The sequence below is a fragment of the Aythya fuligula genome, chromosome 2, assembly GCF_009819795.1.
Source record: "Aythya fuligula isolate bAytFul2 chromosome 2, bAytFul2.pri, whole genome shotgun sequence".
Lineage (NCBI taxonomy): Eukaryota > Metazoa > Chordata > Aves > Anseriformes > Anatidae > Aythya > Aythya fuligula.
Window position 1 is genome coordinate 5,112,923 of NC_045560.1, and position 121,896 is coordinate 5,234,818.

The 121,896-nt window shown below is 44.2% G+C and overlaps 1 protein-coding gene across 2 annotated transcripts; it reads left to right on the top strand.

The window, feature by feature from the left end:
- The first annotated feature begins 48,427 nt into the window (after positions 1–48,427).
- Positions 48,428–121,611, top strand: CTDSPL (CTD small phosphatase like). 2 transcript variants are annotated; one of them, XM_032180887.1, is made up of 8 exons: positions 48,428–48,618; positions 91,565–91,719; positions 98,735–98,767; positions 105,346–105,447; positions 110,379–110,435; positions 117,439–117,531; positions 119,185–119,370; positions 121,259–121,611. In XM_032180887.1, the coding sequence occupies exons 1-8, from the start codon at positions 48,543–48,545 to the stop codon at positions 121,382–121,384; spliced, it is 828 nt and encodes a 275-aa protein (XP_032036778.1). In that variant the 5' UTR covers positions 48,428–48,542; the 3' UTR covers positions 121,385–121,611. The 2 variants fall into 2 exon arrangements, with proteins under 2 accessions (XP_032036778.1, XP_032036779.1); XM_032180888.1 differs by lacking the exon at positions 98,735–98,767.
- Positions 121,612–121,896: the final 285 nt, after the last annotated feature.

Here is a 121,896-nt window from a genome sequence, read left to right on the forward strand (position 1 = left end):
ATTCCTCCAAGGCTACTCAGTTTTCCAGAGTTTGAAGGGCCTGACTGACCCAAAGGCAATGTGCTCAGCTCTTCATCCCAGGGGCACAGTGAGGCTGATGGAGAGATGTGGGCAGTTTTAGGGCATGAGCCACCTGCCTTGCCTGAGCTGAATCGTGCCCTCCTGGGCTCTGGGGGCAGGCATGCAGGAAGGCTCTCCCAGTGCCCTGACCTGGATGCTGGGCTGGAGAAGGAGGCAGAGTGGGGTTGTCCAAGTGGCCAGAGGTCAAGCATTCTCCAAGACTAAGAGCAGAGGGCATGCTGCCTTCCTCCTCCTCGGCATCCTGCATCCCCACAGGGGTCCCGTACACCTCCAGCCTGGAGCAGGGCATTGCCCTGATCTCTCCATCACGTGTGTTTGCTCCCTGGACCCTCTGTGCCACCACCACCACCTCCCCAAGAGGTGGGGAGCACACAGAGCCAGCGAATCTGCCTTGTAGGAGGGGGACAGGCAAATATCCATTAAGGCAAAGACTCGTTAAAAATAATCAGCGTCCCTTTCAAGCTCCAGAAAGCAGCACTGTCAAACAGAGCTGGGCTGAATGGGTGCAGATGAGGGGAGCAGCTGTGCACAGTCAGTGAGGGCTGAGCATCCCTGGGGCTGCACCCCGCTGAGGACCCGGGTCTCTGCTCCCCTCCGGCTGCACCCCAGCCTCCAGAGGAGGTTGCAAGCCATGAGCTTGCAGTTTCTGCATGCCCTGAGCACCCCTTTCCTGCCCCAGGTGTGCTTCCTCCATGTCCCAAGGTGTAGTGCCAGCCCCAAGCCCTTATCTCAACTCTTCCTTCATGGCACTGGAGTGAGGGTGGGGAGAAATAATTCAGCTGAGGCGGGTCATGAATCCCATGTGGGATATCTTCCCCCTTTTCCCCATGCTTCCTGCCCCCCAGCCCCTTGCCCAAGGTGCCTTGGCCAAGGGACGGCCACGCTCTGCCCCTCACTTCCAGCTAACTGCATTAACACAACCTGGACCTAATCAGCTTATTCCAGCTCTTGTTTGGGCTTTTACGGCTGCCAAAATAAAACCTCATTCACAAGATGCATGAGTGGAGTTCAGCAGCATGAACCCAGCATGGAAGAGAAAGCAAAAACCAGATTAAAGGCAAGGGGAAATGCTGAGGACACAGCCTCAGAAGACAGAGGGATATCTCCAAAGGACGCTCAACACTGGCAGCTCAATTAATGCAGCTTAATTTATTGGGCAAATTGTTCAACCTTCTGTTTTTTTTTACAGCATCCTTCTCTTTTTTACAGCAACACTAAGTGCATGTCCCTCACCCATACACGTAAAGGGGCATTGCTGTGGAATTAGGATGTGGGTGGTGGATTTAGGACATGGGCAGAGCCAGGGCTGCCAGGGCTGTGCCAGGAGCTTGGTGGGCAGCTCTCAATCTGGAGGATCCCTCTGCTTATTTTGGGGTCGATCACTTGAGGCATTCAGGAGGCTAACGAGGTGTTAAGGAACTCCTCTGGGCTTGGCTTCTGGGTTGTTTTTCTAGCTTATTTTCGCCTTGGCTCGGTGTTCCCAAAACATCCACCTACCCTTGTAGCCCAGGCAAGTCCGTGGCGGAGTGGTGCCCTTGGCTCATTTCGGGAAGGTGTTACTTTCCCACCTGGAGGTGATCCTGCATCCTAAGCCCATATAAAACCCAGCACAAAAAGTCCTTTTCAGTGTTCTCCTGTGTATTATCACTGGCCTCCATCACTTCAGGGCCTCCAGGCTTTACCATTTCTTGTGTTAGCCAGAGCACTGGGCTGGGGCATCATCCACGCCAAAATTCAGCAGAGCTGGAGCCCAGTCCCTGCCCCACACTTCCCAGTGCCAAGGGGCACAAAGCAGAGACCCGTGGACCTTCTCAAGGCTAGAGGTGGACTTGGATTTGCTCAGTCTGACTTCCAAGTAGCCACCCTGCAGGAACTTCCATCTGGTGCTCAGGGCCTGCAACCTTCTCTAGGATAACCCACATGAACCAAAAGACCAGGAAAGCTGTCTAGTTTTTATGTTATTTCCCCATAAATGTACAGGGAGGCTAGCTGGAAGGTGCTAACGAGGCACTTAGGGGAAGATAAGCTCTGTGTACTGGTAGATAAACACTATTTTACTTTTCAAGGGTGGGAATCTGGGTCTTTTCATGAACTGTCATTAATCAGTGTGGTAAATTCTTCCTTTGGAAAGCTGAAGCATCTGCTTTGTTTTTTTTTTTTTTTGAACCACTTGCCCCATAGCACTGACCTCAGAAAAGCATTTCCAAGGGCGTCGGTAATGAGCAAACGACCTTTGGTTTGTGGAAAGCAGCATTAGTGGGATCCCACATCACTGTCCAGAGCAATGCATCAGGAGAAACGAGGCTTGCAGCTGAGGAATTCAGCTGACAGTGCAGCCCCTGTGCCATTTCCCCCCATGCAGCAGAAAACAGCACCAACATCCATCGTGAGGCCAGGGGATGAGAAACACCAGAGATCAGAGATGAGAGAGAGGCAGCAGGGAGCTGCTCCTATTTACTGCAAGAAGAGGGAACGAGGAAAAAATGAAGCTCCCCTTCCCAAGGAGTGTTTTGGTTTGTTTTTAAGATGCAGGATGGATGGCTGCAGAATTCCCCACCCCACATACTTCTTCCCATTTACCCCAGCACAGACGAGAGTGATTGCTCAGGGGGCAATGGCACGACCCGGGAGGCTCAGCCCATCTGCAAGCACACATGAGGAGTTTCCCCTGCACACCCTGGATGAACCAAGTCACACTGGGCTGAGCTGTACCCAGCTCCGATCAAATATTAAGCGAGTGAAGATCATTCTCTGCTCTCCCATTTGGGTCTTCCTTGATTTCTGGCCAAGGAAGTCTCTTCTTCCTCTGCCATCAAGATGGGGAAAGGATGCTTAAACCCAGTGCAAACTGGGCTCCTTCTGGGTAAGATGCTCCCAGCAACCCAGAGACAGAGGGCACTTTCTGTGTTTCCCAAACCCATGTCCCAAGAGGCTCAAAAAGCCAGGAGCCATGGGCAGAGGGAGTCCAAATAACTCCTCTGATAACAACAGCAAATGAAAATAACTCTGATACCAACAGCAAATGCAGGATTTTTGGTTGCTGCATTGTGGACCCTTTCCCATCACTCTTTTGCCAGTATAGTGTTGATTTTTTTTAATAATAAAAGCTAGAAAAATAATTTTCTGGCTTTTTTTTTTTTTAATAATAATTTTACAAAATTAAAAGGCACGTTTTCCACCACCCGCACAAAGAGAACCATCAAAGGCAGCCCTGCACAGAAGCCGCATTATGCTTGGAGCAGCTTCCCCTGGCCAGGCGGGACGCGGCGCTCCTTTCCAAGTCTCGGAGTGCTTTAGCGAGCATCCATCCTCCCCGCGGATGCTCAGGATGGCCAGGGCCAGCAACCCAGCAGCTCTGCTCCTGGCCAAGCACGATTCTGTGCAAACCACCAGCCCCCGTTTGCTTTTGCAGGCTCGGGATCCTGGGGGGGTGAAGCTATTTTTGTGCCTCGCTTTGCACAAGGGTGAGCTCTCTGCAAAACGCTGGGGCAGGTGAGCCAGCCCGGGATGAAAAGGGCACCAATGTCACCTGGAACAGCGGTGTTTTGAGGTCTGGGGTCAGGACCCCGTGGAGGGAGATGCCTGGAGAGAGCCAGCTTTGAAGCTGAGCCCCCTGAGCCAGCTGGCAGCTGGGCTGCCATGCAGCCTCTGCTTGCACCTCTCGAGATAAATCCCTCCGACCCAGGCTTCCAGAGCCTTTGGAAATGAAAACAGGTGGGGGTTTTCTGATGCCAGTAAGCACTAAATAACAGCAGGCATGTTTGGTTTCAGCCCCTCGCTGGAGGTGTTGATGAAGCAGGGTAATTTAATGGCCATTTAGTGCCTCGGGCTCACAGTGCCTAAAGCCCATAGCTCAGGGCTGTGACAAGCTAACCACAGACACCTACCCTTGACCTGTTGCACTGGGCTCTCAGTGGACCAAAGGAGGGTCTTGTGGAGGTGTGATCCATTGGACACAGCCTGGACACTCACCTCTCTGCACTCAGTGGACCTGCAAAGGGAGATGGCACAATGAAATCCAGCGCTGGTGCCCACCCTGGGCATCCCTGGGGGAAGCAAACGGAGGTGGTAGCACGGGGTGAGGGGACACAGCCACCATCCAGGGAGCTTGTTCCCATCTCCATATAGCAGACCAGACCTGCCCAGAGCCCAGTGCAAGGGGAAAGGAGACCCAGGCAGGAAAATATCCCAGCAGAGCTCCAGATCTCCAAGCAGACAAAGCATTAGGATGTTCCCTAGTGCTGGGGTGCATAAATATTGCATAAGCTGCAGCGAGGAGGAGAGCAGTGCCTGGATCCCAGCAGAGCTGCATGCTGGGCACACAGTGACCTGCAGCTGCACTGAGCATCCCCCGGGGGCTTCTGCTTCCACACGGCAGCTCTTCCACAGAGACTGGCCCTGAGGTTTCACGCTTGTTGTCCAGACCGAGATGCTCAGTGAATCCCATGCAGCTAATTACACCCCAGCTCAATGCCACGCAGTCCCTGGTGCTGTTTCTCAGGCTAACGAGCAGCACCCAGCAGGGCAGTGCACATCCTTGCTGTGCCTTCCTCTTCCTCACCATGGGTGAGAGATGAAGGCCGCTGGTGGGAGCTCTTCTCTGCATCAGGACACCGTGGCACACACTCCACTACACAGCCTGGTTTGCTGCAGTTGGTTTGGTTTTGTGGTATTAGAAGCTTTTAGGGGCAAGGCACAAAATGTGACTTCGCACACTGTAGGAGCACACACAAGATGGGTTAGGGTGTGAGTAATCTGTTACAGAAAGAAGAGAGATCCCTTCTCTTGAGGCTTTATCTTTTGGCTACATTCCCCAGGACTTTGCCATTTTTCAGCCCCTACCTGGGCTGAGCAGCTCCTTTTGGGATCTGTCCATGCATTAACGAGGTCTAGATCAATCTTCTGGTCCTGGAAGGGCTCGTTCAGCTGGCAGCAGCTGAAACCCCTTGATGGCACACGAAATCCAAGCAGTGCTGATGCAGGCACAGGTGGGGGACAAGCAGGGTTTGCTGCCAACCACTGCAGCTTGCCTTGGGAGGACGAGAGTGGAGGAGGACAATCTCCACCAGCACGATGCCAGCAGCTCCTTGGCACTGAGCATGCAGCCAGTGCCATGGGGCATGGGGAGGGCTGATGTCTGTCCTCAGCCCTAAAACAGGGGAGGTGTCTTAAACCCTGATGGGATGAGGCCCTGGCAGGGTGTGCAGGGGTCCCAGGTGCTCCAGGCTCACCCACAGGGATGACCAAAGGGAGTTGGATGCACAAAGTGCCTTGTGGGGCACCTGCAGCCAAAAAAAAACCTCCTCCCACAGCCAGGGGATGGGCTGAGGAAGGATCAGTCCAGACTTTGCCTCTCCTGGTCAGCAGGAGGAGAGCATCCCCACCTCAGGACTACCACTTCTCCAGATCCACATTGCCTTGGGGAGCCCCGCAGCCAAGGGGAGACAGGAGGCTCCAAACCTCCCCTCCCATCAGAGTCTGCAAGGAGCTGGCCATTTACACCAGCTCAAAACCAGCCAAGCACCCCCCAGGATCCTTCAGGGTGAAATTCCCCCAGCTTCAGCCTGCAGCTTCCAAAATCCCACCAGTAATCCCCCGGCACCCGGAGCATGGGGACACACAGGGACACCCACTCATACCATGAAGGTGCTCCTTGCTACCCAGCTCACGGAGCCGTGCTTTTCACCTCTCTCCACCCCACCCCAACACATTTTTCTTTTCTCCTCAGCTGGAGCAAACCCCGCAGCGATCCCAGCGTGACTAATCCCGTAATGACGGCGATCTCCCCGGCCTCCCATGCAGCCCAGGGAGGTGCCAAGCACCATTAGCAGGCTGATATGCTTTGCTGTTGCATAACCAGCTGGATCTTCCCGGGGGAAAACGAGCTGAATTAGACCGTCTCCCGCACTGGAATAGCAGGGACCAAGGGGGATTTCCGCAAGAGAGATTGTTGTAAAAGGAAACTCCGAATGACGCCACCAGGAACAGCCTTGAAAAAGTGCTGTCATCGGGAAAACGCTCTGGTGTGCTGAAGAGGAGCCTGGCTATCTCAGTAGCACACATTTATGTGGTTGTGAAAGTGAAGGGGCTCTGTCCTTCCATGCTTCTTACACCAGGATCCACACGCTGCAAGGGTTTGTTCACCTCTTCACTCCAGGACCAAATGTGTGTGCCAAAAAGTGCAGGAGAGGTTATCCAGCACCATAGCTGTCATAGATTAGTACGTCCTCTTACTCCAGAGGGATTTTCAACTAGATTGAAAATTAACTAACTAAATAAATCAGTTTTAGAGGTAGAGGTGGAGTTTGTAGGGCCGCTCAATTCTGCTGGCATGACCAAGGCAAGGTCCTGCTCACCATGGGGGACATGAGACCCCAGGAAAAAGAGGAGACTGCTCTGGCAAGGTCCTTAGGCAGACTCCTGGCTGGAGCAAGGTCTGCAGCCAAGGAAGATGACATTCACAAAGATTCATTGCCACCGAGACTTGTGTCTGGAGGGAGGGAAGCTCACCTGCAAGACCTCTGACGTAATTCCTTTCCTTGCGCCTGAAATCACACACCAATGGCTGGAAACTCAGCAGAGAAAGGCTCCAACTTCCAGACATTAAGTGTTGAAAAGCGACATACCTGGTGACTGATAGCACCATGCAGGACATCTCTTCCACTTCACTGCAGCTGCCAGCAATAACAGCCTCTGTGGGCTCTGATTTCTGAGCTCTCCTGGCCCAGGGGCACGTGGTTGCCCACCCATCCCCTCCTGATATTCACGGGGTACAGCCACACGCCAATATCCCCGTGTACACCTGCAGTGTCTCCTTGCTTTTCAGTTAACTTTCCCTAATTTGGGAGCACCAACCTGCACATAGGACATATAAATGTCCCAGACAGCTCTGTCTGTTATGAATAAGTTTCTATATATGTGTGAAAATCCCTGCAGCCCCTGAAAAAATGGACCCCCAGATGCAGATTTCATGATGCTTTTCCCTCTCCACAGGTGGAAACAATTTTGAGCAGCACATAGAGGCTGACAAGAGAAGAAGGAGCAGGTCAGCCTCTGGCATCGCCCTTTGCCAGTGACCAGAGGTTTCCTAAGTGAAAGGAATTTCACTTAGGATTAGAAAGTGATTTCCTAATTTGAAGTGTTACACGAGTGGTTTCTTGCCCACCACAACTATCATGCTGTAGGCTGAAGAATGACGTCTGCTCCCATCACGTTGGTTTGGGAGATGGATGTTGGTCAGGACATCACTCAAGTAAACCCAAAACTCGTTCTCATTAAGAGCATTCAGCGCTTGTTGAATGCTTAATGAAGAACTTTGCAACGTTTTGTACAATTATCCCCATTTCTCAGAGGGGAGATGGGGAAAGGCAGAACCAGCCCAGGGCTGGGATTAGCACTGAAGTCAGGTCTGTCAGCACAGCCTTTCCCCGTGATTCACGTGGGAAACAGGAAGGCAAGAAGGTGTTTGGGGGGATCTTTTTCTGGGGAAACAACAGCCTTCCTGAAGTACCACCGAGAATTTATCCTTTTTTTTTTTTTTTCCTTTTCAGCTCAGCCAGGCTGGAAGAAGTGTCCTCCAGTGCATGCAGCAGAGCTGCCTTTGATGCTCTGCTTTCAGATAGCTTTGATCTCCAGCACAGCAATTGCCCAGGGCCTTCTGCTGGAGCAGCTGAGCGGAGAGCTGTTCGTTTCTCCTCCTGTAAAGAGGTTCCCCCGGGTTTTGGTGCACACACATCCAGAAAGCCATCACCAGATGGATGTGAGCACACTGATGCTCCTATGTACACTTGCACAGCTCCCGTGCTGGACACGTGAAGTCCCTGCTGGGTGTTGAAGGGCCCTGGGCATGCTTTGTACTTGTACCTGCTAAAAAAAAGAGGGGATATTTTCTAATGCACAGGTTGCCTGGACAATCTGCCCAGTGGTTTACGCACACACACACCCCTCTTTCTCACCAAGGGCCTGTTAAAGGATATCGGATCGACCTCCACTTTATTTATCATCGCCATCACTTGCTCTGCCTTGCCAGAGATTGATGGCTGCTCCCAGTACTTGCCATCCCAGACCTCAGTCAAAAAATACCCTAGGGCCTCGCTGACTTTTTGGGGAGATGCAATCACAGAGCTGCAGGCAATCAGCCAGACTAATTCCTGCTTACGGAGGGGAATATATGGCCAGTTATTTCTCAAATCCCACCATCAGCTGGTTTAGGCAGCTGTAAAATATAATCCTACTCATATGAAGACTGAGCTCTGTTTAAAACACCAGGAAGATTTAGTCCTCTCTCCTAGGCTGTATATTTCTTTGGGTTGAAATCCCCTTCCCTGAACCCCAGGGACCTACGTGCGACTTTCGGGATGAAATCGTCCAAGGTCTCCATAACCACAATAGAAACATTGCCCTGACTCTGAAATCCGGGGTAGCTCCAGGTTTTCCTGGATCATTTTTCTGCTGCCTGTTGCTGACTTTGTCACAGACACGCTTAGGTGAGGAATTAATTGGCCGGTGAAGAATTCCCTGGGAAGAGTCAAGCAGCAAGAAATCCCTTTTGTATAATGTTTAGTTGAAGAACATTGAGCTGGAGTCAGTGTTCAAAATCATGGGAGAAGAGCTGTCATTGCATCTATGGTTGGTAAACCAAAGGAAAAATTAAAAGAGAGGCAAGGGTGCATTGGGTGTATGGGAGTGAGGGAGCAGCTTGGTGCAAGATCCCCAGTAAAGCCCCAAATAGCAGCACTGAGGTTACCCCTGCAACCTGGACCCTCAGGGTCCTGAAGGACTTAAAAGAAGCCTTAAAACCTCCTTGGTGTCTCCTAGGGGCTGTCTCTAGCAGGTACACCCATCTCCTGCATCTCTACCTCCTGCCTCCAACAGAGCTCCCAATGGGGAGCCCCCCAGTCCCCAGCTCCAGGACTCTGCAAACATCCCCCCAAAAAATGTGTGTGGTTTTGTGGAAGCAGCAGAGCACCACATGCCTTTTTATTTTGGATATCTCCCTGGCTGGAGTCCTTTCCCATCCCTTTCTTCCCCTCCGTGGCAGAGGGAAGCTGCTCTGCACGCTCGGGTTATTTTTGGACAGCCGCACAGCCAGAGACGCCCTCTCGGTGGCCAAAGTAAGAGGACACCAAATGGTCCTGACCTTTCTCTCCACGGCCCCATGTTGGTGGAAGGAGGGAAGGAAGGGATTCGTGTGGAGTCGTTTGGCCACCTGCCCTCGCCTGGGGCTCGGGTTTATATAAAGAAGGTGAGGACACCGCACGGGGATGAAGCTTTCTTGGCTGTCCCAGGGCTCGGAAGCTCAGCTGACAAGGTCACAGCCTTGAAGACGATTTCAGAAACCTCCCCAACAGGGCTTTTGGAAATGGTTTGCCCAGGTGCCAACCTGAGCATGCCCCTCAATGCTACCTAGACTGTGATTTTTTTTCAGTGTCCTTATAACACTCCAGAGCCCCTTCCCTTCCCTTCCCTTCCCTTCCCTTCCCTTCCCTTCCCTTCCCTTCCCTTCCCTTCCCTTCCCTTCCCTTCCCTTCCCTTCCCTTCCCTTCCCTTCCCTTCCCTTCCCTTCCCTTCCCTTCCCTTCCCTTCCCTTCCCTTCCCTTCCCTTCTCCTCCATTCCCCATGGGTGACCCACTGAGGGCAGCAGACCCAGCCTCAAGCTACCTGGTCGAGCCCAGACCTTTCCAAACAAATTGCTGCCTTGATTTCACTGCACCAAAATGTCATTGCTTCACCTAAAATAATGCATGCTTCCCAGGCATGCAGCAGGGCCCAAATCTAGGAAGGAAAGAAAGTCCTGGCTCCAACAAACCTGCAGGACAATTTTAGGGCAGAAGGCAATCCACTGCTGTGGACCAGGGTAATAAACACAAAACAGAGGCACTTTAGGAGAGCGATCCCCGTGCCTGGAGCTGCTCCAGACGAGGAGGAGGCCGGATCCCCGCCACAGCAGCGGGAGGAGAGGAGGAGGAGGCGCCGCCACCCGCCAGCCCTCCCGAGCATAAGGATGCCTTTGTTTGCTTTGCCTTCAGCCGCCCCATTACCCAGAGGGGGAGAGCCAGGAGACGGCAGAAACCTGGGATTTTCAACCCGTTTTCTGAGTCAGACGCAGCGAGGAGGAAAGATCTCCCCGCGCCCAGCGAGGCTGAAATAAACAGCCTCGAGCTGAGGGCACAAATCGCACCCGAGAAACCCTCGTGCCCAGGGATTTGGGGTCCACCTGGGTGTCTCCCCCCCCAAAAAAAAACAGCCTGTGTAGAGCATCGTATGGTATCGGTGGGGTTTTGGCTATCACGGGGGGCTGCAGCCTTTCCAGCAGGGATCTGTAAACTGACCGCCTGCCCATCAGCCACCCCTCTCTGGGGGTTACAAACCCCAGGGCCCCCCCTCTTTGATTTTTGGGTTTTTATTTATTCATTTATTTATTTATTTATTTATTTATTTATTTCCTATTAATTTGGACAGACGTATTAAATAACACCTCCTCCTTCCCTCCTTTTCCCCCTGCGGGACTGGAATTACCTGAAGGTTGAGATTTCACCCGAATGTCGGGAGGAAGGAGGCAGAAAGGCCGTTAATTATCTCCAGGTTTTAATTGCTTCTGCTAGTCAGGTGGAAAGGGGCAACTGGAAGCTACACAGACGTGTGGGCAAATATGTTCGAAGGGGCTGCTATCATTTAGTAGATGGAGAGATAAGGAGTTTTAATACGAGGCTGAATTTAGGGTGATGCTGGTGTAACCAGAGAAGCTTCAGCCCTTTTTTCCAGACCAGAAACAAAAGCTGAAGACAGCAGCCCTTAATTTGGCCACATTGAGCCCAGAAATTGGCTGCAATTTATTGCAGCCAGCTCGAAGGCAGCAAAAGCTGCTCCAAACCTGAAGGAAGGGATCGTGTGCATCTTGCCTGCTTTTTTTTTCTGACTGTATCATCCAGTCTAATAAAAGGCAATAACTCCTCCTCCAAACCTTGCCTTGCTCACAGCCTGAAAACACCAGAGTTTCAACAATGCTACTATAACAAAGGGAATGAGTCATTCATCAGAGCGAGCATTTGTGCTTGAGACCTTCAGGGAAAAGAAAAAATAAAATAAAATAAAAAATCTGCATATTCATTTATTCTTGTATTTAGCTAAAAAAGATCTGTTTTACCTGTAGCAAGTGGTAGGAAAAAAAAATGTGACTTCTTGAAATCCAAAATCTGGGTGCAAGTGGCTGAAAGATGAATCTGGGCTTGAATAACAATTTTTCAGCCTTAAGCAGAATGGGGGGAGCAAAGGGCTCGCTGCAGGATTACAGCCGGAGCAAGCCCCAGGGAAATCATTTCAACAGCGAGGTGGACGGGAGGGCACCCGAGTGTCAGGAAGCGGCACCCCGAAAGTGGCAGCCTCCAGATTTCCTGAGCACGCCGGGCAATGAGGAAGCTGCTGTCATCTCACACCACAAATACTGATTGTCTGTGTATAAAAAGGGAAAGGCACGGGGCTTGTGGTGTTCTCCCGAGAGGCAGAGGCGTGGTGAGCACAAGGTGGGCACGTTTTCAGTGGCAGGAGATTAACAGCACCCCAAAAACCCCTTTCTTTAAAAAATAATGGGTGAATACACATGGGCTCTACTCCAAAACACAAGCAGGTGCTGTGGTTTCAAAGGCATTTCTGTGGATTTTCGTAAAGCTTTTTAGGGTGGGATCCGTGATGGTTTGCATCTCTTCTCTCCAGGGCATGCTCCCAGCACCAGACTAAGAGGAATCGCACCAGCTCTTCTCTGAGCAAGGTGTCTTTGCCCCAGCACCTGAACAAGTAGCACTTTGAGGTAGCTTCTGCAAATCTTAATTGCATCCATCCCAAAGCAGTGACCTCAGCTCTGCCAACCATAAAACACTGCTCGCTCCGGGGGCTTAATGGTGTGTGGCCTGCCAAGGAATCCTTTTTTTTCTCCCTCTCGGAGACAATCTGCGGGAATTTATTGGCTTTTTAAAGCTGTCTGATCTTTCGGTGAGGGAAACTAATGGAATATCAATGACACCAGGTATTTGTCACGAGTATCATTTGTGCAGGAAATATGGGTCTGGCTGGGGAGAGCTCCTCCTGCGCACGGTTCACCGGCTCCACACACGGGTCTGGGCAGCAGCCGGAGTCAGACCCCTGCTCCTCCACAGTTCTGGCCTTATCAGTCCCTGCCAAACACGTAAAAGCAAAAAGCATTCCTAATTCAGTTAACTAATTCAATTTAAAGCCCCGGTGAGGACAAGGCAGCTTGAGTTTTCATGTGAGGTTGAATTTAGGACGACACCTTCGCAGCTAGGAGGAAGGATCTTTGGCTGATTTTGGGCGCCTTTTCAAACCAACAGGTCAAAAAAAAATCATTTAAAAAGCAATAAAACATTCACATTCTGATTTTTTTTATTGCAGTCTCAGGTTTTTAACTCTATATTTTCACTGAATCACTCTCATTTTCCTGAAACATCTGCTATTTCTTTACCTCTTTTTCTAAGAATTTAAGAATTGTCCAAAATAAAGTGTCACCTAAGAAGTGCCATTAGAGATGTGAGTCTTCAGATTTAACAGAACAACTCTTCACAACCCCACTACGAGCATAGGGGTTCACCTATCCCATATGGGGTCATCTATGCCATACTCAGGACCTGAGCCCACTTTGCTGAGGTCTCCCTCCACAGGGCATCACCAGAGGGATTGCCCTAATGCCGAGATGTGCAAACATCCAACACCAAACCTCTGCATTTTGGGGCACAGACCTGCTTTTAGGTTTTCCCACCAGTGTTAAATCCAGCTTGGGTTTTTAAGGGCTTCCTAAGGGCCATTCCCAGCAGTGAGCCTTCCTGAAAATGGTGGAAAAAGTGCTCCTAAAAACGTGGAATGTGCCAGAAAGAAACAAACAACGTTGCTCATTCCTCACATTTTTTGGAGCGGTGGTTGGGTAACAGAGAGGATGGAGGCAAAGGAAAATAAGGCCACTTTTGTGCTGAAAGACTGCAGAAATGTTTAAGTACCTGCAGCTTCATGTTAAATTAGCGCAAACCGTGCTGATCTGCTGCAGGGTTTGGATTTCAGCTCCTGCAAAACTCAGGAGAGAGGTGAGACGGAAAGTGCCGGTCCTCGTTTGGACCTGAGTCTGGAAGCGGAGGACAAGGATCAGCCCAGGATGCTTGGACTCCAGGAGAAGCCTCTGTGGGATGGCAGTGGGAATTTCTGCAGAGCCCCACAGCACGATGAGCAGTGGGGCAGGGAGGGAAAGCAGGAGAGAAGGCAGCGGGGGAGCATTTCTGTCACCACTGCCATTAATCCTGGTGTTCCATCCCAGAGCCCAAATTATGGGGAAAGAGGGTTCAAAAAATGATGTTGGTCTTGGCTCAAGTGACCTGGTTGTGTGTTTTGTGGGGTTTATGGCCCGACCCTTAAATCAGGGCATGGCGGTGCTCCAGGTTCACCTCTGAGCTGTCCCTAGGTGTATCTGCAGTGAAAACTGTCAGATCCTACAACAGAGAGAAGGAGATGGAGGCAGAGGGAAGGAGAGAGACTTGCTACAGGCACTTGTACACCAGAACATCACATGAACATGTTTAGTATTTTTCCAATATTATCAGGGGAAAATATCATCCAGGAGGCATAATTATATCTTAGGTTCCCTTTTTTTTTTTTTTTTAAGGGGCTTTTTAAGCCGCTGTTTTGTTTCATTCTTCTCCTTTTTCTATTTTTGAATTACAGCGTTTGCAGAAACAGGAGGAGGATGACAGTTAACACAAGAGAAAAGTCGTGGGTGCTTGAAAGAGAGAGCAAAGCGATGCTGCTGTTCCTCACCGTTTGGGCAGAAACCAGCACGCTTCCAGCCACGGTGCCCCAAATGCTTTTCACCTCTCTCCAGACCCTCTAGATCGAGCCACAGCTCCAAAATCTGTGCTATGATGCCCACCACCCTGACACAGCTGGGGCAATCCTTCTGGATGCTCCCCTTTCCCCAGGAAGGCCCACAGTGAGATGGTTGCAACAACTTGGATGAACCCAATATTTCCCAAACATCCTCCAGCTGTTGGCAGGGGAACGGCACAGAGATTTAAGAGCCCTGAGGCTGCACACCAGGATTAGTCTCTCTTTGGGGCTGCCATCGAAGTAACAGGGGGCCTCCCAAAAATAATCAGCGATACGAAGATGAGTGGCTGGCTTCTCATCTTGTAATTAGCAGCTTCTCAGTGTTTTGGCTGAAGACTGGTAGGCACCAGCAGGCATTAATAGAGGATGCTTCAGAGGGAAGTTTTACATAACGCAGCTCGTCATCGGTCACCTATGGTCATCTGCGGACCGCAGTGGACAGATCCCTTCCCCACACCAGGATGCTTTCTGGCCCGAAGCACGAGATCTGATTAGAGCACAGACCCATGAAAGCTATTACAGCCCATAAAGTCACTGAGGTATAAAAACCTTTATTTACTGTTCGCAATCCCAGCTCCTGTCGTCGCCTCCTGCGGCACACAGACACCCTCCGAGGAGGAATTTCCCTCTGTTCATTCTCAAGGCACGGAGTGGGGGATGTGTTCAGCAATGTTTTTATTCCTCGTTCCTCTGACGGGCTCCGACAGTGTTAACCTCTTCAGTGAGGACGTGTGCTCATCTACCAAGCTTCGACAGATGCCATTGACCGAAATTAACTTTGTGCTTTCGTATACGTCAAAGTGCAATTTTCCTAAATGCTTTACTGTGTGCAAAGTGACGGTCCTGATGAAGCTTGTGGCATGACCCACCAGCCTCAGAGCACTGCAGGCAGACCCCTTGGTCCCTTCAGCTCCTCAGGATTGGCATCGACCGAGATACATGTCACGATGATGTGCAGTTTGCTTTATTTATTTATTTGTTTTTAACAGGGTGCTTCTTTTTCATGATTTCTGGTTTCTGAGAATTTCAGAGCTCTGCCTGATCGTGTTTTCAATATTTCTTCCACATTTAAAAGGTCTGCAAAAGTTTTTTGTTGTTGCTTTTTGTTTGTTTGTTTGTTTGTTTTGTTTTGGCTATGACTGTACTTTGTGAAGCTTCAGAAGCAGCATGAAGATTGGTGTTTGTATTGTGAGATTCAGGTCTCACAAAAAGTTCAGGTGGGACAGCAGGGAGCAGGAGAAAGGACTTCTCGTGCCACTTTGAACCGGGGAAAGAGCCCAATGGGTGCAGATATTTGAAGCTCAGACCAAAATGGATTGAGAGATGAAAAAGTAGGAGGCTAGCTGGTCCAGAAAAGATGAAGTAACATCAGGTCTCCTGGTCCTTCCCGTACAGACGAGCAGGTGCCCTCACACAAAATGATGCTCAGAGCTCAGAGGAACTGACAGAAAAAAAAATCCCATTCATCACTGATTCCCAGGTGCATCGCCCTATCCATATAACCATGTGTCAACACTAGGCACTGTGAGTTGGTGGAAAATACCAGCCCAGAAGCCGAGGAAAGAAATGTGGTTTTCTTGCATGATGTCAGCTGTTCCTGAAGTGGTTCTGGAGATGGCACTGCTGAATGCATACCTGGCTGATGAGCATTTGCGATGAACTGAACTCCCACTGCTCTCGTGTTTTCTCTACAAATACCCCACTAGAATCCAAGCAACAGTCAGAGTCAAGAATGCAAAGACAATTAAACACTGGAATTTAAACAAACCATTAATTACCAAGATACTCTGGCAGATGATGGCTCCAACAATGCCTATTACAAGAACCTTCATCAAGTTATCTGCTTTTTTCATGTAAGCAGGGGTAACGATCTTAGCTGAGATGAGAAAAATAATTAGAAACCATACAACAAGATGTTTTATTAACGATGTGCACGTCTCCGTCGCTCTAAGAAAATTGGGCAATCTGTTCCTATGCCACAACTCTCCGGCAAGGGTTTATATCTAGCATCACTTTAATAATGACTTGTTACAGCGCTAGCTAATTCTTTTGGTTTGACTTGAAGAAGGAGGGGAAAAAGGAATTATTAATTTATTAAAGGCACCAACTGAGGAGCAGTCCTGTGGCACAAAGTGGGGTAAGAGAACAGAAAGTAAACATGGGAAAGAGGATCCTTGCTTAGCACAAAGGTCTGGTTTTAAAGAAGGCCCTCAGCAATGCAATAAAAAAACACAAATCACTTGAAAAAAATATCTGTAGGGAAAAGACATTTTTCCCCCAAAAAAAAAAGTTAAATCAGATTCTCTTTACAAACCCAGTTCTGTTCTCAGTGGGGCTCATGTCAAAAGTCTTCAGTGGGAGCAGGAGCAGAGCTGCTGGAGAATTTGGGGGAATCTGGTGAACCTGAGTTCAAGGATGGGACCACAGGGCTGAGCTTAGCACTGGGATGGGGAACTTATTTCATTGCCCTTCATACAAAGCATGAGACTGAGATGTCTGAAAATTGAGGTCCTTTCTTGATGGCTGACCAAGCCCGCGACAAGACAAGCTTTTCTGGTCTGCTCCATCAGCTGCCCTCGGTCCTGCCCCCAGGAGCATCCACTCTTCCGTCCGCTGGCACTGATGGTGGAGCCACCGAGATGACTCACCGAGGCACTGAGCATCTTCGCCATTCCCACTGAGCACTAATTTACTTAATCACCACAGATTAAAGCGTGTCTAATTAAGGACAGGGGTTAGATCTGATGGGGACATGGTTCTTGTTCTGTTCACACGCTGTCTAGCTGGGCAAGTAACTCCAGTGTCCCTTACCTAGTTACAGGCTTTCCAACATTTTCTTCTGCTTCCGACAGGATTTCAACACATACATTTCATTTAAAAGATGGGGGTATATAAGAACCCAGTTTCCAGACCCTAAAAATACTTTATTAGACTCTTCCTCTATGACCTGTGTATTTACATGAATGTGCTGAGTCTCAGCAGGGATTCAATAGCTGCGTGTGTGAGTGGGCTGAAGAAGCAACAAAATATTGCCATGGGTAGTGCAGAAGGAAGCCCACTTGCCACAGACTCACTGCCCAGTATGACCTGCATGGTGACTAGGAGGAATCGGGACCCATCTCTGAAAGAACAGCTTTGCTCTGCTAACCTGATCTGCCCTGAAGGCACAGCCTCAAGCAGCGTGACACCGAGCTCAGTCCCACCTCTTACAAATATTGTTGCATTGCCTTTAAGGAGTCACTTACCCCCCCCTAGGATGCACATGGTACAGCAAGGGACGTACGGATACCCCCTTTCTGCCACTGTGTGGTTGATGGGATTTTAAGGTGCCTGATGGCACCCTACTAGATGTGGATACACTTCTGACATTGGAATAAATAATGGAAGGAATATTTGGTTTCTATAAGGCACTTTTCACAAGCAGATCTTGATGTGCTTTCCAGAAGGTGTACAAATTCTGTATTCTTTTCTGGTCTCAAAACTAAGGTCCAGTCTCTATGGCTGATGTGTTGGATCACCTAGAGATAAACTAGGCAAGAATTCAGTAATGAAGGATCAATAAGGCATTCAAGGCATTTCCTGTGTAAAAAAAATTGTCAGTTTCAGTTGATACAACATGGATTTATGAATACAAAGCTAAGAGGCAAAGAACAAAACCCAAGAGTTTACCCATCATCTTTCCAGCAGCACAGAAGTTTCAGGCCAGGCCTTCGGAAGGTGGTGGTAGAAGCTCTCACGTAACACACCCACACTTTGTGATTCAAAGGCAAACAGTATAAGTTTAAGAGTGAGAGGAGGTAAGTAAGTAAGAGAGTAAGTAAGAGGGTGAAATTCCACCAAAACCAAAGCGTTCAAGCAAAACTGGTGTTGGTTTGCCACTTTTTAGAGTCTGGACTAAATTAACCCTTGGTGCAACTTTCTTTTTAGTACAGAGGAAGGTGAAGTGCATGCATATTCTCCTGCTATTCTCCCCCCTGACCCCAGTGGGAGAATCTAGAAACTACCACAGTAAGAGAGTCCAGTGCCTCTCATCCACCGTTGTCCTTGAAATAGAGTAAAAAAAAAAATTAAAAAAAATTGCCTCACAGGATCAGCCAGGGCTGATGGCCACCAGTGGTTCACGAATTTCATTCATCAGAGCCCTTTCACTGCCATGTCCCCCTGACTGCCAGCAGAGCCAGAGGCCTGCTTAGTTTACAAACAAGCTTTGGAGGGCGTTTGCTGGGCTGGCACACTGGAGAAGCTCAAGTTTCGCTTCCCAAAGCAATGAAGCACTTGTTCAGCACTCATTTGGCTGGATGGCGCTGCGAAGTTATTTAATCCTGGTAGAGTTTCATTATGAGAAATGACAGAACAGTTGAGGTGTAGCATGACTGTTTCGGGGGGGGGGGGGATTTAAGTGTAAATAATTCCCCTGAGGGAAGCACATGCCTGGTGTGGAGATCGAGTGGGGTGTGTGCAGGCCTGAAGCACAGCACTGTGTGGCCAACGCAGCCTTGACAGCCCCTGAAGGGTCTCCAGGAGCAGGTCACAGCACAGATGTGGTAAGGGCTTCACAGGGGCCTTGCGGCTCCCTTCCAGCATGGGTTGGGTTTGTAGAACAACCACCAGCATCAGCTTCCTAGTGAGAGAAAATGAGACCGCCACAAGGTCAGGCTGGGAAAGCCGGGTGCTGCGAGCACCATCTGTCTCACAAATGCTGAGGGAGAGCAAAGCGGTCTATCGGCTGTGAAGAATGCAAGCCCAAGGCCAAAAGCAGGGATATCTGCCCAGGAAGAAACAAGAAAACTCTCCCCCAGCAGGCCCCGCAGCCTCCCAGCCTCTGTCAACCCATGATCCGGGGCCATATGCAGGCAGCCCCACACGGAGGTGGCCACCGAGGCAGTGGGGACATCTGTATGTCCCCAGGCCCCAAAACGTGCCCGTGCCACAGTGAGGCCCTGGCTCTGCAGGCACCTCATTGGGATGCCAGGCACCGCCGAAACTGCGTCCTTTCAAAGCTGAGAAGAAAACAGCAGGGAGCACACGTCTGCATGTGACCTGGGTGACACGAGCCTGCAGGCACAAATTACATACTTTACAAGTGACATTTGCTGTCATGGGGGGAGGTTTGAGCGAGGCTGTTTAAAATTCAGCTAAACTCTGCCTGGAAAGAGGGCGGCATGTGGTCTTCTTTTCTTTTCCACTCCCTGGGGTAACGCTGTGATGTTTCTAGCGAGGAAATCCCTCTCCTGCTCCCAGGTTTGGCAGGGAATTTTGCCCCAGGGATGGGGATTCGCATGTTACATCTTGGTGTAATTACAATTCTCTGGCTGCTTTGCAAACTCCAGGCTGACCTCCCTGTCAGTTAGCAGCATGGGAACTGATTTACACCAGCAGAGGGGCTGAGATCGACCAGAAGTGCTACACAGCTCAGAAAATACTCAGTAGATTTATCCTGCTAGCTCCCCTTTGCCGACAGAGAAACTGAGGTGCACGCAGCCACAGCAAGAGATGGCAACACAGCCCTGCTCACCTTGTTCACACCAGCTGGAGCAGCATCCATCTCCTCTTCTATACCATCTCTAATAAAAGTGACAAAAATGATAGCCATGCACAGAGGCTCCAGCTGGGATAAGAAGCACATGTAGTGAGTTGTGGCACCTTAGCTCTCTTTCCTGTGTTGCCATCCTAGTTTTCCCTTGCTTGATTTGCAATACCCATTTTCAAGGGGCTTCTCTCTCACTCAGCCCTGTACCCTACTGATTGTGGGTATCCTCCAGGCTTATCTTCTTAGTACCTCTCATATGGGATGTGAGGCCACAATCACAACCAGTGAAGTCAGTCAGGGTGTGGGGACCCATTCTGAAGGAGACAAGCCCATCCACTAGCTGCACGGTTACATTCAGCCTCCCTTCCTCTGAACTTTCCTCTTTCCCTCTTTGAAGTTGTGGCGCAGCTTCTAAGGGAAGACAGCAAAGACCCCATGTCCTGTTCCAAAATCTGGGACAAAGGAAATTATTCTGAAGAAAGTGACTCTGCAAGGCAGGTGTCTGCTCTGGGTTATGCTGAAGCAGCTGTCAAAATTCAGGGCTGCTTCCAGAAGGAGAAATTACTATAGGATCAGGATACCCATAGGGCTGTCTAGTTTATTGAAAAAAATCTTTTTTTTTTTTTTTTTTCCCCTCAAAAAATGGTGGAAATCCATTTTCCAGGTAACTCAAGACACAAAAGTCAAATGTGTTCTTGCTGTTCTCTCCATTTTCTGAGCAAATGCTGACAGTGTTCCTGTGACTACATCCACTGGATATTCTCTTCCCAGTCTTCTGGTCTTTCTGAGTCTTTTGTGGACATGCACACTTCAATATGCAGCTAAACTCTCCCACCCGTGTGTGGCCTGTACATAGCTTTGCTTTGACTTGTCATAGGTTGCTGTATCGTGACGATGTTGCTGTCATTATCTCGTAACAGAAAATTACTTAATAATTTGTTCCATTTGTTCTCACTGACAGAAACAATGTGTTCAACCATGTGTTATCTCAGTTTCTAAGAATTTTCAGCAATCTTGCAAGGCCTTGAGCAGCCCCAGCTGTTTATTTTGTCAATGGGATGATCAGCATACATGACTCACTGCAGTGCTAAAGGGACCTGCTGAGGAGAAAAAGGACACGAAGCCAATGCAGAAGTTCAAACCAGAGAATTCAGGTGAGAAAATTACCAGTCACAGGTAAAATCTACCCAGGGAATTGGTGAAGTCCTGAAGATGCAATTTCATCCTGAAGATGCAATTTTTCTCATCAAATGAATCTATTTGCTGATGATGATGACACCAAGCTGTGTGGTGTGTTAAACATGCTGGAGGGAAGGGATGCCACCCAGAGGGACCTGGGCAGGCCTGAGAGGTGGGCCTGGGCAAACTTTGGGAGGTTCAACAAGGCTGAGTGCAAGGTCCTGCATCTGGGCTGGGGTAATCCCAATCCCAAATACAGGCTGGGCAGGGAATGGACTGAGAGTAGCCCTGAGGAGAAGGACCTGGGGGTGCTGGTGGATAAGAAGCTCAACATGAGCCAGCAATGCGTGCCTGCAGCCCAGAAAGCCAACCATGTCCTGGGCTGCACCAACAGCAGTGTGGGCAGCAGGGCAGGGAGGGAATTGTCCCCCTCTGCTCTGTTCTTGTGAGACCCCACCTGGAGCCTGCACTCAGCTCTGGGGCCCCCAACAGAAAGACAGGGAGCTGTTGGGGTGAGTCCAGAGGAGGCCACGAGGATGCTCAGAGGCTGGAGCAGCTCTGCTGTGGAGCCAGGCTGAGGGAGTTGGGGTTGTTCAGCCTGGAGAGGAGAAGGCTCTGGGGAGACCCCCCAGTGGCCTGCCAGGGCCTAAAGGGGGCTGCAGGAGAGCTGGGGAGGGACTCTTGGTCAGGGGTGTAGGGATAGGACAAGGGGAAATGGCTTTAAACTTAAAAAGGGAGATTTAGTTTAGATATAAGGAGGAAATTCTTCACTGTGAGGGCAGTGAGGCCCTGTCCCAGGCTGCCCAGAGGAGCTGTGGCTGCCCCATCCCTGGCAGTGCCCAAGGCCAGACCGGGTGGGTCTGGGGGCAACCTGGGTTGGTGGGAGGGGGCCCTGCACATGGTGGGATTGAGGTCTCTGCCAACCCAAACCATTCTGTGATTCTATGATTCTTGTCTTCCTAAAGGAGAAATCTAACTTAGAATAGAGAAATGCCCTGGAGTGCTCATTTTCTAGCACTTACAGTCAAGGGAGCTGAGAGTGGCCACATTAGTGGTCACATAATATATCTGTGATATGAATGGAATGGAATGGAATAGGAATAGGAATAGGAATAGGAATAGGAATAGGAATAGGAATAGGAATAGAGTAGAGTAGAGTAGAGTAGAGTAGAGTAGAGTAGAGTAGAGTAGAATAGAATAGAATAGAATAGAATAGAATAGAATAGAATAGAATAGAATAGAATAGAATAGAATAGAATAGAATAGAATAGAATAGAAAATACTCTTGTAAAACCACTCTGCAGACACTTGTACTTAGTTGCCTAAGTCTGTGAGCTGAGCCTCACCCTTCGTATCAATGCATGCATCAGTTGACCACACAGACATCTCACACTTCTTGAGGGTCATAGGGGTGTCCTGCTCCACTTCCAGAAGCTGCTCCATAAGGTAAGGAACCTGTAGGCCTGCATCACTTCCTCCTAGACCTGCCTGGATGTGTCACATTCCCAAAGAATCTCAAAAAAATCCCATACACCTCCATTTAGGCAAATGAACAGTGCCCTGTATGTTTTCCAGGAACAGACGCATTACTCAAGAATGCATTACTGGACACAATGCAGAAATACGTGGGTGAATTTTTGTGGCTTGTGTACACAAGTGCTCAGACTGAAAGATCAGATGTTTTTGCTGTCCATAAAGTTTCAAAATGCACCTCACCTATCTTACAGGATGTTTGTTTTGCTCAGTTCATTAGTGTAGGCAAGACACTTTCACCGTGCTTTATCACCGGATCTCGAAGTGTAATTGATTTATATAAATAATGATGTTTATTCTATCAATGGGAACATCCAGTGGAGTTAAAATACAGCCTAACTAGATGCACCAGAACAGAACCACATGCTGCATTTCATGCATGTCCATAAACAAGCTAAGCTTATCACAAAAACAGGTCAGAAAATAAGAAAAAACAAATGTGTCAGGTGGCCAAAGCAGGCTCTCGATCACGCAGCTCAGTCCATAGCCAATGTGATTGCGAGACTGTTTTCAGATGAGCAAGTTGTAATCCATGTCAGTGTGTGAGAAACACGGAATTGATGGTAATTACTGAAGAAAGGAAAACAGAAGAGAAAAACTTGGAAAAAAAAAGTGGCTTTACGACTGTTTCCAGTGTTGGCTCATTGGAAACCAATGGCAAAACTCAGAGACTGCAGGGTAAGCAGAAGAGGACTTCAGCATTTTCCCCACCTCCCTGTTCCAAGCTCTTACCGATGCAGACTGGGAGCAAACCCTGGTCTCTTTCTCCAGCATTGTTTTCCCTACAAAAATAGGAGTTTCCCATAGAATGAGTTTCCCTAATTGTTCCCAGCAGCTCTTGCACAGGCAGCCTCTCCATGGGCAAACCAGTGACCAGTCCCTCCACTAAAACCACAGCAAACGAGGTCTTGGGAACCAAACTCAAGATGACGGGAACAGCTTTAAATAAAAAGGAAGGAATTGAAAAAAAAAAAATACAGTAGGCACAGAATTAAATGAACCAAAACTCTTGCCCATGCTACCACCATACAGGTGACAAATCTGCCCAGCCATGGTGCGAGAGGCAGAGGAAGGCAAGCCATTGTGGGGCTGAAATTCAGCACTTATGATGAGTTTCTGGGGCTAGGAGTTGAATTTGGGGTGGCCTGGAGCAAAGAGAATAACCTGCTGAAGCCTGCTTTTGCTGGGGAAAAGCCTGTAGCCCGCCTGGTCCAGCACTAGAGGGTAACAGAGAGTCAGGCTCCTGGAGCCCCATGGCTGGGCCAGGTCTTGCTGGAGGAGATGGAGCATCTGCGGGTGGTGAACCCAGAGAGGTAAGAGGAAATGAAGGGGCAGGTCGTGATGTAGGGCACGGAGCTCTGCCTGGGGCTGGAGCCCAGGGCAGGGGGTGAGGAACCCGGCAGGAGGTGCTTTGTGCCCTGCATTGGATGGTTTGGGGCAAGGAACCAACTCACTGCTCTGCTTGTGCACACAGAGCAGCAGATGCATGCTCTACACTCCAAGTGTCACCCCGAAAGCCCAGGTCACTTGCGTTTAACGGCTAAATTAACACTCTTTCCAGCACTAACGCAGGCGTAAACCCTCAGCTTGCTGCTTCTTCCACTCAGAGCCTCGTCTTCTGGTGACCCACGGATGCAGAAAGCCCTGCCAGACACCTGGGCTGCCCGCAGCAGCAGGAGCCAAGCCTGCTGCCCGTGTCACTTGGCATCAAACCTGGGACCCCTCGTGTATGTGGAGCAGACAGCCGGTCAGCTCGTCTTCAGCAGAGCTTGTATTCCCGGGGGGCTGTGCCCGGTCATGCATCGCCTGGTAAAGTTGGAGAGAATTATTTTTTTCCCTTCAAAGCGCCTGTATTTTTTGAATCTTTAATCAAAACTGCAAAGCCTATGAACGGGTTCTCCAGCAATTGATGCTAGGTATCTGGTGGTTAGAAAAGACCAGCAGTCGGGACTCCTGGGTCCCATTTTCACGTCTTTCCCCCGACTCTTTGAGTGACCTTGAAGAAGTCAATTAATTTCTGTGTCATTTTCCAGACAGGTAAAAATGAGGAGATAATTCTTCCCCAGCTCGCTAGGGGATAGCGAGACTTAATTGTTCGCAGGGCGCTTTGCTGGGCTGGGATGAGAGGGAAAGGGCTGCGACCATACAATAGCCGTCGGGAGGCTGAAGCTCGGCATGGAAAGCCAGGAATATTTTGGGATGGAGCCTGCAGTGCTTAGAGGGCACATCCATCTTTGTTGCTGGCTGCATGGAGGCAGAACCACTCGGTTCCTCACCCTGTGCCCTGAAAACCACAGGTAGGAGAAGCATCCGCGCTCCGCACCTCGGGGTCTGGCTGTGCCCTGAGCTGCCCCAGGTTTTCACCAGGTCTGGAGGCTGCTGTCATCCTGCAGCCATGTTCCTGAGCTGTCAGAGAGACAGAGGCAAGGAGAAGGACCCAGCTGCCTCCACCAGGGCCCCACTCGCATCCCCCCAGGCCCCCAGCTCTGGCACGTTCGCCAATCCTCACCGGTAACGTGCAGATACCTTACCCACGGGGCTGCCTCGCCAGCTGGCAGCCTTTCAGCATCCAGCCGCAGCTATGAAGTCCCATCTGGGCCATCAGCTGCTTTGCGGAACCTACCACAAAATTCTTGAGGGTCTTATTTTTGCTGGGAAATCACATGTTTTCACAGAGGGAACGCGGTGATCCCTTTGCCAGGGCACTCTGTCGAGGTCAGTGGAGCACTTTCAGGCCACATCAGCCCACCCTGGGGTGCAAACCACTGCTGTAGGAACGGATCTTTGAGTTTATATATGTGTATATTTCTGCCTGGAAGGGGAGCTTGTCACTGCCCGCTCTGCAGAGCTGATCCCTGCACAGGTTTCCCCGGGCAGAAGAGAAGAAGAGGAGCAGCCACCAGGGAACCCCTTCCAAATTAACCTACTTACCAGGCGCTTCTCCTACCCGCACGAGGAGAGTGGTTGTTTGTTTGCTTTAGGGCATTTCCATGCGAGGAGTAACTGGAGCTGAGCAAAATTCAGAATTTCAGCTCCCACGGGAAATTTCAGCATTTCAGAGGTCGGTTTGCATCCCAAATCAGGCCAGTTCAACAAAATGAAATTCTGCTTGAACTCACTTGAAACACTTGGATTCTCCCCAGTGAAAAACTGGAATCTGGGGAAAGAAGGAGGGGGAGCAGGGGGGAACATTTGGCTTTTACTCACAGGAAACTTCCCTTTTAGAGAAATTGTATTTTTCACTCGTTCCAGTCCCAAACTGCTCCAGAACTAATGCCAGGAATTCCATCATCTATTTATACTCAGTTTTGCTGTCTGGGTCTTATTGTACCTGCTATTTGCTGTGATGTACGACCGGCTTGCAAATAATAACGGGAACATTTACCTTGTGGAAGTGTCGCAGAGGGAAGGCTTCCAAGAGCCCTTTGCTAACCTTCTGTCACCAACCTGCAGGGGCTGCTCCCGGTCCCTCCCATCCTGCCAGCAAGGGCCCGGAGCCTTGCGGCTCTGTGAACGCTGCAGCTGAAACAGCGTGGGCGTATTTTTGGGGCTAAATGCTCTTTCTGGTGAAAAAAAAAAAAAAAAAAAAAAAAAAAAAAAAGCAGAAACACAGCGAATTTCTGTCAGTTTTGCCAAATGAATTCACTTAGAATTGAAAAAAAAAAAAAGTTGCTTGAGAAGGATTTCACTATGAAATCTCTTTCTGTTCAGATATTTCCTTTCACTCAGTTTTTTTTTCTTTTGAACGTGAAAAATGCTTAAAAAAAGGACCTGACATGTTTTCTCCGGTGTTGAGTGAAACTTTTTACAATACAGAAAAATAGGAACAATATAGATGTGTGCAACTATCTTTCAGAATCACCAGCAAACCAAAACATCTCTTACTCACCTCATTGTAACTGAAAGCGTCTTGGGACACCCCGTTAAAATAGGAGCAGTTTGCAATTGGCTCGGATCCAAACAAATAAGTCTCAACTGAAACCCTTGTTTTTACAAGACGAGCCATGAAAACGTTACCGTAATGACTATCTGTTAGAGCTTACACTGGGGGACAAAACTGCCAAATGGTGGTTCTGAGTCTAATCTCACCAACACTGCTGTAATTACAAGCACAATCAGATCTGTAGATTGCTTTTTTTTTTTTTTTTCTTGGTATGAAGCTGATGTCAATGTGAGACAGACCAGACCCGAGCTGAGATTCAGCCGACTGGATGCAAATGCCTGTATTTGAGTTAGCAGCTCTGTGCTCCCTTTGTAGTCACAGAAATCTCGTTGTGACAGTCGGTGGTGTCTAGGGAACTGCTCACCTTCTCCTAAAAGAGGAGTCTAAAACAGTCTGGCTCAACCACTCCTTGAAAATACTCACGTCTCTACACCAAGTACAAAAACAGCCCCGGGTGACCAGCTCAGATGGAGACACTGAGGTGGCAGAGGTGTAGGAAGGAATGCAGATGCCCAAATATACACCTAATGGCCCTCGAGATGCCCTGGTCTATCTCACCTGGCCTCTAGCTGCCACTCAAGAAGGTTTTGGGCAGATCCCATGTCCTACACACCGGCCTCAAGACGATGTTTCTGATACCACGGGGCACCTGAAGCAGCACTTGATGTCTGATGCATTCTCCCGAAGCCACATGAGATGGACGTCATTCCCAGAGCCCTCAGGACTGCACGATCTGGAAAAGCACAACTTACAAGCTGATGGGACCACATTTCCAAAAATGCATGGTGTAACTGCAGGATGCTCATCCTGCCCAGCTTTTCGGGAGGTCCCCAGCACAGTGAGTCAGCCTCCTGTCCCCTTACATAAGAGACGTGCTGAGAGGAGGAATCTCCGTGCAGATTGCCTGGTGCTTTCTTGGGAGGTCCCCGCGTTAGCTTTCAACCTTTTGTCACCCTCCGCAGAATCGCTTCCGTGAGTTTTTTGCTGACAAGTCGCACCTCTTGCCTTGGGGGGGGCCGCGCTGTGCCAAGCTGCCCTCCTTCTTTGTGACAGCAGCACGCGAGGAAGGGGGAGATTTACACCAGCCCGATGACATAACCGCCCCCGATAAGAGGAATGCAACTTGTCAGCAGTGTCCACGTCCATATCTCTGCAGGGAAGGCACACGGGAGCATGCAGACCTTTGTAGGGTTGATAGAAAAAATAATCCTTACCCCCGGTTTGCCTAGACATGAGTGGTGTAGAGTGGATATCTGGATTTGACAACAGCATCAGTGTGGTTTATCTGATATTAGACCACAGCTGGCACTGCTTTAAATCACACGTTTCCGTTTTGCTGTCATTTATAATCAATAGAGATATTTTATGTTTATGTAGCTTCTTTCATCCCGAGGATCCCAGGGCGCACAGTAAGGCAGGATCCAGGCACAGCCCCCCAGTTCTGCACGTAGGCTGGTTCGTGATGGGCTTTGTCCACCGGGAGCCAGTCTGGGCCTTCTGCCCTTGTGGCTTTCTTCTCACAGCTCTTCTGGTCACTGGTGGCTTCCCAAATAGTAATGGAAAGAAACACAGGCATCCCATTCAGTTTCCCTTGTCACACAACACTTCACAGAGGATGGTTCAAAAGGGAGGTATGCCCCAAGGCAAGAAACTCATGAAAGCATGATTTCTGTGAAGGGCCATATGTGCAGATGCTTTAGCAAACAAATTCAAATCATATCTGGGGAGGAGGGCAATTCCATCTCCAGAGATGTCTGGCTGATGTAAAAATAGACTGAGCAGAGGTTTGATTTCATAACCCTGAGATCCAGAGAAAACTCGACTGGAAAGCTGAGGCTCGCTAACTAAATCTGAATATCTCAGGTGTAGATGTCTGTCTCTGGGGTTATTTGCTGAACTCCACTGCTGTCCATGAAGACAAATGGGGTCTTTTAGGGCAGAAACCAACAGGGCACATGTTGCCTATGTCTACTTTAGGGAGAGGTAAATTTTTGAAACGTAAAAATGGGCCAGGACGACTACTTTGAAGTAAATGTTCACATTGCAGATGTATAAAGTTACCAGGGATGAATCTTACCCGTCTGTACCATCTGTAGTAGCACCTGCGATCCCAGCACACGGCAAGGCATCTAAACAGAAAACAACAGGGCTCTGCTTTCATCTTCACCAACACCTTTGTGTTCTCTGTAACACACCTCTCAGAGCCACGGAGGGGATCTGGCAAACAGCACCGGCCTCTTTGTTGCTTTGGGTCTAGATGACAAGCCAGTGAAACCAGCCTAGCCAGACGATCCCTCTAAAAGCAGTCAAAAGGTAGCTTAGTTTAATTACCTAGGCCAGGAGTCGGTATAGAAATCAGCAAGTGCAGAATATACCCAGAAATAACGACCTTGATATTTTGACCACTGAAAGAAAGAGAGTGGGCTGGAGCTGGGATGGGAAATTGTAATCTTTAAAACACAGCCTGTTGTAATCCTGCTCTGCAGATTATAATGAGAATTGTGAAATTACAGGCTGGATGCAAGTTTCCCATTTAGCAAATTAAAGAGAGGTTTCCAGGCTTCCCAGAATGACCCAGCTAGCTTCAAACCAGAGCAGAACAAAACCAAAAATCACCCAGGCTAATCACAGCCCCGGTCAGAAGAACAGGTCGGAGAATACGTTGTGAGGATTTGATTCTCAGGGTTTTGGACACACACAGAGCTTTTCCCTCTTCGACGCGGCCGATCTCAGAGCCGTGCCTAGAGCAGCTAATAAAGGGACTCGCTCGGCCCTGTTTGCCTGTCTGCATTCCTGAGCTAATGCACATTCCAGCCCGCGCAGAGGACTTCGCCTCACCTCCCATGCACAAGGTCACCTCACCTTTGATCCTCTGCGCCGCTGCAAGGCTATCCGAGGAGGGCTGCGTGGTGACTCAGCACCTCGCTGCCTGCTGGGTTTCTCTCTTTAACTTGATTTTGTGCTCGGCCGGAGCTGTTCTCCGAAGGGCTGAGGCTCACGTGCCCGATCTTGAAGCTAGCGAGAGCGCAATTGCTCGGCAGGTGTAACGCCAGCTCATGCCAGCACTGTGCAACTCAGGCATGCGTCAGGCAGGATGATGTGTCAAACAATTGCTGTCGTTGCCAGGGGAATAGCAACACGGGAGAGCAGCATCACATAACATCCTGGCCAACCACCACGTGTTAGCACGGCACCCACCTTCCCCCTCGAGCATGGTTTCGAGACCCTGTGCACGGGATGCATCTGGGAGAGGTTTTCGGATGAGCTCAATGAGTTTGTGCTGCTAAATCCCAGTATGGACTGGTCTTCCTGAGCTCGTGGGACATGTAACAAAATGTTGAGATGGACAAGAGCTGTATGACAAGTGACAGATGGAAAGACAAACTGAAGGGAGGGTTTATGTAGCACATGGATCAGATATACCAACTGCTTCTTAACTTCATACTGCCCTTTGCAGAAAGGGGTCTGACCACCCATTTTAGTCCCAGGATGGTGTCAGCCTGAGCATCCCTGCCACCTCTACACTTTCCTCAAATGATGCCAGCAAAGCCCAACAGCTCTCCACACAGCCTAGAGCAGCAGAAGAGATGTACACGAGCCACCCACAACTCAGCAGCCCCACACAGGCCACACTACAGGCTTTAGTAACAAAATTTTCAAGCGTCTTACCTGTTTTTTCCTTCGCTCCATATCAGTGGCACAATCATTACCACCAGTAAAGTCCCACTGATCCCTGGCCAGCATGCCACCACCTCACCCAGCTTTCCTTGAACACCTTTAGAAAGACACAAGTCTGAAGACACCACCTTCGTTACTTCTCCCTTAACTTCAACTATCATTAACCTCCACTAATTAGAACTGTTGTGAACTCTTGAGAAAGGCAAACACTGAGAAACTTCTTTATGCCCCCCTAAAACCTAAAAACACCTTGGCTTTACCAAGTTTATACTGTATTGTAGTATTCAGCTTACAGCACAGGACATAAAAATAGCTCCCAACAATATTATCACTTTGTTATAATGGGCTAAATTCAGCCCTGAGGGGCTGTAGCAATTAATGGAGTTTGGCCCAACATGTGGTTAATGAGGATGGTCTATTTCAAGCCCATAAGACACCACACTTCTGCCACTGCAGATTGGCTGGGAATAATTCACCTCTTCAGAGACTCTGTATTCACTTCCAGCCCTGGCTATGTCTGCTCGAAATAGAGGCAGCAAAAATAGACATCAAAAACAAAAATATTTCTTTCAAACTCCAAATGCCTCTGGCTCTGATTTTCATCTCACATACAGCAGAAGCTCAAGTGCGTGGAGAGGTTTATTTCTCATTTGTGCCAGTACAAATGAGCTGGGCCCTTTGCTTTAGAATGCAGACCATATAAACCAGTATCTACACACTTAGAAAATGTTAACTCCAATTAAACAAGGTTAACCTTTACCTCTTCAGATCTTTACCTACAGATAATCTCTTTGCTTTCATCTGATTTCTGTAACTACCCAGTTTCTAACTTCTTCCCTGCCCATATACCCATAAATCCACGTCCCCAGAAGTTCTTTCTCAGGAACTTCAGAATCAAACTCCTCTGCCATCAGATTTCTAGTTCTGCATGACCCTACTCTAGAAAACACATATTCCCATGTTCCCCTATTTGGACCAACACGTGGGTGTTTACTTCCAAGAAGTGGTGTATAAGGATGCTTTCCTGGAGCTTTCACTGTAGCTCACCCCTTTTACATCTTACTCTTAGCCCCCAGTTCAAAGTGCAGGACTTCTTTTTGAACTATGGACTTCATGTCTTTGCTGCTGCTTGTTTTGAAATGGCCCAGCCACGGAGGCTCAAAATATACCTTCAGATCTAGTATCCAAATTCTCCATGATGCCTTCCAGTTTCTGTACTGAAAACCTCCAGAAAAGGAGAACGCACCAGAAATTACTAAACAGCAGTTCAAGTAGTGTTGGTTCTTCCAAACAGTCTTGCCATTTTTAATGTAATTTACCTATAACAGATTTCATCTATTCCTTCTTCCTCTTACAATTTATCTCAGCTGTTCTCAGCTGAACAGGTCATAGAGGAAGGATCTCCCCCTGAATACCTGCATATAGCCTAACCAGTTTCAGCTACACATCTTCTAGTGGATTTCATTGTGCCACTGAGTATTTTATGGTGCAGAGGAAAACTGGGACAACCTGGCTGTGTCCATACAACCCAAGTCTTTCAGCCTCCAGAAGAAGGTGACCTCATCCAAACCGCCTCTGGGGAAAGGTCCCTTGTTCGTGTGAACTTCCAAGCTGTGAGTGGAGCCTGTTTGGGACAGTGCTAGATGACCTGGGCCAAAAATTGTATCAGGGATTATTCTAATAACTGAACAAAACAGAAGGCAAATCCCAGGGGCCAAACACTGTTTGTTTAACTAGTGTAGATGTATCCTTTAAAACCTTCCCATCGTCACTAAGAACAGATGTGGATCATTGTTTTTTTTCTGGATTACTTGATTTTAGCTTACGGGTAATTCTCTTTTTCCCAGACAGAAAGAAAAATGTTCATTGCTTATAAAAACTCCGCTGAATTGGAGCACATCCATGTCTTTCCTTTGGGTTAAGCTTATAATTTCATTCCTATGACTCATAACCTTAGCTACCCAAATTTGTTGACTTTCAGCTAGATAGCCAAAGGTGGAACTTGGGACTGTAAACACGGATTCCTGTAGACTACAGCTATGCAGCTTAGGACCTTTCAGGGAAGCTCTCTTCAAACCCAACAGCCTTACCTGGTCCAAACTGATGCAGTCAGTACCTCCCAAGAGTATCGCTCCGTGTTCCAGCAGAGAAGAAGGGAACATCTAAGGTACTACATTTGGTCTTTTACCACTGCCTCCAAGCATACTTCATTAATTACTTGGACTGCAATGAAATAAAGAGTGGATATGAGATTCTCATCTACTTAGTCATTCGTTAACTTCTGATAAAACTGAGCTTTGTCTTCTTATCTCTCTTTGCCAAACAAAGAGGCCAAGGCCAGCAAATGAACCTCATCCTTCACACTCCTCACCTGATTCAATCAGTCACATATTGTAGTTGATCATTACGTATTCTGGGTAACTGCTTGTCCTCTATTCTGTGATGTAAAATGTTTGGTACGCTAACCATTATGTAATTGGAAGGAGGAGAAGAGGCAAAGCTTCACAAATGCCATACCTTTCTTATTGGTTTCATGGGTGTAAAGGTAGCAATAACTTAGCAATGTGTTGGGCTCACAATCAGCAGGAATAAATATTCTCTCTAGAATGAAAACAAATCTTTATCCTCAATATACAGCCATTATAACTCATTCTGCATGGACCGTTGTAATACGTAAGTTTTCCAGTGAACAAGCATCTCCATCCTATTTTTTATCATTATGATTTCTGAATCCTCAAAATATGAACATGGTCATCCTTCAGAAAGGTTTGACCCCAACCTGCTCAATTACACAATTCAGGTACAAGGCCTAACCCTTACTCATGGATGCTCTACATTTCCCGGGACCTGCCTCTCAAACAGATCCACTATCAGCTTTGCTCTTCTGGCTTACCCATCTGCTCACATCCACCAGGCCTCTCATTTGGAAGATGATGGCACTTTCTTTGAAACAAGCTTATACCTCTAGCCTACAGTCCTTAAAGCCACTGGAAGAATTACTAATTACTCACCAAATCTAAGGGGAAATGCAAGCTTTGCAAACTCTGAAAATCAAGTTTAGAAACTTCGCCATCAGTTTGAAAAATCTCAGTTTTAAGAATTGCCTTCATTGTGCAAATAGATCTGTATTCCTTTGGTAGTAGTGATAAAATTTGGATCTCATTTGTAACAGCATAATTCTGGAAGTGCCTTTAGTTAGTCCTTGCAACTATTTTCTCTGGTAGAGGGCATAACTTTAGATTTACACATATCTAACAGATTATGACCCACCTACTCCAATGCTTTGGAGCATTTTTGCTTGTTTCCCACCTACTCCAATGCTTTGGCACCACATGTATTTATAACATTATGCATACAGTAAGCAATCACGCTGTAAAATAGCAACACAACTCCAAAGAGTAAGTCATTGCCAATAGCAAAGAACTGTTTAGCTAAAAGAGTGGTTAATGTTCTGAAATACTGAGTGGTTAACAATACTTCAAGTGGCTGTTGAGAGAATGCTTGTATTTACTCAGAGGTCAATTATTCACTCATAAATTTCTCAGTTTAATTTCCTTGTAGTCTATTTCCTCTGCTACATATTCATAATCGTCTTCTCATAAGTTCTCCTCCTACAGCTACTAATTATTCTCTGTGTTCACCACATACACTTTTGTGCCATATACACGGTGAATATTAATTTCTGTAGAGCAGAGATTTTTTTTTTAATTAAAGTAATGTTCTTTAGAAATAAGTGCAATAACCATCAACTGAATTTAACAAATAAGGAAAAGTCATTAAAAAAGAATGCCAATAAAGATGCTGAGCTGAAATTCAAATGACAGCAACCAGGCCTCTGTTGTTCCAAGAGGTTGATTTAACCAATATAAAGTCCACTGGTTTTCAGTAAGGGAACCATTCACACACATTACCTGTTATTTCTCTGGAAGATGCAGTTACCAGCTCCGTACTGGGAGCAATCAAACAGCATCTCTGCATCATCTAGAAAAAGGTGTGCAAAAGGTGGGTTTCATACAACGTATTTCTGAGAAATCAGCAGAGAAGACATCTCAGATGCTGTGTGGTGTCTTCACTCCTCCATGTGAATAAGATCAGGTACAGTGAACTGAAGCATTTGAAATACATTACTGAAAATAGAGGCTAATATTCTCTGTGGACTCAAAACTATTTGCGTCTACAGGAGACAATCAGGAGTTGCTTATTTTCTATTAGGATCTTCCAAAAAAAAAAAAAAAATGAAAAAGATACACAAGCCTTTTAAGTTCTGCATGGGAGGTTTTTTTTGCATCAGCACATCCCTACTCTGTTTAGTAAAAGTAGGTGAGAGGGAAGGACACGGTCACCAGGATATTAGGATTAGATTAAGAAAAGTAGCCTGGTGGGTCTGACAAAGTCAGTACTTTGGGGCTTGGCTTCAAAGGACAGGGTTAAGAAACTTGCAGCTCTGGAACTGGGTATCCATGTGTTGACTTCAGAGAGTTACAAGGTGCTTAGGACTGAGCAGTTACACGGGGTCGTTATATGCTGGAGTTAACAATAAAAAACATACTTTAATGTGCATCTTGACAACAGTGTTTTAAATACCTATTTGGCCCTAAGCGGGGGAAAAAAAAATAGTAACTTCTGCTGTAGAAAAGTCTCTTGTTCCAGGCGTTGGATTGCGTCCTAGAGCTATCGCATAGATCTGATTTCCAGAACTGCAGCTAGACGCACAAAACTCCCATTAAAGTAATTGATTGCTCCGTGAGCTTAATGCTTCAATATCCCAGTTTCTATACATTACAATACAATACACTATATCATAATTTATAACAAATACCACTGAAGTCCATTGGCACCGGCTAAGTAAAGACCAAACAGAGGATAGATATGAGTCCAGAAAGAGGCACAGGGGATATGGTAGAAGGCAGTAGCCAGCTGTGCAGAGTTTAACCTGTCTGTGATATTTCTGTGCGGGCTGCAAGCAGAAAATCCCATCCTATTATCTCCAGAGAGGGAAGAAGGAGCGTGAAGAGAGAAGGGTGAATTATTAAAGGATAGGCCAAGTATGACTGAGAGCTTATTAAAAAGGGAGGAGGATGGGTAAGCGCAGAAACAGCTTGCTAGGCTGGTTCTATTAAAATCTAAGGCCAGATCCTCTGTAAATTAGCATAGCTCCATTGACTTGGGTTGACTGGTTGACTTTTCTGGCTTTATGGCAGTTTACCAGCTGACATTTTAGCCCATTAACTTGAAGCATTGCATGTTTTCCTGCGAGCTTCATCTTTGTTTGTTCTGCCCCGCACTCTTTTTTCTGCCAGAACTGACAAAATTCTTCAGCTGAAACATCTGAGGAACGACATCTCATCAAAGATGGACGTTTCCATGGAAATATCTGTTTCAGATGAATCTTTTTGGGTCTTTCACAGATAAAATATAAATAAGTGCTTGGACAAGTTTTCAATAAATCAAAATAGAAACTTTGCTGGAGAAGCTGAAATGTTGTTTGGGTTGCATTTTTCCTCTCCTTTCTCTAATAAACATACAATGCCTGAAGAAAAGAAATGACCAAAATGAAAATCTGCTGAAAACTTGCAAGAGGAGACAAGACCATACATCAGCTTGTTCTCTCACAGATGCCCATATTTCTAGGCCTAGGGGCAGGATGAGATGATGAAGAGCTGGTGGCAGCGAATGCAAGGCAGAGGAGGGAGAGAAAGTGAGAGGTAAGCAACCTGGCTTCCCTCTAGATGAGGGCCTTTCTTCTCTCTCTCTCTTTTCCCTGCTCCTCCCTTCCCACTCATTGCAGCTAGTGCCTCAAACTGTAATCAGCTGGGGAAAAAAAAAAAAAGAAAAAAAAAGGAAAAAAGAAAAAAAACAGCAAGCTGTGCCTCCCCTGCACCAGCCGTTGCCGATCGAGAAATCCTCTGACATGAATCTAGAGGGTTTTTTCTTCCTCATCTTGAGCACTGATTTAATCATACAAATAGACTGACATTTAATCATAAGGGGAAGCACATTCCAGGGGAGAAACTACTGTGACCGCTTCTCAAAGCATGATCCCAAGGAAAGACTGGCTAAGGAAGATGATGCACTGAAAATGATCTTACAAGTGAATACATAAAATAAAATGCAAAGTTCTGTTTAAATGCATCATGGAGTCTGACCACAATGGAAGTTGGGGACCTACACCCCTGAGAGTCCCATTGGTAATCTCAGCCAAGGATTATTAGAGCAGGAATACACTGAGGACTGTGGAAACATCTTCTCACCCCCACGTTACCCTAAGTAATCCCATGCCGCAAAACAGTTGGGGAACCACTCTTGGAGAAATACCTAATACGTGCAGTGCCAAGGCTGGGCTTTATGATACAAAGATAGCACTGGATACAGAAGGCTCAGTTCTCAGAAGAATTTCCAGGGCTTTACCTTAACACCTCTACCCAGAAAGCTCTCTGCAAATGAAATGTGCCAACTGAATCAATCTCTGCTTCTGGAAATGCAGTACCAGCTTCCTTGGCACAAGTCAGAATAGCAAAAATGTAAGAAGCCTCCCACGACTGGGGAAGAGAGCTAGAGCTACCAGCTGCTCTGAACATTTGTAGAGGAACACTTGGGGACTGGGCTGCAAATACATGAATATATTCCACTTTCCAGGAGCCTGAAGTATGTTTGGCAATATACAGGAGAGAACTGCTGATGGTGTGAAACCTCAGTGGGGAGGTGGACTAGAACAGTGCATAATCCTACACATGGATGAATACGGTCATATTTTATTGCTGTGTAGAAGATCCCATAAAGAATGTGTCACTTTGAGTTACTTTTCCCACATAAAGAATAAAAGATACGTTTAAATCAGTGCTTAGCTCGAGGCAGGACTTAGCTGCTGACCAGAGTGGATATCCCATCCGATGGAGCTAAGGAAAAGACGTGCAGATTTGTCATCTCTGCCAAGCGGTTTTGTACAGAAAGTGCTGCTGCAGAAGGAGACAAGAGCCACTAATTCTGGTGGAGGCAAACTCCAGCTTTTCCTGTGAGCTAGTTAGGTGAGGTCAGACCAAAAAGAAAAAAAAATAAAAAAAATAAATAAAATAAAAAAAAAAAAAGCTTGTTAAACTTTAAATGCAATGAAAGCTGAAGAGATTGCACTGGGGAAAGGTGTTATTCAGTGTGTGTGTGTGATGGGATGCCAGAATCTGGCTCTGAATAGTTTTGATTAACAAACCCGAGTTTGAATTGTTAGAGAACTGTTCATTTCGTTGAGCCATTATTCATGGCCTGTGACTGGTCATAAGTAATGTTCTGCATCTTGATGAGAGGATTGAAGCTTACACTGGAATGATGAATGCCTGACAGCAGATAATGAATAGTGTACTTCCCCCACAATTCACAAATGCTCTAGGGTTTCTGAATTGTAAGCTACCAGGCCAACTCACTGAACAAGTACATTGAAATAACATTCCCAAGAGCAGCAGGATTTCAGCCCTTTCTCTATGGGGTAGAGCTTTATTTCTCAAAATCAAAGCAGTGTAGGTCAAGCAGGTGTCCTAGAGCTGTTTGTTGGTTTTGTCTCAGGCCCAGGCAGCCTGTAAATACAACAAAACCCCTCAGCCTCCAACTCGGCCTTAGGGAGAGAGCCGGGGAGGTCCCAGGGAGGCCAAAACCCGACTCTCCCAAGTACTGTCACCCCACGACCCAGGCACTTCCACGTGTAGCTGGAGCCGCATGAATACTTGCAAAGAGTAACCACACACTCACAGAAATAGCAGTCAATGGAAGCCAAGTAATTCATTTATCAATATATTGGCCAACAGACTGTCTTCATTATTTAACTATTCTGGTAAAAGCTAATTCATAAAGGACTTAAATGGTACATGGATCTCGCACAGGGCCTTCAGCCAAGGGGAAATTTCACACAAGATGCCAGGCAGTTCAAAGTCTTCTCTGCATGCAAATAGAGCAGAGTACACTTCTGCTACACAGAGCTGCAGGATGACTAGCCAGGGGCAAAGCATTGCAAATGAGGCTTGGACCAACACATTGCAACACTGTTTTCCACTTTTATCATAGTCTCTAAACACCAGTTTGGCTTGTGCCCAGAAATATATATCTCCCCAGCTGAATGTGATGCCAGCATGCAAAGAAAATGTTTCATTTACTGACCAAGGGAAACTGAAATGTGGAATCAAGTGAAGCTTGGAGAAAATCACCTGAGAACGTTAAGATGAACATTTGAAAGACAATCACAGGCAGAGCACATTATCCATGACAGACAAGAACAATTTGTTTGGCTTGAGATATTTGTACTTCATGGGCTGATCTTTCAACCAAGCTGAAGAGCCAATTAATTGAATTTACGTGGCATATCAGTCTCCAAAGCAGTCAACACTCTGCAACTGTGTGAAGTCTGTTGCTGTGGCAGGCCTGCCTACACATCTTCAGCTAATAATGCCACAATCTATTTGCTTCCACTTACGGCCATGTCTCTGCTAGCTGTAAATGACAGCAGTGGCACTCATTAAGCTGGTGGCTTGGGACGGGCTTCAAGTTGGGAATGGCTCATGTGAGAATCTCGGTTCAGCAGTATCCTGCTGGGGTGGTGGTGGCTACGAAAACAAACAAGCGGAGGCTTCCCACTGACCCACTGACACAGCATCAGTTACATTTTCACACTTGGCACCTTCTGAACAAACGATTGCACTGCGGTTGCATGAGGCAATCGTACACGCTCCGTGAGCCCTTTGTGTCTGCTCACAGTGCTGAGCTCTTGCATCCCAGGGGGCCACTCAGTGCCTCTGTTTCTGATGGGTGGGTGATAGGACCAGGAATTAGGGACTTTGTCTATCTTCTGGGAGCAGTACATAACTTACCACGTTATATTTCTTCTTGTGTCTTTACTAGGTTGGTTTTCAAAATCTTACGGGATATTTTCATCTCTGACGGGAGAGGTAGCAGATGGGGTAATACCAACGCTGACAGAAATTGCCTATGTAATCTCAGCTAAATTACTCTTTCTGTGCTTCTGTTTTCCACGTGAAATTGTATTTTCTTTCTCCTACAGTTAATCTAGCTCTTCCACTTAAATTGCAAGTCTTTAGGCTGTGGGTCACTTCGGACTACATACTGTACAGAATCCAGTGCAGTGAGACTAATTTTGGCAAGATTTTTTAAGTATCTTGAAGTCACCATCAAATATTTTTAACAATCTCAGCTACATACAAATTGTCCCACATAAAGTATATTCATAAGGTTTAGACCCTTAATTTGCTTGTAGATATTTACCACAGAGCTTGCTTCATGGCCCTTTTCATAAAATCATAGAATCATCTAGTTTGGAAAAGACATTCAAGATCAAGTCCAACCATCAACATGACCTACCAAATCCCATCACTAAAATATGCCCCTTGGTGTCACATCCACATGTTTCTTGAATACCTCCAGGGACGGGGACTCCACCACTTCCCTGGGCAGCCCATCCCAATGCTTGACCACCTACTTTGTGAAGAAATCCTTCCTAATGTCCAATCTAAACCTCTCCTGGCACAATGTGAGACCGCTTCCTTGTGACCTATCACTTGTCACCTGAGAAAAGAAACTCTTCTTGTTGCAACCTCCTTCCATGTAGCTGTAGAGAGCCATGAGGTCTCCCCTCAGCATCCTCCTCTCCGGCCTGAACAACCCCAGTTCCCTCAGCCAGTCCTCTTAACCCTTGTTTTCCAGCCCCTTCACCAGCTTTGTTGCTCTTCTCTGGACATGCTTGTGCAACTCAATATCATTCTTGTAGTGAAGGGCCCAAAAGTGAATCACCAATGCTTTGCAGGAACCTCCTGGGCTGTTTTTGCCTAGCTGTGTGGTATTCCCAACAGATACCAGGGTGGTTGAAGTCCCCCATGAGAACCAGGGCTTGTGATGGTGAGGCTACTTCCAGCTCTCTGTAGAAGGCTTCATCTGCTCCCTCTCCCCGATCAACTGGCCTGCAGCAAATTCCCACAACAGTATCAGCCACGGTAGCCTGCCCTTTAATCCCTGCCCATAAGCTCTCCACTCACTCTCCACCTACCCCCAGGCAGAGCTCAACACATTCCAGTTTCCCTCTCACATAAAGAGCAACTCCACCACCTCACCTCCCTGGCCTGCCTTTCCTAAAACTCACGCAGCCCTCTACGGCAGCATTCCAGCCATGTGAGCTATCCCACCACGTTTCTGTAACTGCAATGAGATCACAGCCTTGCGACCACACACAGATCTCCAATTCTTCCTGTTTATTCCTCATGCTCGGTGCATTGCTACGCAAGCATTTCAGGGAGGTGATTTCAGTGAGCCTGCAGGTTTCCCAGGAGGGGTGCAAGAGGATTCCTGCACTCACTCCCCTGGCTGCATGCACCCAGATGTGGCAATGGGTATGCAACACATCCCGATTTGGGCCATTTTTTGCTGCCCACCACACCCCTGTAACTCTCCTCTTCCCCCATCTTTCCTAGTTTAAATGATAAATTGTCTGTCTCTTCAAAGCCTTCCTGCCCTTGAGCAGATCGACAGTCCCACCTAACTTGGTATGGTCTGTGAACTTTTCACTTGATCCCCTCATCCACATCACTGACAAAAACGTTAAACTGGCCCCAGTACTGAGCCCTGGGGGATGCCACTGGTGTCCAGCTAGTACCTCGACCAGCTAACTGTATGCCTGTCCAAGCCATTCCAACTTTTACTGGAATACCACTTTGACAGTGTAAGCAGGATATTACTCCTGTTTGGGGATGGTCAGTGTCCTCTGCTTCAGGAGTCACCAGGAACCAGTCAAGCAGCAATACCTCCACAGCTTTGCACAGTCATGAAAGTAAAGTTATGTGGAGCTCCTGGTGTCCACTGTGCTCCACCTTGTTATACACACACAGCAGACACAAACACTAGAGAAGACGATACTCTTCAGACACAGATCTGCTTTAAATTATCTCTGCATTTCCAACATCTAAAGCTTAATTGCCACCAAATTTCTTTGCAGCTCTCCAGCGACAAAGTCCTGAAGTTCACCTCAAATTTCAAATGCCCTATGAGGAAATGACCAGAGGAAAGTCTCTAGGATTGAAGCGTTGAAGGTTGTTAGGAGCTTTTGGTCAAGGGCTTCCTATTTCCTACCCTTTCTGTGGCTCATTTTCCTTTCCCCTACCTTACCGCATCCTCCATCTAACCCTTCCCCCGTGTGTACAGACCTCACACATGCCTAAGGCTCCCTTTCATAGTATCTGCAGATACTCTTTTTCTCACTCAATCCTACCCATTTCGACTCCTATTTCTCTGCTTCCAGCCATAGGGACCACCCCACCAGATCAGAAACGCCCTTACACATTCCTGACACTCCGATGTTCCACCAGCAGCCGTGTGAACGAAATTTCAACCACACAAACGGTCACAGAATGGCAAGTAAGCATAGATCCAAAGACTTCAAAGAGAATTTGTGGTTTTCGTGCCAGCATTTTTTGTGGTAGTCATTCACTGCTTGTTAGGTCTAGATCAGCCTTCACCAATCAAAGCCGCTTCACTTTCAAAAGCCAGCCCATAATTACAAGAAGAAGGCCAATAGACTCTGGGTGATGATGCAATGATGTGTTCTCAGGTGCTCTCCTAGGCACGAGGCCAAAAGCTAAGTTACCATTTGTGCAATTTTAAATGAATGGCATAAAATTAAGCTAGAATTTCTCGTTGCAATTCCTAATTGTTTTGACTTCATTTTTTTCCAACAGTCAGCAGGATTTTCTTCTGAAAAAGTCCTTTTTAAAAAAAAAAAAAAAATTAGCCGCCTACCATAACTCTCAGTTTACTCTGATGACTGCACATCGTACTTACAAGAGCTTTTGCGTTCCTCACTCCTCCTTTTCTGTTTCTCAACAAGGCCAAATTCTACTACCTTTATTCATACTACTGCGTTATTTCCTAGCTCCCACTGATGATTTCAGTCCAGTGACTCCTAGAGTAAATTAATATCCCAGAGTGCCAAGATGACCTGGAGTCCTTGCCTCGGGCTGTTTCAGGCCTTTGTCATACCTTTCTTATCCAGAGTTTCATCATACCACGAAGCAAGGACTTTCTCACAGCTCATCAGATTGTTCCCTCTGAATCAGTACAGAGACACCTTCCCATGTTTACCAGTGCTTAATGGGAAAGCATAGCCTTGTCACTAATGCGCCATGCCTTTGCTCTTATTACTTTGGCAGTCCCATCGTGTATCTCTCGGTAAGAATGGTATTTGTTGTCCTGTTTCAAGGAGGCAAACTTTGAATGTGCTAATGGTTGTGGTGGTCAATGCCTCAGCAAATCACGTATTGATATTCCCACATTTGGGGGATAAAATGCACACTTTTAAGACTGGATACCAGCAACAGAAATGAGAATTCAGAACATGTAAAGCATTTAAAAGTATGCATCTTATAGAAGGATAGAAGCATCAGATACTTATCCTACTTCCCTCCAGTTTATTCCAGGCTATTTCCAGTCCAGACAATTCAGCAGATTGCTTGTAAGTATTGTGAAGGTACCCACCTGAGGTAGGGCTTAGTTAGGGAGCCTCTTGTTGGAAATCAGTTGAGATATTCTGGAGTATCAATCAGAGAGCAAGATCAATTGATTACCAATCGTGTCACAGAAAGAATACCAAGAACATATCATTAAATACCCCTCGGTGAGGGAATGACAGAGTTAAGATGGTCATGACCTAGCCTGGAAAGGACAAGCTGCTACACTTGATGCTACGTAGCCTCGGGGGAATGCACAGTAACTGGTTACCCCAGTGCCCTATAAAATCTAGTCCCAGGCCTTCCACAGTTACTATTAATAGGGGTTATAAACAGCCAGGGAACCATAACATGAGATTAGCTGTTATTATATCTGTTTCACAGATAAACTATCTGACAACCAGTAGAACTTAAATGGAAACCAGGCCTGTCCAGGCCTATCAGCAGGAGTGCTAGAGCAGGATAGCGAGGAACAGAGTGCTCGTAATGGGTATGCAGATAAGGGTTTAGCCGGGTTTTAGCTGATCCCACTGCTGTGCTCCCACGAAACAGAAGTACAGTCAGAAGTGAATCCTTGCTCCTGTTACCACGTCTCCACTCCGGTCCCTTGGTGACACAGAATTCCCACCTCTGGCCACCAACACGAAGTTATTGCATGGATATGGTCTAAGGCTGCAGACAGACAAGCGATTATACCACGCAAATCTGATGTTGCCTCCTAAATGGTGGTTTCTGGGCCTGTGGCAGAGATTATCGCTTCTGTAGCTTGAAAGCTTCAGAGTGAGCCCTAATCTGTTTTAGGCCGAGTTATTTAGGTTAAGGAATTTAAATAGTTGCCTTGAGTCAACTGGTTTTGACTGAGTGGGAGTTTCCTTACAAATGTCTCCGCCAGCCGAATCCTGGTGGCAGCTCGCCTCCAGCTCTAAGGTGTCGATGAGCACCTTAGGGCAGCAGGAGACTGCTTAAACTTGACCAGAAGAAGCAGAAGACAAAACCAGCACACCCAGCAAGTGGGAGACTTTGCCTGAAGAGGCCAGAACATGATTTGGATGCTGGCTAAAAAAAAAAAGCAGGCTGTCTTGCAGTGGCGTATCATTAGCAATTAGAAAGGACTGGATATGTCACTCGTAGGTCACCAGGTGATGAGCTAGCTATACGGAGCCTTCCACCTGTTGGTTGCCAACTGAATTCAGCCCTGCATCAAAATTATGGCCAGGCCTTTTAATTACATGTTTGCATCACACTGGCTTGAGTACTTTTCAGGCATTGTTTCTCATGTGGGTGTCTCGCGTCTGGCACAATCAGGCCTCATCTTCATTGGGTTCCTTAATCTAAGTTTCTGGAATAGGAGTCTATGGGGAGTCTGGGTTGAAGGTAAACTGTTAATGCTAGTTAAAAAAAAATAAATAAATAAAGTTAGCTTGTCTTCAGCACTTTTAACCCATGCTAAGGACCTACATTTTCTGATATCCTATGCACAGAGAAAGGTAATTAGAATTAAAAAAAAAAAAAGAAAAAAGAAAAAAAAAAAAGAGAGAGAGAGAGAGAAAAAACAAAATTCTCAATGTTATTTTTTCCCCAAAAACAGTGTACTGGGGCAACAAGGAGGGAGACAACTTATGCTACAGTTTCTACAGCAGGTTTCGTGAATCTTTCTGGGCTTGATGGTACTTCCGATTCCCCCAAAACCACTCAGCCCGAAACAGACAACTCATAATGTTAAAGTTAGGTATAGTTACAGTTGAGTGCGAAGGGACTTAGAATGGAAATTGTTATGCAACTGCTACTTTATGAATTGCCGCCAGATCTGATGATAATATGAAAAGCAGATGCTTTGTTCTGATTGATTTGGTACTCTTTTATCCTTCTGTGGCATGAAAATAGTATCCTCTAAAAGACGCTATTGTCTGGTTTTCTCTCCCTTCCCCCACCCCCCACCCCCCGGACAAAAAGAAATAAATACATTGCATTCAAAGGCACAAAATCTTTGGAATTCACAGCATTTGGTGAAACTGGAAGTGATGAAATAAGTATGAATTTAATAAGTTCTAATTCTTACATGTACATATATCCCAAAAGAGAGTATGCTGTGCTTTACTGTGGTGAAAGCAGAGTCCCACCACACTTCATGCTCTAATGGTTTCTTATCAATATCTCTTATACCATATGAAATAGGTCACTGTGTTGAAATCACAGCTACGTTTCAAGTAGAATGTGTTAACTTTATGAATGCATCGTAAAATGGGAACTCCATAACTTCGTATTGACACTGTTTTACTGTTGCAATTTACCATTGTAATGACACTATTTAGGAAACAATGAATGGGCTGCAATGAGATAATTAAGGAATAATCTCCAGTACTTCGAAGTATACAAAGCAATAAACAGCTGCCAAAACTGATTAATAGCTGAAGTGAAGTTAAGACATTTAATCAATCTAATAAAGCATTTATTGCAAGAATATACCAGCTTACACGAACTACAAAACATTTATCTTATTGATACCAACTGCAGTATTTTCCTTTCTTTAGGATGTAATATCATGAGACCTTGATTGTTCTTCCATTAAAGTCAAGGATAAAACTCCCATTGTGGGCCCAGGGTCAAGCCTTCACTGAGCTGATACCAACAAAAATAAATGCTTGCTTTTAATGTAGAACAGTTCTGCTAAAAAACATTTTTTTTTTCCCCTCTATTATAAAACATCCCATGGCATTGAAAGGGGGACATGTTCTAGTGGCAAGGACAAATGTCAAGAGTCATGATGAAAATCTGGATCTCCTACTAGTTTATACTGCAATCTCCAGTAGAGTGTTGTTTTGTTTGCATCTCCACCTCCAATCTGTAAAATGGAGATGAAACCATGCACCTGTTCTACAGGATTATTTAGGATTTCATTCATGTAACACATAAAGAATCATAGATAGAAGATACTGTACATACTTCGGAGAGTCTGGAAAGTAAAGAAAAGAAACAACGTGAGTTGCTCTTGATTCTGTTGCATTGGTCTTGTAACTGGTACAAGAATGGGAGGAAGGAGATGGGGGTGAACAACACTGGTTAGGGGACACGTTTCATATGCGACAGATGAGCTCCCTGAGCTCCCATTCTGCTTCCTACAGCCCCCCAAGAGCAAGGACTTTCTACAACACCCAGCGAGCCATTGGCATCCTGCTCTTCTGCTCTCCAGCTTAGACTGGCGGGGTGAAGGAGGCTGTGACAACAGCAAAGGACAATCGCAGGGAAAGATGTCCCCTCCTGCCATGGTCTCTCACCCTATTTCCACAGTAATTGCCACCATAAACGGCAGCTGCCCCCCCAAAGTGAAGTACATACCAAATTCCTTAATAAAGATGAGGAAGCAGGTAGCTGTTTGTCAGGAATTTTACAATGTAAATTGTAAAAACAATCTTACCAACATTTAAAACATACATAAAACATTGGCTCAGGGTGAGAGTTGTATTTGTCAAGCCTTGCAAAACGTGCTTTTCATCAGACAAGATGTTTGTATCTCCTCATCCCTGCATAGAAAAGAAGCATTAGAGCACATGTTCTCCTACTCTACATTATAATTGCCCTTTCCCTGCACAGAAATGGAATATGTTTTTCATGCTGGATGACTCTGAAACTTGCTCTGAATCAGCCCCTTTGTCTTAATGCTAGTAGGAAGCTACTTTGGTTTATCCAAATATAAATGTTGATACAGAAACTCGTACCAAATAATAACAGAGGTATGAATTTATTGTTTCAGCAAAAGCTCCTATGTAAATTAACCATTGGATAATTAAAAATGCCTCCAGTGTCTGGGCGGGTAAAGATCAAGCACTTGCTGGATTACAACACAGGCAGTGCTGCGATAAAGCTCCCAATGGCTTAGGAGAAAGAGCTCTCAAGCTTTGCAGGTAGCAGGACCAATTCCATCAGCCAGCATGTACTAACTCCTGTTCCTGCGATCTAACCTGTAAGGGACTGTTTGCAATTGCAAGACTCTTGTCTGGAGAAGCCGAAGCTAAACAACAGGTTGAAACTTGCACGCTTGGAAGCAATGCAGGCAGTGGCATTGCACTCATTCCCTGTGCAAGTGTTTGTCATAAGACTAGGACGGGCAAACCTAAAATACAAGTCCCAGAAACCTGCAATACTGGTATCTCTGCATGTACTGCTGCCGAGGGAGTGTTAGCTTTGTGAGAGAACACACAGCTAGGTTTTGAACAACCCTTTCCTGCATTAAACAAATGCAGCGATTTGAAGACTGGCAGAGAGACATTTAAACACGCTGACTGTAGGAATACACTCACTGGGAGCGAAACGAGGCCCCCGAGTTTTAAATACTTTTCCCCAAAAACTAGACAGGGCACTGCCGTAGATTAGATATTCCTCGAGGCCAGGCCTGTTGCCTCCCTTTACGGTAGAGCACTGAAATGAGAGGAACTGGATGCTCTTGCTCGAATTCAACGCAATGGTCAGCTCTGCATCCTGGCAGGGCAGCTGAATTGTCTCCTTTTTGACCCTATTAATTAAAACTGTTCGGAGCTATCTACATTATATACATATTTATGTATGTGTGTGTAGAACTGCAGGCTGTGGCTTTCTCATCTCGGAGCAAAACAAGACAGTTGTAACCAGTGCTGCAAAACTCACATTGCCTGGGTCTGTGGCTGTTACAAAAGGATTTTCCCCAATTAATTTAAGGGATTTAAAATATCTGTTCTTTTTATTACAAGGCTGCAATAGACTTGTATACACATTGGAAATATGTATTGTTTTATCCTTCTGGGAGAGGAACATGGCTGCAATTCCTTACTTATGATTACTGTTTTGTAAAGGTTTTAGTTATTTTTATTTACTCTGACAGCCCCACGGAAGAGCCAGTTGTGCGTGGATGCCTTCCCCTGCCCAGCACCGTGCAGCAGGCACTTAGGAGGACAGGAGAAGCAGGGGAAAGTGGGAATTCCTCGACGGGCAGGCTTTGAAGTTATTAAATATATGTATTTTTTTTTTCACTGCGAGAAGCTGCAAGGCTCAGCTGAGAATCGCTTCACGGCCACCCGCCCCCTGAGGCGAGACCCCTTCCCGCCCAGCCGCGCTGAGGCAAGGAAATGGCGGCGGGGCCCCGCTGGCGGCCGGCCCCTGCCCCAGCGCCTCCCCGGCGCCTCCCAGCCTCGGGGGCCCCTCAGCGCCTCGAGGGCCTCCGAGGGGGAACCCCGCCCCGTGGCCACGCCCCCTTTCCATTTAGCCACGCCCACCTCCATTAATACCAATGCGGGATAAGCCCCGCCTCCTTTAGCTAAACCACGCCCGTGTGGGTGTAGCCCCGCCTCCTTGTTTACCGCGCAGCGGGGCCCGGGCGCTGCCCGCCGCCCGCCTCCATTTTGGAGCTCCCCGCGGTGCGGGGGGCGGGGTGGGGCGGGGCCCTTCATTCCCCGGCCTTCCTCCCCCCCTTGGCGCTGCCCTCCTCATCCTCATCCTCGCTCGGCGGAGGCTCTTCGGCCGGCGGGAGGAGGAGAAGGAGGAAGAGGAGGAGGAGGAGGAGGAAGAAGGAGGAGGAAGGGGGGGGGGAGCAGGGAGAGAGAGCCCGCAGAGGAGGAGGAGGAGGAGGAGGAGGAGGAAGGCGGGATGAGATAAGCGGGGCGGGGGCATGTAGGCGGCCCGGGAGCCGGGGAAGGAAGGGGAAGGGAAGGGGAAGGGAAGGGGAGGGGGAGCTCAGGTGGATGCGGGGGGCGGCGTGAGGAAGGGAGCCCGGGGGGGTGGGGGGGGAACTTCCCGAGGAAGAGGAGGAGGAGGAGGGAGGAAGGCTGCGTGTGGCCGCGCGGCGGCAGCGGGAGGCAGGGGCCGGGGGTGTTTGGGGGTTTTTATTTTTATTTTTTTTTTAGGGGGGGGGTTGGGCTCGCACCCCCCCCCCCCCCCCCCGGCCTTCCTCCTCCGTGGGGAATTGGCGCCTGGAGGAGGAGGAGGAGGAGGAGGAAGCAGCAGTAGGGCCGGAGGGGCCCCATACGCGGTGCCCCCCCCCCCCTCCTCCCCGCCTGGCTTCGTTCCTGGACTCTTTTATTTTATTTTTTTTTCATTTTTTTATTTTTTAAATCTGCGTATTGATTTTTAAACAAACAAACAACCCCCCCTCCTCCCTCCCTCCCTCCCTCCGTGCCCCCCCCCCCCCCCCCCTTCGCCTCGCAACGCCAGCCTCTGCCTCCGGGAGGGAAATAGCCGGGTGAAATCTCCCTCTGTTTCCATGGACAACCCGTCCATTATCACCCAGGTGACTAACCCCAAAGAGGAGGAGATCCTGTCCTGCGCTCAGGATAAAGGTGAGCCACCGAAATCTGCGCCGGGAGACCCCAGAGTTCCCCCACTGACCCCTTTCCCCCCCCACACTCCAACCCCTTTGCCCAGAGGTATTCCAGCACAGGGCTCGGGAATGAGGTTTTGGGGGGGGTACAGGGGGGTTAATTAGTGGGTTGATCTCATTAAGCGCTGTCTTTCCGCGAGGGTCGGCGATGCAACTTTGGCCGGCTGTCAGTGCAGCTCGCACCCCGCTCAGGAAGGAAGGAAAGAAGGAAGGAGAACCTGCGCTGGGCTCGCTTGGAAGGCTTTGAAACCTCAGCGCTTCTTTTTCCTCAAAAGAACAGGGAAGGAAAAAAATAATAATAATAAAAAAAAAAAACAGCCAAAAAAGGGGATTTCTGATCTCTACCCTCCTCTCCTTTTATTTCTCGCCGCCTCACGTTCAAGAATCTGTAGTTTTTTTTGTTGTTTTTTTTTTTTTTTCCCCCTCGCCGCCAAGGGAAATGTGGGCTGCTGCTGGGAGCTGGCGGCCGGAGCTGCTGGGCAGATAAACAGTTGTTGCTTGCGTAAAGCGTCGCGCTCGGGCTGCCTTTCGCTCCAAAATAAGATGAATCCAGCTTGGCCCAGGGAGCTGCTTCTCCTCCAGAGTCTGTTAGACGTCGACGGGCGCCCTTAGCCTCGTTTCCTTGTGGAAGCTCGGAGGGGTCTCGGGCTGAGCAGCCGCGTCCTGGCGGGATGAAGGTGCCGTGGAAGTGGCGTGGTTGGTGTTGTTGGGGTTGTTGGGATGGGGTGCTGTGTTTGGGAAGTGTTTTGGGTTGTGCTTTGTTGCAGGCAGTGTTGGTAAATAAGGGGAAAGGGCAGAAACTGCTCGTGAGCGCAAGCAAAGCGTGTGGCGGTGTTGTCTAGGAGGCATGGTTGTAGACCTCCAAGTAGCCTGGTAGGAGTGATAGGTTGGTACGTTTTACCCTAAAATCTGGGCTCTTGATGCTCAGAGCACTTCCATTTCTGCGTGGCTTATCGCAGAAGTGCTGAGGGGTGGCTGGAGAAGTTGCTCCTGGATAATTGCAACGAAAGGCTCGCGTAAAGTCATGGTCCTTTCACCTTGTGCACATCAACTGCAGGAGGATGAAGACAGATTTATTAGTGTTTTTTTAAATTGTGCAATTAGGGACTTGTGGGGGGGCGTTCACCAAAAAATGATCCTTTGCTTTGGTACAGGAGCGCTCGCATAGCTCCCTTTTAGACTCCTAGCACTTGAGAAGTGATACTTCCACTCCGAGGCCTTGCTCGTCCCTGGAGGCTTGCGACGTTTTCTCCTTTTGGTGGTGCTGAGCGTGGGGTACCCGCAGTGGTGCGGGGCTGGTGCTGTGCCCATGACATCTCCCCAGCCCCGTTTCGGAGCAGATTGATGTGCCACGGTGCTCAGATGGTGCCCTGGTGTGATTGCAAGTGCTGGAGGGGCTTCGTTAATGCTGCTGGCAGCTGGTTGGAGTCTGGATATTAAAAAAAAAAAAAAAAAAAAAGCCAATTGAGTGAAAACAGGGGGGAAAAACTGACAGCTGAAAATCAGAGTAAGCATTGCCATCAAACAAGTGTCTTCAGAGCCCTCAGTGCAGCGAAAATATGCATCTAACTTGCATAACTATGCAGTAACTTGCATAATACGCATTGTGTTCTTGCTGGTGGCTTGTCTGGAGCAGAAAATCACGATGGGCTTAATTGCATAGCAGGGGCCTTGCAGGCTGCTGGGTGGGCTGGGGGGAGAGGGAGAAAGGTGGCTGGACTTTCACAGACCGGAGCCAACTTCAGCACGAGCTCGATACAGGAGGTAGATTATTTTTTTGCTGTGTTTTTTGTTGTTCTGGATTGATTTACTGCCTCGCAGCGTGGTAGTACGTGCTGTGCGAGGGGACCCGGCTCGTGCCGGAGCAACTTTTGCAGGAGGAGAGCTGCAAGGCTGCTTCCAGGGCTCGGGAAGGCAAGCTGCTGCCCTTACCTCTTCTGCTACAGGTTGTCCCACTGCCGAGGCACGCAGCTTGCAAAAAAAAACCCATTGCATTCCCATCCCTGCACCCGCTTTGCTGCGAGACTGCTGAAGTTTTAGCAGAGCCCCCGGGTCCGGCGAGCTGCGAGAGCCTGAAGCTGAGATGATGGTGCCCAGGGGGAGCGTGTGCTGCTGGCTCGGGCTGAGCCCAAATTATGGCACAAAATGGCTAACGCACATGAGGCATAACGAATTAACCCGGGATTTAACTGCCTGGGCCTGTGCTTGTTTTGTGAGAGCGTGAATTACCGTAGCATGGTGCTGTGTGAGCAGAGGGTGTCCAGCCTGATGGAAACCTGCTTCACCCTGCATTCGGCTTCTGGCTGCAGAAATGTGCTCCGGGATCCTGAGGGTCACGTAATGCCTTCAGGAGTTGGGTTTTGTAGGGTTTGGGGGAGATTCCGTGGTGTTTCTTGTGACAAACGAATTTTTTTCTTCTCCTTAAGCTGCAGAGAAATGGTTTTACAATAGCTGGGTAACTGCTAAATAATACGTGTGTGTACCTGAAAGTGTTGTTTTTTTTTTTTCTTTTCAACACTTTTGAAGCTTTTAATCAACCGTGAGTTCAGTGTTTAGCCTGGCTGTATTTTTTTAACCTGTATTTATGTTTAAAAGGAGCGTTATGTACAGTATATGCTTAGGCTCAATTACTTTCGTGGAAGGGAGGGAACACAGTTGGCAGGAGCTGTTTTCTCATCATGGGGCACTTCTGCTCTCTGCTTTTAAGTAAATACCGTGCTTTATAAATAAAAATGTCCAAATATTTTTTTGCTAATCCAGGTGTATTAAAAATGGGCTTTTGAGATAAGCGAGGCTGTGATAGTTCATTAAAGAGAAGCTTATTAATACTGAGATGGAGCTATTTGTTTTTAACAAATAGCCAAAATTGTGGAAAGTGGAAAAAAACAGGTCTTGGCACACGAACCGTGCCTTAATACATTGCCACACGGTGGTGCACTGTATTTAGTTGTCTGTCAACATGAAAGCTGAGCACAGAAAGTTGCTACAACCATATTTTATTATTATTGTAATGTTTGCTTGGAAATGCATGTGGTGCTCGCGCTCCTAGAGGATTTTGGCCCGTGTCGATGTTGTTACATTAGTTCTGGAAAATGTAAACTTATATTCTCCCATTTGGTGATCAAAAATATCCTCAGCATTATATTTATGAAAAATATAATCCCCCCTTAGCTTGTTAAGTAAGGAAAGCAGCAGTTTTTCACGGCATTATTTTATGTTGTGGTGATTTGGGCACATTTAGCAACTTGAAGCATTAACAATACTTGTCACTAGAAATTAACATGTGGACATAAGTATGTGAAAGGACGTGTTGTATCAGCCATTTGTGTGAGCAATTAAGAAAACATAAAGAAAAACTAGCAAGAAAAATCTGAATCTGACTCAGTATAATTAGTTTTGTAGATCAAATCAGCTGTTTGTTTATTTTGTGTTGAAAATGTAGAAATATTCTTATTATTCAGTTGAACAGTGACCTCTAATGTACCAGTTACATCTCTAGAAAGCTGAGCAATGATGACAAGCCTGTGCACTACGTACAGCAGAGAGAGTGTGATCACAGGTGGGTAACAGGCAATCAGCCCAGTGGAGTGAATCTCACTTCTTTTTTTTTTTTTTTTTAATCTATGTGCTTTGATTTCTTCCTTGTGGCTGATGCAAATTCTTGGTGTTTCTCTGTGGCTGGTTCAGCAGTAGCAATACCAACCCAGTCCTTGTAGAGGTACCCAGCCTTTCAAGCCATGGTGGTCCATTTTCTGCCTCTGGGTATGTCCTTCTTGACTTCACTAGCATCTATCTGTCAGCTGGGCATCTGTTTTCAGTTATTTAGAATACCTCACTGTTTTAGTGTGTCTACAAAAATGTATTTTCTTCTGCAGTGAAGCGTTTGGAAGAGGTCCACAACCATTACCAATTTTTTTAATGAACAGGGTAATTCCCCAAGGATGTTTTGACAAACAGGCAAACTTACTGTTTGTTTTTCCAATTTTATTCCAATGAAAAGGCCGTATTAATTATCACTTAAAACAACAAGCAGTTAAGATCTCAAGTTAAAAGGCTATTTAAGAATGCAACCAGAACAAGTCTTTAATTGTATCTTCTGCAAGATACCTTTTGAAAATATATGAAAATATTTAAAGAATCATTTTTGTTACTGCTTCATCAGGATTTAAAGTACTTAAACATTCAGAAGATACATTAATGTCCTTGAGACATTGTCTCAACAAATTTTTATAATATTAACTACAGTATTTTTACTTTAATGTAGCATTAAGAAATGGAAGTGAAAACCTCTTCGGCACCACATTGGAATGTGAATTGCTCACGGAGGGTAAAATTTTAAATCATTAACTAATGACATAGTTGTTACATGAAACCAGAGTAACCATACAGTAGGTTTTATGTTCCAGGGAGGCTGTAGTAACCTGTAGTAACCCAAGATTTGATTTAAGGTAGCAGTGAACAAGCTGAAGGGCACGGCAGTAACGCGAACGATAATTTGCAGGAATATCTAGTATTTAGTGCCAGCAAGCTGCAATATTATCGTTTCTTCATATCATCTCAAATTCGTATTTGTTTTAATGAAGTAATTTAGCTTGAGTGTTCAGAAGTTTAACATGCCTTTAAAAAAAAAAAAAACAGTTGACCTACATTTTGTCAATTCAGCATTCAGAAATGCAAATAGCATTTTCGGAGATAATCAGGGAAATGTCGATGCCGCGCTTCATCTTGCAGAATTTAATCTGACCCCCACGAATATGCTTCCGGATAGCGTCTGCCCACGTTTCGTTTCTTCAAAGCAATACCAAACGAAAATGCTGGGAAAGTGAAAGCTGAGAGAAACGAAACTCACTTGTCCTGGTCAGTATTGCTGAAGGGTGTTGTTCCCACTGCCTGCTAGATAGGTTTAGTCTGTTTTTTCTCCTACAAAACCCTTGATTTATGGATTTTGCTGTCTTGTAAAATTCATAATTCGCATACGAAAATGGCTACAGAGTTGTTCTAGCCAACATATTGTATATACGTCAAATCTTGAATATTTACTCTGTAAATAAGTAGGCCTTTGTTTTTGTGATAAGCTTTTGCTGGACGAAGTTGTTGGCGGTGACCACCATGGTTGTTGGTCGGCGCTAGTTTCCATTGAAAATCCAGTTTTAGGCAGTCCTGGCTGTGGAAACGTTAATTTGGGCGGTGAATTTACCCATTGCTTAACCCTACCCCATGAGGAATTTCTGTGATGTTGCTCAGGTGGCTTACTTTGAGTTATATTTGAGGTGTTTCTGTTCAGGAGACTCAGGGGACAGGGACAGAGGTGAGGGTAAGAAGAAAGGCCGCAGGTGCTTTCCTGGTAACATCAGAGGGACTTTGCCCACATGGGTGATTGTCTATGTCTACTCATCCCCTGTTATGAGTGTGTTCAGAAAGGGAAAGAAGTCTTCCAAGCTGATTTATGAGAGCTGATCAGCTGGCCTAGGTGTTGAAAGGCCACTTCTGGACTGCTGGCGAGGGTTACGCCTTGGGCGACTCCTGCAGCAGCACAAACCTGACTGAAAAATCCCACAGAAATCCCCCAAACCCTTTGCATGTCTGTTCTATCAAACAATATGGATAAAAGCTTTATTTTCATATGGGATGGCGTGGTGGAGCTGGGGAGGGTTGGGTGTCAGTGGAGTTCGCTTGGAGAGCTTTTAGTCAGGGGCGGCTGCAGGCAGGCGCAGGGGAAGGATGCCTTCTGTGCTGTGATGTAGCCAGAGATATTTTTAAGACTTCCATATTGGAAATGTTAATCTCCTGTAAATGCTATTTTTGCCCGAGTTTGATGGGAGCTTGCTTTATTTTTACTCGGAGAGGGTTAAGGCGTAAAATGGACACAGATACGACAAATATGGAAAGCAGAAGGAGCATCGAAATAGAACAGTAAAAATCCTGTTCCAGGAACCCTGTCATGTAATTTTGGCTTTCTGTATATTCTTAGAGTGTTTGCTACAAGTCCAAAAGAATTTATAAATCAAAACAAGTCCTATATAGTCCTGGTACTTTCAGTACCAGCCACTGCTTTGTGCCATAGCTGGTATTTTTATCTCTTAATATCTGTAGATAAACCAGCAAGGAGGGTTGTGCTTGCAGTGCCTACGTAAAGTTTGTAGGCTTTAATCAGTGTGTTATCAGAGCGATCGCTTACATAAAAGTGCATGGCTTATTTTCTTTGTACATGATGATAAAGTATGATTTATAAAAGAAAACCCCATTATTAGAAGTGATTGGAGGCACTAGAAACTGGAATTCTATTATCTAGGGAATTTATTGTGAGTTAAACCTGAATAAATATATGGTAGACTTGTATTCTAAGGATCTTGAGTTTTTAAAATGATTTTTTTTTCCTGTATTTATTTTTGTGGAGAAGAACTATTAATCTCTTCTGAACCTCTATTAGTATTTTCAAAGCCTGATGGACAGGGCCAAATAAGATGCTGCAGGCTGTGTTTTGTGCAGAAGAACAACCACCCCAAATGAAGGATGTCTGATCTGTCAAAAACTGCTGTGTATATAATTTCTGAAGACTTTTCTTTTTTTTCAAAAAAAAAAAAAAAAAAATCAGGGCACTTCAGTAGAAAACACATACTTGGTGAATCTCAACCTGAATTTATGGAATATATATTGGTGGCTTTGTTTCAAGCTAAGGCATCTCTCCTGGGTAATGGACCAGTCAGTCCTGCCAGTGTTTTTTTTTTTTTTTTTTTTTTTTTTCCTCTGTTACTGTTGCAGGGCCTCCTTATTTTCTTGGTAGAAAGTGATGTATTGATTTTTTGTCACCTCCCTGCTCTCCCCCACCCCCAAAGCTCTCTTGCTTCCCGAGCTGGAGCCCAGGATTCCCAGCAGAATTAGCAGCAGAACAAACCTTGCCCTTTCCTTGTCTGCTGCAACCAGCAGTGAAACTTTAACCTTTCCTATTTCGTGATTTGCAAGGCTGTCATCTCCCTGGTACAGCACTTCTCTCCTGGCTCTGGCAGTGAGGGGTAGAGATGTCTCCAGAGCCAGGAGGGAGCTCCTGGCATCACCAAACATAGCTGTTAGCAAGGATTAGTGCCACAGCAGATGGACATCGGTAGAAGAATCAAGTCGTGTAGCTCTGAAGAAAGGTTTGAAGGTGAATTTTTGTAAAGGTATGAATTTCATACGTAGCTGTTCCAGGAATGCATGTAAGAATCTGCATGTGCTGCTGCTTTTTTGTTCACAAAAGCTGATGTGAGCATACACATCTGAATATCTGCATCCTCGAACCTATGAACGCGTGTACGTGGGGTTATTTGAGATCTAACTATCAGAAACCTTTGGTAAAGTTAAAAATAGTGGGTGTAGGTCTCAAAGTTGTTTTGCGGTCTCAGGTTTGCTTGAATCGTGAAGTTGGCAGGTTTTCCTTAGTGCTAGCTCAGATGAAAGTACTCTGCGAAGGAGTGGTCATTAGTGACACATTCCTAGAAGATATTTAATAATTTATCCTTGCCTTCTGCCAAGCACATTGGAAGATCTAATATTTACCACCTGGAGGAGAAAGGCAATTTTAAGATAATAGCAGATCTCAATAAACCCTCATGAAAGCCTTACAAATCTAAAAAAATGAGGTTTATAGGGCTTTGTGTAAACTAAAAATAGTTAGATACACGTTCACAATTTGAGGAATGCAGTGGAAAGCAAAATGTTTCGGGAGAAGAGTTTAAACAAATATTTTATGGGGATTTTTGGAGTGAACTGTTTGATTTTTATTTTTAATTATCCCCCTTGCTGTATTTTACATTCTTTCCTTTTTTATTCTCATCTTAAGTTTCTGGATTATACCAGCTGCCTCTTCATGCTCCGATGATGCTGAGGTTTGAGGGGCTCAGAGATGTTTTGTGCTGCTGGTTATTTGTGCCTGGGATGATTCTGCTATGAGAAAAGATGGGAGGTGTTTGAGGAGGGAGATGGTGTAGCCATGAGGAACTCCTGGAACATTTACGTGGCCAGACTGGCCCTGGCAAATTGGCCAAAATGGTGTAGAAGAGAGATCCTTTGCGTTTCTGAACTCCTATTAAAATCTAGTGAGATAAAGATCCTGGTCTCGTCTGATGCAGGATCACTGCTACAGCATAGCAGCCTTGGCTCTTAAAGCAGAGACATTTATTTCTTCTGTTTTCTTTTTAAAAATCATTGTAAAACCTCAAGAGGAAAATTTGCTGTGTTGTAACGGAGGAGATGCATGAGAAGTAACGAAAGAGTAAGGATGCTAGGGCTCTTCCCATCATACAGCGTGCCTTCATAATTAAAGGCAAAACATCCAATTTGGCTAAAAGGAGCTGTTTGCTCCTGTACCTGAATAATCCTCGGGAAGACTGGTTGCCAGAATAATTTACCTGGGAGTTCCTAAACAGGATTAACTGACTGCAGTTAGCATTTATACCAACAAAAGTAGTATTTTAAAGGCTCTGATCGCATTCCAGCACATGAATTGTCACCCACCAGTTAGGAAAGGAGAGGGGAAATACCTTTATGTAAACACCAACTGAATATGTCAAGTATCTGAAGTCACATTCCTTGTGAACTCGTGCCCGGGGTTCCTGGGTGATGGGCTGTGCGTGCTGGAGGATGATTCCCTTCGCCAAGCCACTCGTTGGCCGGCAGCCAGTTCTCCTGACTCTCATGATATGAAGCTGGTCGTGTTGAGAATCAGTAAGTTGGGAGGTTTGGAAAGGGGGCCGGGGTTCTGCGTTCATTGGGGAATCAAAAAAAAGAAAGGGAAAAGAGTGCTGAATGCAGTCTTCATTGCAATTCATTTGCTAATTACAAATTGACATCAATTGAAAAGTCCCAGAAGGAGGAGGTTTACAACATAACTGTAAAACAATTTGCATCAGTGTAGAGGTCTGTAACGTGCTTATCCACAAAGGAATGAGATTTTAAGTGGATTTGTTTAATCGGGTTTATCATGAGCACATAGTTGTTGGACTTTTTTTTTTTTTTCCCTCATTTGAAAATTTTTCTGCCTTTCTGGAAGATTCCCTCTTGTGTTGAGATTAAAGATGTCAAGGAAGCAAGTATGGTGAAGTTTAATGGAGAATGAAAGTGAAACAAACAAAAAGAAACCTCCGTAATTGTGAAGTGTACTGAAGACCTAAATGGTTTTGTCTCCAGATTAGCACAATAAAACTGAAAATGTGAGGCAAACTGCACCCTGAAATTCAAGTAATTTCTATTCTGCATCGTAATAAATTTTGAAAGTACAGCAAATTCATGCTGTCTACTGAAAAGGATGCTAACAACATAGATATAGTACCTGACCAACTTTAATGAATGTTATTACAAAGCATGCTTATTGTTTCTGATCTTTTTTCCCCTCCTCTAAGGCTTTAAGATTTGCTGGTGGCCAGCACGTTGCCCTGCAGTCCTTCAGTTGCTGCCACTCTTTATTTTTAAGCATGTCATGGCAGGAATAGGGTCAAACAAAACTGGGAATGAGACCTGGCAGTTTTGAAGCAGGAATCTGTTCAGGTTTCATTCCTGTATTTACATGTTGTACTATTGCTGCTGCACTTTCGTATAAATCACCTTTTTAGCATCACTCTGGCAGGCAAATGAGCTCCTAGAGCTGAGTTTTTAGAAATGTCACTACCTGTTGTCTTGGTAGTGATGGATTCTGTTCCATGCCCTTAAATCAAACCTTCTTTGTATTTAAATGTAATAACTAAATACTGTTATGCCTCAAGTTACAGAACTGTAGCTTTATTAAAAGGAGAAAAAGAAGCTATTTCAGAAAAAATCTGCCCCAGATGCAGGAACAACATTAATGCACTCCGGAGGACCAGGTTCGTCAGTAAGGGACTGTGCCCATTAGTTGCTGAGAGGTGCTCAGTGACTGCTCTGCCACATTTCAAGAGAAGATGAGATCAGAAGGAGGTTTTGCTTTATAATTTCTATTCAAAGTGTCCTTTCAGAAAATGTCCTAAATAAAAAGAATGAAGCTCTGCCACTCCATTTTGCAATGTGTAATATGCTAGAATGAGCCCCGAGGTGCAAAACTGAACGTTGACCTTGTGCTATTGTGGTGCTGTTCAAACACAATTTGCACAGGTTTGGAGTTCGTCGTGCACCAGATGGTTCCGATTCCTCCCCCACAACCCAAAAGTAATTCTTTCACCCAAGTCTGTTCGCATAACGCTTGTAATCTTTACTAATTATATATCCTAAAATACTCACTGGAGCTTTGTGACAAAAAGCATGATTCCCCTCTGCTCCTAAAAATAAAGCAACAAAACAAACAGTAATAACAGCAGAGATGTGAGCCCAAAAAAAGGAAACCAATCATGAAAATCTGCGTGAGAAGGCAATGTTGAGATGATGCCCAGAGCCATAGCAGTGTGATTTTTTTTTTTAGCGAGGTAACCTGGTGCTCGCTCTGCACAAAACTCCCTCCAACACCTTGAGAAAGTGGGATGCCAGTGCACAAGGAGATGCTTTTGGTTGAGTAGTGTTTGCCCTAAAACAGAAGTAAGGTGTGGTTTATTTTTGAGAATATCTTCAATGGATGCTAAAGGAAGATAAAACATGCTGCTTTTCCAAAAGATAACATATATATATATTATTTTGGGGATGATTTCCTCAAGTAACAAAAGGCTCTCTTTATCTTCTGTTCTGCTAATAAGGTCAGCTGAAGATTCCTGGTTTGGATAATAAGGTCTCCATTTTGAATGGATAATGATTTTGACTGGAAAACAGGGTCACAGTTTTCACCTTGTTAATAGCTGGTTAGGTGATAGTCAGCTAGCTGGCTGTTGGGAGGTATTTTACAGGAGTAAATGGGCTTTCTTGCTTTAATTAAGACCATATGTGTACAGCAGCTGTGATTCCCTGGGAATCCGTATCTTACATTTTCAGTTAAATAGCTGATAAAATGTAGTTGTAGAGAGGATGACCAAGTCCAGAAGGCAAATGTCTTTGAAAGTAGTTTGTCTGCTTTCTATTTCTTCATATAAAGCAGCCAAATATTTCTTCAGGTTGCATAGTCTGCAAGAGAATAAACACTGGATACTTGTCTGTATCTGATGAGATTGCTGTTTGGACCCAGCATTCAGAAATACTTTATAAATCTCAAGTTCACTATGTGGCAAAACACCACTAAATTCTCTTTTCTTTGCAAAGCCTGCATGGATTAACATCTCTGTAAACAGCTGGCTTGCGTGTTAAATAATAATAAAAATGTATTGAGCAAGAGGGTTGAAGATGAACATGGTAAATTCTTGATTTATGGTCTGTTTCGGTGAAAGGGAGCAGGCGGCATTTACTAGAGAGGTCACTTTATAATTCTTCTAGAAAAAATTTAAAACATGTCAAGTAAATGGAGCAGCAGAAGGACTCAGATGCTTAACCTGAAGATACTTCTTTGGTAATGTTTGGGCAAAATCTAACGCTAGCACCCTTCTCTCTGGAAAACATCACTTCTATTCATATCATTTCCCAGAGGCTAAATGTAGTCCTTGGAACGCTAACAGGAAAAAAAATATCATTCTGCTTGTAAACTGTGACCTGCCTTTTGGTCGGAGTGCCCAAATCTGCCACTCCTGTTGTTGCTGTCAGACCGCATGCAATTAGCTGTGCCCTGCGCGGAGCCAGGAGGCGGCTCAGGACCCGTGCACTCGCTGCCCGGTGCTACAAGTGGGCTGCTGATGGCTTTTTTTGGGCTGTTTGTTCCCAAACACCACCTGTGTACTGCTTTCAGCCTTCCCGTGCTTTTTGAGGAGAAGCTGAGCCAGATGTTCTGCTATGCTTTGTCTGAGGACGCGTGACCAGAAGAGATGCTGTACTACTCATCTTGGATGCCGTTAATTTTGCAGTATTCTCTCAGAAACATGGCTTTCAGCTGTCACTGGTATTTTAATTACAGTCATTTACCTTGCTTGGAGGAGTCTTAAATAGTGCAGTGCTCAAATATCTGCTAGAATATTCTCGGTCAGATGCGCAAACTGTTGCTAGCAGCGCTAGAAGTCTTTTCGTGACTGAAAAATGGAAATGTTGCTGTGCCTTCCAAGTGGTCAGGACCAGGAGAATTTTCCTTGATTTGTTTGATAAATCTGGAGGTCAGAGCCTCTTCCATTTTGTTTGGTATAAAATGAGCACGTGGCTTTGTATTGTGTGGACCCGAGCAAGGTGGTTTTGTTTTAATCATCTGTGGTGTAGAGGTCTGCTTTTAGGGCGATGTAAGCTGAGTCCTTGGGCCTCCGTGAAAAGGAAAGGGCACATGTGCAGCTTTTCTGTGTCCTCTCTCCTTGGCTGTGAGCAAAATTAAGTGGAATGGAGTTCAAAATCCCAATTTCACAACTTTATCTGGGCACTGTGCAGGCCGCGCGGGTGCCTGGCTGCACCGCAGTGTGGCGGTGGACACGGAGGTGCCCAGCTTAATCTTTAGCCTCACCTTCAGAGAAAGGAGGAAAAGAGAGAGAACTCGACAAAAATTTTCCACAGGTATCAGTGGCGTTCAGCTTCTCTAAGTTTAGCAGCCTTGGGGGTGGTGGTTAAAACGGGCTCTCCAGTGGTGAAGCCGCTCTGAAGAGCGTTGGGTAGTGTGGGCCCACAGCGGGCTGGGAGTCCATCCGTGCCCCAGCATCCACCATACCCCGCTGAATTTAATCAGTAATTTAATAAAACATTGAAGAGATTCACCAGCTTTCTCTCACTGATAAGCTTTGGCCAGCATTTTCAGGTCGCCGTTTCTGGGGTTTGGCGTCACACTGAAGTCCCATCGCGATCCTCCACAGAGGCAAACCTGACGCCGGCATCAGCAGGGGCTGTTGTTCTGCCACTGTGGAGAAACTTCTCCTTGTGTCCGTCAGGCAGCCAGGAGAACAATATAGAGGGTTATGGAAAGGCTGCATTATTCCGGGGGCCTTTCTGGCAGTGTCCACTGCTCCTATACGATGCTGACAAACCTGAAAAGCTGCAAGGGAATTTGATGAAATATCACCTCTTCTAATTCTGTCTCTGATGTGTTTTGGCAGCTGGCTTCCTGAGTGAGTAGCCCCAGCATTTTATATGCTCACCCTTCAGCGTTTCTACAGAAGCTTAAAAAATCTGCTTTAACTGTCTGGTTCTGAATTAAATGTACTTGCAGATTCATGATCCTTTGCATAGTTATCTCGGAAAAGTCATTGTAACAAGCTTTTAGTTCCCTGCTTTTCTGAAATCTCCAGCGTTGAAGGGAAGGTATGGAAAGGGAGGGGGATTCCTGTTAAAGTTGGCTACATGGGAGGAAATAGGGTTGTGTGAAATACAGGCGTATTTGAGGGGATGCAGACTGCAGATCCCATACACCTGTTGATAGTCCAGGGCGCTGCTCAGGAAGAAGTCTGAAGTCTACATCCCATTACAAAAGTAAATATCCTCTTAAGATGTACATTCAGGAAACATGCATACGCTGTGCTCATAGCAAAATTATTTTTTCATAGCTCTTTACAGCAAAGACTCTTTGTTTTTCCAAGTTTCCTTGGACTTACAGTGTCAGTGTCTGGGTCTCAGTTTGCTCTCAGCAGCGGGGCAGGAGCTGGGCAGAGCTGTGGGACCCTGCCTGCATCAGGGGATCTCAGCCCTGCTCTGCTCGCAGCAGGAATACGGGAAAGAACAAGAGGTGTAACAGTGTCGTAACTTTTTAGTGGTGATGATTTGGGGTAGATACGATCATCGTTCAGTGTGTTAAACATGCTCTCCTAGAGCAAAATGTTCTGGGTGACAGATACTCCGGTTTCTTCAAAGGTAACAGTAGGGTCTAATAGGAAGTACCCATGTGAAGCATGGATGTTAAACACCTGTAACTTCAGTTGTGTTGACTTTGTTGCTCTAGAAACCATTCTTGTAAGATCAGTGCTTCACAGGTCTTCTTCTAGAACCTCCCTTCGTATTCCTACTTCCCACCTTCCTCCTCCTGTGAACTTCAAGCTGTAAAATTTTGGAACCGTGTCTCATCCTGCAGGTATGTGCGGCTTGGCACCTGGACAGGACTTTGTTTGTGAGAGCTTAAGCTCTCAGTTCAAGGGGAGTCATTTCAACGCAGGTACTTGCTATGCGTTTTGGGTTGGGGCAGTGAATTTACAGCCAAGGACCAGATTAAATCAATCTGTAAGCTCAGCTGTCTGCTCAGTGGTATGATTTTAATAGCCCTGTTCTCTGATATTAAGGATGAAACTTAGCTCCCTGCCGAAGCTTGGCACAGTAAGATTCATGATGCAAGCTCGCAATTCAGTAAATATTTACAAGGCATTTAGCCATTACACTCTTCCCCCTTTTTCTGTGATCAATGATTAACAAGGTGGTATTTTATTTCTGCTGGCACGCTGAGGTATTGCACTACCTCTGCTATTAATGTCCAAGGAAGTAATTTAAGGGAATGAGGATGCCTAAATAGAAATGATCTGAAAGGGGAAAAAAAAAAAAGATAGGCTGATACTTCTGGGGTATAAACAGAAAACTGAGAAAAAGGGGAATAAGGCAGCTGGCGTGAAGCTGGAGGAAAGATGACTGAAAGCTTTTAAAAATTCAGTCTGATGTAAATGTCAGTTTAGAAAAAAAATCACCTTTCAGGTGTCATACAAGCCCTTTTTAGATTTTCTTATTTGGCAATATCATTTTTCAAGATTAAAATACTGAGCTTTAATTTTCTGCTACATGAAAAAAGAAAAAAGAAAAGGCTTATTGTTCATTTGAGGCTGGCAGACTAACGTTAGAGAGGGATTTTGTGGCTTTATTTTTCAGTGCTATCTTCTTAACCCCTTAATGTGATTTCAGCAGTTGGAAATATTTGTGTGTGCTTCTTTAGATATCTGTTAGTTGCTCTGTGTGTGTACAAGAGCAGAGTGCTACGGAGGTGAATGCCAGTGCTCAGTCCCATGGTGCCATACAGCAGCTGAGGACGGAAAAGACACCTGCAGATCCCTGTGCAAAAGAATAACAAAATGTTTGTTTATCCAGTCTGTATAAAAAATCTCTAGAAGAAACAAAATCCCACTCCCAAAGCTGTTGTCTAACAAAGTCACACTACATGTCAAGCTTAGGGCTGTAAGCCACTGATGAGAATGGCAGCTGAGGACCTCTGAAAGGGATATTCCTCCTAACCAGCACCCTTTTGTTAGGGATTTGACATGGTGGTACTTGAGAGGGTGTGGGCAACTAGCATGTATTTCCTAAAAGGCTTAGTAATTCGCTCATGAACTCTTTTTAATTGCCCGGTGACACATTCAGAAAAGTAATTTGGATGAGGGTGAAGACAAAGGCAGAATCTGCTGTGTGTCGGGCTGACAAACACCAGGTTTACACCTTGAGCATGTTAGGGTGGGGGCTGTTGTGCGTTAGGATGATAGCTGCAGCATAAAAGGTAGGAAATAGGAAGCAAACTTCTATGGGAATAGTGCTTGCATCTGTTTGACACAGTAAAAGCCTAAGCAGTGTAAAAGCTTGGTCTCTAAGGAAAGCTAGAAACAGGTGAGCTTAAAAGATGCTGTTAATAGAAATGCTATGTTGGTTCTTCTTTCAAAGAGAGCAACAGTATGTTCTTTCTTAAAAAGCAAACAAAACTCCCCAAAAATGAAGAATAAAATGAACCTTCTTGGCTTTCCTATACCCACTTTGAGGCCACCCTACAAAATAGGCAGAGATTCTTAGCTGCAGATGTAGACAAACAATTATCGTGTATGTATTAATGAGAAGGTCACAGTGCTATCAGCTCACCTTTTCAAAGATGGAAAGGGAAAGAATGAGCTCGTTACAATTATTATTTTTAACTGCTTGACAACTGTGTTCCTAACTATGTAATGGTCTCATTTCTGAGTAGTTTGCTGTTGTCACACAGTGTAATCCCGAAATCATCTTCTGTTTTTCTGGATTTAAAATCCATGGGAGTTCCTTTGCTTTTCAAATTCAGCCTTCTTTGTGGTAGAACTTGACCGCTCGTAATGTCCTGCAGCAATTTTGCATGGCAGCTTGATACTTTTTCTATAAAAACACACAGAAGCTGAATGTACAGGATCTCAGTGAGTAGTTACAATAGTGTCTGTATGGTGCAAGTGTGGGGAAGCTTTGGGGCTTTGTCACTGCTCTGCCAAAAAATACACCAAGGACTTTACTGGTACCAGGTAGTCGCAGTCTCCCTCCAGAAATGGCATGATGATCCATAATCAGCTCAGTGTTCTTGAACAAGAATCCTAGATACTGGGTTTACTATTATATAACTTGCAATCTCACAATGTTTTTTTAATTTTTCTGTCTATTACTTATTTTTTTTCCAAATGTATAGAGATTTCAGTAGATTACTGGATTGTAGCGTAAGGTGATGACTTGCAGACTTCACGGGGAGAGAGGTGGGTTTTAAGAGGACAGCAACAACATCTGAAGACTGTATTGGCTTGCGGCATCATTTCAACCTTTCATTAGTTCTGCCTCTTCGTGTCTGTGCCAGTTCCTTTCCTTACCAGGAGGTTCTGCAGGGCACAGAAGAGACACAAATTTCAGGCTGGAGTTTGTATGCTCCAAAACCTCCATCTTACTCCAATAAACAGTTACTGATACTTGCAGATAGCCTCCTTTCTTTTCAATACTACTTCGATTTTCCTCGGCTGTAAAAATGAACTGCTGGCAGTTGTGCACAGAGGTGTAGGAGGAGCAGGGTTAAAGATTGCAACAGGAGAGAGCTTACATTTGCAAAATGCTCTTCTGAGGTTACGGGAAACAATTAAGATGAGGTGGGGATTTTTTGGTGGTGCTAATGCAGGATTTGAGGGGGTTTTCTTTTTTCTTTCCTTTTTTTTTTTTTTTTTTTTTTTTTGACTGCTGTGGGTATGAAGATCTTTCCCTGGTGTTTGATTTTGCTTTCCCAGGACATGTAAGATGAATGCCTTCTAGGTGCTACTTTTTACCCTAACTTCTTATTTTAGCATAGAACCTGCAGAGGTGAAATAGTTCAATGCTTCATGCAGTCTGTGATCCGTGAGCATTAATTTTCAGTGCAGAAGCTTCCAAAAAGAACGGGGTAGATAATTCTGTAGAAAATCTGCACTTAAACAACAACAACAAAAAACCCTCTGAATCCTATCTTCAAAGAAAAAAATATATATATATAATTACTTTGCATCTCCCAGTAAAATTCTGACATACCCTTTCTTTAACGTCAGCTTTACATGTGCCGTGCCCTTTGTTTTATTGCCATAGCATCAACAAGTCCATAAGAAACACTCTTCTTTCTTAAAGCTATGTCTTGATATCAGGTTGCTTATAGTCTGTTAATTCTGCCAAATGAGATAATTTGATGTTTTAATTACTGCTTTGGTGCCCTACAGTATTCAGGCATACTGCTCTATTACAGTCAATCGCATGTTTTCTAATATTTTTGTTTGCTTTGGTGAATATATTAGAGTTTCACTCCAGTGTTTTGCTTTAAGATTAACATATCAAGCGATGTTATAAGATGTGGTCTTAATTCTCATGCAGTGAAATGGCAGGGGAAGGCAGGGCAGGTTTTACAGCAGTGTTTTATTGGTTAATTCAATGGAAGATTTTTTTTTAATATCTGTAAGTGGATTAGCCAATTAATTGGCATTCTGTTAGCAGAGAGCAAAGCCATAAGTGAAGCATTTACAGTAAAACTCCTGTTCAGGAAGGTGGGTTGTTTTTCCATCTTTAATGAATGTTGCAAAACACTGGCTGTCGGTCATCATTTTCACTCCGTTTGCGTGATATAGGGGCAGATCTTTTGCTGTCAGGGGCAGGAGTCTGCCCTTAGCTTATTTTTGGTACGTTACTGAAAATAGTGCTGTATGTTAGCATCCACAAGGATGCTCAGAGGCTGGAGCAGCTCTGCTGTGGAGCCAGGCTGAGGGAGTTGGGGTTGTTCAGCCTAGAGAGGAGAAGGCTCCAGGGAGACCTCCCAGCGGCCTGCCAGGGCCTAAAGGGGGCTGCAGGAGAGCTGGGGAGGGACTCTTGGGCAGGAGTGTAGGGATGGGACAAGGGGGAATGGCTTCAAAGTAAAAGACGGTAGATTTAGATTACAAATTAGGAAGAAATTGTTCCCAGTGAGGGTGGTGAGGCCCTGTCCCAGGCTGCCCAGAGGAGCTGTGGCTGCCCCATCCGTGGCAGTGCCCAAGGCCAGGCTGGATGGGGCAGGGGGCAGCCTGGGCTGCTGGGAGGGGTCCCTGCTGGAATTAGCTGATCTTTAACATCCCTTCTGATCGAAACCATTCTGTGATCCTGATTTCTTACATTGCTGCCCATGAAAAACATGTTCTTCATGTGCACCTCCTCTTTGTAAGACAAGATGGTGGCTCTGTTCCTTAGGCAGGGATCATCAGGTGGGTACTTTGTTCCTGGAAGTCTGATCTCACACTGTCATCTTCACAACTAACACTGTTTTTGCTTAGATTCATCCAGTTCTCCCTGCTCTTTTGGACTTTGTGAGCTACCTGCAGAGATGAGCGTGCCAGGCAGGTTGTTAACTGTCACAGTTGCTTGTACTGGAGTCTGCACGAAGAAATTTCGTGATGGAAAGGTGGTTGTACATGTTGAAAACCTGATCGATGAACACGTCACCCTTGACATGAAACATTGCAAATGTGCCTGTAGTCATTTCATTCATCACTACAAATGCGATTCTCTTCATCTGCTTGACGTGCATATATATATATATGCAGAACAGCTGAACAGATTTAAGCATGCGTGTGTCAAACAGTCATCTGGATCTGGTGTGGTGCTAGAAGCATTGCTTCTCACAAGCTGATTGTAAAATCAGAGATCTCTTGTAATCTCTGTTGTATGCTTTGGTAAGGACGATGGGTATTGCTTGAAATGGGATGGGAGCCTACTGGCGTTGGTCTGAGCTGCAGCATTCAGCAACCTCGAACATCCGTTCTGATTCCTTATTTTTAGGGGGCTCCTTGAACTCTGTGGTTGTTTTTTGGTGGTGGTGGAGTTGTTTTTTGATTTTGTTTTTTTTTTTTTCTACAGGGAAGGATTATTAATGTTTAAGCTGTCTATTACTCTGAACATTCAGACTTATCCAAATGCTGATTTTGGAGGTAGTGTGTTTTGGGGGAAAAAATTACTCAGGACAGCCACAATGTAATTTTTAGCTGTCCTTGTGAGGATTTTTAATACTGATTCAAGTGTTGGAGGTCAGTTCATTTGCTACCTATACAGAAAATGTTAAGGAAACCCGTAAGTGTTTCACTGACTGCTGAGGCTGCAAAGCTGCATTTTTACCAATACTCATGCTGTCTTCAAAAACGACTAAAGAAACAGTAGAAAACTGCACAAAGCATTTTTTTTGGTTCTTTCTTTCCCATGAAACAAACAAACAAAAAAACCCTTGTAGCTCAGTGTGGTTAGCCTTGCAGTGAAAACATTGATTTCATGACAGCTTCCTTACGGGAAGCAGCTTTGCCACTTGGGCAAATGAAATGACTGTAGGCAGCTCCTTGTTCGATCAAAATGAGAAGCGTGCCCCGTTGAGAGGTGCTTCGAGAGGGATTTGAGCAGAATTAGAGCTCACTCCTGTGTCTCGCTGCCTCTCTGGCACCTCTTAGACTTTGAAAAACAACCTGAAATTGTCTTAGTAAGAAAGTAAGATTCATCTCTTCAGGATTAAGATGCACCTCTCAAAATAACTCCTATTTATTGCACTTAGCTGTGAAGATTTGTTAAAGCAAATATTTTTATAAGAAGATCTGAGGTGAATTACGCATTTGTGAAAACAGATCAGTGTGATGTACGTGTCATGGCAGACATGATAAAAGCTGTAGCTGTGAAGGGAAGGGATCTGGGAAGGGAGGAAAACACAGATTGTCATGGGAGAGAATGTCAGTTTGGGTAGATCCCTTCACCTGGGATGGATGATGCCTCTGCAACCAAATATCTTGCACTTGGGAGTCATCTCTGGAGCAGAAAGAGACTGCCTACAGCCCGTGTTCACACAGCACACGTATTTTAGGGTGGACTAAGACATGCTTTGTATGAACAGGAGCAGTGAAAGTGATATGGAGCTCAGGAATAATGTCTGCACAGCACCACTGGCACATCACAGCACTGGGCCTTCGTGGCTGGCTTTGCCCCACCGCCCTGCGACAGCATGGCCTGGCGGCTGCACCAGCCCCTGCCAGGCAGCAAACACCCTCATGGCCTGAGAAGTAATTATTGGAACTTCTTTTGTGGAGTTATCCAAAAATTATGAGGCCAAATGTCACAAATAGTAAAGCTCAGAGTATAGCGATAGCATCAACAAGCCTCTGTAGTGACCAGGTTTCATGAAACCATGTCTCTGTCTTGTTGGGTTGCAGAAGGGAATGAATGCTACTGATGGTACAGTTCACAGTTCGTTAGCAAGTGTCTTACATGTTGTATCACGATTCCAAAGTGATTGAAGCCCCAGAAGACAGCAGTGATGTGATTTTTAGAGCTAGACACCAAGGGAAGGAGTACGGCAGGACATGTCCACCCAGCATCTTCTCCAAGCATTCAGAAAGTGTTTCCCTGGAGGAAGGGCAGCAGGGAGAGATGCTTCAAGGTGAGGTTCTGCACTGTAGGTGAGAGCACAGAAGTGGCTCAGAAAGGATAGGTGTGACATGGTGGCATCCTTCATCAAAGGGAAGGGAAAAGGGGGGAGAGAGCAAAAACACGAAGAGCAGTAAGCTATGAGGTAGCACACCTCTGGAAACTGGGGGAGACAACACGGGGAGTTTTTAAAGATGCAAACCTGACAGCAAGAGCTTAGATGAGGGAGCAGTCTGACAACTTTTTCTTATGGAGACGAGCACAAACTGTCCCAGTTCAAATTAATGATAGAAAATGCAGTAACTAACTCGGTAAGTTTCTCCAGCACATGAAAGAAGGAAGGGAGCCTGCAGAGAGCCTGACCTAGTTTTTAGATGGGATGATTTGAGCAGGGATAGCTATAAAAGAATACTTTGGCTTCTCTGACTTTTATTTACTTATTTATTACTACTTTTTATCTTTTCTGTGCTTTGTGCTTGCCAGGACGTGCACCTAGCAGTGGATGCAGGGCTCTGAGGAAGACAAAGAATCCTCAAGTGTTGTGGTAGTGAAAGGAAGACGAAAGATCTGGGCAGCTGTCAGCAGGAAAAGGAAGCTAGCAACTTGTGATGCGAAAAATACTTTATTAAGATGGAGGAGGGGAAGTTTGTATCAGTCTTTGGCTAAGACTTTAATTGAGAGCAGATGGCAAATTAAATCGCTGGATGCTTAGCGGCTGGTGTGAAACTACATAACTTTAGAACCTCGAGTTATCTTCGCTACCTTGAGAAGAGTAAATAAGGTTCTTAAAAAAAAAAAACGAGGAATAAAAGTGGTACTTAGGCTGCCTGATTCATAATTTCTAATTCCAGTTTTCAAGAACGAACATGGAGGCCTCAGAAATCTCGCAAGAAAACAAGGAAACGGATGACGTTCAACAGATTTTCCTTTCAAAAATAAATCACGTTAAAGCAACTGAACTTATTTCTGTGGCTTGGTTAGAAGGAAAGGAAAAACTAATACATCATGACAAATTGAAGCTTTTAAGATTCAAAACTAGAAAAAGGTGGTGGGTATAAATTGCTATAAAATGGGTGTGGAAGTCTTTGCATAGTGTGTAGTAGCTCAGGGCCTTTGAAGGGGTGTGGGAAGTGGGACCATGCAGGGTCTGTCGGTCATTAATGGCCTGGATGATGCCATGGAGAGCATACAAAATTTGCAGGTACCAAAATGCAAGCCATACTGGATGACTGAACTGAAAATAGAAAGGGGCTGGTAAGCAAAATCTGTATCCTGTGTTTTTCATGCTGCTTAATCAGGCTGTTTCAAGATTGCATGGAGCAATCCCCTGCAAAAAACAAGAAGAAAGAGCAACTAGTTGTCTTGCTAGCCCGTACAAAATCATGAGACTTTTGTAATAGTCAGATCGGTCGCACAGCAGTAAAAAAGATATATGCCTGTTTACGCATTCCAACATGACAGCTGATTTGTAAGAACAGTGAAGTCGTCCTGCTGTACTCTGCTTTGGAAAGACTTCTGAACTGCTCTGTAAGGCTTTGAGCGCTGCATTTGGATTTGAGAGCGTTCCAAGGAGCAGGGAGAAAGAAATCATAGTAGAAAATCTGACCTGTAGTGAAGATTGAACGAATTGAGGGCTTTTTTTTCTTAATTCTGAAGAAAAGAAAGCAGACTTTTTTTTCAATCCTGAAATAATTGCTGCTGTAAAAAATAATCCGTTCTCTCTGTTGCTGTTGGATAGAACAAGAAGAGATAGGCTTTAATCTGCATCTCCTTTGTTGGAGCTTGACATTGGAAACCTTTTTGAAGAATAAAGGTAATGGAGGCCATTTCCCATGGCTGTGGAGATTGTGGAGTCCCAGCCATTAAAAACTTTATTTATATATTAGAGAGATTCTATCAGAAGGAGTTGCATGGGTTTTATTATTGGTAGAGGAGTATGGGTTAGATCTCAGGTGCTTTCTGCTGGTTTTCTCTGCAACTGGTGTGACTACAGCATTTCAGTAGTTGGGTTGCTGACAGAAATCAGAATAGGGCTGAAGCTGGCATATGTTTTTTTTAATAAAGCAAAGGTATGTTGGTGTGGTTACTTCTGCAGATGGTTATCTGCATATAGGTGCTTCCTTTCTTCTTTTCATGCTATTGCATTATGAGTTGTTAGATGTAAATGCTCGGGGGATCTCTGTACATGAATGTGAGGTAAAGTGTGAGCATTTAAAAGAATTCAGTTCATTCCTACCACCGGACACACCTTGAATCAGCAGCATCCAGTAACCTAGAGGAGAGAAATCAGTTCAGCTGTTTCTTAAATCAGTGGCCCTTCTTCCCTCCCTTTGGAGCAACTGCCTCTTCTCTTGGCCATATCGAATGGTTTTTGCAGAATACCCCAAGGGACTGTTATTTGGGCCTGGACAAAGGTAGGGGAAGGGCTCAGGTACTGGATATTTTGGTGCCCTTTGTGCATCCTGCGGTGCTTCTGGTGAGGTGGCTGCAGTTATTCAGCTGACTGCAGGCATTTGGAGATGCATCGGCTTGTTTTGATGAGGCTCTTCATACAGCAGTTGGTGCTGAAGTCTACAGTAACCTGTTGCTGTGCTGTCTGAAATGCTGTAAAATTAATTTGAACAACCCAGTGAAAACAGGAGTGATGTTGGCTGCTGGAGGAATGGGGAGCCTGGGAACTGGGGCACCCCACCTGTCTTAAAAGTGCCGGGCATGCAGTTCAGTTGATTGTTTCTTTGTTTAGTATGTGCATTTACCGAACGTCAGCCATGGAGAAAATGCCAAAATAATTGAAAATGATGATGATGGTTGTTTTTTTTTTTAACTTATTTTAGGCTGTGAGGTTCAGGGAGGTGGAGCTGAGGAAGCTGTTGAGTAGGTGCGGGGGGACACAACACTACAAAATGCTGCGTAGCAAGATACAGAAATTCAATTTTTATTTGTTTTTTGGCTTCTGAGGAACAGACTGAGGCTGTCCCAGCAATGTTGTAATGGCCAGGAGAGAGGAAAAGGCGGCTCACACTCCCCCTGGAAGGAAGGAAGCTGTTGTGAGGATGGAAGGGGCTGATGGCACGGTTGAGGCTGGCGTGGAGTGGAGATGCTGTAGGTGCCTTCTTAGCGCAGAGAAACTCAACTGAGTACAGACCACAATAAAAATAAAAGTTGTAGGCTCCTTCTTCCTCCTTTTACCCCCTCAGCCCGTTGCAGCGGGTTCCCAGGCTCCCATAACCAAGGTCTTCTGCTTGCAACCGCATCTTCCTCATCTTTCTACCATCTCCCACAAGCGTGCTATTGCTGCCGCTTCCCCCAGCCCCCGCAGAAGCCACCGAAAGTGCTCGAGCACGGCTACATCGGGCTCATAGAGCGGCCGAAGCGTGGTCGTGTCGGAGCATGTGAACGAAGATATTGGGACACGCTTGGTTATCTGCTTGTAGGGATGTTGCAAGGTTTGTTTGCACCTTTGGATTTGGATCATCTGTGCCCCGTCTCGATAAACAGCGTGGCGCGGTTGTTCAACCTTAGCAACTCTTTAATCTTTCTCTCCTTTGCTTTTCTCCCAGAAAATTGGGAGAAATCATCTCTCCGTGCACTTCGCAGCAAAGATTCGGTTGCGGGAGCCTTTTTATTATTATTTTTTTTTTTTTCTGGAGGAATCTGCTCACAGTAGTAGCTGGAACAGACCCGAGCTGAACGCGCAGGCTTAAGCTTGAGGCCCCGGCTTCCTGTATAAGGGGAGGAGAGCACTGGCGAGCACGAAATGCCTCGCCGAAAGGAAAAAGGGCAATGGACAAACAGCGGCTGGGCGGCTCTCCGGTGCGTGCCAGCGGCTGCTGGGAGGGCTTCCTGCCGTGGGATGGGGCTGGATTTCGGGGCGGTCACTGCTGAGCTGCCCTTTCGCAGCACCGAGCGCGGGAGGTAGGCGAGGGCAGCCAGAGCTGGCAGCTCGTGGTGTTGTTAACAGCTCGGGAAGCAAGAGGGTTTTTATTGCTGCGAGCGTTGAGGTGAAGAGCTCATATGAGGTTTATTATCTGAGGCTGAGGCGAACGTTGAGGAGTAGGGAAATGGAAGTTCTTGGAAAAGTAACACCGGGAGTTCACAGCCGTGACTCTGTAGGAGGCTCCCAGCCCCTCACTTGGATGCTGCAGGGTCAAGCAACTCAGGAACACAGTTCCCCAAACCTTGCTGGGACCCCAGCCCCGTTTTCGATAAGAAGTGTTGTTTTGATAGGGTTTACAGCTGCCTTGCACAGCATCTGCTCTGGGAGCTGGTGAGCCAGCAGTGTTTGCAGGGGGGATCGTTACACATCTCTTTCTCGAGTCTTACACCTCAGATTTGCCTTGTCTTAGGGAATGTGAAGAGACACCTGAAAATCCAAGCCCATGTGAAATCTGAGTGTCAGTCACTCAGCTTGTAATAGTTTAAAAAGCATTTGTAGTAAATGATGAAATTTCTCTCTTCTCCCCCTCTATGGCTGTGCTGATGAGCAGAGGGTCCCAGCTCTTGCAGAACGCAGTGCCTTAAAGAAAAGAAAGGAGAAAAAGTCCCTTCAGTGGCTAACAGGGCGGAAAGTTGGCTTGACCCTGTCCTTGCAGCCGTGATGGGTAGTCCGTGACAAACTTCTTCCAAAAGACCCTCTTTTGCCTTTGAAATCCCTCCCCTGCTCTGCTAATCCTTCCGAGAGGAGCAACCCAGAGGAACGGAGGCGAGGAGGTTTGTTTGTTAGGTTCGGCCTTTTATTCTGCAGCTGGCAGTGCGTAAGCTCCTTTCTCAGAGGACACCTTGTCCAGTTCCTCAAGTGTCATGAACTCGCTGGTGGCTTCCTGGAAAAGATCCTTGAGGGCTCCCGGGAATTGACCTCGACCGTGCTGGCTGCCAGACGCAAGCACTTAAAAATACTCCTACGGTAGCCGGCTGATGGGCCTCTTGCTTTCTGATTTGTGAACCTCCCGGGTTCGTGTTCCGCAGTTTGTTTACTTTCACACAGGCGTGAGGAGGAGGAGGAGGAGGAAGCCCTCACTGTAGAACGGAGGCCGGAGCAGCTGCCGATCGGGGAAGGGCTCTTCTCCTGCCGGGAACCTGCCGGCCCCGTTACCAAACGCTCGTTTTGCTCCGTCAGCTCCGTGAAAGAATTCCTGGTGTCGTAAAATGGCTCTGCTTGTGGTATTCGGTTTTATTGGCATCTTGTGGCAGCGATGCGGACTAGAGGTGCCTGCCTCAAAATCAGTTTTTCTCCCGTCTCTTCCTTGTAAACAAGTGGGTTTGGGGTGAGTGGCTGAGGAGATCCGTTCCGCTTCAGATTTATAACAAAATGCATTAAACTCCTTACTGTGGATACGGTAAGTGATTATCTTTGTTGATGGCAGTCGTAAAGCTACATGTTACTGTTTTAGAGTTGGTGTGATAAATGGTGAAATACTTCGTTACAGCTTAATTTTTACAAACAGTTGTTTACGATCTGCCCCTATTCAAACGTCTACAGTGATCCTTTCAAAGTAATGGGGCAAATACAGTACTGTTTCTGGAGCCTCAAAAAGAAGATTTGTTCTCTAATATTAAATTTTTAAATGTATTATTCATGAAGCTGAAAGCTTTTTTTTTTTTTCTCCCCTCACTAGAAATGAACTTGAAGAATACATTTTCTGTATGGAAAAAAAAAATGTAAAGGGTCTTTTATAACTCCAGCTCTTGCTAGCACTTGAGTGGTGCCTGCAAGTACTATCGTAATTTCCTTAGGGAAATGGAACCATTATTTTGCTGAAAATAAGCTGATATGATCATTGAATAATTCGTATAATACTATTGGAATTTAATTCCTCAAAGTCAGGGTAATTCTGGTAGGAATATGCTTTTTGGAATGATTTACTTAGTGTTTGCTGGAGTTGCTTTAAACTCCATGTCCTAAAAGGATTACCTCTTTGCTTTGGTACAGGGCTGGGCTGCACGTTGTTGTTAGTGCTTGTTTTTGTGACTTGTTTCAGGCTGGCTTTTCGAGGCATGGGCATGCTGTTGGTGCACACTGTTGGTTTATTTAGGTGGGCAGAATGTGTGAGCTCTTCTGTCAGTGCTTTTTAAGTGGACTTTGGAAAAACATTTCAAGCTATTTGGCATTGCATAGTAGAGTATATCCTTCCAGTATGGAATATTGATGTTTGTAATTACACTTTCTGCTGTACTGTCACAAGAAGTATAAGCCCATGACATCATCTTTAGTGATATTTTTCATTTAAGGCACTTTCTCCTTCCTAGATTATGCTCAGTTGGGTTGCCTGAAGTGACTTAAGGAAAAAAAACACCAAGCTGCATGTTCAGACAAGAGGCTGTCGAGATATGTTTTTCCATTGCCTGCCTTACGCAACAATTAGTTTATTAATAAGAAAAATATCTGTAATTAGTAGTATACAAACACCAAACACCACAATTATATTTTGTGGAAGCCATAAGTTAAATTGTTCCTTAAATATTAAAGACCTCAGCTAGCAGTACTTCCTACTTACACTTAATGTCATTTCCAGAATACGCGGAACAAAATAGTGTGTGATACTGCTACTGGATTCTTGCTCCTTGTGATAAGAGAATAAATCAGGATGTTACTACTCCAGGCCTTACTACCAAATTATGAGCACCTCTCGTTTCTTCAATATATAACCAGCCCCGAGCTCCTAGTAGTGGTGAGCTGCACATTGTGCCTTACCAGTGATTAAAAACAAAGCAGGAAGTCTGTTATGCCTGCTCCTTGTTTTGCTTTTCTTTGGTTTGTTTTTATTTTCTTTACGCTGGATTCAAAAACATGTTTTATGGACAAGGAGCCATGGCATGAAATCTGGGAAGCCACTTGTCCAAAATATCCACCTTTTAGGACGGAGCAGAAAAGTGAATCCAGTTTTCTTTAACTGGTTGTCGTAGTTGGTGGGGTTGACCTTTTCCTCCTTGCCTTGCAGTGTGTGTATCCTATTAAGTGGTACAATGCAGCGTTGTGTTTAGTGACATGATGCAAATTTTTAAGGAAACGTCAGCTCGATGTCCCCAGTTGTCACTTGAAACAGTTGATACCTTCCAACATTACTTGGATATTTTATCGTCTTTAATTATAATGGCAGTATCCAAATCCAGTGGTTGCAATGGAAACTTCATATCTCTAGCTCTTTTTTTTCCCCACAAATTGCCTTGCAACCATGTTCCTAAATGTCACTGGACAAACCACAGCAAGCATCTAATACAAACAAGTGCTGGTATCATAAGCAAGGGAGCAGGAGGAGTGTCACAGGTTCATGGAACTTGCATTTTTTGACATTAATCATAACGATAAAACTCTCCGTGGGACTGAATGTAAGTTTTAGGGTGAGGAACTTAAAACCTGTGGCCAGAAAGCAGGCACAAACATTGCCCAAGTGGTGTAATTACCTCGTGTTGTTATTGGGTGGTGGTGAAGCATGTCTTAACCTGTGCCTTCTCAAAGGTATTTGGAAACGGTGCTCATCCTTCGTTAAAGGAAGGGATGAAGCAGCCTCTTCCACGCTTGGGCTCACCTGTAAATGTGCACTGGATGATTAAATTGGATTCTTTGAATAATTGAATTTTCTTAACTGAGGGGAAAAAAAAAAACAAACTTAATGGATAATGTGCTTGCTTCAGTACTGTGTAAGTCAGTTTCCAAGGCATCCTCTGTATGGAAAAAATGCTCCACTTTCACCTCTTGGCAAAAGGAGGGAGGGAGACTGAAGGAAAATGCTGTGAAAGTACATCCCGAAACTCTTCCCTGTTTGTGTAAGCTCTGTCCCTTGTGAATTGTGCTGTGGTCTTTGAGCTGGTAGATTTTCATAATATTTTGGGGAAATAAATCTACCCTGAAGTGTCCTTTCCCCAGACCTTCTGTGCCACGGCATATTTCTTGCAACATACCATAGGGTGCTCAGGAATCCTAAAAACTGGGGTGACTGCGGGAGGTGTTTGGTGCCCCTGTAATCAGGCAGGTGCTGTGGCCCAGGCCGTGCTGGGGAGCCCCACAGTTCCCTACTGTTTTTTGCTTTTTATGGCAGCATCATTTCCATTTGTGTTTGGGCTACACAGATCAGTAGTTTGGAGGGGTTAGGAAATAGTTGCGTTGATACGAGGAGGGGAGCAGAAGGATTGCCGTGGAAACTGCAGAAATGCAGTGGAACTGCAGGAGGATTACGAAGGGGTTATTTTGCAGCATTTTTAGCATAGACGTGCTTGATGGATTGCTTCTGGTCTTGGCCAACCCTAGTGACTTACAGGAAGGCCAGAAGAAGGGATGTGGGGGATGGTGATCTTTCCCCTAACTGCAGTTGTTTGCAGTATAAACAGCTGAGCTATTCCTCAGAGGCTCCCAAGGGGGGGGGGAAATAAACAAAACCAGGCAATTTTAGGGTGAGTTCTGATGTGGACAAATCATATTAATTGTGCCCTACAAGTGCTTATCAGCCGGGCTTTGTGAATGCTACCTGTGGCTAGCTGGACTGACGGCAGGAGGCTAAGGTAAATATCCATAGAAATGGCTTTGAAGGCAACAATTTATTTTTAATTCTATCATTATAACCCCAATGTGGAGACCCATTGCCACCTAGAAACTTCCCACCAGTAGCTGTCAGGGTCTTGGCAGGAGATTTTTGGCAGCAGGGCCGCTTGAATGCAGCGGGCCTTGCTTTAGTCGTTCTATGGGGTCGTTCAGTGGGGCTGGGACCCTAAGGGGACACAGGGCTGGCTGGGCTCTCCTGCATACAGTCTTGTAAGAAAAAGAACGAAGCAAGCTGCCGCGCAGCTATTTATCCTCTTTTTTTTTTTTTTTTTTTTTTTGGGTTATGTAGGAGTGGGAGAGCTGCCAAGCATTTATCTTGTTTTGCAGCAGGCGTGCCATCCCCTACAGTGCATTCCTGCTTTAGGTCTGTGTAGTTTCGGGAGCTTAATTCGGACGCAGAAGTTGGTTTAGGGTTTAGTAACGGAGCGAGCCCACTGGGGCTGGGCAGGGGAACGTGGTACTGAGTGGTGGAAGTTCCTTCAGGCCGAGGGGGGGCTGAAACTCCAAGGCCAGACAACACTACCCACCTCGTGCAGAGCTCAGGAAAGCCCTGCTGGCCTCAGCACAGTCTGGGGACAGAAATGGCTGTCATTGTCCCCCCTCTTCCAGTCCAGCCCGAGGCCTGGGCCCAGTTGAAGGGTGTGAAGCAGCCAAAATGGCCGGAGGTGGTGCAGGGCGTCCCTGCTGCTGCCCGCTCTGTAAATTCAAGGCTTATTCTTAATTTGGGGAGAGGTGAAGGCGTAAATCCTTGAGACAGCCTTCTAAGTGCTTGGGTGTAGACTTGATATCAGCTTTGCTGGGTTCTTATGGCAGGGATTTTCCACGCGAGATAAGTGCAGAGCAAGTCTTGGATGGGTCATCTGTTATGGGGCCCCTGCTTGAGAGCATTGGCGCTTCTCTGCCCTCTGCCTGAATGAGGTAGGAAGCTGCTGGAAGGCCCAAAGGGACCCACCTGCAAGAGATGAAGAGTTAAATGCTCTGCAAGAGCCATTCTTCTTCAGTGCCATGATCTGCAGGACAAGAAGCTCTGTACGTCAGTGGTACAGGCCTGGCTCTGCCTCTCCTCACAAGAGAGGAGAGGAGGCAGAGCAGCAGCTATGGTAGTCCTATGTCAAGACTAAATAAACTGATTGCCCTCACCGCTGCCTCAGTGATGAAGGGAAGCAGTTTTTTTTGCCAGATCAGGCAGAGACCAGCTGATCTGGACGTGTTCTGCATAAACAGGTTGGGCAGGAAAGTAGGCTAAGAGAGACGGGGGCCAGAGCGAGCTGTAAAATTGCTCTAATTTCTGTTGCATCATCTGTTGCCTTTGTTATTCTACAGTTAGCAGAAAGGAACATCCTGAAGAAGTAAGCTAGGAAATGGTTTTAATTTTGTTAATGGGTGTAGGTGCTATTCTTACCTTCGTTTATTCTGGTTTTGATAGATGTCCTTCATCTGAGGGTAGAATGTATCTACATAATTGTATATAAGTTTAAAGATTTTTCTTCAGTTAAAGCAACAAAGTCACTGTACTGTTTTTTTTTTTTCTAATATAAGTAAGGAAATGGTTTATTTTTAACTAGACCTGTGGTCCTGAAGACACCAGGTATTTAACACCTTCAGTGACCATATGGCGCACAGTTCTTTGTGTCCCTCACGACTTCCATATCTAAGATAGCAAGGGTTGCCTTTCAGCTTTACAGGATTGAGTTGAGGTTACAGCATCGGTATTAAACTGTGTGCTTTCTTTTTCGTCCAAAGTTTAGGATATTTCACGTAGGTCACACGTACGTGGTGTTCTGGTGTTTGGAGAACAACTAAACATGTCTGCAGCTGTTCCAGCCCGCAGCTGAGCCCTCAGCGTGAGAGAGGCATCGAAGGACTCGGTTTAAGGAACCAGAATGCTTTTTAAAAACTTCTTCTCAATGCACATGTAGTATGTTAGGAGGAAAAAAAAATCATTTATTTTCATTGCTGATTATCCACATTTCTAAACAAGCAGTGAAACGTGGCTTTGTTCTAGAAAGGAACTGGTGGAAGTTGGGCAAGTTTGGCTGTTTTTTGTCAAAACTGGAGTAACTTTATCATACGGAGCTTGCAGTTTCCTGTATCTTTAGTTTGTCTTAATCTAGTTTAGCTTTCTTAATATCCCATTTCCAGACGGGAATGTGCTGTTTTTAATGTTCCAGGAATGCTGATTGGCTAAAATAATCTTCAAATCAAAGTATATGGACGGAAGAGCTAGGAATTTGTATTTTCCAATTTATTTCTCAGGATCAGTTGAAAGAAAATAGCCTTAATGTTCAGCCATACCTGCAGTTTGCAGTCCATCCTGTTGCAGGGGTTGCTGGCACTGCTTGAATTACCGTGTGGGCTATAGATAGTTATCATTTCAGGCTTTTTAATTCTTAATGTGAAACATTATTTTTTTTTTTTCTTGGGGAGGGTATAAATTACGGACTTGCTGAATGAAGTGAGTAAGCTGAGTGTTTTCTTAAAGGTGGTTTTGATATTTTGTTCTGCTTAGTGTTTGGGTACAGCTTACACACGTAGCCAGTAAGGAAATAAAAATCTCTGTCAGACTCCTAATCATTCATTAAAAATGTCAGATGTATATTGGTTTTGGCTGTTCCTCCCTCTGCAGTCGTCTTTTTTTTTTTTAACTTGATCTGGATTCAGATAGACATTTAGATGTTTTAAACTTAATGTGAGTACATTACTCTTGTCTTTCAGAAGTGACAGCATGTATCCTACTGGCCTTTTTGAATACACCCCAGGGAAGTGGAGTTTGAAAGTCAAGGAGAGAGGTCTCATGCTTCAGCAGTGCAGTGCTAGCTGTTTTAGCTAATTATTAATGAGAATTTACCACACTCTTTCATGTTTTTTTGACTTAACTATTTCTTCAAAGTAGAACAACAGATGCTGCAAGTTTCCCTTGAACTGAAAACCTGCGGTGGTTGGTGTTATAATTTCTTTAGATGCAATATAGTTACTGAATATGTGTAGCTCTTCTGAAAAACTTAATTCTTTCTAGCTTAAGTGGAGAGGGGAGATGCAACAGCTTGAAGAAAAAAAAAAATCTATATATAATATGCAGTTGTATTACATGTCCATAAGTAATGCAAGTATTTAAAAAAAAATAATGAAGGGTTATCTAAGGTTAGGTGAAATCGACTCCATGGAAGCCAAAAATGGAAGAGAAACAGCTTTGGCAATTCCTCTTAAGTCGTTGGGTTCTGTCCGCATGAATGCACAGGAATCATTAATGAATGACTCTTAATAAATCCCTGCAATTAATCATACATCAGATTTTGATTATAAACTTGATTATTGCTTTAATTTTGTTCCCAGAACCACAGGATTCGAATAACTTGGTGAAATGATGTTAGCTGAATGCTGGCTGTAACTTGATTTCAGGAGTTGTCTTAGCTGTTGAAAGCAAGTATTACTTGGATTAATAACTGAAGCACCAATGAGACAGTGAGTTAGAGAAAGTTCCCTCTTGAATGGAGTTCCTTCTTCTTTTTGCCTTAGGGTGTGGGTTTCACACCATAGAGGAGTTTCTGGGGGAAGGGGGAAAGCAGGGAAAAATGTTATTTGGTCCAGATAATGACACCTCTGTTGAAGTCAGGGTCTTTTTGAAATTAATACAACTCCCTCCTGAAGAAAGATGGTAAATCTTTCATAGAGTCTTGAATGTTTTTTAGTCCATTGCAGTCAGCCTTTTTCAGGAATTGTGTGATTTCAGGGGCCTTGGTTCTGTGAAGCACGTTACCAGAACACCACCGCTCGCATCGTGTGCTTTCTGGCAGAGCGCTTGTTTTATGAGGTCTGCACGCAACGTCCACAGAACAGCAGAAAGTGGGGTAATTTGAAACAGGCATTCAAAACAACACCAAAAAAAAAAAAAAAAGTGTGTTGTAGTTTGTTTTTTACTATTAGAGGTGGATCTTTTTGGGGAGCGATTCCTCCGGCAGGGAGGAGAACTGCATCCCGTGCCAAAGCATCCCCAGGGAGCGACTGAAAAATTCATAAAGCGAAATGGAGAAACAAAACTTCCTGCAAGGGAGCACCCCGTAGCAGTGTGTTTGCTAGATTAATCCCTTAGCGAAGAGCTGTTCTTGGGGAAGAGATGAGAAAGCTAGCAAATATCGACTAATAATTCAGGTTTGATGTCTCTCTGAAGTATTTGCTGCAAAAAGTGCAGCGGGGAATGTAGCTGCCTCTATGGGAACATCACTGCTATATTTAGCAAAAGGAAATTAAGTTTGTTCCATCAGATGAGCAGGGGTTTGGTAAGGGTTTGGTTGGAGGTGTTAGGATTATTTTTGAAGGGAGAAACTCGAAGAATTTCTTCGACATTTGGGTTCAGTGAATCACTGGTCTGATATTTTTTTAAGGCAGAAAAGGGAGCTGAACCCATAACCTGTGTTTGAGTGGGCCCTCCTGCAGCGTGGCAGAAGGAAACTCAGTTTAATTTCCAGGGCCAAACCTCAGGTTGTGAATTTGGTCATGGGAGGGGAAAAAAAAAACATCTGTTTGTATTAAGCTGAAGGAACTCGATAAGGAAACAAGCGGGTCAGAGGTGCAGCGCCCAGCAATATCCATTCCGCGGCCAGTTTTAGGATTGGATGACACTTGGACTTGAAAAATTAATTGCTTGGATAAAATATGTATGGTAGGCGGCTAGCTGGGGGGTTAAGCACTGTGCAAGTTAGCTTTGGTTCAGTGAATTACAGGTTTCACCCCAGCCTTGCCAGGCATTAATGCTTGGTGCAGGCTGCCGATGACTCTGGATTGGTTCGGACTCCGGCCCCATGCCTGCAGGTAGCTGCTGCTGCCGTGTTTTCAGTGCTCAGTGCTCCTCTCTGCCTCTCCCACCACGTTGCACGTAAGCACAGTGCAAAGGCGAGCCGATGGGATGCTGTACATATTTCTGCTCCATAAACACATGCTTGTTTACATCTGTTTCGCTGCCGTCCTGACTCTAATCCTGCGCCGATGCCAGAGGGTATCGGCCGTGACTAACAAACCCTGAGCTGCTGCCATTTTGACCCCGTGTGCTGCTCGCCTTTCCGTTTGTTTGTTTCTCTTTTGCTTTCCCGCTCGAGTATTTAACAAATGATTATTAAATATCTTCCAGGAGTTCAGAGGCCAACCTGGGAGCGATTCAAAGGAGCCGAGATGCACGAACATATGTTCTGGTTACTAATTCTGTTTGGTACTTCTCAGTTGCAGGCAAACTTCAGCATTGAGTACTCGTTCTGTACCACTGCACGCATTACACACAGAATGAAAATAAACCAGAACCCATTTCCTTTTATTTTTCAAAAATATCTTTTTATCCCATGCAATTCTCTCCATTTTGATCGACTGCAGCACCTCGGCTGCAAGCAAGCTGCTGCTAATACTTGCAAAACCTCCCTAAAACAAACCCTGCGGCGTGCATGCAGGCGGTGCTGGCTGTCAGCACCTGGAAGAAGCTCGCCCCGGCATCTTTTACATCTCGAAGCTCCCAGCCCACGGCCGATCCAGCTCCACAAAGCCGTGACGTTGCTTTAGCACCGCGCGCACGTCAAATTCTTTTTTATCAGCAAAAAAAAAAAGACCAGTTTGGGATTCGCAGGCCACATCTGCCGGTGAACTTTGTGCAGTCTGCCTGCTGCTTTTTTTTTTTTTTTTTTTTTTTTTTTCTTTCCCTCCCCTTTTACTAGAAGAAAGGTTTGTTTGTTGGCCGCTGGCTCGGGGCGGGACAGGAATGCGATGCATGCCCAGACCGCGCAGTATTTCCTGTTGCTGCAGCCCTCTGCGCCGGGCACGGCTCCAGCACCGGAGCTCAAACCCTCGGTTGCACAGCGAAGAAAACGAGGCGGCTCCCGAAACGCCTCGAGTTTTATGGCGAGCGGGTTTCGAACAGTGAATCTTTGTGGCGTTGCCGGTGAGATGTGTCAGGTCGGAGGGTGTTGCTCCTCCGCTGTTCGTAGGTCGCTGTGGAGGAGAGAAAACACAAAAAGTGAAGGCTCCGTCGTGTCCCTGCAAAAAGCGATGTTTATTTTGTAGCTGAGTACGCCTCCCAAACGCTTCCTGTGTAGTTCACATGGCTTCAGTTTTCCACCCAGTTAAAATGGCAGAAAGCTGTTGTCACTGCTTTATTTGCACTCTGTTTTACTCTGCCCTTACGCTGCTCTGAAGTATCGCTTCTGCACTGCACGAATTTTACGGTAAAAGAGAAATTAGAGTGTGGTAGCAAAAGGAAAACACTTTGAGCTCCGTCACTTCTGCCAAGGAACACTGAACTTTACCTTGTAGGTAGTTTGGAAGGGAGGTGAGGGGGGTTTCTTCCTTTTAATATTATTTTGAAGTGGTTTTGGTCCATTGTACATGTGAAGTATATACGCAGATCTGTACACATGAAACTGTTCTATATCCTTATAGTGCCTTTTTCAGTGTGCTCAGCAGCTGCTTAATCCTGGGTGAAAAGTGAGTGAGCGTGCAGGCTCAGTCCTCAGGTTGGTCCCTTGTTCGTGATCCCATCGGGGTGGTGTAGATGGATGTAGGGACAGGACGGTGACCAGCCCTGCCCAGGCTCCTCTCTAGCTCAGAGGAGAACCAAGGAAAGGCCATATGGCCACATCCAGTCTTATTTCAGCACCATCCAGATGTTTACATGGAGGACAAAGGCACAGCAGCTCCCTACCATGTTGTGCTGGAGGGGTCCTGAAGCCAAACGTCTCATAACTTCTCCTCCAGCCTCTGTTCCTGGCTGCTCCTGTGGCAAGCAGTGCACTCACAGAGGAGAAAGCGCTAAGTGTGAGTGAGTTCCTTCCTGGAACACAAGGAGACCAACTTCTCGGTCCTTCCACAACGCACGTCTGCACGTGCTGCTTCTCCACATTGGAAGTGGTCTCTCCTATTCACTGCTTTTATCTTTCTGACCTCGTTATTAAACGTGGATGCCCCCAAAGCAGTGGGTCTGCTCCAAAAGCCTTCAAGCTGAATGACGGTGAGGAGCTGGACGGATTTATTTTAATTTAGCATTTCCTGGTAGCAACACCTTTATTTATTTTTTTTTTTCATTGAATGCTTGCAACACCGCAAGTCAGCACGGGTGTTTATCTTTAATTCATGGCTTAGATGAGAAGCTAACATATACGATACGAAGGATATAACATCATAAACATGTACATCCAACCAAACCAGCATGCAGACTGTAGCGTACCAACTGTTTGACAGTTTGGGGATTCACCTTGGAAGCTGTCAGCTTTATGGGCTGTTCTGAGGCTTCTCGTGGTTTTTCCTCCCTCCTCATGAGTTCAGAGTTGTCCAGTTGCTGTATTTAACCATGAGGAGCTGCAGCTGATGGCACATCGCAGCGTTGTGCGGAGAAGACAACACAGCCGTGGATTAAAAGAGTGACTTCTGAATTTCACTCCTCTGGACCCTTAGGAAGTGAGATATTTAATCCACCCACACTTGAGGAATGTAGCTAATAATTATTGTAAGGCAAAAGTCATTTTGTTCCTTTAAGCTGCTGCAACCGAAATGTTTCCAAAGCATTGCTTGGTTAGGCGGAGGGCTGTTGTCTTCAGGCAGCTTTAACTGTCTTGAATTAACGTTCATCCTGGTGCTTTTCCTCCTTTTATCCTAGGTAGTACATGAAAATGTAATTTTACAGGACTTTCAAAGGATGGAAAGCACACTGCTATCCATTAGATAACTCCTCTCTGAACGGGATAAGTGGTTCTTGTTCCTGTTTGATCTCAGCCTACAGGTGCAACTTCTGATCATGCTTCCCAAACCATCACAGAATGGGTTAACGAAGCAGCGCTGTTCATTTCTTCTTCAAATTCCTCCTCCCTAAAGTGGGAGGCTTGCTAGGGGGGGAGTTAAATGTTTTGTGGAAGAAAAATCTTCTCAAATCTAGCCTGGGATCCCTCCCTTCAAAGCAATACATTTTTGATGGGGAAAAAACAAAACCTGAAGTTTATTTAATTATGTATGGGGGTGGGGAGAGGGATTGCCAGCTTCAGTTGGAATGAAAATAATTCTGGAGTATATCATACTCGATCTAAACAGAGCAATTTACTTGGGTTTTACTTGTTTGAAGGTTAAACCGGTTGTGGGTGGTTATTTCAGGTATGTGGCAGTGCTGTTACTGCTATATTTTCGGCAAGCTCGCATGGAAAACTAAATCTTTCAATGATAATCTCTGACTGGTGTTTAAAACTAAAGTAGTCTGGGCATCATGTGCAGATTTTGTCAAGTATTGTAAAGTAACGTGCATCCTGGCCAGCGCCTTCCAAAATATTGGGACTGGGGAAGCAGACAGAGCCACCAGCTTGCTGCTGCTCAGCTGCTTCTAGCTTGAGTCCTGCAGGATATTAGAAAAAGGCAATTTTATAATAAATCTGGTTACGGAGATTGAGAAATCAGGCATCTGTAAATTTAGAAGAAGGTTTCCTTTCAAAGGAGGCTTTGTTTAATGCTACTGGATTCTTATTTGTGTCTCTCCGTTTTGTGTGACGAACAGCCTCGTTCACGGAGTGCTCCTGATACGCAGAGGTTCGCTTTATTGCATTTAGCAGCTTCGGCTGTAAACGCCCCGAAAGTCTCTTCATTACCCGGTTGATGTTCTTCAGGAAGGCTGGCTATTGCGTTCACTTCATTAGGAAAATCGCGGCGGTAATTAGATCCCTTGCAGGCTGCAGGGGGATGGATGGGGCCAGCAGCTCGCCGGGCTGCCCGCGCTGCCTCTGCGGAGCAGGCAGGGTTTTCGTGCACCATGGCAGCTCAGCAATCTGGTTTTCGGTTTAATTGTAATTTGATAGCGACTTTCAAAGCATAAATCAACTCTGATTCACACAATCACAGCAAAATTTGATGGGAGAAGCCTTGGACTGAACATTTTTTTTTAGATTTCAGTGCGTTTTCCTTACCGTGTAACTCCTGTTGCTGTTGGGATTGTGTTCCTTGACTCCCTCCCCATGGTTACTGAAGCTGTGGGTTCATTGGGACTTGCCAGAAGACCTCGAGAAGCACAGTTGTTGGGACCATACATGACTTCCAGCAGCTTGTGGGTAATTCAGGAACAAGGTTACCTGCAGCGCCCCGGCTGGGAGCAAGGAGCTTTCTGTGAGAGCGAGGGCAGGGGAGCACCTGGGGATTGCAGGTGAGACATTTCTCAGATTTGAAAGTGCAGATCTGCACCACAGGGACTTGGCTTCCAGCAGCAAGAGCCATGCTCCCATTTCCAGCCCTCTGCAAAGTGTAGTGTGTGCGTAGTCCTGTTCTGCTCATGTCTCTGAAGTGTCTGCTCTGACGTCTTTTAAGGGTAGGTACACGTGAATTTTTCTGCATCAGAAGAGATGAGAATTCTTACCTTGTATTTGCAGTGGTGTCTGAAGCTTCTGTTAATAAAGCAATTTTGGTGTTAATGGGCTCTTCTGAAAAATCACATTAGCCTAATTCTAGTCAAACACAGGTAAGATGTTAGGAATTAATGGAGTACCACAAAGCTTTGTCTTGGTGTATAAACTCACGGTGCGCTCTCCTTTCATCCGGGGCATTGCATTCAGTTCCAGTCCCAAAATACAAACAGGAGCAGGTACAAGGATGGGGAACAAGGAGGGTTAAGGAACAGCCTTCTTGCCGTGAGAGACGTTTGGCACTAGAAGTTGGTGTAAGCTCAAAAGTGATGAGGCCGAGCTATGAAAAGGAATTTGTTGAGGACTGCTGGGCACACAGTCCCTGGCTTTTAGGAAGGGAAGTCGCAGCGCCCCTGGGCTGCTGTTAAGGGAAAGGATTGCTCCAGGCTTGTGGTGTTTCGATCTCCCTCTCTTCTGCAGGCAGCTGTTGGTTCCATTACCTGCTGGTGCTGCTTCAGCTTGGCTGTTGGAGAATTGAGCACACAGCTCTCATCTGCACTGCCTGGGCTTACCTGAGGACTTTCAGAGAGTGCTGGTTACATCTTTTGCCGTTCATCTCTTCTCGTTAAGATTAGCTGGCCTCCAGGGGTCCAGTTTTAATGCTTCTTCACATTTGCAGGGTTATGGCTGTTACCCGTACGGACTGTCAGCTCTTTGAAAATGCAAATCTGGCATTTGGCTTGGTCCAGTGCAGCTGGGGAAGGAGGCAGCATTGCGAATCACAAAAAGCATTGAAGCTGCTCAAAAGGAGATAGATTGCAAATCTTTTCTGTGTGCACACTGCCTGGGTATGTTAATAGTACATGTCACACTGCTTAAACACTTTCATGCCGTACTGCATCCAAAGTTACGCTTTCTTAAGTCATAGCAGAACCTTTAAACCAGTTGGTTTAAATATCTAATTTTAAAAATAACATCAAAATTAGTGGAAAGGCCTATTGGAGACACCACTCTATTATGAATGGCAAGCAGAATTAAGGAACTTTTTTTCCTAAAACAAGTCTTTCCCTAAGTAAAAGTGAGTGTGCAGATCTAAACTGATTTGGTCAAGGAAAATAAGTATTCTTAAACAGTTGGGACAAATCAGTAGCTTTTGTCCAAGACTTTTGAATATTGTTCCGAGTCTTTCCTCTGTTTATTGCCTCTTGCAGTCCTCTATATAGGAAAAGTAGAAGGGCTGCTCCTTGATGCGTCACGCTGTTCCAGTAGACCTGATATTCAACCAAGGCCCTAAGTTAGGAATTTAAGGACGCTGCTGCGGCTCGTCCCTGAGCAACAGGCTGGCTGCAGACCCAAAGGATCCACAGAGGTCACTGGCAGCTCCAGCATTTCCTTGCCACATGCACATTGCTGCAGCTGAAAGCAAAATTTCTCTTGAGAAGCTGGGATTTTGCCCTGTAACCTCTTAATGCTGCTCTTTGTGCATCCCAGACACCCACGGTCTGATCCTTAGCGTACGAGACTCAAGGACTGTAACGTGGTGTGGTTGCGGTAAATTTAATTCCTGCGTGCTGCCTGTGTTCAGTAACCTCCTAAAGACAAAGCTCAGAAGTGTTCTGCAGCGTCCAAGGCAGGCATTTGGTAACTCATTTTTCCTGCTGAACACTAATCTCTTAACTTCACCGAGAGGTTTTCTGAAGACCTACTTCAGTCCCAGCTTAGAGAATCAGCTGGGCTTCGTTGTACAGTGCAAGCTGGGCTTCTTACGCATAAAAATTGTTTGCAGAATGAAATTTAATATTACATCCTTGTACTTTAAGAAGTCCAGGAGAACAACAAATGATAAATGCTGCGTAAGAACATTCCTATTCCAAGCATTCAGCTTTGCTTAATTGCTCTCATATTTTTAAGTGAAGGCTGAACGGATAGATCAGAGGAAAGCAAGGCGAAGTGAGTGGCTCACGGGTGTGGGATATCAAAATTGTTCCCGTGAAACAGAGCTCAGCGCATCACAGATCTGCATGTATTGGTACAGAGAGGGCAAATGTAAATGAAACACAAATCATTTGGGGGCGTCATTGGCACTGGGTGTATGTACCAAGATGCACAGTGTTGTACTCCCTCTCCTAATACCAGCATATTTCAGTGGTTGAGGTCAGCAAGGAGTTTCTCCTTGCCTTGATGATGCTGCAACAAGCTTCTTTATGCCTGCGGGACAGATGTTCTTGAGTGCTGCTTGAAAAAGTGGCTGGGAGCTGCGTTGGGTGTCCGCGGGGATTTGTGAACGTGTTTCCACAGATCTGATGCAGACAGAGCGTGACACTTTAAGAATAAGCCTTTTTCTCTAACATGTAGGTACATCACAAATGGGTGGAGTTTTGCATATTTTTTTTCTGTTTGAGTACTGAGGAGCAATGTTTAGATCAGCTGAAAAATGGTTTCAATTTACAAGTGTCTTTGCAGCAGTGCAACGCTTCCTTGAACAGGCGTGTGCACAAATCTGTGCCCTATGCTAACTTTATTCTGTTATCCAAGATTTTTTAAATGATGAAAGTTTATAAAAACCTGTTTAGTGTTTGATATGGGAACAGTCCCAGAAAGTAGCTGAACTAGAGCACTGCCTCCCTTGAAGGCAAAAATACGTCAGCTAATACAGAAATACGCACTACAGGGAGAGCAGAACATCGCTGTCATCAGGCACCATGTGTCCGAGGTGTTTTGCGAAGACAAATGGTGTATGTCCTGCTTGTGCTGACTTTTCCAAATACTTTTGGGAACAGGGACACGAATCTGATGCAGAATTTCGGTCAAAATCTGCCTGGTGATGCTTCTTCATCCATGCACCTGCACCCCTTCTGCTTCCAGCCCACCGTGGTTCCTCCAGGCAGGCTTCTCCACTCCATACAAAACTCCTAAAGACATTTTCTTCTTGTATTTAGGCACGTTGCCAGTTGCCTCGACTGCACTTGAGGTCTTTGTAGTATTGGGAGGAAAGTAGGTGTTTGTGTTGGTTCCCTCTTAATTCAACAGAGGAGGCAAGGTAGGGAGTTAGGAATGGATGTGTCTTCATAGGGGACTTCCAAGGGTGTCAGCCTCTCACTGTGGGGTGAGGGGTGTTGTGTTTCTTCCAAGATAAATAAGCTATATTTTATATTTATATTTATTCTTATATTTTATATACCTTTTCAAGGTTTCTTCCACGGTCACGTTTTGGTTGGAGGGCTTGAAGGTCTAAAACCATAACTGGGTTTTCCTTCCCTGAGCTCACTCTCACGGCGTGATCAACAGGAGCAAATTAAAGACACGTAGTCATCCTCTGGCAGGCTGAGATGTACACGCTCACGTGCTACCCGTGGAGAAGGCTGGGTTGTTTGCTTTTGCAGTCTCTTCATCCAGCTTTAGATGCGTAGCTGGGAATAGAAACAGAAAATAACTTGTTGGGGCTTGCTTGCATATGTTTAAAATGAAATCATTCGTAGACTCTGAAAATGAAGCGATTAATCCCTATAGGCTCAGGTATTCCTTCGCTTAATGGAAAGGGTGAGCTGGTCCCAGCCAGCTCGGGGCAGGTGATGGGAGCGCCTGTCCCAGAAGCATTTGGGTTTGCACCGCGTTCTCGGGGCCAGTGCTGGGAAGGGAGATGGTTCCTAACTACCTAACCCTACCGTCTTGCTAACTAGTTTGTAAGATGGCCATGGCGTGACCGTGTGATGCGGTGTGGTGTAGCTGAACATCAAAGAAGCACCTCGTGGAGGTGCAAGATCAAAGTGGAACCCACGCCTGGACGCCGAATCCAGCGGGTATTGCAGTGCAGCGTGGCAAACAAGAACTTCTAGCTAACAACAGATCATCAAGTATTTGAGCAAATCAGACATTACTAAAATGCTCTAAAGCCTTTTATGACCTGCTTTTTTAATTTATTTTAATGTTTCGTTCAAGATCTGATTGGATCTTAGTGGAATCACTGGGTGTCGTGTGTGTTTCTTTTTCTGCAATGTTACCCTTTTCTACCACTTCTGGTCTTAAAAAGTGCTACTTTTGCTTTCATTGAACTGTGTAACTTTTTGTTTTACCCATTTGTGTTGTTTTTTTTTGTTTTTGTTTTTGTTTTTTTTTAACCCTGGTAAAGTAATAAGCAAGTCAAACAGGAGTCCTGGCCTTTCTTTTCGCTCAGCAACACTTTCCCACCCCGATCCTGCAGCTCCTGGGACTTGTTTTTGTCAATGTGACAAAATGGGTGGATTCTGCAGAGATATGGGTTGGTTAGTAACACACTGTGTGCAACTTCGACAAGCAAAGAGTGCGTTGAAATAGAAGGAGGGGGGCTCAACATGATGGAAAACTTCTGTGGGCTTATCTTGAGGCTTGAGAAATGTTTCTTGGGTAATAACCATGCATCTTAAATTCAGTTGTTGTGTATCTGGAAAAATAGGTCTGTTACATTAATTTCTTTCTATTGTATTTTTTTCTTCCAGTGTCCCAGTGTAATATCAGCTTGAAGAAGCAAAGGAGTCGAAGTATCTTTAGCACCTTATTCTGCTGCTTTCGTGACTACAATGTCGAGCCACCATCTACCAATAGCACCAGTGCTCTTCCTCCTTTGGTGGAGGAGAATGGAGGACTTCAGAAGGTCAGGCTTTTATCTTATTTACCTGTTGTAAAAGGTCTCCTATAACCAAGGTTTAACTATGAACTTCTAAAAGTTTGTCTCAACAGGTTTCCCTTGTGGGTAACCGTAATGAGTTACTGAGAAGCTGAATGTTCTGATGATGAATTGCTAATAGCATTCAAGCAGCTGCGATTTAAAACTAACTTTCCATGAAGGCTCTATGTATTTTATATGCAGATAACACTAAAAACCTGAGTAAGGCATTCTAAAAATGTAGACTTCTCATAAAGCTCCAGATGCTGAGTTGTCTCCTAGCTTTGGTTCTCTTTCACACATAAAGGAAGATGGAAGGATTTCTGAATGGAGCCTAGTGGAGCTGCTTTAAATGTCAATTGAAATAATTCCAGTGACGTAAGAACAGTCCAGGAAGGGGGAGAACTGTTAATTGTTTTGACTTTTTTTTTTAACCACTTCACCTGCATTTAATGCGTGCTGAGACCAGAGGTATCAGCTTTTGCTCCTTTGGCTAGGTTGTTAATAGTTTTGTTCAGCTAAGAAGTCAATTTAATTTAAACTTTGAGCACTTTAAAGCACTGTGTGTTAAGAGCAGCAGATTACTTTCATTAAGTTCGAGTAATTAAACTGCTTTGAAATACCGTAAAATCAACACAAATAATTTTCTATGTCCTCTTTCAATCCGATGATGCTGAGCAGATTTGCATTAAGTTGCTGATGGATTTCAGTTCAGTGCAAACGTAGCAGTACCATCATTTCCGTGCTGTGTTGTGTTTCAGCACTCACATTCAAAACTGAAAAATCTTTCCCCTCCAATTTTTGAGGACATGAAGGGATTGCAAGAATAGATGTATCCATGATGAGGAATAATAACAAAAACAAAGACGTTTCCATCTTTTCACCCCTCTGCTCTTCATACTAATTTTTCATATTTGATGCAGCTGATTTCTTGCCTACTTGGCCCATATCTTTGGGTTTTTTTGGGGAATTCTGGTGTTGATGTTTGAATTTGGTAAAGCTCAGGAGAGAGCACACAGGATCTGTGGAGGAAGAGAGGAAAGAAAAGCAAATTGAGCGTCAGAGACCAGAAATACACTGGCAGGGTAAAAATGCGCTGAAAATTTCTCTGTCAAGGGGAAAAATTGTGTGTGTATTTTAAAACTTTTTTTTTCCTAGTGAAGATGAAGTAAGGGAAATCTAGCTTGGATAGGCTGAAGGGAAATCTAAGTAGTGTGTAGCACGTTCACCTGAAAAAGAAAATAAATGGGAAAATAATGAAATTTCCTTTTGCACTATGCTGCTGAATGAAAAGTGGTAGAAGTGAGAGTAACAGCAAAATTGAAATAAGAGAAAGTGAGAGAAAGAAAACTTTGTTTAAAGAATAATAACAAAAATATTTGGAAAATTTTAGTTAAAATGTTCTGGAATCCAAATTTTTCAGAGTACATTTCGTAAAACACATAATTACTTTCTAAATGTTTCTTACACCTTGAGCGAGTGATGGCATGTGTTTACACAGGTTTCCATCTTCACGTTGTTACCACCTTAGTGAGTGATTTGGAGTTGTGCAATCCTTGTGTGCGCCCAAACCACAAATAACACAAATCACCGAATTGAGAGAATTGCCAAAGTACAACTTAATTGGGCAGAAAAGGCCAATGAATACATTAAAAAGAATTACCAATGAGTGCAGTTTCTTTAGATGCAGTGAAATATACTCCGATATGAACAGTTCTCTGTAGAAAGAAACAAGTATAGCTAAGCTTTTGGGTGTTTTTTTAGGTGAGTACAGATAGATTCTGTAGCATTTTCATTTTAAATCTCAGTTCTGCGGGCTAATAAGCTTTATATTCTTTTCTATGCTGCTTTTATTTTCAGCACTAACATAGTGTAAGAGAGAAGTTCTTTTAAAGACAGAAAAACAGCACTGGTGGATATACTTGAATATTTTCATTTGTCAGGCCTGTGCTTTCTACCAAAAGATCTGTGGTCTAAATCGGTGCAGGAGCCTTGGGTTTGATTGAGTTACAGTGAGCATCTTATTTAGGTGAGGAGGTGATGTGTAAATTGGAGGAAAGTACATGCAGCATGGGCATCAGCTTCTAAATTAAGCATCCAAAAAGGACAAAACAACCAGCTTTAGAAAAGAAGGGAGAGCTTTACAACACGCTACCTAAACTCTTCTGCTCTTTGTTTAAAGGTCTCGTTGCATTAAGCTGCCTGCCAGGTTAGAAGAGTTTAAATTCTGTTGGGCTGCTGTTCAGATGGTCACTTCATTACATCTGCTGTCACTCTTGTATTATTGTATTAATTATTGATTCATCACAGGTGACCTCTGACCATGGTGCAATTGGTTCCTGTAACCTTTCCCTTCAAAACTGGGGAAATGAAATTGCACAATGATGTTATATGGTTAGAAACTGGAGTATAAAATTGCCTGGATGTATTTTCCTTCTGTTTTCTCTGTTCAGTGGAACCGTTACATGGAAACTAGTGATCAAGACTGGAGGGGAAGGAAAGAAACCAAGAGAACTTGTGCTGGTTTCAGAGAAATTCAGTGTTCTGCATTGCTTTTGGCACATTTTTAACGTGGTGTGACAAGCTTACTTCCTTCTAATTAGGAGTCTGCATTCTTTCGATGTTAACCTGTCGTAAAGGAAGGGAAGCAGCGAAGAGCATTTCATAAAGCAATTGAAAACAGAGTTGTGAGATTTTGTTCTGAGTAATTGTGCTGAGATTTTTTTTCTTGCTGTGTTAGGAGAAAAAAAAAAAAAAAAGAAGAGTTGAAATGAAATCAGTGCTTCATTTAGTGTTTTACCGAATAATGTGACTTGATTATGTGTGGCAAGTTAAATGGCATGTCACTTCTTCATAGGATTGGAAGAAACACCGAACTGAGCATGGTTTGGCACACGAGACTTTCACAGCACTGACTTTGCTCCATTAGAAACGAATAAAAAGCCCAAAAACTTCTTTAAGTATTGAGTTCACTTTCCAAAACCTCTACTCACAGAGCAGCTGCTTGTCCAAGCGTGACTCTAATACTGGAAGTGAATGGTCCGCTCTGTCTCTAAAGTTCCGATACAACATTTTTCAATAATAACTTGTATTTACTGAAACTGTTGTATGCTTGTTTTCCTTAAAACGCAGCGGCTTTTTAGTGCAGCCCAAAGATAAGCTCTAAGATGGAATATCTGTTACAGTGGGTATATCGGCCTGTCTGCAGCTCGGATGCCGAGTCCGATGTGTCACTGGGAGCACACAATGTTCAGCCTCCTGAAATCCTGGCTAATTTTTTCCTGCCTTCTCAGCAGCAGGCAGCTCGCCAAGACCTTCCAGCCAGCTTTTTTGGGGCAGCAGTGTTGGGAGGGAGGCAGCGGTTTTTGTTTTCTTCTGAGCAATCTCAATTTCTGTTCCGCAGCGAGCAGTCTGACTCAAAGTGTGTAATTTCTGGGCATGCTGCTGGAGTCTGTTTTATTCTGGCCAACTTTGTTACCTGACTTCTGGAGCATCTGCAGGCTTCAAGGAGAGATCTTACCAGGGAAAAGGGGGAAAAGCTCGATGCAAATGGGCTCTCTTCCCTTCCCTTTCAGTCCTGGTGGCTGAGGAGCTCTGGCGCCTCTCGGCTCGCAGCCATTTCTCCCACAGCCCAGTTCCTCTGCAGTAATCTCTGCTTTTCTTTCCCAGTTGGATACAGATCGGGCACAAGGCTCGCGTTCAGCAAGATGAAGCGTGAATGAGGAAAGGGCTTTTTTATACTTGCTGGATTAGGGGAGAAGGTCTTGATCCACTCTCAATGGGGAAGAAGACAGAATTAGAAGAAAGTTTATTCTGGGGGCAGCAGCTGCCCCTACTGCTTTCCCTGTTACAGGAGTGAAGCCAGAAAGGTCAAGTCCTTGAATTTCCATCTCAGCCATCCCAACCACTACAAACGTTAGGTGTCTTTCTCCCCTCTGCTTTCTGCTGCAGGGTGCTGCCATCTCCAAGGAGATGCTAGAAAACTGTTTTGATGACCTATTGTCATGTCTCCAACACTTCTGCTTTAGGGATCGCTATTTATAACACACTTGAAAGTGCAGGGCAAAGGACCTCCTCTATCTCACATGAATAAGGTTCACCGGAGTGAGAAAAACAGAGCCTGTAAGGAACGTTTTCTTTAGATCTGAAGTATCTCCTTCATCCAAAAGTCGTAGAGGAGCAAGATGCACATGGACTCTGATGGTGACACCTAACAGCACGCTTGCTGAACAGACATGGAACCAGTCTCACTCCCCAGTGTGGAAGAAGAAAAGTGAGATGAATATAAATAACAGTACTTTTTTCTCCTGCTTAACCCTTGCTATCAGAGCTGGAAACTCCTACGGTCTGATGGCACTGGTCGTCATCAGCATGATGTATGATGAATCTGTTTAGAAAATAAGAAAATCTCCATGCAGATCCGTTTGATTTGTCTTTTCTATGCCTCCTCATTCGGACCTCGTCCTTTGCCTTCCAAAAGTCTTCTATATTACGAGACAAAGCTCCACGATCCAAGTCAATGAAAGATTAAAGCAGGTTAAGGATGGTAATATGTTAACTTTAAACAGCCTAGCAAAAAAACTTGGGTTGAAGAAATCAATATGATGAATTGTTCATTTGATCAGCTTCTTCTGTGAATAGGTTGTTCTTTAAAACAAAACATCTTGTATTTGCACACAGACTGTTCTCAAACAGGCAAAATACCGTGGTTTGTCACTTGGCAGTCATTGATCCCCTGTGCTACCTTAGCACTGCATCTCAAACTGAAACTACGGGACTCAGGGAAAAGGTGAGATTCATCACCGCGTGTATCGTGACATGAAAAACACGGATTTCAGTGGCTGGACAAATCAGTTCCTGGATATCTTAGTTACGCAATGGGGAAATTTTGGCATTTTAAGAGCTTTGTCCTATTACCAGCATGAGAAGCTCATGGAAAGACTTCAGCAAATGCAGTCATCTGTCATCTATTTCAAACGATAGCATTATGACCTACTTCCCTTCCTGTTCCAAGGCATCAGGAAATGAGGCAGGACATTTTTTAAAATTTCCCACAGCAGTTTTGTTTTTAAAAAGCATTTGTCTGTTCATGGTCGTTTACACTTTACCAGCAGACTCTTACATCTATCGTTCCGCTTGTTTTTCCAAGCGTCGTCATAACCATTTTGATTTTTGTGTAAGTACTTCTAGGGTTCCACCTAGGGAATTCAATTGTTTTCCTCAAGAACTTTATGATATAATAAATTCTGCAAGAAAAATATAGCAAAGAGTGATTCAAGGGATTTATCAACTTGATTCTAGATTCTCATGGAAGTCAGGCTTCTAGTAACACCGCAGAGTGCAGCTCTGGTTTCACGAGATTGCCAAAACAAAAAGCAAGTTACATTGCCACGAGTGCCTCTGGGAGCTTGTGGGAAAACCTGATGTGATACACGACTATTTTTGTGCCCACAATTAAGATAATCTTTCATTGTATGCCTCTACCTCTCATACTATTTTATCTGTTGACAGAAGAGAAGCCCCGGTTGTATTTTAGTCTAACAGTGAGTGAAGAAAAAAAAAAAAGCCAACAACAAAACAACCCACAGGTTCGTGATCAGTGCTGTGCCTCCATAACCATATCCTTGATAACGGTCTGATCCCAGGCCAGCTGATCCAACTGGCACCTATTCACATTCACTCCTTTCTCAAACGGCACGTGAACTTCAGATGACATCCTCCTCTGTGGACTTCAATATGCTGAATTACTATTTTTTTTCTTTTGCTATTATCTCGAGGATAATTTAAATTAACCAATCTTATTATTTGCTCTTTTTTTTTTAAGTCAGGTACTTTTTACTAAAGGAAACATTTTGATAGTTCATCTGGTATCTGTTCTTCAGCTGCTTCAGCAGCTTCTCTGGGATTTGGTCAAAGGTCAATAAAAATCTGCTATTTTAGCAAGAAAAGGTACGTAAAAATAGCATGGAGTTATTTTCATTTGTCATTCATCTTTTAATTTGTCAACACTGTGAGGTTCCAAAACAAGCGAGCACAAGACCTTTTCAGCCAGAAGAGGATGTTCAATGTGGAAAGCAGTCCTTTCAACAAATAGTCTTCCAGTAGTCAGTACCATTGCTTTCCAAGTAATTAGAAAGAAAGAAAAAAATCATTTCTACCTAAGCAACAACTGGTCAGCTTCTTTTTTTTATGTGCAGTGCCCACCAGAAAACAAATCTCTTTGAGAGCGGTACATGATGAGCAAATGCAATTCCTGCTTCCCACATCTCTTGCATATTAAGTCAGTGACCCTGCGATCAACATTTCTGCATTTAGAGGCTGTAAAAGGAAGTGTCTTTTGCCTTAGTATGTCAGGTCCCTGGATGAGAAGAAAGCGTCAAGTTGGCCAAGGTCCCGACTGTCATCTTGCTTTTTTTCCCAGTGCTTCCAAGCACACTGGAAAAAAAAAATAAGGTTATGAGAAGAGCATTGATAGTGCTGCCTCTTTCTGGCTGAAGAAAGCAGGATTCCTAGGTTTTGTCATCATCCATCCGTCCATCTTGGCCTTTTTGCTGTTGTTTAATTGAAAATGATGTTTTTTTCTGAGGCCGTCATCTCAAGTGAGGTTAACTTCAAGAAGTGGGCTTCTGCCCTGCTCCTGAAGTCTGGCTGAGCCTCTTGCTGCTGCTGCTGCTGTGAAATGGGACAGATATATCCATTAGTAGACCTTAAAGCTGGAAAAGTTACAGTAAATACAGGTACTTTCTTATTATCATCTCTTTTAATCATAGCATGGGTTTTACCAGTCCAGTCTCCTAAAAATCATGAATAGCGATATACTAACCAACCATTTTAGCAACTAAAATACAAGATCCTGTTTTATTTTATTTTTTTTTACCCTGGTTTCTTGAATACTTTGAACTTTTGGTTTAAAATGTTTGAGTGCTACATTTACTGCTTCAGACCTTTGTTCTACCCTTTAAAAGCCATTACCCTTACAGTGATTTTTTTTCTTTTTCCCCAGGGTGACCAGATGCAGGTCATGCCTATACCAAGTGTATGTATTTTTATCCCTTTTTCTTTTAATAATTTTCATAACTTTTGCTTTGAGTCATCTTATGTTGCAGTCTAACAGGTCTGTTTTGTGTTGCATGTTAACAAAAGGATTTTGTGTTGTCTGCGGTGTATACTCAGAGATGAATTGAACTGCACATGTTGTACACGGACTAAAAGAAGAGTTTGGGTTTTATACGGTTTTCATCTTGCATCTCAGTTGAATTTGTTTCTGAATTTTTAGCATTTTGAAAATAAATGTAGTAGTAGTTTAACAATTGAAGCTGTTTATTTTAATAGTGACAAAAGGTGACTCATTGTTACCAAGTGGTACACATCTACAAAAAACTCTGCCTCTTATTTTTCCAAATACTCCTGTTGGAAAAGAGGAGGTAGAAGCTCCATAATTTGTGTTGAAACAAGCCATTTTAGGAAAACAGAGTACGCCAACCATATCTGTATTACTTTGCTTGCTGGAAATGATGCTCTCATTATCAGCTGTTGTTTTATGGCCCTCGTATTCCTACTTATCTTTCCTGGATTAAACATGGAATGCTGTTTGGCATTTGAATTATTTTTCAAACCTAAATAAAAGAACAAGTTTTTCAAACTGAACCCTTTAATTTAATGTGGGATAGCCATTTTTGGCCAAAAAGCTGCTCCTTTTCTACTTGTTTTTATGTGGAGAAAGACTTAGGCCTTTTAAAAGCTGGAAGTACTTTTTTGAGCTCCTTTGCCTTTTTTTTTTTTTTTTTTTAATACTTTATTATTGTAGAGTTTTCCAGGAAGTAGCACACCACTGCTTGTGTGGAGGGTTATTGGCACAACCCTCTTTCTGGATATACTTGGTAGCCCTAAAGACCTTAGTATTTCCAAGATCCTATTTTCCCCTCTTTTCTTTGCTTCTCATGTAGCCCAGTAGTACAAGGGCTCTTGGAAGGATCCCATTAGTGCTGCAGGGCTGCAGTGTCAGGAGGTGGTGAAAACTGCAGATCCCTTCCCTCCTTCACCCATTATAAGAACTATTAGGAATTACTCTTCGTTCCTTATTAATAATAACATGATATTCTTTCTTATATGGCTAATGCCTACGTTTGTGTGCGTGTTGTATACATACACACGCACACATACATAATTTGCATCTCTGCAAGTCTTAAAATAAAAAGCTTCGGGTCTAGGAAGATGCCAATTCCCAAACTAAAACACTGATTTCTTAAGTACTCCTCCTTGTACATAGCCACCAGAATCTGATCATGATAGCTCCTGTACTGGCAGTCATTTGAACGTGAAATATGGTCTGGCTGTGCTCTGAGCTAGAGTAGTAAAACATCACCCAAGAGTGTAAGAGTTCATGTCGAAGACAGTTTTGAAATTACAAATGAGCGCAGCTTTGTCAGATACAGACACAAAACCAGAAGCTTTGCTAGAACGCCATCTTCGTGATGGTAGAGCAGTGCTCTGCTTGGCTTGGGTCGTGGTAGGAAAATGAAGGATTTGAGAAGGGGTTCTGGTTTATTTTTTTTCTGTTCTTTATTGTGGTTCAGATGTAATCTTGCTGAACTGTATTCCCAGCACCTGAAGGTAGTAAAATTAACTTACTCTAGCAGTCGTAGCAGGCAGCTCTCAGGGGACAGGTGCCTAAATGCACTTGTTCATCTCCTCCTGGGCCATCTGATGTCTTCTCCCCAGCAGGACACTCAGGGGATGTCAAGGGACTGGCACTGGGGAGCTTCTTGCTCTCAAAGCTGGTCCAGCAAGCAGCACTGCTTTGGCTTCTAAGTCAAGGCCGAAGCATGCTGTATATGGAGCAAGTGGAAGGAAAGGAGAGGCAAAGCCAGCGTTGTATTTGGAAAAAAAAAGTCCAAAATCAGTCCTTCTTGCTGGTTTTACAAGACCTTGCTTGTCCTAAGCACCAAAGCCCAGAGGTTGACTCTGAGATGCTCTGAAATCTGTGGTCAAGACCCAGGCAGGTAGAAGTTCCTGCTGCTCTGCTCCACGGGGACGTGGGTAAGAAATAGGCTGAGCTGTATGCATTATGCATACCAGGAGAAAATCCTTTAAACAGACAGTGAGGTTGGTCGCAATTAAATTGGACGTTTACTTTTTATAGGGTTCATCGCAAATGTAATCACTTCAAGTGTTTAGAGAATTCCTTGGTGGCTCTGAAAAGAGCCCTGCCTGCTCTCTACTCATTAAACTTGCAAGTTGAAGCCTCCAGTCAAAATAAGAGGTTTTCTAGAGTTTTATCATGTGCGTGTAAAGTCTGGCAGTCTGCTGGGGTCACCTGTTTGGCCACAAAACAAAGAAGTTCTGATAGGTGAAGTATATCTTTGAATCCAAAAATTGAATCCATCATTTGCTGTATTAGTTGCACTTAATTTAAAAACAAAAAACTTTATATAACTTACAAAACTTTATGTGAAAAACATAAAACTTAGGTATGAATTTTCACTTGGTTATTGATAGAGATAAGAGCTGATCAGGAAACAATCCAGTTCGTTAGAAAACAGAAACTGTGCAACTTTGGTGTGTTTTTTTTTTAAAGGTGAACTTTATTCTGTTTATTATGAAACTGTTTCCAGATAAGGCATAAATTAAACAGCAGTGTAACTGATTTTTATTTTTTTTAAAAACTGCAAAACTGTTATTTTTAAGGGTGACATAAACACAAAACTAGGAAAAAATACCAGCTGACACATGAGCAGAATAGTAATTCGAGGGGTTTTGTGGAAGACTCAACTTCAGAATGTGTTGGCTGTAGCTCAGGATGCCTGTGCTTTCCTGGGCTTTTCTCTGCTTTGTTTGGAAAAGAGTACAGTAGAGATATCAAAGTAAACCCATAGCAACTTCACACATTTTCATTCTTTTGAATGAAGATTTCATTCTTTTCATTTCTTCTGAATGAAAATGTAGATGGAAACACAAAGCAATAGAGGTGTATTTGCTTAAAAAAAAAGATGGAAGTATCCTTTTATTTTTTTTCCTTTATTTAAAAGTGCAGTATGAAGGAACAGCACTGAAAACAGTCTCCAGAATCCCTGCAAAAGTTAATTCTTAGCATTGGGATATCTCATTTTCACTTTTCCTTAACTACATTTTGATAATTTTTTTTTATTTTATTTTTTTTTTTTTTTAGCTTTTTCTAGAAGTTTGTGAACTGCTTGCTTCACAACAGTAGCTGGCTTCTCCAGGCACTGAGGATTTAATGGGGAGCTCTTACCCTCGATTAGTGTTCTGTGCCTACCTGCTGGGAGAAGCTGTTAGCTGCAGAGTACAACAAAAGAGAACTGAAGGGAACCTAAACAGCAAATTAATGTTCTGCACGTACACTAGACAACATTTTCAGTACAAAGAGAAAGGGCTTCTAAATTCTGGTATTTGTTTTTATGGGAAATGTGGGCCTGCAGAGAAGAAAGGTTATGATTGCTTTGTAGAGTAAATTTTTGAGAGGTTTCTGTTCACCAACTCCTTCAATCTCAGCCAGAAGTCCTGTTTTCCTGCTCCCCTCCATTTTTTTCTTTTCCTTTAGCCAATAATATATGATTTACATGGGACTAAAACAGTGCAGCAGTCATTTCACTGCAAGGTCGGTTAAGCTGATCAGCCGTGAGACCTGGTCCCAAACACTGACAAGTTTAAAAGCTTTAACTTGTATACAATTCAGTTTTTGTTGGGATTGAAGACCAAGCTAGGACTTAGAGTACCGAGATACCACAGAGTATTTTTCTACTGAATTCTGTGGCAGTCTGTAGTATCTCTTCACCATTAGCTACAATGATAATCTGGAAATTACAACTTTCCTCAGATGTGTCTCCATCAGTGAGGGGACTGAGTAATGCCATTTTCTGCATAAAAGCTTTGCTACTCTGGAAGATGTGGAAATTTTTTTAGATCAGAAGGTTTGAATGGCAAACAAATGGATTGATATTCTACATACAAGGCCTGTAAGCCTTAAAATTACATCTTTGCTCCAGAGTCACCAGACGTTTTGTGGTCTCACAACTTGTGGGCCTTGCAGCTTCAGAACATTTTCCAGGTAGATCATCATGTTGAAAATCAGTCTTTAAAGGTGAAGGCAGAAGAGATGCAGGATTTGAAATGGAAAGTGTATTTCTTCTGTCTTCAAATGCACAAGCAGTTGGGCACGTGTCTGAAAACGGGATGAGGCAGAATTCAAAGCAACCTGCTCTGGTGGGAGACCTTCCCCAGGACAAACCTGGAGGAGTAGGCCTCTTAGATGGAGTTAGGTCAATATTTGCACGTTGTCCCCTAAGGTAATAGTGAAAAAAGGAAGAAAATCTGACAATAACCAGCATGCCTGTGCAGCTACCTCAAGTAAGCTTGGTCCTCTCCTGGTTTTTGCCCTTGAGGTGGCTGAGGAAGAGGGGACTCCGTGCAGGCAAGGAGATCAGGGCCTCTCACCAAAGCCTTTGTAGCCCTAGGTGTTTGTTCATCCTTTCTCTGATGGCGGCTGTATTAGATTCCAGATACAGAACAAGGATAACTGTGACCTGACAGTGCTCGCATTTTTCCATATACCTATTTTTACATGAAAGAAAATCAATTTCCATATATTCTCCATATATATATATAATGCAGATTAACTTCACTTAAAAATTCACACTAAAGAGTAGCAGTCCTAAAAGTACAGAAATTAATCGAGCAATTTTTATTTTATTTTATTTTAACAAAAAAAAGGTTTTTGGGGAATGTCCCTGCCTCTTTCACTTCAAAGACAGTCAAGAAACATGTATCAAAGCATGGATTCTGAAGAAGATTGTCTTTAAGTGGATGTAATTTTCTTCTGATAAGCTTTTAGTCTATTTAGATTGTGAGCCTGGATGCTTCTTACGATGAAAAATGTAGGTGGAATGCCTTCAAGGTTTTGATGTAGGAGTGAAAAACCTGAATTCTTTAGAACTGGTCCTGGTCTACTGTGCTAGCATGCTGCCGAGCAAGCAAGCCAAGCTGGAGCTCAAGCAGTTGTGGAAGTAATGTATACGTGGGACTCTATATCCTAGAAAGGGTGTTGTGTAAATTTTGGTCCCATTAGATCACTGTGATGGATGCACACTTTACAGGCATTAAGCAGCAGCAGTTTTTTCTTAAAGGTCACTGTTAGATGTGTGCTCAGAGGAAATGTATTAAGACAAGTGGCTCTTGTAAGCAAGGCAGCCTCTGTTTTCTTAGCTCCAGAAAGTGATGTTAATTTTAAGGAGCTAAATCAGTTTCAGTGAGCCCCTCGCTAAATTGCCCAGTAACTTACGCTTTATTTAGCTAAGGACTCCTCTGTCTCAGTCCAGAGTCTCATTCATTAGCTACTTCATTTAAACAAGACCTTGCTAGGCATTGCTGGCCAGTATCTATCAATTTGAGACCACATCCAAAATAAATCAGTGATTAAGGGAGAATATGTGCTTGCTGCTGCGATGCGCTCAGTGGGTATCTTACTCATCTGTTGTCACACTGCTCTCTGCCAAGTGGTGACCTCAGGTCTCCGAAAGCACCTCGACAAAAGGCTATTGTATCCAGAAGGAACAAAGGACAGGGTGGATGCATCCTTACCAGAGCAACATCATCTGAATAGAACAGATAGAGAGATGGCAAGAGAATGAAGTTAGAGTTCTATGTCCCATTTTTTTATATTCTTAATTGATTTAATTTCCTCTTGGTCTCGAGCTTCTCCCTATTGATGCTTTTCTATAAAACCAGTCCTTTTCCTTCATCAAAAAAGACCTCTTTAAGCCAGCAGTGGTTCAGCTCCAAATGGAAGGGCTCTCTCCATGTCTGTTCTTTCATGAGCTAATCAGTGCAGAATCCTAAAATAATGCAAGTCAGCTGCAGATTGGGATGTTCAATTGGGGGTTGAACGATAGAAGACTATGTGACTGCACTGATTTCAGGGGGGAAAAAAAAAAGTCAATTCTTCCTTTATGTAATTTGTACCATTTTTTATAAGGGCAGCATACTGCAGAAGAGCCTGGGTTTAAGAGAGCTTTCGTTACTGCAGGCTTAATACCTTGATTCTGAATGCTATCCAAGGTCTTGGTCAGCACCCTCGTAAGTGGTAAAAATTAGAGTGGAGATGTGTTCTGGAAGGTAAAATCAGTGGTGCTGTCTTCCTTCGGGATGGCTTCTCTACTTCAGTGTTTTTCATGGCTATCAGAATTTGTGTAAAATGTCCATCGATGTGACGTGGCCAGAAATAGCACTGATGCAGCAGGATGATAACAACAGCAACTAAAACTGAGGCATTGGAAAGAGGGCCACTGGGAGATGTCGTTGTATCAGATGTCCAGTTTTTCACTGTTGTTTTCAATTAGTGATGGTGTTTTACCATTTTCATCTCGAGTGTTTTGGAAAACATTCTAAATGTTTTAGAAAACAGAAAAAATCGGTATCTGCATTGCATGAGCCGTTGATTTCCATATGTGTCCTTGCAGCAAGCCCAGAAATACGTACAACTTTGAATCATGTATTTCAGTTCCCAGTGAGTGACTACTGGAAGAGTAATGTTGGCAGAACAGTGCCCCTTCAATAGAGGTTTTACATTTTTTTGTTGTCTCCCTCTTTTTTTTTTAGCCACCAGCTAAATACCTCCTGCCAGAACTGACAGCATCAGACTATGGGAAGAAGTGTGTGGTCATTGATTTAGATGAAACTTTAGTGCACAGTTCATTTAAGGTGAGTACATTCGAAAGCGATCTCTTGCACCTTGCCTCTGCCAGGGAAGTTCTGTAGGAGCTGTTAAGCCTCTTAGCACATGAACTGGTCTTGCAGGCTCTCCCAGGACGCCTGGTAGTTCTCATTGTTCCTTTTACAATTATTCATCCTAATCTAGTTTTAAGGGGGGTACCACAGACACTGCTATTTTTTGATCCTGAGACTGAAGCAAAGCTCTGAATGGTCACTAGCTTTGTAGCTTTAGACCGTAACTATCCCAACAAGGAACAGCATCGAACAGGTACAGAACTTGTTGCTCTGACAATACATTTTCATTTTTGATGTTTAAACGATGCAATAGTTAGTCACGGAGCATGGAAGGTGTAGAAATTCAGCTCTATGCTGGGTAGATAGAGCTTAAACCAGTAGGTTGTGGGCACCAGTGACTGCTGTGCTTCCATTACTGAAGAAGATTGCATCGTGGATCGTGGGGTAGGCAAATGGCAGGCTGCTGTTCTGGTCATAGTAACTGGGTTTAAGTATTCAGCTTTCACAGCAGGAAAGCAAATAGCATTTAGCTGTTGCTGATGACTCAGTCAGCTTGTGAAGCAACTTGTATAACCCTTCACAATTCAGCATGGGGTGGAAGTAGTGGTATTTTTCTATTGTTTAAGTAGGTCTAAAGTTAGAATCAGAGAATTCAGTACTACCCAAATAATAACCTAAATTGGCTCAGAGTACTGGTAGTATTTCTGATTATTAAATGTCAGACATTATAAAAGGAATAGGTCTATACTTTGATACTGGAGAATTTTTAAGAATCAATAGTATTTTTCCTTACTAGCAGCAAGCTAGAGTCAGCATAAAGTCAGTCTTGTAGTTCTGGTTGCACTCCATTTTTCACTGCTAGCAAAAATTCAGCATTTTAATCCTGCAGTATTTAGTTGCCAGCATTTAAATATGCAAACCGTAATTCATGTTGTGGTTAAAATTTGGCAACGCTCTGCCTTTGTTGACTTAAAGAAGACCTTATATGGAGATACTAGAACAAATATTGCTGTGCCTCCAACTGAAACTCAAATTTTTCTCTTTCTTTATTGTGCCTAATGGTATATGCCGATTTGTGGTGGTGTACAGGGGCCTCTCAGCATCAGTGCCAGCTCCCTGTCTGCTGTACCCAGACTGAAGTCGTACTTCAAAATTTTGCAGGGAGATTATCATCACATCTGGATAGGGAAGGGAGGGACCATGCCTTCCTAATTAAGTGAGAGTCAAAAATAGGAAGGGAAAGCTCAATGTAAAAGTCTAAATTTACATAATACTAAGTCTAATACTTCATTATTTTTATCTGGAATGTAAAACTAGGAATCTGCTTTCTGTATGCTGTGGATAACTGCTGTGATTTTCTGGCTCTTGAAAGAAAACGAGCTTATTAACCACCATTTAGGTGGTTAATAATTTTTTAACCATTTTAAAGAAATACATGTTTAATGGTTGACATATTGTAAATCCTTTCTTGTAGGACTGAGGTTTGCCTTTATTGCAGAGTGCTTGCTCAGTGGGCTCGTTTTCAAATTTAATCATCCCATTTATTCGTGTTTTGATATTTAATGGGTATTTAGAAGATGTTAAATAGATATTTAAGAAAAAAATCAAAAGGTTATTCTGCTTGAACACTGTTCAGTGTTTTCTGTGGGAAAAGAAAACTGCTTTTTTTCTGTGAGGTAAATAACATTAGGCAAACATTAGAATTTCTGTAGCGTTAGAGTCTTAGGGCCATCGTCACGTTATCTTAACGTGAAGCACCGTGATGGGGGTATTTAAGAGAAAAGTAAATGTTGTAGAAAACAGCTGGAAGTTGTTCAGTGTCTGGCACTCTGTCCAGTGTGCTTCTGTGGTGCTGTTTGGATTTTGTTTCATAAGGATACCGAAATGAGGCCACTGTGGTCATCAAAAATCTGATGGATTTCCAGAAGACCAGGGCTTTTGACACCTATATGCACGCTGCTCTGCCTGAATAATTGTGCAGTTTCTTGTAGATGTTTTTCACTAAAACGTGTCTGCTTTACCCAGGCAGGTCCCTACTTAAAAGCTGTAAGAGCATACATAAATTTGTGATTTTCAATACAAAAGGCTTTATTTAAAACACATGTTTTAGAATTCATAATTCTGTTATGAAATAGGCTTCGTATTTCAAATGCAGATAATTGTTTTTTTGTGTTTTTTTTAACACAACCAGAGATGCAGGGTATTTAAAGTACTCCTTTATGAAAGCAGCAACATCTGAAGGAGGGTAATTCTCATCTTTTTATGCCCCTGCATATTTGAAGCTTTAAGAGATATTAGTCTTTTATGTTAAATGCATATTAAAGGAATAAAGTTTGGGGTGCTTTGGCAGGAGTAAAAAAGGAATAGATAGACATTACAGTTATCATTCCCATCATAAAACAATAATAGAAGCAAAAATCGTAAATTACTAAATCAAGAAGATGTAAACATTGTCTTGCATAAAATGAATTAAACCACATGCAAGTCTGGAATGTAGTTGTATTCAAAACTGGCTGTGAAACGTTTCTGTAGAACATGTTTAAAACTCTGAAGCTTCTCATTAAACGAAGACAGTTTTAACTGAAGCAAAGAGTTTTAAATGAAAATGCATTGTCTTCTTTCGCGGTCTGTCTGTGCAGTTCCCACTTGGGACGTGTACGTGCTTCGTGTGGGCCACCCCAGAAGCCCTTAACCAGCAAACTGTTGCAGGCTTTGCTGTCTTCCCATCATGGTGAGGCACGGAACCCCAGTCCACACTCAGTTCCTTGTCACTTTTGCCAACAACACAGCTATGTAGTACCTCAAATATAAGTGGGGGAAGCAAATACATTGCTAAGAGTACTTTGGTTAGCGTTACAAAGTCTTGAGGGTGAGGCCTGTTTGTTGTTAAAAACTGAGTTGTCTAAACAAGATACGCTTTTCTCTGACACCTGGTTGGTAGCTGCTGGTCCCTTTGGTAAGGAGGGTCAGTTCCAGCCTTGTTTTTATCGGTGGGCTTCAAAACCTTTGCAGCTTGCAGTGACCTACTCGTTCTCTGCCAGTACAGGGATTTATCTTGCTTCAGGGAGTCATGCATATAGAAATTATGCAAGTGCCTGCAAGTCTCTTCAAAGTATGCACAGAGCTGGCAACCACTTGAAAACTTTGGTGGCTGGGTCTTATTGGAAGTTCATTTGGGTTTCTTTTAAGGTGAAGCTTCAGAACATTTTTATGTACCTGTTCTCTTGCTGTTAGAGGTACTGCAGAGGAATATAGTGTCTTTTCTGGCTGAGAGACTCCGTGCAGGTAACAGTTGGAGCTTCTCTTCTGTTTTTCAGAGGCAGAAAAGGTGGGTGTATCTCAATATTTGCTTGGTGGAAGCTAAAGAACAGTGTAGATTGTATCTACAGGTATTTGCGGAACTCTTTAGCCCTTGCTTGTGCAGCAGGTATCAGAAGGATTGAGTTGTCCAGCACTGGAGGTTTGGTTGCTGATAGTTGTTTATTGGCAGGACCATATTCAGGGCAGACCGGCTTCCACGGTACTGCTTACTGAGGGCGGGTCTTGCTCTTGGTGTAAGTTATTCCAGTTATTTTGCTGACCTCACAGGAAAGTTGTTCGACAGTGGAATTAAAATCTCCTTTTGAAAGGGCATCAAAGGGCTGTTTGCAGCTTAATGCTGCAGGATTCCCTTTCCTTCCATTTTTCTTTGAGCATCTGTTAAGGCTCACCAATGTGTGAGTTTGCTTCTCAGTCATCTTAGCTTGTCTGCTTCTCTGCTTTCTTGGCACCCTTCAGTGCCCTAAATGGCAGTTCTTTAGTGCCATGCTCCTGTGGTTCTTCAGATGGATCTTTTTGTCGATCCAGACCACCAGGTGGGAAAGTCTGATAGAGCTGCATGAAGGTGTTCTCCAGCATAAGCTTAGCAGTGCCATGATTCCCAGCCAGAGTACTCCTGGCATTCGTTTTAGGCTGTTACCTGTGAAGCATACTGTGTGGTACTCAGTCCTATCAAAATGTGCTTGGTTTTCGGCTGTATCCAAGCTGTGGGTCGTGGAGTTGGTACAGACTTCAGCCAGGCGTGTTTACATCATATTTTTATCCCAGACATAATGCATGAGCCACACCAAAGGTTTCTGCCCAAGTTTGTCCATTTAAACTAACAAATGTTAACTGTGTGCCCCCCAGTTACCACCGCTGCCTAGCCAGGATTAGACTATGTACTCAAACTGTCTACAAGGACATTTTTCTGCCTGTTTTTCTGTTATTTTTTCACACTAAGTCTTAAGAAATGAGTTGCATCCAACAAGCTAGAAAAATGGTTTCTAGGACTTGGCTAGGGTGTGCCTGCTCTTCCTTTAGGATTAAAATGCTGTTTTGCATGATTAATTGGGTTAGTATAGCATGTTTTTCAGGTATCGTGTCTTGAGAATCATTTACCTAAATGACTTAAGTCTTTCCTTTCTGTAGCTCCTGATTCAAATATATCATTTAGGTTCCACTTTTACAGCTGCCTTTATTTTAAATTAATTACTAGTTGATGACCCAGAGTAGAATATGTGGAATTTCAAATGACAGAATTTCTTTGTGATCATCCACACAGACTTGATGAAAGAGTTACTCAAATAGATATTTATCCTGGTACACATGCTCAGAAGTAGAGAGGATTACTCGAGCAGTGAACTTTATTGCATTGTATGAAGCTGAAAAATATGAGGGAGGATGGGAACGTGGTATCTGGTGAAGACAGTTGCCTACAAGTTTTGTCTTCTGTGTGCAAAGGACACAGACATGGAGTGGGTCTGTGCAGTCAGTAATGCTTATGAACTCCAGAATTAAGTGCGCTTTTATGTTATGCCTCTGAAATTTTCCCTGGAATGATTTCATTTTTGAAGTTGAATGATTTTTCTTGTCATCTCTTCTAGCCAATTAGCAATGCTGATTTCATCGTTCCTGTTGAGATTGATGGAACTATACATCAGGTAAGCCCTGTTGTTCATTTAACATTGCTTTGGTAGCAAAACTGTCCTCTCTGTCGCAGAGTGTTACCTCTCTCCCTTTGCTATTTTACACCGAATGACTTGGTTTTTTTTTTGCAAAACACAAAAGCTGTGCTCTGGAGTGTATCATCTAGGCAAGCATTCCTGTTTGATCAGGTATGTAGTTCTTACCAGAGTAGAAATCTCATGAGTTTCCATTTTCACTTTTCCTCTTCTCTAGAGTATCTCTTTCAAGACTTCAATACTTAACTCCTGGTCAATTAATTGTAAAACATTTTCAAATGGGAAATGATCTCATGATGGGTTTTCAAACATTGCTAGGCCCAGAAGAAATTACTCTGAATACTGCATTCCCTCCACAGGGAAATGGACAGAAGTAGGTCTGAATGTCTGTTACTAGTCCAAATAGCCAATGCTTTGTGAGTGTGTAAAGGAGAGTGGACGTTTCTTCATTTTTTGTGGCAATTTCTGTCTCCTTCGTGTAAGTAATTTAGGTTCCTCTGATTAGGACTCCTTATAAACTTAAGTATCTTTAAAATGTCCAGGCAAAATTGCAGTAAGACTGGATTTTATTTCTTGTTTCTCAAGAACTTTACTTTATACTCTGTGAAATGGTTTTCAGTGAATGCAAAATGCCTGTAATTTGAAAATCAGTCCCTTTCGTGTACCTTAGTTTGGTGTCTTTATTCGGTTGAAATAAATTTACAGTACGGTAAATTTTCCTCTGCAGCTAGACATTGAAGTTCATGCTGGAGACAGGTCACACCAGTTGCTGTGAAGTTGAGCCTTTCTGATACCTGAAGGTTTCAAATTGCTTGAAACAGCTTTTGTTGCTTGTGTTGTAGGTTTAAGTTGCAAATCTTCCCTGGATGCGATTCAATGGAGATTTTAAATACTTTGATTTCTGAAATGTTGTCTTTTATATGGATTATTTTTTACTCAGACAAATACGTCAGTATTTTTGCTTGGAACAATTGACAGATCATAAAGTTAATTCATAATTTTGTTTGATTTCCTGTTATGAAAACCATCCATGTAACTGTCAGTCTTAAAATGATTACTGAATATCAGTCAGTAGTGATAGTTGCTTTGTACTGTGCCTCTTTTATGTAGCAAAAAATCAATATTTAAGGTACTTTAACCTATAATCTTCGCCAGAGCTGAATGTTTAAAATGTGTATGTGATGATCTGGGAGGTTTGTGTTGCAGTAGTGTTTATCCTCATTTGATTAGGGCTTTAAATGTGTTTGGTGCTGTAACACACATTTTTGCTCTTAAAGCTTTCTGGAATGGTTTTGAAAGGGAATAAAACAGATTGCCTAACAATTTTGAGTTACTTAAGACTGCAGTCGCCTAACTTGTCAATATTAGACATTTATGTTTCAAAACAAAACCACAAAAGACTGGGCTTTTTGGTTAGTTTTTCTGTTTGTAATTTAAATATTCAGCTGTGGGGTACAGTGAGGAACACATCAAGGGGAGTGGGTTTGTGCATACCCTAAACATGACAAGGACAGAGGACGGAGCAGGTCAAATGAAGTCAATCTCAGATGAGCCTTGCTTGAGACTTTCTGCATAATTTTCAGGAAATTGCTTAATCCCTGTGTGCTGCAGATTCAAAATCTCTAAAACAGGTAAAACATCTCAGTCAAATCTGGGTGGTTAGAGTGAAGTTAATTGTAAGGAATTTGTGATCCTTGAAGTAAAGTTAATTTACACAATATGCAGAGCAGGCAAAGTCTTGGATTCCCCTGTTTGTAATCACCTCTGAAGGCAAAGTAATGTGTTGCTATCTTGCCATCTTTTTTTTTTTTTTTTTTTTTAAGTGTAATAATCTGAAGGGCAAAAGCAGACATTCTGGCTTAGTCTGATGTTTATTAACACAGGCTGTAGAGTTTTTAACAACTCATTCCCACTTCAAGCCTGTAATCTTTTCATTCACTTAGAGCATAAACAAAAACCAATATCAACAACTTTTATTATCTGTCAGAATCTGCCTATTTAATGCTTGTCCGTTTTCATAATGAGTTTATGTACTCAAAGATTAGAGAAATACTTAAATATTTGAAATGCCCTGGGATGGGTGAAATGCAAAACTGAACCATCAGCAGCACGTCCCTGACTGGACCGGTAGCATAGGGTACTGGTATACTTGAACCCTGCTTTACACAGAACCTCATGGAAGACAAATGGAGAGCAATGCTTCAGAAGTGCCCATTTGGAAAGGAAGTGGGTTTTCTTCAGATTTCCTATACCAAAAATACAAGCTACTTTTTACCTTGTGAACTCGTGTTTGCCTCCTGTGTATTGCTGTGCACTCGCGAGGTATTTGAGGCTGCCTTATCTAATGAGATTTGTTCATGGTGTTACATTGTTGTTGTTGTTTTGCAGCAGAGGTGTTGAAAAAAGGCTGCCCTTAATTTGGGGAGTTATTCTCCCTTATGTTCTTTATAATCCAAAGGTGAGAGAGGCTCTTGCTCTTCTACAAAAAGGACTGTTGGATCATCATCTTAAAGGGTGTTTGGGCAAACCAGCTTTCTTCAATTAAAAAATAGCTTTTCTGAACACCCCTTGGCCCTCTCCCATCCTTCTATCTCTAGACAAATTTGCATCATCTGTTAGAAGGGATTTGCTGTTTTATTTTGGGAGGAAATAACTTGTGTGGCACCTCTCCTTCCTTCTGTAAAGGTGTTTAGATGCCTGCAGAGGCTGTGCCCATCCACAAGGCAGCTTGTTACTGGAGATGAATTCCCCACTTTGTGTTGGAAATCACAGCACAGATAAAAAAGCACAGTTCAATGCAAACTGACACTACTTTGGCCAGTTTTTTAATTTAATTCTGGTTCTCTGAATAAAAGGAAATCAGAGCTGGTCCCCTGTTCTGCCAAATTACAAGGGAGAAGCTGTGGGAAGTCCAGGGAAATGTGCTGCGACTGAAGGTGCTCTTTAAAGGATGTTTATCGAGGATGAAAGCAGTGGTTGGAGAAAAGATGTTCAACCTGTTTGGTACCGATATAACTTCTGCAAGGACGTGTCCTCTCTCCTGGAGAACGCTGCCCCCAGATTAGTTCAAATTTAGTTTTAGTTCATAATTAGTTGATGGCCTTTGCCATGCCTTTGTGCCTCTCAGTGCCCAAAAATAAGAAGAGCAGCCAGGATGAGTTTGATTTGGTGTTATTTGGAATTTTGCTCCTGAATGTCATTTGTTTATTAACAGAGTAAAACTGTATTTCAAGTCATTTTCTTATATTGAATAAATAATTGCTTATTATTAGTTACAGAAAGCTAAAGAGATGTTTAATAAGTCTATTTCGAATATAATGTACAAACTGTTTTTAACGGTGGGTGAAAATGCTGCTCAAATAACAAACTTTTTTTCTATAAAGGACAAAAATTCCGTAATGGGCTGTCACCTGGTTCAAGTAATCCAGGATAGGCTGTATCCATTCCTGCTGGCCTATTCTTGGTTACTTGCACTGGGAGGCAGTCACGGCAGGGTGGACCAGAAAGACACGGCTCAAGACCCCGCGTGTTGTGCTCTCCTCTCCACGAAGAAGATGAACCTGCCCCAAGACATAGGAGATAACAGAAACTTGAGATGTCATGAGCTGATTTTGTTGTCGTTACTTGAAAATTGTGTTATTCTGAAGTCGGTTTTGCAAGGCAATTCTTTCTGACCTCTTTAATTGATTGAAATTAAGCTGGGTTTCTCTTTTGGTTTACAAATACTCCATCTTTTTAGGCTAAGACTGCTTTGAGGTATAAAAACTGTACGTGGAAACACCACACGCTTGAAAACAATTCAAGATAATTGCTTGGGTTCTGCCATTAGCAGCTGTAAATGCAGAATCCTGTGAAAACATGCCTGGCGCCTGATTCGTGCCTTAGCATTTTAACAGTGAGGTTCGTGAAAAATGACTGTATTCTGCTAATTCTTGCTGTGATAAGGAAGATATTAGTGAGCATGCAGTACAGAAAAAATGGCGTTTTGTTTTTAATACCCTGAAGACAGTATATAAATCTCAGAAAAATGCCAGGAGCCAGTTAGTCTAGAGACTTAAACTGAAGACATCAGGCAGCAGAGGAAAAAGCCAAGCCACAAATAACCATGCGGCATTGAGATTCAAGTCCAGCCGCTAACAAAGTGAAGGGAAAAAATTCCAAACGAGGAGGAAGAGGAGAAAAGAGCTGCACTGTTGGTTGAAGAAAGCTTTTCATGTGAAATAAACCAAAGGGATTTTGTAGCCCGGGATACGAGGACGCTTGCAGGATCTAAGTAGGAATTCTCAAAGCGATTTCAAGGGGAATATCCAGCCATGGTATTAAGAAATGTTGCTCTGGAAGGAAAAACAGCGCTGTTTGAAAAGAGAGGGGTGAGGGAGCTGGGGCCTTTGGCAGGGGGAATGTGGTGAGGCCTCCGCTGACAAGGCCGCATTTATTGCTATCGGGACATTTAAATGAGGAGCAAATCTGTTGGCCAGGGTCCAGTAGGTAACATTTCAGGCAAAACAGCAAGGAAAAATGAAGCAGAGGAGGCTGAGGGTTGCTCCGTGACGGCTCAGGAGATCCAAAAAGGGTCGAACAGCGACGACGCAACCTAAAAACCGTCGCGTGCCTACAGCTCACGCGGCCCAGTTGCTGCTGCGTAGCAACGGGAGGCCTACAAGTTGCAAAAAGAGCACATTTTCCAAATATTTGCTTTCAGAAGCTCTCCCCTTTCCACAGGGCTGTGGTTGAGCGGCTCTCGGGCCGTAGCTGCTGGGTTGGTTTCGCGTAGGCTCGCCTTGGGGAGGAGATGGGTTGTGTCGCAAGCACGACGTCCGTAGCCTTGGCTGGGAGCTCGTGCTGACGTGCCAAGTGGGAATACTTCCCCGGCACAGCCGTGGGGACGAAAGGGGACTTAGCTGTGGCTGAAAACAGTAGTTTTTAAAAGGGAAATTCATGCTGGATTCCAGCACTTAGTACCCAAGAATGCTTTTAAGACTTTGGGGTGCCCTTTCGTGCTCTCAGAAGTAAGTGTAGGAATACAGTTTCGGCTTAAAAAATTAAAAGAACTTCATTACAAACTGTGGAGTTAATAAGTAACTCGTTTCCTGCTATCTTCCCTCTTATAACTGGCAAGTCAGATAAGTCTGAGTACCCAAACGCAGAGTGACTGCAGCTGGCTTTCTACCCATTTCTTTGAGAATTTGAAGAAATAATTTGGGAAGGGAATGCTACAGAGCAGTTCTGTGTAGTAAGATTCATGTGAAGAATGAATTGCACTGTTATAGGAGGGAAATTACTTGGTTTAAGCCTAGTGAAATACAGGAGCCTTTGCTGTAATTATCCGGAAAGAGCAATGTTGAAGTACATCTATCAAATCTCTTTAACTTTTAATTTGTAAAAAGTCACAGCTGGTAGGTTGGGTGCTTCTGTGGTTGTTTTTTGTTTAAAAAAAAAAAAAAAAAAGTCTAGGTTATAAATTCATGTCTGCATCAAAGTTTGAGTGTACTACTTGAATTTGAGGGGGTAGAATTAAAGTTTAGTTAAACTTAATAGAAACGACTTAGAAAGCAAATCAAGTCTTCATGCTATGAGCTATTGGCCACTTAAAGCAAAGTAGAAAAGTAATTAACATTTCTGCTTTAGTCATTAAGGTACAGCTCCATCATACGTGTTTTTAATAAAACTTTGCTTTCAGATTTAGGTTTTAAATTTCAAATCTCTATTATACAGCTTCCTCTGCTGTTGCTAGAGGCTTTAATTGTTGCACATAAGTTCAAGCTGGCGTTTCCATATTGTTCTCCTTCGGGCTTTTTCTCTGGGTGCCTTATGTTTTTTGCCTTTTTTATTACTATGAATCTCATGAAATACCTGCAATTCATCTAGTTCTCCTGCATATCGAACAAAGAATTCCTAAAATTGCATCAGGCTTGCAATTCCTGAATTTGGGTGTATGCCAGACCATTCCATTTGAAATTTCCAGTATTAGGGGTTATTTGCCAAATGGAGAAGATAAAATGCTGCCAGTGTTTTCTCTCAAACTTTTAATCTAACCACAAACAACATAGATAAATATTTTTCATGCAAACTCCCCTCTTCAGCTTCCCAGTTTGTTGTGGACTGGTTGTAAGCTTTCTAACCAGCAGTTACCTTATCTCAGTATTTTCTGCAAATCGTCCTGCTTGCTCTGAAAAGCAAGCAAGAAGGTTCTAATATTAATTAATCAGGTTGTTGACAGTAGGCAGCCAGGCTGCCTGGGTGGTTGTCAGTGCAAAAAGGCAACGTAACACCACTGAAACCCAGCAGCTCAGGAGGAGCAAGATCCTAAGCATTCATCCTACCGCAAGGTCAGGGTAGGAGATGGAGATTTTTCCACTGAATCTAGAAAGCTGCATTTGCTAGGTGTGCTGCGTGGTGCTGTGAAGATTTCTGGTGAATACCTCCGCACAGAGCCCAGGGACTGCTATGTATCACGAGTGTGGTATGGTGCTTAGTGCCTGGAATTCAGAACATGAAGGAATTAGCCACAGGAAGAAAAACAGTTCCCTATTGTGCAATTCCTATCATCACAGAAGTTTCTTCAGATTTATTTCTTCTGTAAAGCTCTTTGGATTGATGGCACCAGCACCAAAATCATGTTGGTTGAGAGGTTTGCATCCTCATTTCTTGGGAAGCCCTATCGTCTCTCTGTGCCTTAATGAGATTTTCAGGAAGCATCACTCCAGGTGATGCACAGTATTTGCAATTGCATAATCAGCATGGGTCTTTGCAGTCCATGCATTCAAATTCTCATTATTGAATGTCTACTTTTATCATATATACTCTTTTTTTTTCCTCTCAGCATTTCATTTGAAGCGCCTGCATGCTAACTTTTGTGGGTTTTTTTCAAGTGTTTAGGATTACAGCAGTGGGTTGTTACTTGTTTTTTGTTTTGTTTTGTTTTTTTTTTTTTCCTTCTACCTTCAACGCCATTTGACCTAAATAGTCATTGTCATTCCAGGTTTATGTATTGAAACGACCACATGTGGATGAGTTTCTTCAGAGGATGGGAGAGCTCTTTGAATGTGTACTCTTCACAGCCAGTCTAGCAAAGGTTTGTTGCTCTCTTCATCTCAGTAACCCATGTAATGCTGGGCAGTGGACTTTTGCTTGGGTTTTCTAATGGATAATTATTTCCACAGTTGGTACTATCTTAATTTTTCCCCTTCTTTTCTGCTTCTTTGTCTGACAGTGTGTACTTTGTCTGCTAGTGTGTGGGTAAGTGTTCCCATGGTAACGCTATCACATATGGGCTCGCCTCATAATGTAGCCTCCATGCATTGCTCATAATGCCAATATGAAAGGCTTACAAGTTACCATGGTTATCGGCAGAAATTAGAACAAATAGCGTGCGAGTACAGCAGCATATTAAAGCTGGGCATGAAATAAAATGCACCGTGTTTAACTCTTATCTACACGATCAACCGGTGACTCAAATTTGTTGTGTGTGAAAAAATTGGAACGTGTTGTGGTCCTGTCAAGGTGCAATTGCAATCTGGGGTTAGGAAATGAGACGTTTTGGAAAGCCTGAAACATCAACACGAATATTTTGTGCCCTCTGCTAGCAGTAGTACCTCGTAGGTAGTTTTGTGGTAGACGTTACAGTAGTAGACACCTAAAATTCAGTTATTTCAATGTATGGTGCTTGTGGTGTCCTGTGTATAAAGCTGTTTTTATTATTTCTAAATAATACTCCGGCATAGTAAGCTTTTACTCCAGCATACCATAGAGATTGGTGGGAGGGGACAGGACCCTGTTTGATCTACCATGGTGCCTTCTTATTAGGGGATTCTTCCCTGCACACTTGGCCATGTTCTGTTTGGTCACATCATGAAAATCCTAAATAATGGAACAGTTTTGCACTGCAGCTAGCTGTCTAGCAGTTTTCAGAGTCAAGAGATGACTGATCTCAGCATCAATTTTGCTTCTCTGTTTAAAATACAGAAAAACAGTAACTCCTGTCCTGTAAAAATAAGTTCTGACTACCACTTTCAAGTACACAGTCACTTCACGTTCTGATTTATTTGGACATTTTGTCAGTTGTTGGATCCTAAGCTGTGCCACACCTAAAGCATCATCTCCTATATGGAACAGTACACATTTGAGATACTGTCCTTTTGAGAATTTCCCACTATTGTACATGAGCATTTTGCCTAATACCATCTTTGATTATTTTTTTTATGGCCTAATTACACAATTCGATAACTTTAACTCTTACTGAGCCCCAGTCATTCCATAACCACTGCGTGGAGGGAAAAAAAAAAAAAAGCTGCATCAAGATGAGATGCATGTAATTGTAGTTTGTCCTCAGAGGCACATGGAAATGAATCAGCTGGGGAAATGTCTTCCTATTGATTTTCTGTTAGTGTTCATTGGTTTTATGGTAATGTTAGGTGAGATCTCTGGATCCATCAACTTCTAGGTGTAAAAGGGTAACTGTAAGATGACCCTAAGACGAAAACCTAATCAGTAAATCACAGAAAACATTAGAGTGCAAGTTAGCTTTCTTCAGAAAGATAAGCATTCTACTTTGGTGTTATCTGTTAATCACTTCAGGTTTGCAGACATGTAAGGTACTTAAGAAGGAACAGGGAAGAAAATGAGGAAAAGGCAGTTTATCTGAAATTTTGTGTTTCTTCTTCATAGTTCTGTGATTTAGCCTTATTTGCAGATTGCTAACTTTGGCTTTCTGACTTCTATTTTTAAGTATGCAGACCCAGTAGCCGACTTACTGGATCGCTGGGGTGTGTTCAGGGCAAGGCTATTTAGAGAATCCTGTGTTTTCCACCGAGGAAATTACGTGAAGGATCTGAGTCGGCTGGGACGTGAGCTGAGTAAAGTTATTATAGTGGATAATTCTCCTGCATCTTACATCTTCCATCCTGAAAATGCAGTAAGTGTTCTTCGAATTCCAAATACTCAACTGTGGTTTTATCTTCCTGGTTTCTTCCCAGACATTTCTGATGCACAAAACACACTTTCAGAGTGCTAACATTTTTTACTCTCTGTGTCTTCTTAGGTTGCAGGTAGGTTCTGGTATTTGCTGCCGAATGGTGAAGGGCTGTGGCAAACAGATCCTGACAGTGTGTCACAGTCATCACTGTTCCTCTGCTCTCAGTTGTAGCTGTTGGCATGCAGTCCATCAGCTTTGAGAAATACCAAGCAGTGGTATAACTGTGTAACTAACCTAGATCTCAAAAGTGAAGTTGCCCTCCAGCGTAGTTTTTGTTCTTTGGAGTGGTTATTTCTGTAAGGATGGATTACTTGAAGTGCTTTTGGTACTCTATCTTTTTTTCATCGTGTGAAAGAAATTGTTTTATTAGATAAAGGTTTTACTGGTTACTATCCGTTCTCTTTATTCATGGCTAGAGGGAAGAAAAAAAATAAGATTCTGTTGCGTTATACTTCCAAATATTTTTGAGATAGTTTCATAATTAGAAATGTTAGTCAACAAGCTCATCAAGTTTCAGAAATAAGGGTAAAAGGCAACAGCATTTCAAGGGAGAAATAAGTAGGAGCCGTGCACGTTTTCACTGGGCATTTCATATTGGCTCCAGAAGCTGTGCCGGAACAGTCTGGCACTTGCCCTTCACAGCGGTCGGCACAGATGCTCACATCTGTTTTGTAGCTGCCAGGATAGCAAGCTGGAACTTCCCTTAGATCTGCTGACTCCTAAACAGCCAGGCTGTGTAATGTTTTCTTTGATGGTTTTAGGCTGCCTTTTCTGTGAACTGTTTAAATTAGCATAAGGAAATTTTTATCAGGAACATTGTTTTGCATGGTCCTGCCTCTCTGGATAGCAATTTTTTAATGAGCTGCTTTATCTTAACAGCATTGAGCATTTAAATCCAGATCTTAATACTGTGCTGTCCTGAATGATTGGGTGAAAACATTTTCTCCTGGTTGGTGCCACACATGGTTTAAAGTTGCTATTTATAATAACCAGGAGCTGTAGCTCTTAATTTATGTTCATGGTTAAAATTAAAAACCCCATCCGGATCATCATTCGGTATCTCAGAATTCAGTGCCAAGAAAATAATGAGCTGTAGAAATTTGGGAGATGAAATTAAAGACTTTGTCAGAATGGTTTAATCATGTATAGAAAAGTGCTGCTAGCAAAGGGATGGTTGAGACTCTGCAGAAACCAAGCCATGTAACTTAGATCCAAGACAGTCTTTAAAAGATCTCAGGATACTTTCACAGGGAAGATACACAGAGCTCCTTCTGCAAATCCAGCCCACATTTAAGGAGTATTATTAGATGCATTGTTTTCTGAACCGGCTCTTACATTTTAATCAGAGAGAACTGTTCGGTATTCGCTGTTTAAATATTTCCTCCGTAGCCTCATGTGCCAGAGGAGGCTGTTGCTGCATGCCTGTGTTTAGTGACTCACACTGATAATACTTAGAGGGGGAAAAAGACTCGCCCATCAATAATTTTTTCCAAGTGGAGCATCAGTATGGCTTTACAAGCAGCATGCATCCTCCTTCCAGTCTGTCCTGCATATCAAGGAGGCAAGACAGATCGAGGTGCCCAGCGTTACCTTGTGTAGGCTGCCTGGGCTGTTCTGTGCAGGTCAGCTCTGTGCCATGCGGGTTTTAAACTTGGATCTGGGGTTAATCTTGCTAGAAAATGTGAACTTGGACCCCTTGAATGCTGATGGCCAGCAATTTGTCTTTCTTGTGATGGCAGTGAGGGTTACAGAGCATCTGTGCAGGCAAAACTCACGCTTTCTTCACGTCATGAAGTCTTGACAGCTTTTGTTGGTTGCTTTCTTTCAGGTGCCTGTGCAGTCCTGGTTTGATGACATGACAGACACAGAGCTGCTAGATCTTATTCCTTTCTTTGAAGGACTAAGCAAAGAGGAAGAAGTTTACAGTATGCTTCATAAACTCTGCAACAGGTAGCCCTTAACTTTGACTGACTTCTGCTACTAGATTGCAGTTGCTAGAGGATGTCTCCATCTTTTTCAGCTCTTTCAAATGTAAGCTTTGGGGAGGTCCCTCCTGTCAGAAGTGCTACTCTTGATCTTCCTCTTACATTGGACACGAAGGACAATCATGAGTGATGCTATTAAGCCTTCAGAAGCCTGACTCCTAAAGTCATGTGTTCAGACTACTTTTTTAAAGGAAAAAAAAAAAAAAAAAAAAGAAGCTATTTTAAATGGGACTCTTTTAATGAATTTCATAAATGGACATCTTTTACTGGATCAGCTTTTCTTAAAACATGCCAAAAAAAGAAGCTTGTATTTCAGCAGTTGAATTTCTCTCCCTTTCTTCCCCTCCCACTATGCAGACAATTTTACCCCCCTGCTTAGAGCAGTTGACCTGACTCTGAATTTTTTCTTACAGAATGAAGTGCCTTTTTGAATGTTATTTTAAGATAAAAATTCATTTTTGTATAAGACTTATTTCCAGAC

Excerpts from the sequence above, each read along its gene's own strand:
- CTDSPL (XM_032180887.1), top strand. The coding sequence starts at position 48,543 with ATGGACAACCCGTCCATTATCACCCAGGTGACTAACCCCAAAGAGGAG. Across the intron at positions 98,768-105,345 it reads AGGTCATGCCTATACCAAGT|CCACCAGCTAAATACCTCCT; the intron begins GTATGTATTTTT and ends TTTTTTTTTTAG. Across the intron at positions 110,436-117,438 it reads TTGATGGAACTATACATCAG|GTTTATGTATTGAAACGACC; the intron begins GTAAGCCCTGTT and ends TTGTCATTCCAG.